The sequence below is a fragment of the Pongo abelii genome, chromosome 18 (assembly GCF_028885655.2).
Source record: "Pongo abelii isolate AG06213 chromosome 18, NHGRI_mPonAbe1-v2.0_pri, whole genome shotgun sequence".
Taxonomy (NCBI): Eukaryota; Metazoa; Chordata; class Mammalia; order Primates; family Hominidae; genus Pongo; species Pongo abelii.
This window is the reverse complement of record NC_072003.2, coordinates 50,028,760-50,172,938: the sequence shown is the minus strand read 5'-3', so window position 1 is coordinate 50,172,938 and position 144,179 is coordinate 50,028,760. Positions and strand designations below refer to the sequence as shown.

General features: G+C 45.1%; 1 long non-coding RNA gene across 2 annotated transcripts; it reads right to left on the bottom strand.

Moving 5' to 3' along the window:
- Nucleotides 1-42,931: 42,931 nt before the first annotated feature.
- LOC129050958 (uncharacterized) lies at nt 42,932-104,431 on the bottom strand. Of its 2 annotated transcripts, XR_008514896.1 has the most exons (5): nt 64,342-64,426; nt 60,328-60,393; nt 59,804-60,066; nt 50,612-50,813; nt 48,378-48,601 (listed from the first exon to the last, which is right to left on the bottom strand). It is a non-coding gene; the product is annotated as an uncharacterized LOC129050958 (long non-coding RNA). The 2 variants fall into 2 exon arrangements; XR_008514895.1 differs by lacking the exons at nt 48,378-48,601; nt 59,804-60,066; nt 60,328-60,393; nt 64,342-64,426 and adding exons at nt 42,932-43,530; nt 104,086-104,431.
- Between the last annotated feature and the right edge of the window lie 39,748 nt (nt 104,432-144,179).

The following is a 144,179-nucleotide window of genomic DNA, read 5'->3' as shown; positions in this document are numbered from 1 at the left end:
GCTTGTACTTATATATAAAGACTTCCAGTGATGTCAAGTGGCATTTCTCAATTAAGGAATCAGTAGGTGAGAGTCTTCCTAATTCCTGTCTTCAAAACCCCTCCAAAGTTTATTGTAACATCAGAGGGCTTCCCCCCAGAGTCCCGTGGTTAAAGGTGTTCACTATTATAAAGAACAGGTCGAGCGCACAGACCTCCCAGGTTTCCCCAGGGGTGGGTGAGTGTGGCAGCGGGAACCAGAACAAATTCCCAGGCCTAGAGGTCAAAGGGGGCTCAGCCACATTGCACATCAACACAGATAAACACATGGAAAAATTACGCTTCATCTGCCCTTGCTGGACAGCCTGATTTTCTTTTTTTAATAGGGCCCAGCCATCTCTAGACAGTCCAAAAAACCATAATATGATATTTCCAACTCTTCAGTCCCTGAGTTACAATTTACTCTTTCTGCCTCCTTATCGCTCCATGACTGGTGACTCACATGACAATTGCAGCACAATTTCATCCCACTTTGTCCTATTGTGAATTATGTACAGGCTTGGCTACCAACTAGATTTAAGTTCCTCAGAGGACTTGGACTTGGTCCCCTTTTCATTCTCCAGGATGTCCTGCATTTAAGGCACGGTTAGGTGTACAGCCCAAAGACCCAGCTTTCTCACTTACCTGGCCACACGATCTGGGGCCAGCTGCTGAATTCACCAGAGCCTCAGTTGCTCATCTATACTATGGAACTCACCCCCTCCCATGGTTATGCGTAAGTACTAAATGCTGTAACAGATCAAAATGCCCTGCACCGTGACTGTCCCATAGAAAATGCCCAGAAAACATTGGATGAAAATAAAAACAGATGTGCATGAGTGTCGAAGAGATGAATTAACACACGAGCACATGAATGTTTCTCTCTGGGATAGTGCAGTTAACAAGAAAAGGCTGGAGTTATGTTAATTCCCATTAATAGCCTCAGAGGGTGTGGGGGAACAAGATGGACTAGCGAGCCTTGAAATGCAATCAAATCTCATTTTTATCTCTCTTGCTACAGCTTTATTGTAGTGAAATATGTTCATTTTAACAGAGGGCAATCACCCTAAATAGACAACGCAAGAGGCATGAGACACCAGCAGAAATTTTCAGAGCATCTGCCCGGGACGCCCAGCTCCAGGCCGTTTTGGTTTGTGTATTAAAACCGCCTGCAGATGTGATTGTGCGTAGCTGGCTGATGGATATTTGCTGCAGTTAGGCTGCATTAGACTCAATTTATCCCCCAGCACTCATTGTTGCTATTGATTGATTTTTAAATTAGATGAAGGCAATCAGTAAATACCACCCAATCAAGTTCTAAAAACATACAGGAGATTAGACAATTTAGGGTAATCAATGGAAATATTCTTTGATTTGCTACCACTCAATTTTGACCATAAATTACAACTATAACTTGCAAATTAGTAAGCTATAAAGCAAGTGGATGTGACAAGAAAAACTAGAAGAAATGAATTAAGAGGCTAAGGAAGCACCACTGATGTTGTCCTATAATGAGGTGAATGACTCTTCCATCATATTTTGCATTTCTTCTTGGGCCTCAGCACCAATGATAGGTCAAGACAAGGAGGGGAGCTCAAAATTGACCTGTCCTTCATAAAAAAATAAATTTGGGGTGGGTGGGTGGAAAATTTGTATTCAAAGTCTAACCAATGACTTTGAATAATAACTGATCAACCTAATTTTTTGATTGTAAGTAAATGTCATACAATTTTAGGCTCAAAACCCCATGGTTTTTGGCATGCAGTTCAAGGCTTAGGAAAAATAAAAAAAGTTTGTGAAAACCCTCACCTACCTCACAGACACTTTCAAAGGCTAATTTGAAAGCCACACTTCTGTACTGTTATTTCCTACAAAGTCTAAAAGGTAACCACGATTAATTGTAATTTTAGGCCAGAACTTTATACTCTTAAAAGCTGTATCTGTCTGTCTGTACAATCTGCACATCTTCCATATTTCAAAAGAAGTACATTCAGACTGTGGATTTATTTTTCTTTCCCCACCCAACAGCTATGTGATTTAGAGGAAATGAATTCGCTTTCAGGAGCTCATGGTTTCACAGCAAAGGCAAAGATTCCACAGCAGCCTGCATCACTCATTCATCCGTTCATTCATTCATTAGTGCGCATGAACGTAGAAAGAGAGACAGCTTGCTCCTGGTTTTCTCCTTTCCTTTTTTTTTGGCACTCCTAGGAGCTTTGTAAAAAGTAGGAAATAAATAATAAAACTGTATAGTACTCAGTCCATGCCAGCAAATAATCTAAGGACTTTCTGAGACATTAATGTTAACAGGCCAATTCTGGTGCCTCTGCCCTGGGCAGTGGGAAGGATGAATCTTCAATGGGCTCCTCTGTCTTCTGGCTTGTGGAGGGTGGGGCAGGATGACTTCTTCTGACAGACCCCTACCCTGGTGGGACCTACTGGCAAGCAAGGGTGATTGGGTTTGGGACTGGATTGTGTACGTTCTGGTTTGGGAACTGGGTCAGAAAGTCATGGGACCCGTCTCCTCAGGGATCACAGAGAGAATGCTGCCCAGGAACCTACCCTTCAGATGGCCTTGGGAATCTAAGACAGAGTGGGACTTCTGACAGTAGGGGGTTCTCTGGAAAGCAGTTGGCCAGGTAGGGAGGGAAAGGTTAAAGCTGAATTTTTTTGTTTTCCGGAAGAATGGGAACCTAATTTTAAAAAATAAATTATCCTGCACTGATTTTAAATCAACACATGCTGACTATAGAAAACTTAGAAAGTTATAAGGTAGAAAATTAAAATCACCCAGAATCCTAGTACCTCAAATTACTCCTGTTTTTATGCATCTCTCTTTCTGCTTCTTTCCAGCATTTGGCCTATGAATACAAAAATAAAGTTAGCCTATCTGGTGCCTGCTTTTTAAAAATTTAACATTGCATAATAGGCATTGGCTCATATCATTAAAATTTCCAATTAACACCATTTCCAAAAATGTAAAATCCACCACGAGAATGGCAATACTCACTGAGTGCTGAGAGTGAAGGAAGCACTTAAGTGCATCGTTGTGGTGTATCCTCGTAACAGCCCTATGACGTAGGTCCTGTTGCTATTATCATTGCCACTTTGCATGCTCATGACAGAACACTAGAGCCAAGAGTGAACCCAGGGAGTCAAGCTTTGGGCCTCTCAATCTCAGTGGCAGCTACAGGATTTATGTTTGGGTCTTGCAGAGATAAGAGAGAAACCCTTTTCAATACCGGAAAGAATTCCCTGCTGGTCACAGCATATTTGAGTTGCTCAACTCCTCTGATGTGCCATTTGCCAAATACACCCTTGCCTAGTAGAATGACTGGTGCATGGCTGGTCTCAGATCACGTTCATTGAGGGGACACCTGGTGACACTGTTCCTCCCCAGGCTGTTACAAGCACAAAATGAGGTCTTCTCTGGGAAAGTGTTGTACACACTGTAGAGTGCTGTACACAAGCAAAGGGTCCAGTCAGTCAACAGTGGTGCACAACGATGCTCTGAACCAGATGTTACTGACTGCCAGGCTGTGGTCCAGATCTGGTGAGCAGGTGGGTTTCACTTAACTCGATGTTAAAACATTTTTGAATTAATTGCTAATATTTAAAAATCAGAAAATTTCCAGAAACATATCAGGATTTCCAAATTCTCTAGATAAGACCACTGGGCCTACATTCCCATGTGGCAGCCATTGGCTGGAGTTAAGCAATAGCCACCTCCTGTAGTCAGAAATGTGGTCTCAGAGCACTGCAGTCCTCACCACTCCCTTTTGCATCCCATCTGACCTGCTGCATCCACTGATGCTCCTTGCCCAGCCGTGGGAAGTATAGGAGTTTACCATGCTTGCCCTAGATATTCTCTGGAGATAGAATTCTGTTCCTATCTTCTTTCAGTAAGCCCTGAAATGGGTGGCCAGTCTCTGCCTACTGCCACTTGAATATAAGCTCCACAAGGGCCAGGAACTGTTCTGTTGTATTCTTGATGCACCCCAGCTGGCCCAAGCAGGAGTGGACACCCAGTCTTTGTTAAAGGGATGAATGATTAAGAAGGAGGCTAATAAGGTCTATAAGATGCAGGAAGTTTCCAGGGTGACACAGGGGACCTGTCTGATGAGCCATCAGGTATTGGCATCTCAGAAGGTGAAGCAATCTGCATGAAGACTACTGTGGATGCCAGCCAGGTAGACTGGGAGCCTGGGAAGGCCCAGATGGAAGGTAGACTTGGCTGGAAGCCAGCTGCTTGTCATGGCCGCCACTGCTCAGGAAAGAACTTTCCTTAGTGCTCCTGCAGCAGAGGGCGTGCAGCAAGACTGCGGGGAAGTCTCCTCATTGGCCTGTCAGCAGGGATCGTTAATCCCACCTCACTTCTGTTCTTTACTGTGAAGGCTGCAAAGCCTCCTCTTGCCTTGTCTTTTTAATGTCTCACCGTGACACTGGGGGGTGAGGAGACTAAGGCAGGCGGCTCACCCGGAGTATCCCAGTGAGTAAGTGGTGGTGCTGAGCCTTTACTCTGGGTCTCTGGCAGCTGTCTCCAATATGGGGATCCTCAATGGTGTGGATCTGGCTTCCAGGAGGCTCTTCCAAGAACAAAAGCAGCATCCAGATGGGAAGTGCCTCAATGCAAGCTTAGAGGCTCTTCCTGACTCAGATTCTAGAGTTGCCACCTCTGAGAAGAACCAAAGCAGACATTTCCTCCCAAGGAGAGGGAGCTGGGGACAAGGGTGTTCAGGAAGCACACTGATGAAAGACTCATAGGTCAGCCTGTCTGGATCTAATTCTGACCTTGCCCTTTAATAGGAGCTTCAGCAACCCATGAACTCTGTGCCTCAGCTTTTCCTACCTGTGAAATGGGGATATCAATGGTTTCTGCCTCTCTGGGCAGCTGAGTGGTATTGATAGAGCCAGCACATCAGTAGCTAACATTGACTGGGCACTTCCTATGTGGCAGGGCTGATGAAAGCCCTGGGCATGCATTTGCAGTGCCTGCTATGCAGTAAATACCATATGAACTCATGTTAAATAAATCACCTCCTTGTATCTCCATAGCCACATGGGGTAGTTTTCATATTATCCCCATTTTGTAGAGAAAACTGAGGCATAAAGAGGTTCTAAACCTTGCCCAAGATTGCGCAGCTGGCAGGTAGAGGAGCTGAGGTCCACACTAGACAGCATGACAGCAGAGTCCACATTTCTCAGCTCTGTCTGCCTCTCCTTTGCAAAGAGCTTCACCCACAGTATAAACTGAACTATGTGATTAGGTTGAACTGCGATCTCTGTGGAATCTCAAATCAATCTCAAATAACACCGGCAGTTTCAGGTGGATCAACACACTAAGAGCTTGGTAACTTCTCGTAATGGGGATGATGAAGATGATGATGATGATGACTTGCATCCAAGGCAGAGGATGTGAGGCTGTGTCCCAGGCTGCAGGTCTGAGCTCTCACCCCAGGCTGTCCTCCTCGGGGGTGTGGGAGGGCCAGGGAGCTTTAGAGGAATTGCCTTGGAGGTGACCAGGAGAAGTGAGCTTTACTTTATCATGGTACACAACTAAAAGGGCAGACTAATTAATCATGGAAGTTTCTAAAAGTGCTTTTATTTTGCCATTTAGTATGCCAGTGAGATCATTTCCCTTAATGTATACTCCTGGTATTAACACGCCTTAATCCATCACAGGCTGTATTATGAAATTACTGTGTTTTACTCCCTGGTCCCGCGGAAGATCATTAACCCAACTCTTCTCCGGGCCATACATCATCGGCAGGATTACCTCATGGGTCCAGAGACCCCTCTCCCTGGGCTACGCGGTGGGGCTGCCCCAGTTGTTTTTCCTTGCCTCACCTGACAAACAGGGCTGTTTGCATTAGTGAGCAGATGGCTCATGGGTGACAAGCAGACGTTCCTTCCCGCCCACCACCTCTCCTTCCAGTGACCCAGGTTTCCAAGGGACACAGCCGACAGGGAGGCAGTGTCCACTCAAAGCCGTCCTCCCCCCCTCTGCTGATGCCGTCAGGCTAGCCAGGGGCTGTGTTCTTATGTCCTAAAGGCCATCAAGGACTTCTGTTGTCAGATCCCACCATCTTGGGGCTCATCTCCTGGGGACTCTGCTCTGAGGTCAGGGGGAGGCAGAGGGTGGCCAGAAGCACCCCTGCATTAGCCAGTTCGAGGGACTACCTACCTTAACCACCTAAGCTATTGCATCTGACCCCAACACATTCCTTCCTCTATCTGCCTCATGGCCCCACAATTCACCTTGTTCTTTTATTTTATTATTATTTTTTTCTGTTTTGTTTTGTTTTGTTTTGTTTGAGACAGAGTCTCTCTCTGTCATTTAGGCTGGAGTACAGTGATATGATCACGACTCACTGCAGCCCCAACCTCCTGGGTTCAAGTGATCCTCCCACCTAAGCCAAGTTGCTGGGACTACAGGTATGTGCTGCTATGCCCTAATTTTTAAATATTTTGTAGAGACAGGGTCTCACTATGTAGCCCAGGATGGTCTTGAACTCCTGGGTTCAAGCGATCCTCCTGCCTCGGCCTTCAAAAGTGCTTAGATGACAAGTGTGAGTCACCATGCCTGGTCCATTCCTTTCTTTTTTAAGTCTTTTGAGGAACTGCCAAACTGTTTTCCATAGTTTGCTGTACCATTTTTAATTACAATTATTTTTAATAGACAAGTAAAATTATACACATTTATGGTATACAACATGATGTTTTGATATAGGCATACATGATAGAACAACTAAATCAAGTTATTTAACATACTCATTACCTCACATCTTTTGTTTTTGTGGTGACAACACTTAAAATCTACTCTCTTAGCAATTTTCAAGTATACAATATATTGTTATTAACTGCAGTCACCACTATCCATCATGTTATATACAATGGATCTCTTGAACTTATTCCTCCTGTCTTACTGAAACTCTGTATCCTTTGCCCAACATCTTCCCAATCTTCTCACATTCCAGCCTCTGGAAACCACCAATCTACTCTGTTTCTATGAGTTCAACTGTTTCAGATGCCATATGTAACTGAGATCATGCAGTATTTGTCTTTCTGGGCCTGGCTTATTTTATTTGACATGTGCTCTAATTTCATCCATATTATTGCAAATGACAGAGATTCCTTCTTTTTTAAGGCTGAATAGTATTTCACTGCAAATATGCCACATTTTCTCTATGCATTCATTTATTGATGAAGACTTAGGTTGCTTCCATATCTTGGCTACTGTGGATAGAGCTGCAGTGACCACGGCAGTGCAGATATCCCTTCAACATATTGATTTCCCGTCCTTTGGACATATACTTATGTATTAGTCGGTTTTCCTGCTGCTGATGAAGACATACCTGAGACTGGGTCATTTATAAAGAAAAAGAGGTTTCATGAACTCACAGTTCCACGTGTCTGGGGAGGCCTCACAATCATGGCAGAAGGTGATAGGCACATCTTACATGGTGACAGACAAGAGAGAATGAGAGTCAAGTGAAAGAGAAACCCCTTATCAAACCATCAGATCTCGTGATACTTATTCACTACCACCAGAACAGTATGGGGGAAACAGCCCCCGTGATGCAGTCATCTCCCACTGGGGCCCTTCCACAACAGGTGGGAATTAGAGGAGCAACAATTCAAGATGAGATTGGGTGGGTACACAGCCGAACTGTATCAACTCAGAAGTGCAATTGCTGGATCAGTTCTACTTTTAGTTTTCTAAGGAGGCTCCCTCCTGTTTTCTCTAATGCCTGTACTAATTTACATTCCTAACAACAGTGCATGAGCCCACCTCATTCTTGAAGCCAAAAGAATCTGAGTGTCTCCTCTAATCCTCTTGCTCTTAGTCATCTTTGTCTACCCATCAGCAACTCTTCTTGGCTTTATCAGCAAAAAAGTCTTGAACGTCCCTTGTATCCCTGCATCTGCCCTAATTTAAGCCTAAATGACCAAACCTTGCCTCTAACTGGTGTCCCTGTTTCAACTCTCGGCCCCCTGCAATGCTTTCTCCATGGAGCAGCCAGAGGGATCTTTTAGAAACACTAATCTCTGGGGTGCTAGAAATATCCTGGATTTTGACCCTAAGGCAACACAGGTGCACATATGATGGAAATTTATTGAATGCTCACTAAGATGTGTGCACTTACACACTTCCTGAGTGTATTTTATACCTCAACTCTTAATCATGAAGAAGGTAAATAACACAAATCCAGTCATATAATTCCACTGCCACAAATTCCCCAGTGACTTCTCCATGTCCTTCGATGGAATTATGCAGCTCATCCTCATGGCCCCTGGTCACCTGGCCTGCTGTTCTTCCTGATCTCATTTCTTGCTATGACCTTCACCCCTTGTCTCCATTGTCCTACTCTCTAGCTCTGGAACATCCCAAGCCTCCAGCCTCAAGGCCTCCGCCTTTGCTATGCCTCTCGCCTGGAACACCATTCAAGATCTTTACCTGGCTGACTCCACCAGGTCACACTGGCCACAGCCCAAAGTCACCCCCTCGGATTGATCTCTCTTGGCCTGCTTACTTAAAGTACTCTTTCCCTCACTCATCACTTTCTCTCACACTCCTCTGGTTTATTTTCTTCATGGGACCCAACCCGACCTGAAATGATCTTGCTTGTGTGTTCGTTTTTATCTACTCTCATTAGTCTGCAAGCTGCCCCAGAGCAGGAAACATGTCTGTCTTGTTCATCCCTGTCTCCCCAGAGCCCTGTCCACCTCTTCCTGGCCTTGCCCTCCCATTCATTGTCCGAGGAGACCCTAAAGTGATAATGGGACCCAGAGGGGAAAAGGGGGAATCAATGGGCTGTTTGATCATGAGAGTGGACTTGGAGACAGGCAGCCAGAGCCACAGGTGTTGTCTGTCTCTGAGAAGCCCCTCCAATGTGACGCCTTCTTAGCTCCACATGTCCCAATTTCACTCGACCACCCCCCTCTGAGTAACATGACACCTGAACACTGCTAGATGGAGGCATAAGAAAGAGGCTGTCGGGCTGAGAGCAGCTCTGCCTACTTCAAAATGCTTCATGTAGGCCATGCTTCACGTAGTCCTTTAAAAACCCAGGAATTCAGGTTTCTGAAGACACCCGTCTATCCACGAGTCTGTACACAGAAAGGCATCTCCGGCCTTTGCCCTTTTTCCTCTGGTGAGAGGAGCAGAAGTAACATCTTCCCACCAGGTGTCTGCTGACCTGTGTGCCAACCCTGAGGGTTCAGCCAGGTCACAGAGTGGCCTTACTGCGCATGGGTAGGGGACAGTTTTGGAGCAAGAGGCCCAATCATGGTACACAGTGTGGAGGGATGAGGTGTTGAGTGCCCGTCAGAAGGAGGCTGACATAATATCTGTCCTCTGACACAGCCAGCCCAAAGAAGGGCCAGGGTGAAGCCCTTAGGTGAGGCTCCAGGGGACACCTGGTCCCAGAAACTTGGGGCAGGCCTTTCAGGGCTGTCTTAACTTAAGTTCCTCTAAGAAGAGACCCTAGTTGGATGCTGATGGTTTATTTGGGAGGTGATCCCAGGAAGCACAAGCAAGGCAGGGAGAAACTGAGACAATGAAGCGAGGAAAGCCATATTAGGTTTGTCCATGATCTGGTACTGCTGTGAGCAACTGGGGCTTGATCCCACTGGGACCCTCAGAGGAACTGTGTGAAAGACACTTCAGAATCATGTCCTGGAGGATGGAGAGGCTGGGCCATTTAGCCACTGACTCTGATCCCCATTGGCTGAAGCATATGCATGCATGCATGTGTATGCATGTGTGCATGCATGCACACACACACACACATACACACACACACATACACACACTGCCGGGGTGCATGCTGGCATTTAACCCAAGCAAGCTCCCTTGGTGCCCAAGAAAAGAAGAAAGACAAAGAGGAAGACAGGGTTGGGTGGATGCTCTCTGCCTACCAGGAGCTATCTGCAACTTCAAGTCAGCTCAGATAGGCCAAGGGTGATGGAGGATGAGGCATCCACAGAATCTGCTAGAGAGTTGCTGTGATCATGGACTTGGGGCAGTTATATGGCATCTTGAACTGAGTCAATAGCCACTGCTGTGGGTTCAGCTCCTGTGTGTCCTCTGGGTGGCTCCATGTCCCCAGGGCCATGAGCTGCTGGACAGCAGCAAGGCCAAGCCAACTCTCCCTCATTCATCACTCCTTTCAAAGCCAGTGGCCAGGAGCCGGGGGCTGGGAAAATCGACCCTTAAATAAGACTTTTTTTTTTTTTTTTTTGAGATGGAGTCTCACTCTGTCGCCCAGGCTGGAGTGCAGTGGCGCAATCTCGGCTCACTGCAAGCTCCACCTCCTGGGTTCATGCCATTCTCCTGCCTCAGCCTCCCGAGTAGCTGGGACTACAGGTGCCCACCACCACGCCTGGCTAATTTTTTTGTATTTTTAGTAGAGACGAGGTTTCACCTTGTTAGCCAGGATGGTCTTGATCTCCTGACCTCATGATCCACCCATCTCGGCCTCCCAAAGTGCTGGGATTACAGGCGTGAGCCACTGTGCCCGGCCTAAATAAGACTCTTCACTGGTATTTGCTTACAACTTACTATACCAGCTAATGGATATGTTATTTCATTTCATCCTTACAGAAGCCTTGAGCAATGAGTGCCACAAGTTTCCCACTTTGCAGATGAGGAAACTGAGACACCAGAAGGAGGGGTAACTCACTCACCATCACGTGGTAGAGAAAGCACCCTAGGTTTATCTGAGTCTGAAGCTCAACTCCGAACAGCTCTGAAGAATGATCCCTGCAGGGCAGCCTCTGAAACCCCTGTGAGCAGGCGAGGCTGGGAGCCCAAAGTTTCATCCCAGGAGTACTTCATTCACCCACAGCCACAATCACCATTGATCTGGGTACAGATCCAATCAGAGTTGATGTCAGAGTTACACACTCCCCTGCTCTGTGGTCAGAAAGGAGGCCGGGGATCTGGGGTCTGCAGTGATGGGCCCAGGGCAACCGCTTTGACAGAGGTGCAATGGCCTGACCAAGGCATGCCAAGCCTGTGGACGTGCCACTGGGCCACAAGTCAGGACGTCATTGCTCTTTTGCCTTGGAACACAGCCGGGCATGTCAGGGACACACAAAACTTGGCATTCGTCTGCTGCAAGAGCTAAGTTAGACTAAGACAGATGGGGGTCATTACCACTGTTCCTTTCCTACATCTTTGTCCCTGAAGGCTCCCTTCTTGGAAAGAAGCAGGGTCCCTGGAAACACTAGGAAAGGCTCCTGTGAGCAGCTGACATCCGCATGTTGGCCAAGTAAGTGATGTACTGATGTGTTGCTTTACTGTTAGCCCTTTGCACAGACAGTAGGTTTCATTGCTTTCTTCAAATCAGCAGGGAAATACTTGGTTACAGATTAATGGCCAAAGCACAAATCGTTCTGGACAACTTTGGTGAAAAGTCAGAAACCACAGGATGACTAGCATCAGCAAAGATCAACAGACAGCCTGGCTTATCAATAATCCTGGTTGCATCGTTCTTGGAAGAAAGGACACAAATGCGGGCCGTTGTACTTTGTCATACTAACACCTAAGTCACCTGGTTTGGTCTGGGTTGGAAAACCAACAAAGGAACATGTGATAAAAGCCACACTGGTTGGAGATAGGAGGCAACTGGGGCTGGCCTTCTGGGATTCCCATGAAGGGGTCAGGTAAGCTGTCACTTGATCAGTGGAGGAGGCAATCCTAGAAAAACAGCCGGAAGCCAGGGTTGGACCCCATCTGAAACCCTCCACGTGATGGGGCCAAGTTTCTTTGTCTCTCTTGGCCTCAGTTTCTCCCGCATGCGCAAGGGGATAATTGTAAAGCAATACATCACATACCAGGGAGAGATCAGGAGGGGGCATTTATACCCTTCAGGTAATACACCAGACAACGATATCTTTTATCCCCAACAGATGCCCCAATTCATCTTTTTCTAGCCAAACGATGGAAATCTCTTATAGTATTATAGAAGGCATCTTGGTGCCTTCAGAGGCCACTCCTGATCTCCTGCAGTGGCCTGTCTAGGGAGCAATAGCCAGGGCTCAAGTACTGAGTGGTCTATTTCCTGGCCCATGACCTTGAGCTCACATGTAACTTCTTGGGTTCCTCAGATACAAAAGAAAAGAAAAGCCTCACAGACTAGCTATGCCTTAGTGATTCTAAGTAGCTGGGTGATGAATGAATACAATAATCCAAGCTTCTCCACTGGAGGGCCTTTAGATATGTTTCCTTTACCTAAAATGTCCTTTTCTTGATTTTGGCTTAAATATGATCCTCTTGGCCAGGCCATCTGTGCCTACTTTCTCTCACTAGGGCTTCCCCATTCATTATCTCTTTCCCTCTCTCAGCATTCTGTTTAGTTCTGTTACAAAAGTTGCACCTTATATATAACTATTAAATTGATTCCTCACCTGTCTGTGGTCTGTCTCTCCTACCAGTTGCTAAGTTCTCAAGGGTGGGGGTTGCCTGTGTGTTTTGTTCACAACTGCATTACTAGACAGTGCCAATCACAGGATAGATAAAAGAATGAACAGATGGATGGATGGATGGATGGATGGATGGATGGATGGATGGATGAACAGATGGACTGATGGACGGACGGACAGACAGATGGATGGGTGGATGGATGGATACAAGATTATTGTGAGGATCAAATGAAAGAGCATGTGTGGAAATGCTTTGGAAATTGTTAAATATTATATTAATGCAATACGTCTTTGTAAAATGCTAGTGCCAGGTACTGTGATAGATGCTTTGCAAACGTCATTACCTCCAATCATCTAACTCTGCCTCATGTGTACTATTCTCCCATTGTACAGATGGAGAAACAAAGGCTCTGGTGAAGTTGATTAACTTGTCTAAGATCACAGGGCTGGTACTGAAGACACTGAAGGGGTGGGGTTCAATCCCAGGTAAGCCTAACTGAAGGCGTATGCTCTTCCCAAAATTACACCATTTCCAAAGTTCTCATCTTCCAAAAAGTGACTGTGCAGTGAGGTCCTCATGGTCATTCACAAGCCTGAAACTCCATACCCTTAAACAAAAAAAGCCCCATAGTCATTCTTCAGTCACTTTGTCTTATTTTTGAAGCATGATCTGCGTCTCCCCTGCTTCCACGTTCAGTTGTCCTTCCCTGCTGCTGTCATCGAGGAACCTTCACCTAACACCAGTTCATCTCTAAGGAACCACTTCTAATTACTTTTAACATGAAACAGTTCTTGTTAAAATTGGGTGTAAAGTGACAGTCAAGAGTTTCTAAGCAAGAAGGGGCATTTGTGAATTAGTTGCAATCTCCTTTGATTCCTCCAGAGGTCTTTCTTTTTTACAAATTCTTTTGGTTTCAGGAAATGAATCCAGAAAGTTAAAATATGGGGAGGAGGTGGTATTCAGATAAGAAAGTGCAAAGTTGCCTGTTTCATAGGGTTCCCAAGAGAACCAAATGAGAAAATAAACATGAAAGTACATTGGGAAAAAAATAGAGCAATGTGAAGACACAGATATTTAAGAATATGGTACTGCTGCCAGTGCTTAACCTTTATCCCAAGCTCATGATGCTGCCAAGGAGATTTTATGGCATTTTCTAATTTAATCCTCACAAAACCCTCTGTGGCAGCTAGTATCAATATGTTCATATTACAGAAATAAACGACAGTTCAGCAAGAGCTAGGGGCTTGCTCAGTTGAGACTAGTACACCGGATCTATGTCACAGAGCTGGAGCACTTGCTGCTGCGTTTCTCATGGTAGGCACCCAAGATTCCCCTGGAGGAATTCAGCACAGGCTACATTTCCTATAGAGCCTCCCCTGGCAAAAATGAGGCCATCAACTGTCCAGAGATAGCAGGACTGGCTTGGGAAGCTTGAGATTCTCAAGCTCATAATTTTGTGTCCATTTATGACTGAAGTGGGGTCCAAAGCGCTGTTAGAATCTCCTCCTCATCTTAAACTCAGTGGGTGAGGCTGAGCTCCAAGAGTCCCCGGGAGACAGGGTTGTTCCTGTGTCCTTCTCTTGCAGGAATTGGAAACAGAAAGAGACACTGAAGTCCAGAGAGGAGTAAGTGACACCTAGGGGTCCCCAGGCTTGAGTAGCAGTCATCACACTGACCAGGGGTTTGTGAAAATGTAGATTTCAATTGCATTTTCCGAACCGATTGAATTATAATCTTGGGTGTGAGCCCTAAAACTCTGCATTCTTAACAAGGTCCCAGGGAGACTTGGATGATTGGCCAGTTCGGAAAATTACTGGTGTAAGGGAGACAGAGCCTAAAATTGGAGTCTAGACTGGGTTGAATAATGTCCCCCCAAAATTCATGACCATCTGGAACCTCAGAATGGGAACTTATCCTATTTCAGGGCCTTTGGAAATGTGATTTTAGTCTGTTTTTGTTATTATAGTAGTTATGATCTATGAAGTCACCGCAAACACTGAGTTAGACAATTCTAAACCACTTCTCCTAGGTGAAACAGAGTTAACTTCCTGCAAGCCTCTGGTCACAGTGTTTTCTCTAACCAACCACGTGTATTTTTTTTTTTTTTTTTTTGAGATGGAATCTAACTCTGTTGCCCAGGCTGGAGCGCAGTGGCACCATCTTGACTCACCTCTGCCTCCCAGGTTCAAGCAATTCTCCTGCCTCAGCCTCCGGAGTAGCTGGGATTACAGGCCACCTGCCACCACACCTGGCTAATTTCTGTATTTTTAGTAGAGTCAGGGTTTTACCATGTTGGCCAGGCTGGCCTCGAACTCCTGACCTCAGGAGATCTGCCCTCCTCAGCCTCCCAAAGTGCTGGGATTACAGGTGTGAGCCACCATGCCTGGCCCCATGTGTATTTTTTTGCATGCTTCTACTTGAGGACATCTTATTTAATACATATTATTGATTCATTCATTGAACTCAAAGCCAACTGCACTATAACTCATACCTGGGCAAAGCTTCTCTAACACATATATTCTCCATAAGGCACATCGCACCCTTCTCGCACTACACTAGACAGCACTTTAGCACTATACTTCGGGGTCATTTCAAACAGCAAAGTCACCAACAGAAAGTACAAACATGCAAAAAACACAGCACTAAATAAAGTGCAAGAAAGGCACTTGTTTTTGAGAGAGCTGAATCAAGAAAGCAGAGCACCACCTTACTGGACCTCAGCTGGGAACGTGCACAGTGGGCAACCCACATTTTCCACTGCGCTGTGTATATCTGCAGATGACCACATGTATTGATTTCGAGCTTAACAAATAAATTTTAGTGAGGAGGTAAATAGCAAATATGGAATTCATGAAGAATGAGGATCCACTGTAGTTAAGATGAAGTCATTCTGGTTGAGGGTGAGTCCTAAATCCAATATGAGGTGTCCTTAAAAGAAGAGAAGAGGACATACAGAGACAGCCACAGAGGAGGAAAAAAAATTCATGTGATGACCGAGGCAGAGATTGTAGCAATGCAGCTGCAAGCCAAGAAATGCATAGATTTCCAGCATCCAACGGAAGTGGGAGGAGGCAGGGAAGGATTGTTCCTTAGAGTCTTCAGACGGAGCATGGCCCTGCTCTCACCTCAGTTTCAGACATCAGAAGTGTGCCATCCCATGGCCGGGTGCAGCGGCTCATGCCTGTAATCCCAGCACTTTGGGAGGCCGAGGCAGGTGGATTACTTGAGGTCAGGAGATCGAGACCAGCCTTTCAATATGGTGAAACCCCGTCTCTACTAAAAATACAAAAATTAGCTGGGTGTGGTGGTGCACGCCTGTAGTCCCAGCTACTTGGGAGGCTGAGGCAGGAGAATCACTTGAACCCAAGAGGAAGAGGTTGCAGTGAGCCAAGATCGCGCCATTGCACTCCAGCCTGGGCAACAAGAGCAAGACTCTGTCTCAACAACAACAACAACAACAAAAAAAGGAAGTGTGCCATCCCTTGTTATGGCAGCCCCTAGGCTCCAGGAACCATCAGTCCTGAACTTGCAGGAGCCAGCCTAGCTCCAGGAACCATCAGTCTTGTGGTTCTAGGGAATCCTTTCCACTGGAGAGCCAGCCCAGCCCCAAATCCCACAGTCTTGCCTCAGAAATCAAATAAGAGAATGTCTGTGAAGAACTTAGGAAACTGGAGTGTGTTCTATTCATTCAGCAGATTATTATGCAAGTCCTTGGGTCCCTAAATCACCTTTCAGCTGCCTCGCAGCACCCATTCCAAACATCCTGGGCTCCAGCCACACTGAACCCTTCACCCTTCCAGGCAAACACTGGGCATAGGGCTGCCTCCACACGTTTGCTCAGGTCATTCCCTACCTACACCAGAAAACCCATCCCTCAAATGCCACAGCCTTGATCTGCCAAGAAGATGGAGCTCTTCTCTTCTCCAAAACTTCAGTCCTATACAGAATGCCTCTCCCTGACATCACATAGATTTTTGCCTTTGGTAATCATTTGTTATTTAAATCCTAAAAGGCAGAAACTTCTTAGTCCAAGTGTCTTGCACCTGCCTGGTACATGGTAAGCACTTAATAAACAAGCTGGAGTTGTGTGGGCACTCAGCGGGGTGTGTTAGGTCCTCCAGAATAAGAGTGTTTTTAGCCAAAGGACCTTCAAGGCCCATCCTACCTTGACACTCAGACTCCAGGATTGTTAGAGGAATGAATGAGTGGGTCAATTTTAAGCCCCTCCTATAGCAGATAGGAAGACAGAAGCCCTGAGGCATATATAAGATCAAGGGAGCCCTGGAGCAGGGATGGGAGAGCAATGCTCCAACGCTGCTTCTGGAGACTGGCTCCAGCCTCACTGCACACCTGCATCAGGCCTCAGGGATCCCTGTGCCCAGCCTCTGCCCTAATGAAGCCAGTTTGAAGGTCCATTGGAAAAGCAGGGATGACTGCACACCATTCATTCTGAACTCAGGTTTTTTCCATGTCCCCGGGCTGTGCAGTCCTCCAGAGCAGGCAGGTAGGAGATGAGCAAGGTGGCTAGGAGCTGCTGAGTACCCCTGAGCTTTGGTGAGTGGAGACCGCAGACAGGAGGACCTGACAGGTGGAGAGTTGCCCAGCACGTGCTCCACTAGGAATCCAGACCTTCATTCTGGCAGGGAGGGCACTGCCAGATCTGACACCTCTCTCTACCCTTTCTTAGAACCACAAAATGATAGAGAAGTGGGGACTCAAAGAGATGGCTAATCCAGGATCACACACTCAGGACCAGACAGGTAAGCAGTATGGATAACTGGACAAAGTAGTGTTTGGCCTCCGGTGAGTGGTTGGCCTATGGACCCACTTGGAGACTGGATGCATTCAGTCATCATTACCTTTAATGCTGAACAAAATACAAAGCACCTGGTGGGCCAGATTCAGTCTCATGCCCATCTAATCCAATTCCCTGACTGTCCTAATGGAAATTCATGGGGTCCCCTCAGGGCCTAGTGGTAAGGGATCAGCAGCAGCAGGAGAGCCAGCCCAACTCTGCCCACACCTAGACCATCTTCTGTTTATTCTTTCAGCTCAGGAAATCTGGGCATAGAAGAGCTACAAGAACCTTCGAGAAAGCCCCTTTATACAGGCAGAAAAACTGAGGCCACAGAAGGGAAGAAACTTGCCAAGCTCACTCAGAAAGTAGAGTTTCAGGCAGAACAAGGGCTCAAGCTAAAATGTGACTTGTTTGTGTGTGCGTGTTGGTAGTGACTGCATTTATTTATTTCAAGCCTTCTGTGGGGACAGAACAGTACCTGGCATATGATACACATCCAATAAGTTCATGGCTTTGGGATAATTGCAAACTTAGAGATCATAGTTTGGGAACTTGCAGGCTGGGAAGGTGCTCTCCCAACATCCTTTTACCCCTGGAAGGCTTCTGAGCTATCAACATTTTTTCCCTAAATTCCTGAGCATTTCTTTTGGGTGCCAAGTTTGACATGACTGCTTCAAATTCATAATGAGTATGGAATACGCAGAAAGCAGCTCAAGGTGAGTCATTCATTAATCATAAGAAAAACAGGCCCTGATCAAGGACACATCAGCACAAACCATGAAAAAGAAACGGGGGGACAGTGTTACCCAATCTCCTTATTTAATATTAACTACATTATGTTTTTTTCACTTGAGTTCTGAGAAACATTGCTCCCCACTCCCTGGTTTTGTGTGAACTCAATCCAAAGTCAATTTTCCTTGAATACAGGGTGTCTGCTTCATGGGTGCTGAGAGTGAGATGCGGGACTTTGGAACCATAGTCAGTCACCCTGGAAGAAAGTCAGCCAGCAGGACCACTGACTTTCAGCCTTGTCCTCAGTCACTTTTTCCTCACTGCCTGATGTATTCAGGGAGAACATAGATGAACAACGTGAGGAGCGCCTGTCCTTGGGAAGTGCACTTCACTGGGATAGAAATAACAAGTGCCCAAGTAACTGTGCAAATAGCCATCTGTTTGCACTACTGGGCTGTGGTCAGTGGGGGTACAACCTGATTGGGGAGGTGAGATAAGTTAGCATTAGCACCATGTTGATGGTTTGATCACATTTACATCTTTTTCTCTTTTGCTTTCACATGTGTCCATGATGTGGGCACTTCATGGGGTGTGATTGCAAACTGAGGCTCCGAGTACAGCCGATGCTCCCTGCAGGGTTCTTCCCACTCCCCACACCACCGTTGAAACAGTGTGGCAGAAGGTTCTGCACTCTGAAAGGATAGCTGTCGCTACATGATTGAGCTATGATCCCTCCCAGGGCTGCTTGTCTATCCAAAGGGGAAGACTCTGGGCTTGGCAAATACTGCCGTTTGTGCTTGTTGTGGTGCCCGAGTGCCTTCTCCTTTTCCTAGCATTTGCAGCCCACCAGTCGCTGGACCCATTGTCTCTCTCCAGCTACGGAAATGGCTGAGCTCTACCTTGCACCTTGATTAAAGTGTGCAGCTCCTTGAGAAGGTGGTGGGCCCCAACTGGTGTGAGCAAGTCCCCATGTAATTTGCACAGCATGGGACTACTGTGATCTAAAGGTGAGATTCAGAAGTTTGCCCCCCAAAAAACCCAGAGATGGAAGGGAAAGATAAAGAGATGAGAATAAAATCTGACACAAATTACCTGATGCTTTCTGGAGGGGGATGAGGTAGTGGGAGCTGCCAGGGCAAGTCTAGCTGGTACCATCTCAGTAGAACAGAAAGGCCAGCCTGGCAGGTGGGGAATGGGGAGGGGGAGGAGCTCATGTGGACTTGGTGTGGGCATCACTTGGAAATCCCAGGATGTCAGAACTGGACAGGTTTTGAGAGGCTTTCTTGCCTACTAGTTACAAATGTCTGGGGACTAGCAAGCTGTAACTGGAAAAGCTTTGTTGCATGATGTACACAGCAAATCAATATACTGAAACACCGGGTTGCAGCAGAGAAAGAGGTTTAATCATAGGGTCACCGAAAATGAGATGAAAGGAAACCTCAGATCCATCTCTGGAGGAGTTTGGAGTTGGGGTTTTAAAGATTTTGTAGTGGGCCAGTTGGTTGAACAGTGCAGGTGAAGTCATGGGACTGGGAGAGGATGAGGCCATGTTCTCATGCTGATCCTGTTCCTCTGGAAGGGTCTCCAAACTGGTTGCTGGAATTCGGGGTCCAAAAACATCTTAAGCAATCTTTAAGCAAAAGTCTTATGATTCTGATGTCAGAGATCTTGCCTGTAGGAACAATGAGGATGCAAATCAATTCTCAAACAGTCTTAGGATCCCAGTGTCACAAACCCTATCTATAGGAACAATGGGGTTGCAATGGTCAGGATCTAGTGCTACATGACTTTTAGCAACAAGGAAGTGGGCCAAAGTACAGCCTGATAAATGCTTAGTTCTAACTCTATTTCTGTCTAGAAGCCAGCATGCAATTCTTGTCAACTCTGTGGAGATGGTTTCAGAATCATCTGGGAGCTTGCTAAAAATGCAGACAACTGGATCCCACCCTTCGTGTTTCTGAATTAGGAAATCTGGGGTGCAGCCAGGGCAACCGTATTGCCATTCAGTGTCAGGCACAACCCTGATGTAAAGCCTGCTGGGAAATCACTATTCATTTGACAGAGAAGGAAATTGAGTCACAGAGGAAAAGGGTTTGGCCAAGATCCCACAGAGAGTTACAAGCAATCTTTTAATAGTTTCTTGATTTCTTCCTCTCTCCTTTCCTTCCATCCTCCCTTTTTCTCCTTCCCTTCTTCTTCTTATCTTCCTTCTTTCATTCGTCTCTTCTTCTTTCTTTTCCTCCCTCCCTCCCTTTCTTCCCTTCTTTCCTTCTTTCCTTCCTCCCTCCCTCCATCCCTCCTTCCTTCTCTCTTTCATTCATGCATTTATTCAACAAACATTTGTTGAGTATCTGCGATGTGCCAGGCACTGTGTTAGGTGCAGAAACAGCCTAGATCCCTCCCCTTCTAGAGCAAACGCCTTCGTGGGAAAGACCAGCAGTAATCAAATTATCACATGCATAAATGTAAAATTACAGCTATGCCCAGGAGAGGCAGACAAAAGTTGTACCAGCTGGATTTAACATTGCACATGGCCTCAGCATCTTTATCTGTAGAATGGAGTCTCCTCACTTGCCCTGGCTCTTTCCCACCTGCACAGCTCACACTGGAAATTAACAGAGAACAGCTTTTTTTAAACATAAAAATAATTATCCAAATGCTGGGCTTATCTTGACTCTGATAATCAATAACTATTTGTAGAATTGAATTGCTAAATTGAATTATTCTACAAAAATAAAGCAAAGATTAGCAAGAATCCCCACCACCAACCCAGTGTTCATTTAATTTTCCTGTTTGTGCAGATAAGACACAGGCTGGGTTTGCTGGATTTAAACAAAAACCAGCAGAAAGACTGCTTTCCATAGATCCCTGGAATGTCAGAGTTGGAGGGAGCTCAGATGTTATCACATCATATCTTCCCCAACTTCACTGAATGGGAAAAAGTTATACAAGGTCACATGTGGGAAAAGTGATAGAGCCAAAGCCAGGACACAGATGATAAATTAACAAAAAAAAAAAAAAAAAAAGGACATGTTTTGTTTGGGTGCCTAGACATGCCTAGGCTGTTATTCTCTATGTTAAAAATCCCAACGTCGGAAACATCCTCCATGTATTAATTAAGGCTCTACTCCAGGATGAGCCCCCCAATTCCCAGGAATATTCCTCCAAGAGCCACAGCCAAGAGCAAATGTCTATGTACGTTTGGTAGACAATGATTGCTTTCCCCATTTTCTGTTCTGGTAAAAGCATCCACATTTCTCTTTGGGGAGCCACCCTCTTCCTTCCCACTCTGAGTACATGAGATTTAGGTACCAGTTGAGTCTATTTGCTTCCAAGCCAGGTAAGCACATGCCTGCCTATCTGCTTGTTCCATCTCCCTGGTCATAGTAATTGGTTCAGGGAAGGACATGTGACTCAAGATGATCCAATGAGAGTCAGCCCTGGGACTTTGGCTGAAACTATTGGGAAAGAGACACTGTATTTCCATTGGTTTCGTTATGCTGGTAAGATGTTATTCTGGAGCTGCTGGCAGGCATCTTGCTACTGAGCTAGACAGCCTTTCTCTTAATGAGTCCACATAACGATGGCGAGGGAAATAAGAGCTGAGGAGCCACTGAGTCTTGATGGAATATGTTTTTTGGACTCGTAGATGCAGCCGTTCCTGAAACTAAATCCTCTGCACTTTTCAGTCATAGGGAGCAATAAATTCCCTGTAACTGATTTACCCAATGGCAGAGACAGCCAGCAGAGATTTGTGGAGTTTTCACTGGGAAGCAATTTCCCAGTTAAGGACAATATTTTTCAGCATCCTTACAACTAGGTGATACCAGGTGACTGAGTTCTGGCCAGTGCAATTGGAGGCAGAAGTGAAGTATAGTGCTTCCACCAAAACCTTCCATGCAATCTTTCACACTCTTTTCTTCCATCCACTGATTAAATGTCAAAACATCTAGGATGATCTTGGGAGCCACATACTGAAAATGACATTGGAAGATTGTGTCCACTGCCATTGAGACTGAGGTAAATGAAAAGTAAACTTCCTATGTGTTAAGCCACCAAAATTCCGAAGCCTCTTTATAATAACAGCTACCATTATCTTCCTTAATTCAGCTAGTGTTTCAATCAGGGCTTTTAGTCATGAACAATAGAAATCTCCTCTGGCTAACTTAAAACTGAGAAGGAATGCATTAAAAGGGTAGTAATTGCTCACAGATACTCCACGAGGGCAGGAGAGCCAGAACTGGGACTACACCGCTCAGAACAATGCCAGATTTACACCACTGAACTGGAACTGGGGGGACGCCATTGAAGGTAACACTGAGCACTTGTATCTCACCTTGCTCATTGGCACCCCTGATGCTGCTGCTGGGGTTGAATATAGCTACTACCATGGTCACTGTCTTTTGTGGAATGGATTCCACAAAGTGCCTGCTTCTCCATGTCTTCCGGAAAGTCTAGGGCAGGTATATCTTTACCGATGGAGGCTTAGGTCATGCAACCATACTCTAGCTGCAATGGAGGCTGGGAAAGTGAACAGAGGGCATTTTCCCATTACCACAGTGGAAGTCAGGCTTTGCTTCAAAAAGTGGGGAATTCCCCAAACATGAGAAGGGGGTTCAAACATAAGACAGCCTAAAGGATTGATAAATGTATGCTACAGTTACCATGAGATGGGTTTCTATCCCTGAAAGAAACTGACTGATAATGTGTACTGTTAATATGCTTCAAATTTTATGCAAAATAGAAAATAGACACATTCTAGAGATTGTGCTAAGCACTTGACATTTATTATCTTATGTAATCCTCACAATGACCCCAAGAGGGTAGAAACTATTATCCCCACTTAGCAAATGAAGAAACTGAGTCCTGAAGAAAAAATTTTTTGTGTGAATTCATGTAGCAGGGATATGATGAAATCTTGTAATGCAAAACACAAGGGAACATGTGATAGTTTCTTACATAGTGAGCTTCCTTGTTTGAAACCACACCAGGATTCAGATGAATTTGAAGACTGGGTGGTGGGTCTAAGAGTTCCATGGCTTCCTGAGACAGCCTATCCTGATAAAGAGATTCAAGTAGGACCAGCTCGATCAAGGAAGAAAACCTTGGTTATAGGGTATTAAGGAAGGAATTAAGATTCTGAATATGATGAGGGGAGCAGTTTGTCCCTGATATGTCTTCTGGGGAAGCTTTGTGCACTAGCATCAGAATCCTGACAGCAAGAGAGCTGAAGGTAAAAACTGCAAAGGATATTTCACTCCAGACTGTAGTCAAGATGTGGGAGAACTTGTCATTGCTTTGGGACTCCTCTGGCAGGTGTAGCTCAGGGTGGGAGAGGCCTTCTCCCTCACTTCTTTGCAGACCACCATGAAGCTTTGCCCAGCAAGGCTTCAATGCATTGTCAGTGGTGCCCAGAGCAGCGGTCATACCCAACTAGAAAAGACTTCTTTGTGAGCACACGTAAGACTTCCCCTGAGAACTCTCTGAAATACTTGGAGAGGGAGAGATTTACAGGAATGGGGAGGCCATGTGGCAGCAGGTGAGGTCAAGAGCCAGGGGAGCTCAACACCTCAATGTCAATGTGAATGTTAGTGGTACCTCCAAACTGAGTCAAAGGCAAATATGCTGGGCATTTTCATTGGCTGCTGAAATCTTCTCTCCACGCTTTCCCTCTCGGCTCTGGGCCCCTTCAGATAAATGAACCGGAGAACTGGGATCCCATGCCTTTTGGCTTCTAGTTGGACTCAACCGATGGGCAGCAATAGCAGACCTGTCCCCCAGAGTTGTCATGGACATGACCACATCCCTGCTCCCACCAGGATTACCAAGGTTCCTGCCAGCTGCCCTCTTCACACAGCCCTCTGCCTCCAGCATCTAGCAATTGTCCTCTTCCCCTACTGTGTTAGGTCTAGGGGAAGTCATCGTTCAATGCTGTTCCAAGCCCTGTGTGCTGCTCCATCCCAGGTGGGCCCATTCCTCTGTAAAGAGCCCCCGTATTAAACTATCTTAGTTGCCCAGTCTGAGTGTGCCATTGGTTTCAGCCAAGACTCTGACTGATAGAAGGAAATGTGGATCCCACTAAGAGATCATCTGCTTCATGATTTTGAGCAATATCATTTTCTGTCATGTTTTCTGTTTATTTTTTTCAGGCAGTCAAACATACCTGTGCCAGAAATTTCATGGGTTTTTTGTAGACCCCCGGCACCTGGTAATTTTGTTGCAGTACTCTGGCTACTTTTGGGCCCTGTCCAGTTGGCCTTAGATCTGTCATTGTTGGGGAAAATGCCATAAACCAAATGACTGAAGGAAAACGTCATGGAAACATCCACTCCAGGGGCTAAAAAATAGCCTGAGATGCCAAACCCTTAAAGGCACCAAGATGATGAGAGGGCCGGAGCTGAGCCATGATTGGATTCAGGTTTGGAAGGGCTTCTTGACATACCTGGTGCTGTAGATGCCTGAACACCCACATGGAAGAGGGTCACTCACTCTTTCTCCCATTGGCCATTCTTCATTCAACCCAATGGCAAATGGCCCAGGCTCAGACAGTGAGAGGCAGTGTCTCATCCTACCCTGGTCCCATCCTGCAGTTCTGTGGCCTGGGGCCCTCTCTGGTGAGTCCAGGTGATCCAGGGACCTCAGGCCAGTGGTAAAGGAGTCAGCTGAGACTGTTCACCATGCCCCCCGTCCCATTCAGAGAGAAGGGGCTGCAAGTGTGCTTCCCAATCAAGGGACTTACATTCACCAGGACTATTTCTAGGATAGCAAGTATACCTGCTCTGGGCTCACAGAGGAGTGGCTCACTAGAGACCAGCATCCACTCCCCTAGCAAAGGCAGGAGCCCAGGCCAGCTGTCCCTCCCCATCTCATCTCCAACCGTGGCCAAATTTCTCCCCTAGGAATATCCTGATCCTCCGTGTTGTTGTCTGGGGTGCCCAATTTGGGGACTATTAACTTCCAGAGAAAGCATCCAAGACAGGAGTCACTACAACCAGGCCCTGCCTACAAGTGGGTGCTCCCGTAAAACTCAAAGATCTTTATGATTTGAGTCATGCCTTTAAAGTAGAGGTCAGTTCCTCCAGGATAAATCCTAAACTTCTGCCCACTCAAAGATATTTACCCACCAGTTGTGTCAATGAAGCAAGGATGGGGGTTAGAGCAAGACAGATATCATCTGAAAGGCAGAGAGAGCTTAATTTGGACTAATGGCCATCCCCAAGGGCCACCTTGTACAGCTCTGCAAGTTGCATTGCACAATTGCAGGGGGCACCACTTACTGCATGGTTAGCCTAGATTGGTACAGTTTTTATGTCTGCTTTCTGGCAGATGGCTGTAAGTGAACTGAGGGAGGGGCATCTGTCTCTAATTCACCCATTTCAGTGGGACCCAGACCAACTCCTGAGACACCAGATCAGAGACTTAGAAATACAGTGATGGAAATTGTTCCCTTCTCCATTCTTTGAAAGGATGTGACACATTCCCTGGGGCACCTATGCCACCCCGGCTCCTCTGATGTGGCCTTCTCCTTCTCCATCTATCCCCACAGAGCAGCAGCATAGGCACCAGCAAGGCCTCGGGATATCACTCCATAAATTCTCTTTTCATTGGAGGCCTAGCAGATAATAATTTAAAGAACTAGTCACTGCTTGCAATTAAGCCCAGAGAAAATAGATCAGGCCCATAATTTATGTCTGTGCAAGGTTGGGCTGGATTCGTAATTAATGTTTGCTCCCTTTAATGAAATACTCCAAAGGTCTGCACTTCTGTCATTCATGAAGGTAATTTTTCAATTGATTAGTAAAATAATACTTGAAAAGTAAATGCACCTGCTTCTTCCCCGAAATGTCTCAGTCAACCGGACACACTGGTTGGGACGCTAAAAAAATACCACTCCAATCCAGTGGAGACCCGGCCCTGCACCATCAGCATGCAGACGGCCCGAGCAGGAGGCAAGAGGAAAAAGTAATTAGAGCAGCTGCGGTGACCAGAATTCCTGGGTGGCCCGGGGCTGCTGAGCAGCTGCGGCCGCCCTGCCTAGTTCCTGCTCAAGATGGAGGGGTCAGGCGGTAATATGAAGGGCCGGGGGCAAACTCAGCCAGAGAGCCAAGCGTTTTAGTCTTTACAGCCCAGGTCTGCGTGGGACACCAGCCGGGCTGGGAAGGGCCTCATTAGGGGGACGACGTACCAGAAGACAAGTAGGTCACAGTTTGGAGGGCGTTGTGGTCAGCTGGGATGTGGGCTGGCTAGGGCTAGGCACAGAGAGGCTGTTCCCAAATATCTTTGTTGTCCAAGGGCAACAGGTTCCTGTTAAAAGCTATTTAACATGGAAGCCAGCATTTCTTAGTCATCAGTAGATAAATAATTGGGGTCTTATCTTGAAAACTGAAACTAAAACTTAGAAAAATTTCATTTTATGTTCTATGAAATAAAATATAGGCAATAAATGTAATATAGTAGTGTTAATTCTTAGAATAAGGAAAACTATCAATTTGGGGTTTATTTTTTAAGTCAAAACTATTTCACCACAATATATATCATCCTTCCCCTCGTGATAGATTTTCACAGTTATATAGAGGGCGATTTGGGCAAAACTATTCAAAGGCTGCATCAGTTTTCCAAAATCCAATCTTCACCTATGACATTTAAATGACTTGGCAATCAATTATTGAACATGGGATATTGAATCCCTTTGCCTATTGCTGTTCCCAACAATGGTTTTCTTCCTCTAGCAGGCCATCATTGGCCAGTGGCTTGGTGTGGGAGCCCAGGATTCTTTAACACAACAAATGGGTATCAAGATGAGAGGAGAGGGCTGTTTGTTCGAGGAGGACTCGTTTTACAAGGGGTTGGTTCGCTAATGAACGTCTCCGTGTCTTCTAGCAATGCCCACTTACCTATGCAACCTCATGACAGAGGGGCCAGGGTGGCAAACAGTCAAATGCCCTTGAACTCGTTTCCTGCACTTGATGGACAAGGTTGCTCAGATTAAACCTTAAAGGAAAGTGTATCACTTAGAACCCCAGTTGCAATCAACAGAAATGGACTGGCTGATTTAAGCAGAAAGAATTTTTAAGAATATGTTGAAAGCATCCCAGACTTCTTGAGAGGGCTAGGGAAGGAAGTGTGTGCAAGGAGCCAGAGTGAAGGTCTCCCCAGTCCAGTAGGGTAATCCCTGCTGCCACCACAAAATACCAGCTGCCACAGCTGGAGCCAGACTCTGGCCACCCAGGACTGCGGGCGCTGCTGAAGCAGTCCATTCCTGCTTCTTCTTGGCATGCGTCCTGGTAAATTTGTGGCAGATGCAGGTCATTGGTCAGGACCAGGTTATATGCCTCTGCCTCCTGCAAGGGGGGCAGGAAAGTGTCAGCCACTCTGGTGGGTGACGGACTCTGTCCCCCAAGGGTCACATGGAGTGGAATCTCCTAGCATATGAAGAGGGCTATGGCTGGGGATCCCCCAGAAAGAGAGAAATATTAATAGGGATGATGATTGTTTGTTCACTATTAATATTTTACTTTGGCCTCTACTGATGGGATACATATAAATCATGTCCTAACTTCCCTTTCCTCTAACATTTATAGAGCACCTGCTATGCTATATGCTCTCACATATGTTTTGCCATTCGATCTTCCCTCATGAAATAGGACTATGATCCCGATTTCCAGACGAGGAGACTGAGGCTCAGAGAGATAAAAGGAGTTGCCCAAAATCACACAGGTTAAAAGCACCTGGGTCAGGGTTTGCTTTTCTTTTACTTTTCTTCATTATACTGCTATGACTCCGAAAGACACACTTGAAGAAGGGTCCTTGGAAGGGTAGGTGAGTTCCCTTCTCATACCTGATCTTGTTTTTGCTGGAGGAGGATCCAGGATGCTGAATGCCTGTCAAGCTTCTCATGCTTCTAATTCATGGTTGATTTCCTGGCACCTAGCACAAGGTCAGGCAGGTAGTATGAGCGCAGTAAACAATCTTCCCATTTTTGAGACCACAATGGAAAACAATAGCTCTAGTGCTATGATGATGATTGTTCACTATTAATATTTTACCCTGGCTGAGAATGAAAAAATCTGAACTTTAGTCCTAGGTGGGTCTACCACCAACTTTGTCCAAGTCTCTGACTCACTTTGACCCTCCTCTTCCTCCTCTCTAAGATGGAAAGAGGTGTTACAGCAGAGGTTGCAACTGGTAGCCTTTTGCTCTAGATTTCACCACAGAGAAGTTCTGTTAGTCCTCGTGATGTGAGCCTCTACTTCTCCCTGATTTCTGTAGCCCTGAGGCCACTTTTTGATAGAGAACCAGGCCTATTGCTTATCTAATGTCTCTCAAACATGGGAAAACCAAAGATGGGCCAAAAGGGTGGCATGTTACAAGAGAAATGAGATTTTTGTTTATTTACCTAATAACCTCACTCATCTTGACATCACCTGTCAAGACCCTGTAGACACTTGAGGCCCTCGGCCCTGCAGGTACTGATCTTAGGAGATGACCAACCAGAGCCTACCACCTGCAACTCCCTCTGCCTCTTCACTGTCCAGTATGGGAGCCACTAGTTTACTTCACTAAATGAATTAATTTAAATACAATTAAAATTTTGTCTCCTTAGTCACACTAGCCAAATTTCAAGTGCTCAACAACCTCTGGTGGGTAGCGGGCCCCCTGTCCACAGCACAGTATGAGAGACCATGTACAGCATCCCAGAAAATTCTCTCAGACAGCACTGCTCTAAATTCCCCCCATGGACCCTGCTGGCCCCACCACAGTGCCCAACCATCCCTTTCAAGCAAACGCCTGGCCTGTTGCAGGCTCTGTGGCTGCCAGGGCACAGTGACCCAGCCCTCCCTCCTCCTCTGCTCCATTGACTTCCGCCTCCTTTCACCGAGAGACCAATCTATATTTGCAGCTCCTTTTCTTCATGTGAACAATGAGGAGCAGCCCTGGGAAATGGCTGGATCACTTTCTCCAGCACCTCCTTTAGGTTCCCTTAATAGGTGGAAATGCTTGATTATTTCAAATGAATATAATTACAAAATCCTCTACTTAGAGTAATGCTCCTCCTTTGTGGGTGCAGACATCTCCTTTCTCTCATTATCTCCTCTTTGAGAGGCACTTTGCGGCTTTGAAAAGTGCAATTCTGTGGCCCCCGCAGGACGAGCTCTCCTCACTCTGCTGCCAGGCAGAGCGACTTTGGAACAATGCATGGGACCCAGCTCTGCAGTGCCAAGTCTCTTTCTCTGGGTGGGTGTGATGCTGCAGAAAGTCTCTCATCTGGAGGGCTAGCACTGGCCCCCATAGCACCCAGGGGCATTCTCACCCGTGTTCTGACCCACCCTAAGGTTGCAACCTGCCCCTCCCCATCTGGACAAAGACATGCCTGGCCACTGCCCCTGCTACCTCACTTAGCACTCTCCTGTCTCTCCTCCACACCTCCACCATGGCCCTGCACCTCCTACTGGAGGAGCCAACCCTCTTGTCCAAGTCTGCAGACTTGTAGCATCCAATCTCCTTGATTATATTGTTATAGAGACAGCATAGGGTATGGGGTCAGATTGACTGGAGTTTGAATCCTGACGCTAACACTGTGTCATCTTTGGCAAACTAATCACATTTTGGAGACTTGATTTCTCCAACCCTAAAACGGGGTTCTATCCATGGTACCTAATGAAACCTCCATGTTCATACAGTGAGACTTCAGCCCTGGTCCTAAGGGATTGGTCTCACAATGGGCACTGCTTCCTTTTTTCTCCCGGATGTTTGGACCTGGAATGAGATAGAATAGCATCGTGCAGTTGTGAGTTGTCCCCATTGTCTGCAGCCATGTTTTCACTGGGTGCAGAAGGCTGGCCAGGAAGGAATGAGCATGAAAGATGTCGATGCACACAGAGAAGCTGGTTGTCAGCCCATGAGGGCGAGGGCCACATTGATTTTTTTCACTTCTGTCTACTCAGATCCTGGTAGGTGCCCAGCACATAGAAGGCACCCAGCAGGTGCTGGTTGCATTGCTGAATTAATGGGGGACAGAGTTTGAGCCCCTGGTCTCATTGTCCTGAGGCCCAGATGTATCTCCCTCATTTTATGCACTTGACTGTCCAGCCCTTCTCGGATTCAGCCTCTCTAGGCTTCTGCTAGTTTGACTTTGGTTTCTGCCAATTGCAATCTATAGAGCTCTGATATTGTAGCTACATGAATACCCACCCTCTTCCACCTCATGCCAGCAAATGTGCACCAGGCGAGGCAGGGCTTATGAGCACCAGGTTCACCCTCCACCTTCTCATTTTAAAGAAAACAAAAATGATGCAAGGACTTGCCAGCTGTTGTAGACTGATAGAACACCAAGAGAAAGTAAGGCTCACACTGCACCAGCCTCCTGAGGAAAGCCCCTGTTCACATTTGACATTGTTCCCTTTTCTCTGCTCACACCAAAGGCAATTTCTTTCTGAACAGTGGCATTCTCTCCCCCAAGCCAGAGAAAACTTCTTCTGGAGAAGATGTGAGCTCCGGGCAGACACAGGCTCTGCATCCCATGTTCAAGTACACAACTGAGCAAAGAGAGCTCACCTTTACCCTTCCCCCTCACCTCCTTCCAGCAGCAATAGAGCCTCCTCCTTCCACAGTCTACATGCTAAGAGGGACACCTTCAAATCTAAGGACATAGACCAGCATGTTTGCAGAGGTGTAAACAGAAAGGCTCAGCTGTCAGAGGCCAGGTACCAAACACGTAGACGAACATTCCCTAACTTCATGCCTCTTTTCCAGACAACTTCCAGATTGACTCTCCCTAGCTAGCCATTCCCACCTCCCTTCCATGCAGAACCTTGTATAGATATCACACCTGACTGCAGGCCTGAAGAACATTTACTGACACCACGACATAGATCATGGCTTGAGCTCCAAGACCAATTTCGCTGTATGAATCCTTGGTGGTGTGATTTAGAGACAGATCCGAGTGCAGGTCTTAACTCTGGAGTTTGGTGCCATCACCCATTGGCTGTCGAGCTGCTAGTCCTGCCCCTGACCCAACCCCTGCATGCAAGGCTCTGTAAGGGAGAGGAATGGAGGGGACCCTGCCCCCAAGTGAGCCCAGCCACATGATAGGCTGTGTGTGAGGCAGAGACACATGAGGAGCCCCAAGCAGGCCAGCATTATCGTGACTGGAAGATCAAGGGGGGCTTCCTGGAGGAATGGTCATTTACCCAGGTAAGGAATGAGGAGGATTTGGATATGCATGGATGAGCTGGGGTTGGAGGGAAGAGAGGAAAATTGGACCCCAGGCAAAAGGAACACCATGTACAAAATGCAAGAAATTATCTTTCTTAGAGAGACATGCATCTAGGAATGAGAGAAAGTCTCTTGACTATGGTCTTTCTTGTCAGCAAACTGGGACCAGCTACCCAAGAGGGATAATAAATTGTCATTCATTCATTCACTTATTCAGCATATAGTTATTGAGCCTGGTGACTCTGAACTTGAAACAGTTGAAATAGACATTGGAAACCATACTCAGAACCATTATGTGCTTGGTCCAGAGGATACAGAGGTGAACAAATCAGATGTGGTGGCTGCTCTTGAAGGAGGGAGGTGATAGATAAGAAACAACTGAACAAATAAATAAAATCTGAGTGGGAATGCACGCTGGAGTGCATTGGAGGGCAGAACCAGGTGGCCTAGGAAGACCTCTCAAGTAAGGGTCATTTGAACAAAGATCTGAAGCTCCGGAAGGAACCAGCCACCCCAGAAGGTGTTGGGGAGAGAATATGCCAGGCAGAAGGAAGAAAAAATGCAAGTCTTGGGAAGAGAAACCAAGCAGCAGAGCAAAGGCCCAGGGGCTGGAGCACAGTGCTGAGGGGCGCGGGGGTGGAGGGGAAGGTGTCCGGCAGGGCAGGTAACAGGTCACAGGGTCTTACAGGCCAGGTTAAGTGGCTGTAGATTTATTTTATCCTATGCCTCTGCCCTGACAATGACACAAACTATTATGAAAGTTATGTAAGCACACGTTTCTGCCTCGCAAAGGGATCCTCAAACAAACAGGGGTCGCCCTCTATCTTGATACAGCCCACGAGCAAAGACTGGCTTCTCCATTTTTTAATGGTTCTCATGTAAGTGCCTCCGTAGTATCCTTGATTTTGCCTCTTGAACTACAAAGATGAAAATATTTACTATCTGGCTCTTTACAGAAAAAGTTTCCAGATCCCTGGCGTGGAAAGACACCAGAGAAGAGATTCCTCTCTAGAAAGGGGCAGATAGGTTTATGATCACTAGAAGGGATGAAATGTTCCTCTGTTTTAAGAGGAAATCAACAAAATAACCAAACAATATTTGGTTTAAAAAAAAGATATCCTCATCAATTTTCTGGTAAGTGTTATGGGTGCAGAGAAGAACTGAGGGTCCTTCCCATTACCTCCCATGTCTCTGCAACTTTCCCCCCTCCTGTCTCCCAGCTCCTGAAAATCCAATTTCCTAGTTATGGCTGTGCTTATTAAAAGCATGACTGTGGAGGCTGTTTACCTCGGGATCTATTTTTGTCATAACTGTTTGTAATGGTTAAACCTCAACAACTTAAACACCCCATACAAAATAATGTATCTTCAATAAACTGAAATATTAACCAATCATATGTAATGGCTCGTTTCTAACAAATGCAGAGATCAGGGTCCTCAGGGCATCATAGAAATTGAAAACCATATTGATGTACTGGCCAGCCTTCAAATTACACTGCGTGGAGATGAAAAAGCATAGGAAAAGTTCTCATTATGGCTCCCTGACATTAATTTGAGCATTTTTATATGTGTGTCCTATTAAGCACTTTAAGTGCTTTTTGATAATTATGCTTCGTAGTTTTTACAGCACTTCAGCCTATTCCCAGTTCAATTTCCTCTTTTATCCGATGTTTGAAATATTGATTTCTGACAGATAAAAGCAAACCTTATAATCTCAGCAGCGTGCAATAAGTGAGTGGGACGAGGCTTCAGAATACATCAGGGAATGGTCATATTTGAAACAGTCTTTGTTTTATTACATTTCGTCAACAGAATTTACTTACTGCTTGCTGATATTTATGTAAAAAGCCCAGCCGCTGAGAGGGCCACGATATTGCCAATTTCAGCTCTACTTTTTGCATTTAGTAAGATAAAAGAAGCTTCTCCCTCGGAGCCCGATGATTGCAGCGGCTTAAACTGCTGTCAGCCAGCCGCAAGTAACTGTGATTTATCTTCTTCAGATTGTGCCCTGTCGTGGCTGCAAACTTTTCTTTCAGTTTTGCATTAAAAACTGACAGCCCATCAGGATGCTTAGAGCCAAGCCTCTCAGGCTTGCCCCGGCCTCCATGGAGACCTTCGGTCTGGGAGAATCTCAGAGTTGTTCTTTAAGCTGGACGTGACCTTAGAGGTGACACTGTCTGCATTTCCCCTAACGTGACTTGCAGACCCTTGAAGCCATCGACATTACTTCAGGGGCTACTCAAGTTATTTCCCTCTATTTTAATGATTCTTTCACCAATTTATTCAGTTCCACTATTACTTACTATGCAGTGTCCTGGGCATGGGGGGGTGCAGAGCTGAACGAGGGAGATCATTGTCTTGGTGACACTCACATTCTACAGCAGTGATTCTTGACACCCAGGCATGATTTTGCCCACACCCCTGCAGGAGACATTTTTGATTGTCACAACCATGGAGGGGGTGCTGCTGGCTTCTGGAGGTAGAGAATGTGTTGGAGGAAACTGCCAAACTTCTACAATGCACAGGACAATCCCCCATAACAAAGAATGATCTGGCTCCAAATGTCAATAGAGCTGAGGTTGAGAAATCCTGTTCTAGTGGAAAGAGACAATTAACCTATAAATGGGCAAGAAAATAGCTGGCAGTGATAAAGGCAATGAACAAATAAAATAAGGAGGTGAGACAGAGATTCTAAAGCTACTTTAGACGGCAAGATCAGGGAAGACCTCTCTGAGGAGGTGGCACTTAAACTGAAACCTAAATAATGCCAAGGATCCAGCCAGGAGAAGACTTGGGGAAAAGGCATTACTGGCAGAGAAAAGAGCTGTGCAAAGATGGCACAGCAGGAAGGAGCTTGGCAAGTTTCAGGGGCATAGGGCAGGCCAGTGTGGCTGGAGTTAAGGACCTTAAGTGTGCCCAGCAACAGGGCGGAGAATGACAGCAGCCAGAGAGCAGGGACATGTTTTTGAGGCTGTGTTGACAGAACATTGGAATCTAATGTGGTATAAGAGGCAGAAAAATGGGCCAAGCACGTTGGCTCACGCCTGTAATCCCAACATGAGGCAGGAGGACCCCTTGAGCTCAGTAGTTCAAGATCAGCCTGAGCAACATAGAAAGCCCCTGTCTCTACAAAAAATTTAAAAACGAGCTGGGCATGGTGGTGCATGCCTGTAATCCCAGCTGCTCAGGAGGCTGAGGTGGAAGGATTGCTTGGGCCTAGGAGTTCAAGGCTGCAGTGAGCAGTGATCAAACCACTACACTCCAGCCTGGGCAACAGAGCAAGACTCTGTTCCTTAAAAAAAAAAAAAAAAAAAAAAAAAAAAAAATGAAAAGGAGACAAATGATTCAAGAATGATGCTAAAGTTTTGCCCAGCTATAGATTTATTTTAATACATATTAAAATGTTGCTTAGGATGTAAATATAGCATGCAAGGAAAGAAAGAAAAAGCATTAAGTCAATTCTCATTAAGATGACATGCAACTGTGATAGTAGTTGTGAAGGCAGCACTCAAATGAGTGGTGGTTGGGATGAGGAAGCAGAGAAGGAAAAAGGGATTTGCCCTGGGCCTCATGGCATGCAAAGAACAGAGCTTGCCCTAGAATCACATGCAGGGACCTTTCCAGTCTGCCCATAGCCTAGGGTTTGGGAGCATGAACCCTGAAGGCAGGGCCTGACTTCCCCTAGAACTTTGGGAGATATTTAAAACCAAGAAAAGACTGTCAGAGACCCAGCCAAACTCCACCCATATACAACAGTTGATTGCAGCCTCCCTTGGCCTTCATGGCCACCCAACCAGATGGCTGAAACCCTCCTACGTGCCAATACATTCATTCATTTAACAAGTGTTTATTGAGCACCTGCTATGTGCCAAGCCCTGGGCCACACACTGGAGACACAGCATAGAAAAAAACAAATCAAATCGAGGGCTGTCATTGCCATCTGCTGCTGCTGTCCAGCTGTCTCTCTGGCCTCTGGAAGACCAGCCATGAACCCAACAGCTATGGGTAAGAGGAAAATGGTAACAGTCAGGATAGGATCAGTTACGCTGCAATAACGAACATACACGTACTCTCATTCACTCTATGTATCCCTTGCAGGGCAAAACAGGCTCTGCTTTGCATTGTTGTCCTCCGGGAGCCCAGTAGGTGGGTTGCCAGTACCTGGAACAATCCTAGGCCCTGTGGCAGAGGGAAATAGAGCATGAGGTCCCTTCTGCTAGCTCTCCATGCTTCTGTTTCTATGTGGCACATGTTATATCTGTTCCTGTTAATGGTCAAAGTAAGTCACATGACTACACCTGAATTCAAGAGTATGCGAAAGTAGAAACCAAATATCTAAGACCAGCCAGGCGCAGTGGCTCACACCTGTAATCCCAGCACCTTGAGAGGCTGAGGCAAGACAGGCAGATCCCTTGAGCTACGGAGTTCGAGACCAGCCTGGGCAACATGGCGAAACCTGTCTACATGAAAAATACACACACACACACACAAAAAAAAAATTAGCCGGGTGTGGTGGCATGTGCCTATAGTCCCAGCTACTCGAGAGGCTGAGTGGGGAGAATTGCTTGAGCCCGGGAGGTGGAGGTTGCAGTGAGTGGAGAGATTGTGCCACTGCACTCCAGCCTGGGCAACAGAGCCAGACCCTGTCTCAAAAAAACCACCAACAAATCTCACAACTAGTACAGTGCTCCAAGCAGGAGGAATAGAGCTGGGGGTACCTGGGGTTGTGAGGGCAGAGTGAGGGCCTCAGCCCTAAAAATAAATCCGAAGACCTTTGACGGGCAGGGCTGCAGGGCCAGAGTCTCAAAATGGAGATCTACAGACAGTAATCAGCGCACACCCAGGTTTTGCTTGACCTATGTAGTATTTAAATGCTTAAAAATTAGTTGCCAGTATTTTTCAATGAGGAGAGATTTTGCATAAAAATTACAATTTCTCTTTTAAAAAATCAGAACTGATGATGTTGGGTCGGCATTTTCACGTGGTAGCCATCAGCTCTCACTGAGTGGCAGCTGGCCCACAGCCTGCTCTCATCAATCTGCATTACCTGCCCAGCTCTGAGGCTTATAAGTTTGCAACGCTTGGTCTGATTTCTTGTACAGATGAGGAAACTGAAGCTCCAGAGAGAGAAAATGACCTGCCTAAGTTCACAGGCCAATTAATGGCAAACTCAAGACCAAAGTCAGCCGTATCTCTGGCTTCACAGGTTGATGGGAAAGAAAGGGATGACAACAAAATGGGGGGTGTCATAGCTGGAAAAGAGTGGGGGCCTACCTATCTTTAAAGAGTCAAAAAACAACAGATGCTGGTGAAGCTGCAGCAAAAAGCGAACTCTTATACCCTGTTGATGGGAATGTAAATTAGTTCAGCTATTGTGGAAAGCAGTTTGGAGATTTCTCAAAGAACTTAAAACAGAACTACCATTCAACCCAGCAATCCCATTACTGGGTATATACACAAAGGAAAATAAATCATCCTGTCAAAAAGACACATGCACTCATATGTTCATCGCAGTGCTGTTCACAACAGCAAAGATGTGGAACCAAGGTATCCATCAACGGTAAACCAGATAAAGAAAATGTGGTACATATACACCATGGAATACTATGCAGCCATAATAAAGAACAATATCATATCCTTTGCAGCAACATGGATGCAGCTGGAGGCCACTAACCTAAGTGAATTAATGAGGGAACAGAAAACCAAATATTGCATGTTCTCACTCATAAGTGAAAGCTAAACATTGGGTACTCATGGGCATAAAGATGGCAAGAGTAGACACTGGGGACTAGTAGATGGGGGAGAGAATGAGAGGGGCAAAGTCTGCAAAACTAACTGATAGGGACTATACTCACTTCCTGGGTGACAGATTCAATTATACCCCAAACCATAGCATCACGTAATATATTCATATAACAAGCCTGCACATGTACCCCTTAAATCTAAAATAAAAGCTAAAATTATTTTTAAAACAGTAGGGGATTAGGGGGAAAGTCAGGGTGGGCTGGCCATGCAGATGATCCCAGCGTCTTTGCCCTACAGCCATGGACACGCACCCCTGCAGGGCACTGAGTGGAGCTCTTAAAAGCCCCGGCCTTGTCTGGCATTGCTGGGCCCCACTGGGTCATGCCGGCTAGAGCTCCACACACCCCTCCTAAGACAGTGACAGCATCAACGCCAAGCCTCTTCAGAGGATTGCCTGTAAACTGGAACCAGACATGCTTAGAATTTCAAAGGGGATCGTTAGCATTTCCATACTGGCCTGGTTATTTACAATTCATTAAGAGAATTAACTTTGAGACTGGGTTCCTCTGATAATCCCCCCAAACGGAAACCGCAGGCAAGGGCGGCAGAAAGTGGGGAGGGGGGCGAGGGCCAGGAGGGCCTGGCTCTTGGTAAATCCAGGTCTTCCCGCATCCTCACACTTACCTTATGAGGGAGACCTCCCCAGCCTCCCTGTGACAGAGAGGGAAACTGAGGCTGGGAGAGGTTCTGTATATCTCGAAGCTGATGTGAGTGGGCCCACGCAGAAGGCTGGGCAGCCGGTTAGTCCAGCTAGGCTAGCCTGGTGGACCGCTGCATGTACAAGGTTGACATTGTGCTTCTCTTAAAGTTCTTTAGTTCTCATAAGCAGAAGCTGCTGGAACTGTCAAGGCTCTAACCCACTCTATACCAAAGACAGTGTAAGCTCTACTGCCAAATGGGGGACAACTGGATGAAATAGGATGAAGAAATCAGGCCCTCCACCCTATGGCAGCCCCACCTGTCACTCCTCAGAGAAAGGAAGTTCCAGTCTAACCGAAGCAGGGACCCTCCTGTGCTTCTGGGGCTCTCAAATATCTGCCATCATCACGCTTTCAAAATAGGTTTTTGGTAAGTTCACTAAACTATCACTCCTGGTTGCTGAGTTTCTGGAGACCTCATCTCCATTGCCTGAGGGCCGAGTTCTCCTCCTCCCTGCTGGCTTCCTGGGTGTGAGGTATATATATATGAGATAAGGTCTTGCTCTGTCACCCAGGCTGGAGTGCATGTGTGATCATGGCTCACTGCAGCCTTGACCTCCTGGGCTCAAGCAATCTTGCTGCCTCAACCTCCTGAGTAGCTTGGACCACAGCCATGCCCCACCATACCTGGCTAATTGTTTTATTTTTTGTAGAGATAATACATCACTATCTTGCCCAGGCTGGTCTTGAACTCCTGGGCTGAAGCGATCCTCCCACCTTAGCCTCCCAAAGTGTTGGATTTACAGGAATGAACCACCTTGTCCAGCCCAGGGAGTGAAGCTTTAATGTGCAGATTCTCAAAAGCCTTAATGGGACCCTTGAGCTGTTTGAGAACTGGTATGTGTTTTATTCCTTACTATGTCCTGGCACTTAGTGCATAAAGGTACACAAAACTGCAGCATTAAAAGGATGGGTGGATGGAGAATCTAGAAATAATAGAGCAGAGAAAGGAGCAGTGACTCTGGGCAAGGAACACAGTTTAAACTATACCAAGAATACCAAGTTCTTGAATGCGCACCATCACTTTAGCATCCAAAGACCATGGCCGACATTACCAGTCAATCTAATTTCCCCTGAACCAGAATGCAGCCTCGGAATCTCTCTTAACACCGTGCACCTAATCAGAATTAACACATGAGATGACTTATCATTCCTGGATTGGTTGACCTTTTGAGGTTCATTGCAGCCATCTGCCTCTCCTAAAAAAATTGCAAGGTATTGTGAGACGCTTGATCCACAAAGCTTGTAACATTATTCCTCAAATCACCAAGCTGTCAAAATAACTACCTCTGAGTTTAGGCTAAGTCTCCAAAGTTCCTGATGGTGGCTCCTCATTGAGCTGGGTGTTCAGTTTTCCCAAAGAGCAAGCTCTTTCCACAGGCCTTGGAGTTTCCTGTTTCATGAAGTAGTGGAGCACGAGATCTGGGAGGCCTCTCAACTGAGATGCTGTCAGCAGGTAGCAATTCCTCAAAGTGCTGCCCGGCCACTGAGCCCTGCAAACACCTGGCCCCCTCCAGGCCTTGGAGTCAAACTCCAGGAGAGGGTGAGGACTGGAGCAGCATCTGCCCCGTTTGGCCAAAGCCATTCTCCCAAGCCCTCCCTCTATGGTGACCAGAGAAAGGAGGTCACAGACTTGGGGTCACATCACCAAATCCTCAGAAGGCCTGGGTTCCAGCCTCCCACCCATGACGGGATTTCTCCCTCCATGGCCTCCCTGACAAGAGGCTGTGCAGACCCAGGAGTACCCCTCCAGTGCCTGGGAGGTTGCCACCTTCATTCATTAAGAATGATGGTTATTTCATTGATTCTCCCCTAAAAAGGAGGAATATTTATTTCTCCCTAGTGATCATAAACACATTGCCCATTTCATGAGAGGAATCTCTTATCTGGTTTTTTCCAAGCCAGGGATCTGCAAACTTTTTCTGTAAAGATCCAGATAATAAATATTTTCCAGCTTTTCAAGTCAAGAGGCAAAATCAAGGACACTATGTAGGCATTTATATGAGAACCATTCAAAAATAGAAAAGCCAGCTGGGTGTGGTGGCTCATGCCTATTATCCCAGCCCTTTAGGAGGCCAAGGTGGGAGGATCACTTGATGCTAGGAGTTTGAGACCAGCCTGGGTCACATAACTAGACCCCACCTATACAAAAAAATAGAAAAATTAACTGGGCGTGGTGGCACACGCCCGTAGTCCCAGGTATTTGGGAGACTGAGGCAGGAGGGTCACCTGGAATTTGAGGCTGCAGTAAGCTGTGATTGTGCCACTGCACATTAGCCTAGGTGACAGAGTAAGACCTTACATCTAAATAAATAAAGAATGATGTCAATGAGGAATCTTTAGCAACCCAGGAAAAAAAGACTCGGGTTGGAAAACAAGCAAGATAGCAAATGTGTGTTACTATGTTTACACATAAATTTGAAATACATTAAAAGTGTAAAGGTGTTGGGGGGCAAAATTCAATTTAAAATATTACCTATAGTTGAGTTCCAGTGATAAGGTTAGAGATGAATATTTTTGTCTCTCCTCTTTCAGGGTTTCTGTAATGTCACTTGATTTTTCATGATGGATCTAGTAGATTTTGGTGGTTTCTGCCATACTATTGCCCAGGCCTTCTTTTTCTTCCTCTGGCAAAGGCATTCTGGTTTTCCTTTCCAAACCATCCCTCCCTATTCTCAATTCATGTAGTTCGGTGGAGCTAAGCCAGCCTCCACTAGCTCCATGGATGGGTGCATGCTCTAAGCCCACCTGATTGGCACATTCCTTTCCCCCTAGCTCTAGGATTGACTTATGGATAGATTCACTTCTGAGACTTCTTGAGCCATTAGGGAAGCAATGAAAGTTGTAATGATATGTATCCAGAGCTACTTGCAGCTGTCTTATCACCAAAAGGGGAGAACCTGCCTGAAAATGGAGCTGGTCCAGAGGAAAATAGAGCAGAGAGATGAAGGGACTGAGGGAGAGAGAGAGAAAATGCTAATACAATTGAGCACCTGTATCCAGCAATCCCTGAAGTCCATCTTCCCCTGTAGTAACATAAACCAGTAATCTCCCTTTACTGCTTAGGTCAGCCTGAGTTGCAAATCTGTCACTCTCAACTAAGCTTTTACTAGTGCAATGGGAAAAAAAGAAAAAAAAACCCAGCAAGCTTGACCTTCTCTCTTCTACTTTTAATCTTAGTTTTGAGTTGTAGGAAGAAAGGTGCCTTCTTCTCCTTTTAGACACGTGAAGGTAACTCTCAGCTATCTGCCTGCTTTCCTCTGCCACTCTTCCGCCTCCACCACCATATACACAGGCACACACACACATGCATATACACACCTGCACACACATAATGCACACACACAATGCACACACACACACACACAGAGTCCTCTCCAAGCTAAACTCCATAGCTCCGTTAACCATGAATCCAGACCCATCTTCAGCCCCTCCTCCCTCAGCAGCATCATTTTCAGGAAGTCTCCACTCAGGCCTCCTGGACATAACTCTTCCCATGTGCAGAGAGGTCCTGCAGTATATCTGGTTAGGAACAGATAACCAAGGAAGGCAGGTCCCAGCCGGGCTTCAGCCCTTTGCATTCGGTGTCTCCACATACAAAAGTGCAAGGAATCAGATGCAAGCAACTTAAGAGGAAGCTCGGTGTGAGAGGAGGGTACAGACAGAGGCAAGATCAGCAACACCACCCAGTGGGGGATGCCAGTTAATGGGAGGCAATTTTGAATTCAAATCCACTCTTAAAGACAGAGGTCACCAACTGGCAGCCTGCTCATTGGACCAGGACACACTTATGTTTCATTTGGCTCACATAGTGGTTTTAAATTATTTGAAACTGAAGAATGTCATATATGAATCCAAACTTTCTTTTTTTTAATTAATTAATTATTTTGAGAGGAAGTCTCGCTCTGTGGCCCAGGCTGGAGTGCAGTGGTGTGATCTCGGCTCACTGCAACCTCCGCCTCCTGGGTTCAAGTGATTCTCCTGCCTCAGTCTCCCAAGTAGCTGGAACTACAGGCGCCTGCTACCACGCCCGGCTAATTTTTTGTATTTTTAGTAGTGATGGGGTTTCATCATGTTAGCCAGGATGGTCTCGATCTCCTGACCTCGTGATCCGCCTGCCTCAGCTTCCCAAAGTGCTGGGATTACAGGCATGAGCCACTATGCCTGGCCAAGAATCTAAAATTTCTAAGTCTCTTAGAAAGCTGGCACCACCAGGCCCATATCCCACAAGGTAACAACTGATTGGAGTGAGACATGGTCGCCCCTTTAAGAAAGGCGAGGACACTCCTGTCTCCACCCTGTTGTCTCCCAACACCCTGCCATCGCTGACATTTGTCGGCTGCGAGCTTGTGCTGGCTGCTGTGTTTCTCTATCCCTGCCAGTCAAATGGAAAAATAAATATCCGTGTGTCCATGTGGGTGCATGATTTCCTTCTTTCTTTCTTTCTTTCTCTCTTTCTCTTCCTTCCTTCCTGCCTGCCTGCCTTCCCTCCCTCCCTCCCTCCTTTCTTTCTTTTTTCTTTCTTTCTTTCTTTCTTTTTTGACAGAGTCTTGCTTTGTCACCCAGGCTGGAGTGCAGTGGAACGATCTTGGTTCACTGCTGGGATTATAGGCGCCCAAGACCATGCCCAGATAATTTTTGTATTTTTAGTAGAGAAGGGGTTTTGCCATGTTGGCCAGGCTGGTCTCGAACTCCTGACCTCAAGTGTTCCACCTGCCTAGGCCTCCCAAAGTGCTGGGATTACAGGCGTAAGTCACCACACTGGGTGAGCTGCTTGATTTTTCTTACACTTAGCCTGCTTCATTCACTTCTATTACTTCCCTGACCCCAGAAGTGAGTGAAATAATTTTTATAAATTTCAAATATATTCAGAACTGATAAACAGTAATCATTGGCATAGCTCCATCAGACAAATTATTGAAATAATTCTGTGCTTATTGGTTCATTACCACTGCCCTGAGACCCTGAGGGCCTCCCCTGGTGCCTAACCACAGTCTCTGGCACTTCCAGCCCTCTGCAGTGATGCAAGTCAGGAGATAACTTCCACACGCATCCTCACCCTCCCATGGCGACGTGGCAGGTCAGGAGGTAAGGCCTGGCACTGCAGTTGGCAGCCCTTTCTGACTGGCCAGTAGCCCAGCTGAACCACTTGTCCATGGTTTGCATCTCACCCTTGAAAACACTCGACAGTTATCTTACTTTGAGTTCCCCCAGAGGCAGACTCTGAGACACATATCTGGGTGCAGGTCATTTATTTTGGATGCGATCTCAGGAGGCAACAGTAAGAGAGAGAGAAAGTGAGGCCAGGAAGGGAAGGCAAGACACGGGTGTCGATGAGCAGGTTACCAGGGTTGGACAATGGGAACTTGAGTCTGCTGGGGACTTGTGGGAGACTGCAGAGAGCACATCTCAGGGCTGTTCCACCTGAGAGGGGAGGAAGCTGAGAATTTATCCACCAGCTCCATTTGTCGTTGGTAGAGAGCTGCTTCCAAGGGTATTAAATCCCTGGCACTTCTGGCCTGGCCTGTGTTCAGCTGAGAAACGCTGCCAGGCAGAAAGAAGAGTGCAAATGCTTACAGCAGGTAGCTGGTGGTGTGCACTGAACAATTCGCTAAAGAAGCAGGCGGGTCTGACGGAGTCTGCTGCAGCAGTAAAAATCAGTGATGACAAGCATGGCAGGCAAAACTGCTTTCTGGGTGGCAGGGGATCCCCAGTCATGGAGGTTTACCAAAAGGAGACTCTGGTTGTGTTTTTCCTGGATGATTTGTTTATATGAGATCCCATGATTCTCTGGCTCCTGGATTGCTTATTTACAGAGATTTCAGGATTCTCCTGGCTGCAAAAAAAGAAGAACGTGGAGAAACTTCAACATTCAACATTCTAGGAAAATTTGGCTCTACAAAGATACCATCGACTCATTGCCTGCTTCCTGCTAATCTAACCATTTTCAAATTCCCCTTCGCAATTACTGCAATCAAGTTATTATCAATCATACTATCAATTGCTTGCCCCACTCTAGGATGTAGGTTAAATATTCTTGTGTCAGTGGGATGCTGCATCCTAGATTTTCATTGAAATCTAATGACTTTCATCTTCAAAGAAACTGTTTGGAGCTAGTGCTCCATCCCCACCCCTGCTGGTTTAATTACAGCACTTCATACATTTCGCATTCTGAAGATAAACACCCTGTTCAGCATTTATCCCAGGGAGATGCTTTTCAAGGGGTAATGTTCCTAAAGTACCCACTCCAGCAAGAGGATGGTTCATCACCTCAACCTTGTGAATGTGTATCTGGCCTCTGGTGTAATGCAGCCAGGAGGCTTCAGCATCCTCCCAGCTGGTGCCTCCCCATGCTGGGGCCTGGGCCCATGCTCCAAACAGCCACAGGGAAAGTCTTGGTGATTGAGGCTGGAAATACTACCAGATCATTGAGTGGGCACTTCTGGAAAGTAGAGCATTTGGGTTTTTTCAAAGCATTGTTATATGTTTAATGTGTGCTTCCTCAATTTTCCCACCATTTATTGAACATTCATTTAACAGGTATCACACCACCAACAAGTCATCAAGACTTGGATAAGGTGGGAGGAATTTAGGAAAGATAGTGGAAGAGGGAGAAGATGGGTACCATTTGTGGTCCTGAGATCAATGGAGCAATGGGTGTTGTAGCTCATCCTGCCACCTCCCTTCTTCTAAGTGTCCCCTCAGAAAGAGAGGCCCAAGGGAACTATGAATGCCTGTCATGTGCCAGGTACCATGGGCACAGCAGTAAACAATGCAGGTATCCTTCAAAGCATCCTGTCCACACAAACTTCACATTTCAAAGGAGCAGGACCACACACACACACACACACACAGAAATATAAAACAATCACTAATTAGGATCAGATCCATGAAAGGGAAAATAGAAATATAGAAGGGAAGGTGTTTAGGAGAGTTGGGCAGAGAAGGTGCCAATTTAGGTCTTCTGAGAAGCACATGTCAAGACAGGAGTGGATGTGCAAGAGATTTATTAGGCAGAATGCTGATGAAGGATAAAGGGTGAAGGAACAAGATGAGACGGGGAGAGCCTTCAGGCTGCAATGCATATCTGACACCTGGGAAAGGAGAGAGAGAAGGAGGGATTGAGTAGTGAGAGTCTCAGATACAGTGGAGCTCTGAGAAAGACTCAGTCAGGTTCATGAGGAGTTCCGGGAAAGATTTGGTCAGATTCATGGGCAGTACCTGAACAAAGCAGATGCATATCAGGCAGGAATGGTCCAACCCTAGAACCCAAATGTTCTCAGTCACTAACAGAAACCTGTGGGAAATGTGGGCTTAACATGAATGTCATGGTGGATCCTAAGGTGTGGCTGCTAGGGGCTGCCATTCAACTATGCTCCCCACACCAGGTCCTCTTGAAGGGAAAGCTGAACAGGGCATCTGTACGGCCTCCACAGCCCACCCCTTGCTTTTACAGTTTCATTTCTCCATGCATGTTTGGGGAGCAATTCCTCACTAGTTCCCATGGGCCTCTCTTTCTGAGGGGACACTTAGAAGAGAGAAGGTGGCAGGATGAGCTACAACCCCCAACACCCCATTGATCTCAGGACCACAAATGGCACTCACCTTCTCCTTCTTCCACTATCCTTCCTAAATTCCTCCCACCTTCTCCAGGTCTTGATGACTCATTGGTGGTGTGTTGCAACCCTTCGTTGCTGAGGAGTCTGAGTCCTTGGTAATCATGCATTTCTTTTTTGTTTTGTTGTTTTTTGTTTGTTTGCTGTTTGTTTGAGACAGAGTCTCGCTCTCTCGCCCAGCCTGGAGTGCAATGGCATGATCTCAGCTCACTGCAACCTCTGCCTCCCAGGCTCAAGCCATCCTCCCACCTCAGCCTCCCAAGTAACTGGGATTACAGATGCATCCAAGTAACAAATCCCAAGTAACTGGGATTACAGGTGAACCATGCCTGGCTAATTTTTGTATTTTTTGTAGAAACAGGGTTTTGCCATATTGCCCAGGCTGGTCTTGAATTCCTGGGCTCAAGCGATCTGCCCACCTTGGCCTCTCAAAGTGCTGGGATTACAGGTGTGAGCCGCCATAACTGGTCTTATCATGCATTTCTTACATTGTGTTTTCTGCATGTGTTCCTTCACAATTACAATGGGGAAAGGGAATACCAAGTTCCACACATATTCCTCTTCATCCCCATTGTGTACTAGCAGCCCTGTCCCTTCCTGATGATAGGATCAATTATCCCTGCCATGACGATGACTCCCCTTACCTGCTGGCCCCTGGATATAAAGTATTTAAAGCACCCTCGTAGCAGTGGTAGTTTTGTAATTCAATGGTACTTTTGTGTGTACCTGGCCAGAGTATATCCTCTTTGGGAACCAAAATCTTTAATCCCAGCAGAGTCCACAGTTGGGAGGATGGAAAGCATAAAGTTCCCTGCAGGGTCAGTGGGAATAATGTTAAGGGATGTTTCCATTCCTTGGTTCCTGAGTCCATGTACTTTTCCTATCCAGGACCCAGGGATCTCTGATAGAATGCATATATTGCCTCCAAGCTGGCACTTACTTGTGCATTTGGAAGGCCATTCTAACATTATATGAGGCCAGCTCTTTCTGGATGATATGGTATGTGATACAACCAGTAGACTCTATGGTCACTGACTGAATTTTACACCTTCTTCACAATAAAATGGGTTCCCTAGACAGATGCTACATTGTGTGGGATTCCATGTCTGTGAATCAGGAATTCTACAAATCCCTGAATAGTTGTGTCAGCTGAGACTCTGCAGGCAGAAAGGCAGAACTATACCTGTAATAGGTATCTATCCTATAAGGTTGAACCACTGGTCCTTCTAGAATAGAAGGGGCCCAATGTAGTCAACTTGCTACCAAGTGGCTCAGTGGTCTCCTTGAGGAATAGTGGCAGATCTAGAGGCTCAGTATTGGTCCATGGTGCTGGCAAGTTAGGTATTCAGTGGCAGCAGTAGCTAAATTGTCTTTCCTTAGTGGAAATTCATAATGAGACCCATGCTAACCTTTGCCTCTACAATCATGACCATTCTATTCATTTGTCCATTCTTCCAGTTCTGGGGTGGCCAATGATGAAGGGTGATTAAAGTCAACTGGCTGAGTCATTTTGTCTTCATATTCAGTGCCTCTTCTGTGGTGGATAGATTCTTGTTAGAGTTAATATGTGATAAAAAAAAATCTGTTCACACCAATGTCCATATGTCCATCCATATGTCTCAACCTCAGACCTCCTTGTCTCCAATCCTTTTGTCCTTTTCCTTCCAGGACTCTGACCAGTCAGCCAGGCTATTGGCCTCTGACTGGGAATCTCTACATATTCTCAACTCAGGCCACTTCTCCTTCCTTTGAAAGATATTTCTTCTGGGTATAGAATTCTAAGTTGATATGTTTTTTCTTTTGCTTTTAAAAAAATATTGCTCCACTGTCTTCCCATTTGCATTGTTTCCAACAAGAATCTTCTGTCACCATTATCTTTATCTGTGTATACCAAGACTCTTTTTTTCTCCCCTCTGGCTGCTTTTAAGACTTTCTTTTTACAACCAGTTTTGAGTAGTTTGATTACAATCTGCCTTGTTATGGATTTCTTCATGTTTCCTGTGCTTCGATTTTGTGGAATTTCTTGAATCCATGGGTTTATAGTTTTTATCAAATTTGGGAAATATTTTAGCCATTACTTTTTAAAATTTTTATCCATACTTCTCTCTTCTCTCCTTTGAGTACTCTACATATAAGAGGTCACATAAAGTTGTCCCACAGTTCACTGATGCTCTGTTTGTTTTTGTTCTTGTTGCCTTTTTTCTGTGTATTTCAGCTCAGATAGATTCTATTGCTATGTCTTCAAGTCACTAATCTTTTCTTCTACAGTATCTAATATACCATTGATCTCATGCAATGTATTTTTATCTCACATATTGTACTATGAGACTTAGAAGTTCAATTTGGATCATTTTTTCTATTACATATCACCACTTAACTTTTAAAATATATACAATACTAATGATTAAATATTAACTAATGTCCACTAATTCCAACTTCTGTGTCAGTTTTGGTCAATTTTATTTGCCTGATTTTTCTCCTTATTATGGGAGATATTTTAATGCTTTTTTTTCATGCCCAGTAATTTTTTATTGAATGCCAAGCATTGTGGATTTCACTTTGCTGTATGCTGGATTTTTTAATTCCTAAAAATATTCTTGAGTTTTGTTTTGGATACAGTTCAGTTATGCAGAAACAGTTTGATCCTTCAGGGTCTTGCTTTTAAGATTCATTAGGCAGAACCAGAACAATGTCCAATCTACAGCAAATTATTCCACACAACCGAGTCAAGATCCTTCTGTGTATTCTACCCAATGCCTCATGAATCTTTAGGTTTTCCCTTATGGCTAATGGAAACAAGCACTATTTCCAGCCCTGTGTGAGTATGGAGTGCTATTCCTTACAATCCTTTCGGATGGTTCTATCCCTAGCCCTGGTCAGTTTCCTGACACATAGGTATTTATCAGTTCTTTTCTGAATACTTGAGGGAATCCTTCTGTAGACCTCTAGAGTTACCCCCCTTTGCAGCATTCTCTTCTCCAGTGTACCAAGAGTAAATCTGAAACTTGCTACTCCATCTTGGCTGAAAGCAGAAGTTCTCCACCTCTGTTCCTCCATATTTGCCTTCTGTTTGTAAATGTTAGGCAGCAGCCTTATTGGCTGCCTGAATATTTTGCCTCTAAGGACAGCAGGCTCTGTTATCCATGCTCTCAATTCAAGCCACCATCGCAGCCCTTCTGACCTTGCCAGTCTTTATGATAATTGTAGCCCTCTGGCTTCTGATATATTAGGAAGTCATCATATTCCTAATGGTCCAGTTCTGCATCTGCCTCTCCTATCGGCAGCCTTAATCTGCAGAGGAGAACCAACAGTGAGTTACTTGGGAGACTGGTGTGCTTCTCACCAGTGCACTCCTGATGTTATTGGTGAATGGTGTGTCCTCGGGGTCCTCCAATGGAACATATCCTCTATGGGCCTTCTGGCCTCATATACTGCATGTCCCTTTCCCTCAGGTTTTTTCCTCCTGCTGGGGAAACTCAGCTATTTCTACTTCATCTCAGTATGAGCCATTGCCTTCTGTAGGCTTCTAGAAGCTTCTTTAGCAGTGAGTTTGTCCCATCTCCTCAGGCCTTTGCAAGGGTATTAAATCTTATGTTCCAAGAAAGTGATGTCAATTCAATGAATTCTTATTTGTTCAGTTGTATGTTCTGGACCTTTTGATCAAACACTGCAGAAATCCTATCCCAGAGGTACTCTCTTGCCTCCTGACAGTACTTACTTGCTCATTCGTGCAATTCCCTCAGAATGAGACATCTTTCTCCTCTTATCAGGCTTAGCATGCTCCCAGCAGGTTTATACTGGCCTGGTATTCATATGTTAATATAGAAATTGAAGCATGCCATACCTAATAAAGGTGCTGAGTGTATTGATGGATTAATTTGCATGAAGTAAACACACCCAGACATCCATCACCCAGGTCAAGAAATGAAACACGGTCAGCTCTCCAGAAGCTCACCTTGTGGTACCTCCCAGTCAATGCCTCCGTTCTAAAGATAAGCATGAGCCTAACTTCTACATCACAGGTAAATTTTGTTTGACTTTGAACTCTTTATAAGTGGAATCACGCAGTATATATGCCTTTGTGTCTGGCTTCTTTGCCTCAACCATGTTTATGAGTTTCCTCCATGTTTTTACATGAGGTTGTAGTTCATGAATTCTCATTGCTGAGTAGTAACCCATCTTATGATTATATCACAATATAATAATCTCTTTTGCAGTTTATGTGCATTGGTTTTTTTTTCCAGTTTTGTGATATCACCAATAGCACTGCCATAAGCCTTCTTTTATGTGTCTGTTGGTGAACATATGAGCACATTTCTGTCGGGTGCATATGAATGAGTAGAATTGCAGGATTTCAGGGTAGGTGTATGTGCATCAACTGTATTTTGACACAAGCTGGTGAGTGGGACTTTTCTCTCTGACTAAGTCCCTGAGCTAAATTTGTCATAAGATAAGTGATAAGTGCCCCATATTCTATAGAGGAGCTGCAGGACACACTCCCTCAGACTTCTTAAGAGGTGGCCTAACAGGTCACCCACTAAGACCTAAGAGTATCCCAATCACCCACTCCATTCTACATAAGAAGAAGAGTAAATGTTTGAGAGAAATATGGGGAAGTAAACAGATAGTCAGCTTTGAGAGTTGTCACCCTGGGCAGAGAACACTGTGACTCAGGAAGAGGTACAGAAAGGGACAAGGCATGGAAGGCACAGCAGCCACCAAGCATGGGAGGTTGCTCAAGAGATTGGCTTCAGGGACCAGCCTGATACCCATGGCTGGTGGCTTGCTGAGCTGTGGAGTCTAGGAGCCCCATTCCACCCTCAACTAGGATAGGATGAGATGAGATAAGAACCATCCTGGGAGTGTGTACTTGGGAGCTTAAGGACACATGTCTTAGGCTGGGTTCCCCCTGGAATCACACCCTGCGCTAAAGACTCAAGTACAGCAGTTTGAGAAATATTCCAGGAAGTACTGAGAGGGAAGTAGGAAAATGAGAGAGGGATGGAAAGGAAGCCAATACAGCATGCATTAATGAGCAGGGACCGTTGTGGGCAACTGGAGCTCAAACCCATTGATGACTATCATGCACACACCGTGTCCCAAATAAAGGCAAGGAAGCTGGGGTATTTATCCACTGACTCCTATTCCCAGGCATGTCAGCTCCCCTGGTACATTGAGTAGAGCTCACAGGAAGAAAGTCACAGGTGCTAACTGTGACTTTCACCCCATGGAATATGACAGCAAGGAGAGGTGCATGCCCGCCACAGCGTATATGTACAGAGATTCACACCCGTTTCTTACCTGGAGAAATTCTGGAAGTGGGGGTCAGGCTGGGGCAGCCCTCTGTGGAAAGGTGAGGAGAGAGACAGCAGCAGGCACCCCATACCACCTCAATTTGCTGTAGTAAGACTGCGCGAGTTTCCTGTGGACAAAATACAGGCCACGAGAGGTAGCCAAGCTCAAGATGTCTTGATGGCATCATGTCTGTTAGTTGTAGGGTATTCTGCAAGAAAAGGGAGCAAGAGAAAGGTCCCATGAGGTCAGCCAGAGAACAGGCAACCCATACCCAGAAATAGTGTCACACAGAGATCCTTCCTGAGAAAACCATGATGCCCCATGAAAGCCAACAAAAGATGCCACTCCCTGATAGAATTGATGTCTTGTAACAGCCCATCCAGGACGACATCTGTCCTTTCACCTCAGGGCTCACACACAGGGGACAGAACACCCACAGCAGCAGATAAGAGGGCAAGGAGGGAGGAAGATGCCAGACAGTCCCAGTTCCTCAACCTCCCCTTCTCCAGGATTCCAGCTCAAGTCAAGCTGAGACAAGAGGAAGGAAGAAGACTGGAATCGGCTGCAAGACTGGATTTGATAGAAACTAGGCTGGACATTTTAATACCTGAAAATGAGTCAATTACAGAAGTTAACAGGAAAGCTAACCCATCCATCTGAGACATTGACAAGGGAAGGAGCAGGCAAGATAGTTTGAAGACAGTAACGTATGAAGACTGTTTTATAAATGGCTAACATCTCTGTCCTGCTTCTCCCTCCTACGTCTGAAATGCCCCTGCCCTCAGCCGACCACAGCAGAATACTTTCTCTCCCCTAGACACAGGGTTTTCAGCCAAGCATCATCATCATCCCTCCAACCATTGCAGTAACATGTTCCTGTGTTCCCAACGAGGTGGGCCTGGCCTTCTCGGAGTAGGTGCGTCTCTCAGGCCTGACCAATCACAGGACTCCATCCCATCAAAGCTAGGAAGAAAAAGATGCTCTCAGGATGTCCTGTGTTTTCTTAGAGTCTGTATTCATCTATTGGGCATCCACTCATTGGGCCAATTGTATTAACAATATTTGCTTATTTTCTGTAATATTGATGCTCTGGCATTTGTGGCCTCTCTAACTGGAGAGAAACTGCCTCTCCCAGGACTAGCTGATTCTTAGAGATAATAAACAACTCCATCTGACTACACGCCTTTCATATGCAAACCAATCAACCCTGAGTCCCTACCCCTAAACATCCCCTTTATTCAACTCTCACGTCCCAAGGCAATATTTCCCCTGCCCCAAATCAACCCAAGCTCAAGTACCAGACCACTAGACACAAGTCCCTATGCCCCAAAGACTGCCAGAATTATTCAGAATAGCCAATTCTAAACTAACTACCCCCCACACCCATACCCAATGCCTTGCCTTGCCTGAGGAAACCCTAACAGAGGCTCTGGCAGAGGCCTTCCCCTCTCTCCCTCTGCCTCCTGACCAAAGCTGATGCTTCTCTCTGAGGTCTCGTGTTGTGTGGTATGCCCCTCCTCTCATGAGCTGTTCAGTAATAAAGGTCTCATTTCAATGCTGTTGACCCCTTTGTGTCATCCCATGGCCACCTCCATATATTAAAATCCTGCAGGTACACTTTGAGACACAGGATACAAGGACCTTGAAAACTGGAGTTGCCAGGGGCATCTTTACAGCCCCATGTAGCGAGCTGCTAAATAACCACCCCAACCCAGGGGAGGCAAAGCTAAGAAATGAACACACGGCCACGGCATGGACCAGTTTTGTAGCACCTGGGTTCATAGGCTTCACCCTGAGCATTCTGTTTATGTGAGCCACAAACAAAACAAACATAAGGGTTTTTTTTTCTTTTTTTTTCGTTTTTTTTCTTTTTTTAACTTTGCTTTAACCAGGTCAAGATGCACTTTCTGATCTTTGTAGCTAAACGTTCTGGCTAATGTACTCTCCTCCCAAATCCCTGATAAAGTCTTACCTCCTCCAGGCAGCCATCCCAGGTTACCCCAACATCCCAGTCTCTCCCTCCTCCAAATGCCAACTGCTCCTAGGATCTTGTAACATCTTCTTTTACTCTCTCACATGCCATCTCATACTATTCTCCAACCATCCCACGATTTCCCTCTGTTCCCAGTTTCTAGAGAGCAGGGGTGCTCTTTAGGTCTCTTCCTGGGAATGCTCTTATGTCTCCAGTTATTTTGGGAGCCTCCCAGAGGTACCTATCTGTGATCAAATCATCAGTGGGCTAATGGCAGGTGATCTTCCTGCCCCCACTTATCCCTAGATGCCCACATATGGCCCCACTGGAGAGCCTACATATAAATCCAGCTGCAATTTCCCCCCATCTTGTCCTCAAATTCAAAGACATCACAGTTTCCCTCTTGACTTCCCCTGAAACATCAAGAACCACATCACTTCTCAGGGATCACCTGGACTAGCTCACCAGCACACAAAAACTCTGTGTGATATGAGTGGAAAACTCTGAATGGGCTAAGGCTAATGTAAACCCTTGTGGATACCTAGTTCAGCTTTGGTTTATCTCACCTTCCCCAACTGGTTAATTATGGGGAGAGGAAGAGAGTAATGACACCACTTCCCAGCCTCTGTGGTCTGGTCCATTCATGGAGAGGACACAGCACTTCAGAGGTCACAGGATTCTGAGTTCAAGTCCTGGCTCTACCGCTGCCTGACTGTATGTCTTCAGGCAAGTCTTGTCCCTTTCTCCAATCCTCGGGAACTTTTGATCTGAAATAGGGTCATTAATAATCCAGACTGTGAACTGGGCGCGATGGCTCACACCTGTAATCTCAGCACTTTGAGAGGCCAAGGCGAGCCGATCACCAGAGGTCAGGAGTTCGAGACCAGACTGGCCAACATGGTGAAACCTCATCTCTACTAAAAATACAAAAAATTAGCCAGGCGTGGTGGTGGATGCCCATAATCCCAGCTACTTGGGAGGCTGAGGCAGGAGAATCCCTTGAACCTGGGAGGCAGAGGTTGCGGTGAGCCAAGACCACACCATTGCACTCCAGCCTGAGCAACAGAGAGAGATTCTGTCTCAGAAAAAAAAAAAAGAAAGATAGAAAGAAAAAGGAAGGAAGGAAGGAAGGAAGAAAGAAAGAAAGAGAGAAAGAAAGAAAGAAAGAAAGAAAGAAAGAAAGAAAGAAAGAAAGAAAGAAAGAAAGAAAAGAAACCAGTATGTTCATGTATATTTTGGCTTAACATAAAGCTAGAAGGGGTATTTAAGTGAAAATTGCAAAAGTAAGACAATCTTAAAAAAAAGTGTCAACAAAATAATTATAGAGTGGACGCATGGGCAGATATAGCAACAACGATAATAATAATAAAGGTAATTGGTGATAAGGCAAGAGGCCAAATCTATTTGCTAAAAATGAAAAGCAATGTTCATAATAAAAGCGTGGAAAGAATAATATCAAGCAAAACCATGTTTCATTTTCATGTGTAAAGAACTTTCTCATCTATAATCAACTGGGCTAATCTCATGTGGTGAATGTTTCTGTTCTCCATTTTAACAAAATAATTAAGACTGAGGTTCAGAAAGACTAAGAGGCTTGTCCTTGGTCATGTCAAGGCAAACCCAGGGTTATACGTCAGACTGGTCTGGACACTACTTAGAAAAAAGAGAAATCTCCGCACCTGATTCTGGGAGAATCATTCTAGGAAGAGAGCAGTTCAGGCCAGATTCATGTCTCAGCACCTTCTATCCTGAAGACACACCCCAAAGGTAGTCAGGATCATCCCCTTGGGCAGCACGGGGCACGTTCACCCAGATCCCCAACTAAAACATCCCTGCCTCATGAGTTCAAATGATTAGCTGCTTCCAACCTAGGCCCCTCTTCTCCATCCATCCCTTCCTCCCCGACTCTGGGGCCCTGACACTCCACTGGAGTGGCAACTCTTTCAAGGACGCTAAAAATTGCTTTATTTTTCACCACTAATTTGCCAACAAGCTCAGTCGTCCATCCAGTTGGCCCGAAATGAAATTCTATAATTATACAAAAGCCTGGGTCAGCGACCTTCTGATTGCAATATCTTGTCTCTTTTGTCCCTTCCTTCCACCACCTCACCCATGGGACAAAATTGCTTCGGCTCCTCCGGCAGCCTCCAGAATGAGGTGGTATTGGAAACTAGTGAGGCGTGGCCCTGCGGAGGTGTTCATAGCTTTGCAATAATTTACCCATTTTCATTTGTTTGATTTCATTAACGCCTGGGTCTCAGGGGAGAGCCCAGTTGGGAAGGGGGAAAAAAACAAGTGATTTCAGTTGAAATCGAGTGATTATCATTGCCTTGTCTTGCAATACCAAGGGAGTATGCAATGCCAAGGGTGGAGTGCAGTCTGAGCAGGGTAATGAAGGAGGCCTCTCCTTAGAGGCAGCTTCTGCTAAAAAGTCTTGCCTTTCACCCTCCTCAGTCCTCAAGGTTCCCGTCTCTCAAACTCACCCCACTGACACCAAGGGTATGCCCTATACCAGTGTCCCTTTCTCAACAAGCCAGCCTTACTGGCCCATTGGGCCAAGGTTGCTGGGGTGGCTACATTCAGACAGCATGGCTTAGTGGTTAAGGGCATGGATGCCCAGAACTAGGCTCTAATCTGGCTCCACCTCCTGCTTGCCTGGTAGCCTTAAACATGGAGCTTCAACTCCACCAGCCTCATTTTCTCTCTTAAAGTAGACATGACAGCACCTACCTCATAAAGGTTGCTGCAAGGATTAGCTGGGATAATGAATGGAGAAGCACCTTGAATTCTATGTCTGACACATTGTGAGTGCTCAGTGGAGTGAGAAAGAACAATAGTAATGGTTGCCATCTTTATGATTTTCTCTTCTTTTTCATCTTTACCATCACCATCATCATCATCATCATCACCATCATCAATCATCACTCCCCACCTGGCCATCTCAGCCTCCACAGGCTCTCAGCAGACAGAACCCAGTCTCAGAGGGAAGGCTGAAATGTTCTCTGGCAGTGAGCAAAGTCCCTGGGCCCAGCTTCCTCCAGAGAGAGACTTTGATCCAGTACAAGTCACACTACTGACCGGCATGGCACACCCTTTCTCAAAGGCGTAAGAATTCTGGTGACTTTGTGATGTCCAAGTGATGGGGAAGGACACTCCGTTGGCTAGTGGCATCTGATGGTAAGAGAGTCCCTTGTGGCCAGGCTGGATCTGTTTATTCTCCCAGTTCCCTAGAGCATCCCAGAGAGACCCCAGGGCGGGGAAGCAAAAGCCATTGCCATTTTAGCCCGTGGCAACAGCAGACAGTTGGAAACATCACTTTAGGGTGGAAGGGTCTTCCAGAGGCCCCTTGAATCAGCAACAAGGGGCATTAGAGTCTGCTTCCGTCCTCACAAGAGGTTGATCTCCCTGTAAAGGCAAGTCCTTCTACTGCCAGTAATAAAAATGTGCTGATGACTACAGCTGGCATTTATTGAGCACTTACTGTGTGCAGTGTTCTAGGCACTGTCCATGTGTTAACTCATTTCACTCTTATGAGTGGCTGCTGTGTTTGTCCCCATTCTATTGCTGAGAAAGCTCAGGCAACAGGAAGTTAAGTCCCTTGGTCTGACAACCAAGAGTGGTCGAGCAAAGACTCAATCTGGTCTGCCTGACCCTAGAGTCAACGTCTTCCAGCTTTTGGACAGCTCCGGCCTTTACAAAATCCTTGAGTAACTTGAATCAAAATTTCTTCCTAGAACTTGTGCCCCTCGGTCCTGGTTCTGCATTTAGGGTTCTCTCTGCAGAATTCATCCCCCTCCAGTGAGACAGCCGTGTCCAGGGATGCGTTCAGCTCCCAATGCCCCCACCCAGCTCCTCGGCTCCAGACTGCAAATGCCATTAACATTTAGCATTAGAAGGATCTGGTGAAGCCCATAAATCTGCATATGTTTAAAAAAAAAAAAAAAACACCACAGGGAATTCCTAAGTGGAGAGGGTGGGAGTGGGAGATGGGGGAGGTGGCCCTTAATTCTGCCTTGAGAAACCCCGTCTAAGGCCTCAGCATCTCCTTGTCCAGCCACCCACAAGTGAGGGTCAACTCAAGTGCCTGAGTGTCCTCTCTGCACCCTGAGAGACCGCTATTCCCAGCCATGCCCTGACCCTGGCCTCCAGCTTAGCAGCCAAGGCCCCCTACCCAGGACCATCACAAGCCCGTTAGAAAGCCCCAGGCTCTGAGTGCAGTCAGATTTTTACAGCAAAACCACATTCCCTCGGCCCCCAGCTTCTTTCTTTCTGTTTCTCTAAAGTAATAACTGGTCGCAGCCAGCACCAGAGAAAGGCAGTCTCCCAATAGCTGAAAACACCTGAAACTGGTGATCAGCAGCTTCCTGATAAGATCCCAGGAGTTGGGCAAGTGGACTCAAGCATGCGCGCTAAGAGGCAAAATGGCAGCGTTTACTTGGTATATGACCTTTCAGGGACATTTGACTGGTAAGGGAAGAACGCCTCAAGTAAGCACACGTACAACTTCAGTAAGCATACCGTGCATGCTCCCCTCCCACGCGCTGGCAGGCTGCTGTGCATACAGAGAGCCCACCCCAGTGGAAGAATCAGGGGAGAAGCAACGCCTGACCCCAGAAGTATGCCCATATATAAGACCCCAATTCAAAGGTCAAACAGGGCACTTGTCTTTCAAGTTGCCCACTTGGCCCTCTTCCAAGTATGCTTGACTTCATTCTGTTCTCACTCTAAAGCTTTCTAATAAACGCTCATTCCTGCTCTAAAGACTTGCCTCGGTCTCTCCTTCTGTCTTATGCCTACTCGGTGGGATTGTTTCTTCTGAGGAGGCAAGAATTGAGGTTCTGCAGACCCATAGGGATTCGCCGCGGGTAGCACTAACATCTCTCCATAGTTGGCTCCTTCTCCCCACCACCTCCCCCAGGGAGGCCTTCCCTGACCACCCTATCTGCAGGTAGCCCCTTCCAGGCCCTCTCTGTCATACAATTCTGCTGGATTTTTCTCCATTGCATGGAAATTTCTTATGCACACATGAAGCCTGTGTCTCTTGTTCCTGTCTCTCTCTGCCTCAGTTTTCACATCTGTAAAATGGGGAAAATGCTACCTGCTGGGTTGTTTGGATAATGAAATGAGTTATATAGGTACAGCACTCAGAACAGTGCCTGGCACACAGTAAGCATGATGAAAGTGGTGGCTTTATTCTTTATATTAATATCGTTGTTCTCAGTATCTGGAGCAGCACCTCATACACAGTAGGCGCCCAATACGCATGTTTGAATAAATATACGAATGGATGGCTGAGCCACCATGCAGAGAGCCTGAAAAGTCCCACCCCGCCTGCTGCTGAAGACCCAGGCCACCCCCTCCTCATGGGCTATAATTACCCAATAACAAGAAACCCAGCCCCCAGGGCTTCATGCACAGCACATTTTCCAAAGATGAAAAGCTCATTCGTTAATAACTACATAGCAATATCTAAAATTTTGGTTGCATTGTGAGGCCGGGTGGCTTCCCCATTCACCAATAATGACAGACCACTTAAAAAATAAATAACACATATAATTTAAGCAACTAAAACAAACGGCAGTGTTGGCTTTCCCTGGGAAAATATTTTCACTATTTCCTCGAGGAGTCCCCATGGGTGCCCTTGCCTCGGCCTCCCCTGCTGAGATGCTTTCTCAGCAGGTGGCCTGGGAGTGGAGCATGCAGAGCAGTGTCAGAGAGGAGACCTCACCCACAGCCTCCCAGAGTCCCTTCCCAGAGAAGCCTGGGCTTGTGCTCCCCAGAGGAGGGAAGGGGGAAAACTGCCTTCTCCCTCCACACCCATATTCACTATCTTTCTCTGCACCCTTTCCCCTGTGGGGAGAGTTTGTAACCTCAAATCCCTATGGGGCAGACAGGCAATGTACATGAGCAAAGCAGGTGGATGTATGAGGCAATAGGGATGGGTGGGGCTTGTGGCAAACTGAAGAGGAGACACCCCTGCCACAGGGAACAAGCCTCACCAATGGTTGCTATGCAGAAACGCAGGCTCAGTTTTGCAAAATCTCCTGACATTTCAAAATAAGCCATCAATTTGAATTTAAAATGTCAGTCCCTTTAACGACCTCACAGGTCCCTCATTCTGGGCCCTGCTGCCTCTAATTTCATCTCTGACTTCTCTACCCTTCACTCACCCTGCTAAGGCCACACTGGCTTCTTTACTGTTCTTGGACCAAGACAGGCACATTTCCACCCCAGGACATTTGCACTGAATATTCCCTCTGCCTAGAACATTCTTCTCCCAGATAAACTCATAGGTCAGGAGGCCAGTAGCGCTGGAATGCAGTAGGCGAGGAGGAATATAGCAGGAAAGAAATTGGGGTGGAATCCAGAACAGCCAGATTGTAGGTGAGTGGTGGGAAGGTTATAATTTGTAGGTCTGTTTTTGGTCATCACAAAGATTGGGGGTGTTAATGGCATTTAGTGGGTAGAGGCCCACATGCTAGACCCTTTGTGATGTGTAGACAGCTCCTCACACAAAGAATTATCCACCATATATCAAGGCAGGTAAAAAACCTAGATAGAATTTGGAGCCTGGAACCTAACTTGATTTCACATTTAACCCAAAGGAATGTGGGGTTATTTTGGGTTTAGTGTTCATGTTTTGCTCAATTTCATTAAACACTGAGATTTCTGGGTCTGCTGCTTGTGTGTGGATCAACAGAAGGTTATGCTCTGTTCTTCTGGGGGCTTTATCAGGAGCTGATCACCTTCATGGGGACGCCATCAGTGAAAGCCATGCCCTTCATGGAGTTTGAATCACTGAGTGGGCGCCAAACTATATTTGTCGTGTCCCATTCTAAGAAAGTCTACCTGCAGAGGGGGCTTTCACACCTTCATTGTGTTTTTCACAAGAGTTGGGCTGGAATATTTACGTGCTGAGATAACTATTATTTTATTATAAATTAGTTTCCTTTTAATTCTCCTCGAATACAATTAGGGCATTATGTGGCTTACATGGATTTATTTAAATTGTGTCTATAGATAGGTGATATTGCCTACGAATTTCATTTCAGCATAGTGTAATAAGGGGCATGTCAATGTATTTGTTATTTTAAAAGGAAGAAGAAAAGGAGACCAGGCCTGACATGCCTGAGTTCCCAGATGTGGAATTTTGCAAGATACGGTCAGGGACTTGCGCTTTTCCTTGGCTAAGCCGGGAGCCCTGGCAGAAGAAGGGTTCATCTGACCTGCACCTTTTAGATGCCACTCCAGGGGGCAAGCGTGAAGCAGCAGGCACCCCTTAGGAAACATTCGGCCATCCAAGAGAAACAGGAACAGAGCAGAGGAGGTGGTGAGAGTGCCTCTGAGACCTGCTGAGGGGTTGGATGTGGAACTTCCGAGAAAGAGGACACAGGGATAACTCCACAGTGTAGTTCCGAGCTACCGTGGAGGTCGGAGAAGCGGACAACTTCTGAGATGAGGAAATCTGAGACTTGATTTGGGTGCCTACCTGTGCCCAGCAAACAGAAAGACCCCAGGGGTAATGCCAGAAGCAAACCCCCATCCCGCCTCCCCCAGCCCATCCCGCCTCCCCCAGCCCATCCCGCCTCCCCCAGCCCATCCCGCCTCCCCCAGCCCATCCCGCCTCCCCCAGCCCATCCCGCCTCCCCCAGCCCATCCCGCCTCCCCCAGCCCATCCCGCCTCCCCCAGCCCATCCCGCCACACCGATTGCCGTCACCAGCAGGTGGCGCTATGGAGCAAGCCTGAGACCTGGAGTCAGAAAACCTGGATCCGGGTCCTGGCTCCCCCAGTGAGCAGAGGTGAACAAAGTGGGCACTGCAGAGAAACGATCACCTTGTCACCAAAAGCACCGCTGTCCATCTTCCATGCCTCCTCGTGTCCCCACAGGCTAGCCTCAAGAATGGCAGGACTCTCAGACCAACTCTCAGTTCGATTTTCAATTTATTATCTATATCCAGCTCCTTTCCAAAGATACTTGAGGTGTCTTTCCAAAAACACACACAAAGGAGTGGAAAAGGAAGGAAGACAATTAAGAAGAGGAAACAGATCAATAATTCCAGCACAAATGGAGCTGCCATGACTGGGCACCATTTCAACAAACAAGACAAAATGGGAAGGCCAGCTGTTGCTGCATAACAAATCTCCCCAACGTCTAGAAGCTGAAAACACCATTTGTTGCTCCTCACAAATCTCAGGCTGGGCTGCACGGTTCTGCTGGTCTGAGACAGGATTGGCTGATCTTGGTTGGGCTCATGCGTGCATCTGGAGACCTATGGCAGGCTGCTGGGTGCTGAGTGCTGGCTGCTCTGAGATGGCCTTAACTGGGACACCTTGGCTGGGTTCTACATGGCCTCTCATCCAGCAGCAGGCCAGCCAGGCTTGTTCACATGGTGATAGCAGGGGCCCAAGAAAGCAGAAGCTGTCAGGCCCCTTGGAAAGCCTCTTCCTCTAGGCTTAGAACTGGTATACCAGCACTCCTGCTATGTTCCATTGGCTGCAGCAAGTCACAAGGCCAGACCAGATTTTAGGGGCAGGAAATTGACTTCACTTATTGGGAAGAGTGACAGTTGTTGCCATTTTTGCAACTTACCACCATGATAAATTGTGGAGCTCTAATTATTAGAGAAGAATAAATATGGCAGTTTCTTGGAGCAAAATTGTTCCCCTTGACCAACTCAGAGAAATATTTCCAAGGGCAGACACCACGTTGGCCTCATTTTCTTCACAGCAGTGATCATTCATTGAGTACTTACTATGTGCCAGACCCTAGGCACCCTTTATATTCATGTGCTTCCAAAAGCACAGGAGGCACAGCATGGCTCTTCATCATGAGTTTAGTTGGTACACAGATAAACAGTTATGACGTCGTCTTCTTTGTTTTTTCTTATTGCTTTGCATTTGTGACAAGTGATATCAATTTTCCTTTAATGCTAATAATATAAAAATTTCCTTTTGAAATAGATCAGCTCAAGTCTTTCAACATGGATTCATTTAAGGAAATATTAATTAAATAAATAATGAAGGTGAGTGTGGTGACTTATGTCTGTAATCCCAACAGTTAGGGAGGCGAAGATGGGAGGATGGCTTGAGGCCAGGAGTTCCAGAGCTGCCTAGGCAACATAGCGAGACCTCATCTCTATATAAATAAAGAAGTCAGCCAAGTTTGGTAGTGTGTACCCGTAGTACTAGAGGCTAAGGTGAGAGGATCCCTTGAGCCCAGGAGTTTGAGGATGCAGTGAACTACGGATAGCACCACTGCACTACAGCCTGGGCAACAGAATGAGACCTTCCATCTCTAAAAAATAAAATAAACATAATGGTACAGGTGGCACGTGGTCATAGCAAAACTCATGAGGGTGCAGAAAAACACACAGAATTATCTCTATTCATCCCTGAGACCTAAATATTATGTTTTTCATTTTGCAGATAGGGAAACTGAGGACAGAAGGGGTCCCCAGAGGCACAGACTCAAGATAGTGCCAGATGTGCAGCTCTGTCTGAAAAAGCCCTGAGTGAATGTTCCCAGGTGGCTTGTAATAGGAAGGTTGGCAAATGGCAGAGGCCTGTGGTGGCATCTGTCACCTAATGAGACCCCTGGGGCTTCCAGGGTGCCCCTGCCACTGCTACTTCTGGGCTTCTGAGTATAATGAGGACGGCAGGCCAAGGCCCTCACAAGGCACACTTTGAGAATCTGCGTCAAATGGAATTTGAATCAGAAATTTCCCCGGAGACCCAAGGGAGGCATCAGGCTGAAATCTCCAGTACGGGTAGGTGGCAGGCATGGTGCATGTTAGCTGAAATCACTCTGCACCTGAGAGGCCACACATGCACAGCGGCACTGAATAAATTAGAGAAAATAGATGTGATTCCCGGAAAGGGTAGTGGGAAGCCTCTGTGCTCCCAGCGCTGTTATAAGTGCATTCTTTCCTCAGGTTCCATGAAAGCATGTCCCGTGGGGCCCCATCCTGAAGCCAATGGGCTGGGTCCAGTGAGGGCCAGAGGAGGTCAGGAGGGAGGTAGGAAAGCTAGCAGAGCCCTTCCTGGCTGCACACCCCAAGATCTGGGCCTCACAAGCATCTGGGCACTCGTTCAGGGCCCCTGTGAAATAAACCAACATTATGAACCGAATTGTACCCTCATACTTCATATGTTGAAGTCCTAACCCCCAGGACCTCAGAAGGTGGCTGTATTTGGAGATAAGGCCTTTAAAGAAGCAGTTCAGGTTAAATGAGGTCATTGAGGTGGGCCCTAATCCAATCTGACAAGCGTCCTTAAAAGAAAAGGAGATTAGGACACAGACACTCAGACAGAGGGATGACCATGTGAGGTCACAGTCAGAAGAGAGTCATCTGCAAGCCTAGGAAAGAAGCCTCAGAGGAAACCGCCCCTGTTGATTCCTCTACCTCAGACTTCCAGCCTCCAGGACTCTGAGAACATGCATTTCTGTCTTAAGCCACCCAGGCTGTGGCGTTTTGTTGTGGCAACCCTAGCAGACCGACACAAGCAGTGAGCGCTCTCGGCGGCTGCTCTGGTGTTTACATCACTTAGAAGTTCCTCTTGGTGTCTAGATCTTTCTCTCTTTCTCTTCTTTCCGCATGACCCAGCTAGGGGATCAAAGAAAACCCGCATTTTGTGGGGCACTCATGCCAGAGCACGCTCCAAGCCCTGTGAATGTTTCCAAAGTGAAAGAGTACCCAGGGAGAGAGCTGGGGGTGCTGGGTGGGGCCAGGAGTAGGGTGGGAAGGTGATTCCTGCCTGAGGAGCAGGACACACAGCAGACCAGAGTCTTCCTCTATTCGTGCATTCACTTATTCATGTGTTCATTCATTCACTTGATGGATTAGCCCTGATCCCACCTTCAGGGAATTAGGAGAAGGCTTCTGTGTTCACCCTCCCAAGCCCACCCAGCGGGGTGTGGCTCTGAGGGCAAGGAGTGAAGCCAGAGGGTCAATAGCCTGGCTTTGAAGTGCAAACCTGCCTTTATAGGCTGTGTGCACTGGTGAACCCCGAAACATCTGGAGCCGTGGTTTCCTCACTTGCAAGCTGAGAATAATAATCAAATCTACCTTGTAGAGATGTTTGAGGACTAAATGAAATGACACAAGTAATCTGCTCAGAACAGAATGTGGCACATGGCCAGTGCTCAAAAATCAAGGTCACAGTTTATTGCTATTAATATTATTTCCATTCCCTGCCCTAAGAGATCCCAGCCTGTGTCTGATCTTCATACGGTCTCATGCTCACTTCATCCCCCAGGGCCCTTGCTCAGGCTGTTTCCAACACCTGGAGTATCCCCCCCACTGTACCCCCAGACCCCCTTGTCTGAGGCCAGCCTACTTCTCACCTCCTCCAGGAGCACCACCTCCCATGCAGCCATGCTCCAACCCTCTGCATCTGCAGTGCTGCCGCTTGGCACTACTTGGGGTCCTCATCTCTACCCAGCACTGGGATGCTTTCTGGTCAGGGCCTAAGCTGTCCCCTTTTTCATACCCTCCTCCAGCCTTATCCAGGTGCACTTCCTGGCTGTCCCATGGGATTTGTCCCAGAAATCAGCTCCAAGCTTCATTCTCTAAAGCAGCGGCTACCAACTGGGGCTGCTTTTGCCCTCTCGTCCCCGACCCTGGGGGCATTTGGCAATGTCTGGAGACATTTTTGGTTGTTACACAGTGAGGGTGGCAGGGATGCTACTGTCATCTAGTGGGTAGGCCAGGGAGATTGCTAAACCTCCTACCATGAATAGGGCCTCCCACAGTAAACACTTACCCCACTCAGAATGTTCACAGTGCCCCAAGGTAGAGAAGCCCTGCTCTCGGGAGGCACCTGCTCTCCTTCAGAGAGGGTGAGCTCTGGGGTTCTGGGTAATTAGATTCTCAGGACAACGCACATCCTGGCTGGGCGGGCCTTTCCGCGCGGCAGCCTCCAGCACCTGGAGCTGTCTGCCCCTGACGCGGAGCCCTCCCTCGCCCGCCCCTTGTCACAGCATCCGCGGATCCCTGCGGATTTGTATGAAGCAATTGACCTGTGACTAAGGCCAGCTGAGCTCGCCTTGTTCCCGCAGGGCGGGGACAATACCCCCATTAACTGGGAGGCAAGGTCCCGGCACAGCAGCGCAGAGCATGGATTGGGGAGGGGCGTGGATAGGGGCGGGGAGAAAAAGAGCAGCTCCAGAGCCGTCGTAGGTGCGGGGGCGGTAGTCCCTAGTACTAATGGTTATAATTAGCCCAACATGAATATCAGCATCTCCTCCTAGATGCCTAGTACATGAGAGCTCATGCTTATTCACATCCCTGATGAGATGCCTCCAGCTGCCAACCTCAGGGGTGTAGTCCTTATTCCCACTTAATATAAGAGGAAACTGACAGAGATCCCAGGCGATTTGCCCAAGATCACCCAGCTGGTAGATGGAGAAGTAGAGGCAGGAACTCGGATTATCTGAATTATGGTTTGTATTCAGCACTCATTCTGTGCCAGGTGCAGTGAAAGTACCAGATGGGGCGTTTGTAAACTGGGCAAATGGGGGTCCCGTAACCCCAGAACCTGACGAAACCCCGGCCCCGCCTCCTCTGAGTGTCGGCACCAACCACAGCGCCTTTGATTGGACTGTGCACCACCAGGCTCCACCCCCAATGCCATTGATTGGACTGTGCAGAAGGGGTGGGGCCGTCCAAGCCGAGATGAGCCAATCAGAACCTCTCTTCAAGGAACTGGAAATTAGAACAGTGTTTGGGCCAAATAGTTGGGGGTGGGCAGGGGAGGAAAGGTCTTGAGGGAGCAGCACCCTTGCCTGATGGGTGCCCAAAGCCAGGGGCAGGTGGAGGTGAGAGAAGGACAAGCTCTGCAAACGTTGCAGAAGCGCTCTGTCCATGGAGAAGGCACAGGACTTCCACGTGGGGAGCAGCTTACTCCCGCTGAGAACTTTGGGGAGACAGAGTGGAGCAGCCATCTCAGACCTGAGCGGCTAAGGAGCTGGGTCCCCCTCTGTCGCACTGTGCAGAGCTGCTGGACTTTGCAGTAAGCAGCCTTCAGGTCTAAAGTTGAGTGCCCAGGGGATATGGGCGGGGCACTGATGGGGTGAGCTACACCAGATTTTTAGCCAGATCATTGGGAATATGCTCATGCCATCTTCTGAGACACAACGTCCTGCTCAATAGGCTCCTAGGGCTTCCCAACACATTTAGAATAAAATACCAAGAGATTATCCTGGTCTAGAAGGCCTTAGAGGATCAGGCTCCAACTTTTGCACCAACCTAATACGCAGCTGTTCCTCTCACTACATTCAAGCCTCTGCTCAAATGCCGAGTGATTATTGAGTTCTTCACTGTATATCCTCCTTACAATAGACCCCTCCTCTCATCTCTCTTCCTGTCCACCTCCTCATCCTGCTATCCTGCTATATATCCTGCTATAATTGATAATATATATTTATTTGCTTATCTGATTTGGTTTGGTGTCCCTAAACTAGAATGTAATCTGCTTTGGCCTGTGCCTGGCATATGCTAGTTAATAAATACAGTGTTGGTTAGGGAGAGAAGGAAGGTTCAGCTGCTTGGATTTAAATCTTGGCTCTGCCACGTATCAGCTGAATGACCTTGGAAGGCTTCACTCTCTGTGTCTCAGCTTCCTCGTCTGTAGGACAGGAATAAATAAGAAAGCAATGATAATAATTTCTATCTCATGGCATTGTTGTGGGAATCAGGTGAAATCATGCATGTGCAGCGCCTGGCAGATATTCAAGTGCTTAATAAATGCTAGCTGTGTTTATTCTTGGACCCCAATTACCCCTTTTGTGAAATGGGGTTGTTGTAAGAATTAAATGAGATAACGAATGTAAAGTGCTTTGCACATAGTGCACCCTCTATAAAGATTTGTGGTTATTTTTCATTGATACACACACACATACACACACACAAACACACACACTCCATCCATGAAGGCTATCCATTTGTGCCTTCCCCAAGCAGAGTTCCCGTAAGGCCTGGAATTAGCATGGATCTAAGTAAAACCTTGAAGTCAATGGTTGAAGGAGGACAGCTCCAGCTTAGCAACTTCCACATTCATTGCCTCTGAGCTGATGCCAGCACAGCTTTCCCTTCCTGTGCACTCTGGGAGCTTTCCCTTCCTGTGCACTCTGCAGCCCCTAGTCTCCAACAGGCAGCCTGGTGTCCCTACAAAACAGTCCCACACAAGCTTCGGAACCCCAGCTGCTCCCCCTCCAGAGCCCAGACCACCAGGCTGAGCAGCAACCGCGCCTCTGTGCAATGTTGCTCCTTATTAGGCATCATTAGGTACACAGTAATTATAATAATTATGTGCACTGCTTAAGCGACCATCCTCAGTAACAACCACTGCTATTCAGAAGTCATAATTGCTGCATCGAGACTTAAAATGAAGGCTAATTAGATGTCAGTTGCTACCCCCCCCCAACTCACAGCCTCCTACATAATCTCTATATCCAAAATGCCCCATGACCACCAGCTATCCTTGATTAATCTGCAGAACCCAAAACAAACAATTTGGTCCACAGGAGAGCATGGATATGCCAGCAGAATTAAGAGGGAACATGTGGATGCTTTGGGGGGACTTGCAGGACTTGCATCATTTCAAAAGAAAAGAATTTGGGATCAGAGGGTGGCTGAAGAACTCGGGCTGAGAGTCAAGAGATGGGGTCTAAGTCCTGGTTCTCTCAGGATCATGATGTGGTGTTGAACAGGTCACTTCTTCCTCCATCTGCAATGTTGGAGGAATGGACCTAGGGATGCATTGCAGGGGCCACTTTGTAAAGTATCAAGTGATACTTTATAAGGGAGCAATAAACAAAACAGATGCAAACAGAGCCTTTGATTAAGGCAAAACAAGAAGGTCTGGAGACTCCCTGTCCTTATCCTATCTGCCAGCACCCTCTGAAATAACCCTGCAAACCCTTGGGTTTCCTGGGAGACAGATTGGAAACTGCTGGTGCCTGTGCTCTCTAAAGCACTGGTTCTCAAAGTTGGCCCCACATTGGAATCACCTGGGCAGATTTTAAAACTGCTGATGACCAGGTTTCACTCCAGAAGTTGTTTTCTTTGGTCTGCGCTGTGACCTGGATATCAGGGTTTTTTAAATTCTCCCAGATGATCCTAAAATGCAGCCAAGCGTGAGAAGCCCTGATCTATATGCCCTGACATCTGAGCATTGAAAGCATTTATGATTCTGCTTGACCTAGTACAAGGCTTCCCCTCTCTGGGCCTCAGTTTCCCCATTTTCTAAAATGAAAGCATTATACACAGTGGCCTCCAAGGACCTCTGGTCCTAAGTTTCCTTCAGACTAGGATTAATCTGGAGCTTGGCACACTGCGAATGCTGAAGTGTGAGGGAAACCAAGGCTGTTTGGGTCCACTTTTCTCTTCCAAACAATATTTGTGTCTACTCCTATATGTGCAGGCCTGTCCCCAGTGCTGCAGAATAAAAATCAGAAGAAGTCAGCTAAATGCTCTTTGCCCAAAGGAATTAACAAGGAATTGTATGCTGGAAATGAAAGGATTAAATAGCAACACACACATGCACGCACGAACGCGCACATACACACACACACCCCCACACAGGCTCATCAAAGTCACCTGCAGAAATGCTTTAAGGACTGGAAGTAATGCACAGAAGTTGTTAGCAAGGTTCCTGGCCCACGTTAAACTCCCAGTAAATGGCAATTTTTGTTACAGTTGTGCACAAATCCAGCATTCTCTTTGGTATGCTGGGCAAAACACTGTCTTATGTATTCTGTAATAGCAGCACAAATGAACTAAGACACTTCCTAGTCTATAAATGCCCCAGAAAGCTTCTAATGCTGCTCAGCACAAGGGTACAGAATGAGCTTCTCTTACCATGAAGCTTCATCTTTCAAATGCTGCCACTACTTGCATGAGCTACAGACAAGCTCTGCAGGGCCAGGAAGAAAAATAGCAGATAATTCCTAGACAGCACCTACTATGTGCTAGACCCTGTTCTAAGCATCACATATGTATTATCTCATTTAGCTTTCAATATGACCCTATCAGTTGGGTACTACTATTATCCTCATTTTGCAAGTGATTAAACTGAGTCATGGGGAATTTAGGCAAGTTGTCCTGTTCACATAGCTGGAAAGTGGTAGGAAGCACTCTGTAGAAGACTTTTCCCTTTCCCAAGTTCTTCCCTTGGGCATTTCACCAGCCTGAATGACTCCGGGTTTTCAAGCCAGGACATTAGAGTATGGGGGCATGTGTTAACAATAGGACCCTGAAGTTTCTTTTGGGACACACTCCCTGAAGATCCTTGACCAATAGATGTGCTATGGATATACACAGTGAGCCTCTGCAAGCCTAGTTGAGAGCTGCTGCTGAAGGCTGAGCGCTAAATGGTGATACCAGAGGCTACAAAGTGTAGGGGGTTCTGACCCAGCCAGAATGAAGAAACCCTCACTGAGCACCTCAGCCATTCAGCTGAGAAATCAGAAAGTCTATGCATAAAAGGTAAGGACCACATCCTAGAGAAAGAACCATGTCCTAACACTAAGGACAAAACCTAAATAGATGTACTCTAACAAAAAATAAAATTCAGTCCAACAGAATCAAAAGACTCCACCAGTAATTCAACTGCCTTCCATAACAAAATCAACATCATTTAAAGGATGACAACAAAATTCAGAATATTCAGAACACAATAAAAATTACTACACATGCAAAAATGTAGGCAAAAGTGACCCAAAATCAACAAAAAAACAGACAGCCTTGAGAGGTTCAGAAGTTGGAATTAACATCCAAGGACTTGAAAACAGCTATTATAAATATGTTTAACAATTTAAACAAAAACATGGACATGATGAATGAAAAATAAGGATTCAAATACAAACTACAAAAGAACCAAATGAAATTCTAGAACTAAGAAACATAATATAATGAAATGAAATATTCACTAAAATTAGTGAATATTTAGAATCATATTAGATATTGTAGAAAAAGCCAATGAACTTGAGGCTAGATCAGTGAAAATATCCAATTTGAAGAACAGAAAGAAAACACTTAAAAAATTAACAGAGCCCCATCAACTGTGGGATAATATTAAGTAGTTTACTGAATAGTTAGACACATGCTATTGGGGTCCCAGAGTGATGAGAGAGAATAGGACAGGAAAAATGTTTAAAGGATTATTTCCCAAATTTCATGAAAAGCATCAGCTGAAAGATCCAAGATCTCAGCAGACCCCAAGAGTAAATACAATAAATGTTTTTAAAGGACATATTTTAAGATGGTGAAAGAAATATATATATATGTGTGTATATATATATATATACACACACACACATATATATACATATATATATTCAGAATTGTATATCTAGCAAAAATATTGCTCAAAATAAGGGTGAAATAGACATTTTCAGATAAACAAAAGCTGAGAGAATTCATTGTCAACAGACTTTCAACACACACACACACACAAACACAAACACAAATGCTTTCAAAAGTAATTTAGGCTTGGGGGTAATTAAATCCGATGGAAATTCAGTTATTGAGGAAAAAATAAAGAGCACTGGAAATAATAAATAAGTGGCTAAGCATAAATGATTATCTTTTCCTCTCTTTAGTTTTGTAACAGACAACTGACTATTTAAAACAAAAATAATAGCATTGTTTTGTGGAATTACAACGTATGTAGAAATAGTATATGTGAAAACAGAAAGAACACGAAAGACAAATGGAATTGTAGTGTTACAGGGTTTCACTTAAATTTAAAGTGAAGTTGTAGTTAAAGTTAAAATTTCACTTAAATTTTAAGTGAATTTATAGAGTATTAATTCTAAGTAGGCTATGATGAGTAGGATAGCTAAAAATAGAAAGAGAGCTAAAAAGAGAATAAATAAAATAAAATAAAATATAAAAGTATGCTGTATGCCCAAAATGAAGCAGAAAGGGAAGACAGAAGTAAAAAGTCAGTGAAATAGAAAACAAATATAAGATCATAGGCTTAAATCCAGTCATAGCAATAATTACATTAAGTGTAAATGCTTTAAACACTCCAGTTAAAGGGCAGCTGTTGTCATTCTGAATCACACAAACAAGACCAACTCTATTCCTACAAAAGAAACATTTTAAATATTAAGACAATTAAAAGGAAAGGGAAAAAAGATATACTATGTGAACAATAAACATAAGAAAGCTGCTGTAGCTATATTGTCAGAAAAATAGACTTTAAGACAAGAGTGTTTCTAGAAATAAGTGAGCACATTTCATAATTACAAAAGGGGACTTCATTAGAAAGATATGACAATTATAAATGCCTATAAGCCTAAAAATAAATTTTAAAATAAGTGAAACAAAAGCTGACATAACTAGGAAAAAGTAGACAAATCCACAATCACAGTAACTTATTATAAAATGCTTCTCGTACTAGTTAGACAAAATATAAGAGTATGTGAAAAATAATATCAACCAATTTGATTTACTAGAAACTCTTGAAAACATTACACCCAACAACTGCATAATAAACATCTTTTGTAAGTGCACATGACACAGTTACCAAAATAGACTATATGTTTGGCCAGAAAATAAATCCAACCAATTTCAAATGACTGAAATTTTACAGAGTATAATCTCTGACAACAATGAAATTGATTTAGCAATCAATAACAATAAGATAATTGTACAACACACTTCTGAATAACCCATGAATCAAAGAAGAAATCACAGGAATGAAAATAAAGGAATTGTTACTGACCTTACTGGGAAATAAAGGAATTAAAAAGAGAGTAAGTAAACAATTACATGCCAAACATGTAACCCAGATTAAATGGACAAATTCCTAGAAGGATACAAATTACCTAAACTGACTCAAGAAGAAATAGAAATCTCAACAGACCTAAAACAAGTAAAGAGATGAAATCAGTTAATCAAAATCTCCCAAAAAAGAAAAGCCTAGAACCAGACATACCCACTGGTAAATTCTAGCAAACATTAAAGAAAGAATCAATACCCGTCCTTCTCAAATTCTTCCAGAAATTTGAAAAGGAGGAAGCATTTCTTACTTATTCTATGGGGTCAGCATTTCCCTGACACCAAATCTATATAAAAATATCACAAGAAAAGAAAGCTCCAGGTAATATACCTTACAAATGTATATGTAAATCCAACAGCATATTTGGATTTGGACCAAGTGATATTTATTCCTGGAATGAAAGAGTGGCTCAATATATGAAAATCAATGTAATATACCACATTAACAGAATGAAGGGGCAAAAAAACCCCACACAATCATCTCAACTTATACAGAAAAAGTATTTGACATAATCCAACATCTTTTCATAACACAACTAGGAAAAGAAGGGAAGCTTTTCAACCAGTTAAGGGGCATCTATGAAAAACCCACAGCTTATATCATAGTCAAAGGTGAAAAATTAATAGCTGTCTCCCTAAGATCAAGAACAAGACAAAGATTCTTGCTTTCCTCACTTATATTCAAAATTGAAATAGTTCTAGCCAGAGTAATTAGGCAAAAAAAAGAAATGAAGTCACCAAAACTGGAAAGGAGTAAAACTAACTCTGTTCACAAATGACATGTTCTTATGTTTAGAGAACTCGAAAGAATCTACAAAAATAATCAAGTGAAGCTAATAAATTCAGCAAAGTTGTAGTATACAAGATCAGCACACAAAAATAAGTGGTATTTCTATACACTAGCAATGAATAATATGTAAAGTTAAGAAACAATTCCAGCGGGCGGCGGTGGCTCACGCCTGTAATCCCAGCACTTTGAGAGGCCAAGGTGGATGGATGACGAGGTAAGGAGATGGAGACCATCCTGGCTAATACGGTGAAACCTGTCTCTACTAAATACACAAAAAATTAGCCAGGAGTGGTGGCACACACCTGTGGTCCCAGCTACTAGGGAGACAGAGGCAGAAGAATTGCATGAACCTGGGAGGTGGAGGTTGCAGTGAGCCGAGATTTTGCCACTGCACCCCAGCCTGAGCAACAGAGTGAGACTCCGTCTCAAAAAAAAAAAGAAAAGAAAAAAGAAACAATTCCATTTTTAATAGTATGAAAAAGAATAACTAGTAATAAATTTAACCAAGGAGATGCAAGACTGACACTAAAAACTATAAAACACTGCTGAAAAATAAAAGAAGCCCTAAATAAATGAAAAAACATCTTGTGTTTATAGATTTGAAGAGTTAAAATAGTTAAAATGTCAATACTACCCAAAGTAATCTACAGATTCAATGCAATCCCTATCAAAACCCCAATGGCCTTTTATACCAAAAAACGAAAAAGCTGACTTAAAATTCATGTGGAATTGCAAGAATAACCAGAAAATCCTGAAAAAGAATAATACATTTGGAATATTCATGTTTCCTGTTTTCAAAACTCACCACAAAGTCATAGATCAAAATAGAGTGGTACTGCCATAGGATATATGTATAGATCAATAGAACAGAATTGAGAATGTTCTATAATCAAAACATGAAAATAAAACCACTACATCTATGGTTAATTGTTTTGACAAGGGTGCCAACCAAGATCATTCAATGGGAAAAAGCATAGAGTTTTCAACAAGTATGCTGAATGACTGCATATCTGCCTGCAAAAGAATTCAGTTGGACCCTTGCTTCACACGTTATACAAAAACTACCTCAAAATAGATCAAAGACCTAAATGTAAAAGCTAAAACAATAATACTCTCAGAAGAAAATGTAAGGCTAAGTCTTCATGACTTTGAATTTGGCAGTGGCTTTTTAGGTATAATACCGAAAACACAAGCAACAAAAGAAAAAAATGGATAAATTGGAATTAATCAAAATTAGAAACTTTTCTGCATCAAAGAACACTATGAAGAGAGCGATAAAAAAATCTTAAAAATGAAAGAAAATATTTGCAAATAATATATCTGCTAAGTATGGTATCTAATGTGTATTATCTTATAACTCAACAAGCAAAAGACAATTCAATCAAAATGTGGGAAAAGGACTTGAATAGTCATTTTCTTAGGAAGATATAGAAAATCCCAAGAAGCACATGAAATAATGTTCAATGGCATTAATCATAAACAAAATGCAAATCAAAACCACAATGAGTTATCCCTAGGTTGCCTATAATAAAACAAATGGAAAATAACAAGTTTTGGTGAGAATGTGGAGAATGTGAAGCCCTCACGCACTGCTGGTGGAAATGTAAAATGGTGCAGCCACTTTGGAAAGCAGTTTGGCAGTTCTTCAATAAGTTAAGCATAGAATTACCATCTGACCCAGCCAGTCCACTCCTAGGTATATACCCAAGAGAACTGGAAATAGGTTTTCAAACAAAAGCTTGTACACAAATGTTCATAGTAGCAATATTCACAATAGACAAAAGGTAAAAATACCCAAATGTTCATCAATTGATGAATAAATAAACAAAATATGGGATATTCATATAATGGGATATTACTCAGCCATAAAAGGTAATATAGTCCTGATACAAGTTACAACATTGATACATGTCTTAAACATTATGATGCTAAGTGAGAGAACTAGGCACAAAAGCCATATACTGTATAATTCATTTGTATGAAATATCTGGGATATAAAGACAGATCCATAGGTTCAGAAAACATATTACTGGTTGCTACAGGACAAAATGCAGAAAAGGATTAGGAGTTGTTATATAGGATTTTCTTTGGGGTTGGTGAAAATGTTCTGGAACTAGATCATGGTGATGGTTGCAAAACATTATGCAAATTCTAAATGCCACTCAATTGTACACTTTAAGATAGTTAAATGGTGAATTTTATGTTATGTTTATTTTACCACAATAAAAAGATAAGATACCACAAAAAATCTAGATGCCAATATTATAATAAAAGAAAATTGCACAATATGTACAATCTCCCTCGTATCCGTAAGTTCAAATAATTAACAAAATATTAACAAATAGAATACAGCAATATATAAAAAGGATAATACATTATGTCAACAAAATGAAATGTATCTCTGCATGCAAGATTCATTTTATATTTGAAAGGCAAGCCATGTAATTTACCACATTAACAAAATAGAGGAAAAACTATATGATCATCTTAATAGATTCATAAAAATCATTTAACAAATTTAACACTCACTCAAAAGCTAGCAGGAAACTAGAAATAGAAGAAAACTTTCCTCTACATAATAAAAGGAAACTAAAAACAAACAAACCTACCATAAGGATCATACTTACGACAAAATGTTTAATACTTCCTTGCAGAGATCAAGAACAAGGCAAGTATGTCTCTTCTAAGTATTTCTATTCAATATGTATTGGGGATTTTTGTCAGTGCAATGGAGGTAAGAAAAAGAATTTATTTAGCAACATCTTTCGTCCTAAAAGATCGTGTGTGTGTGTGTGTGTGTGTGTCTATTAGCCATATCACCATGAATATGCCCTATCTCATCTGATCTTATGAACCTAAGCAGGGTCAGGCCTGGTTAGTGCTTGGATGGGAGACTTCAAGGGAATACCAGGTGCTGTAGGCTTAAAAAACATTTTTTTTTAAAGAAGAGGAAAACTAATTGAAAGGCATAAATATCAAGAAGAAATAGTTACATTTATTTCTAGATTACATTATTATCATTGACTAAATATTTATGTCTCCTCCTCAGGAAGAGGAGGCTATGTTGAAGCTTTAACCCCCAATGTGATAGTATTAGGAGGTGGGACTTTTGTGAGGTAATTAGATTTAGATGAGCTCAGGATGGTGAAGCCCTTATGATGGGATTAGTACCCTTATAAGTACTGCCACCACTTCTTAGAGGAAGAAACATCAGAGCGTCCTCTCTCTGCCATGTGAAGCTACAAAGAGAAGGTAGCCACTTGCAAGCCAGAAAGAGGGCCCTCACCAAGAACCAAATCTGGTGATACAGTTACCAGCCTCCAGAACTGAGAAATAAATGTCTAGGTTTTCTTGTTTTTGTTTTTGTTTTTGTTTGACGGAGTCTTGCTCTGTTGCCCAGGCTGGAGGGCAGTGGCACAATCTTGGCTCACTGCAACCTCTGCCTGCCAGGTTCAAGCAATTCTCCCACTCAGCTTCTTGAGTAGCTGGGATTACAGAGGTGCACCACCATGCCTGGCTAATTTTTGCATTTTTAGTAGAGACAGGGTTTCAACATGTTGACCAGGCTGGTCTTGAACTCCTGACCTCAGGTGATCCACCCACCTTGGCCTCCCAAAGTGCTGGCATTACAGGCCTGAGCCATGGCACCTAGCCAACGTCTGTTGTTTGAGCCACCCAGTTTATCGTATTTCGTTTTAACAGCCTGAGCTGCCTTAGACGATGATTGGCTACATAGAAAAATCCTAAGCAATCTACCAAAAATACTATTCAAACTAAGAGGTGAATTGAGTAAGGTTGTAGGAAACAAGGTTAATGTACAAAAAACCATTATATTTGTAAATAATAGTAAATAAAATACTACTATTGTAAATAAACTTAAAAATTATATCATTGCCATAATATATAAAACATAATAAGGAATAAAAGTAACAACATATGAACAAAACTCCACACCAAAAACTAAAAAACTTTGCTGTAGGGAATGAAATCAGGCCTCAATAAATAGATATACCATGTTCATAGATTGAAAGTTCAATGTTGTTAAGATGTCCATTGTCCCAGAATTAATATAAATATTCAAGACAGTCTCAATCAAAATCCCAGAAAGTTTATTTTTGTATAGATGTACAAGTTGATTCCTAAATTTACATCAAAATTCAAAGGAGCTTGAATAACCGAAACAATTTTGAGAGAGAAAAAGGACAAAATTGAAGCATTCGTGTGATTTGATTTCAAGATTTCCTATAAAGCCATAATAACCAAAATAGTATAGTAATGAAAAGTATAGAAAAATTGATCAATAGAATAGAATAGAGAGACCAGAAGAAGATTCACACATATACAATCATTTGATTCTCAAGAAAGTCATCCAGGCAACTTAAGGAAAGAAGTTTCTCAACAAATAGTGCTGAAACAACTGTATAAATAGAAGGTGGAAAAGGAACTTTAACCTACCTCACACCATACACAAATTGAGATAGATCATAGACTTAAATGTAAAAGCTAAAACTATAAAAATGTAGAAAAAAGCACAGAAGACTATCTTCACTACCTGGGGGGTAGGCAAAAATTCATTAGATAAGATATAAACAACAATAACAATAGAGAAAAAATAATAACTTAGAATCCATCAACTTTTTTAAATGGTCATCAAAAGGCCTTGTTAATAATATTAATAGGCAAGCCATGGTCTGGGAGAAAATATTTGCAAAACAAATCCTTGATGAAGGGCTAAAAATTGTGATATATAAGAAACTCCTACAACTCAATAATAACAGATATTAACAATTCAATAAGCAACAGGCACAAATTTGAATAGGCACTTAATGAAGGAACACATTTAAATGTCATAGCAATTACAAAAAATTGCTCAATGTTATTGGTCTTCAAGGAAATACAAATTATAACCACATGAGATACTTCTACACACCCTCGATAATAACTAAAATTAAAAACACTGACAACACTAAATATTGGCAGAAATCTGGAGCAGCCAGAAGTCCCACACATTGATAGTGGGTGTATAAATTAGTACAACCACCCTAGGTAGGTATCTGAAGTAAATCTTACCAATGACCAAGCAATTCTACTCGTAGGTAGTATTTACCCAAAGGAGATGAAAATATATGTGTCCCCCAAATACATGTGCAAGAATGCTCATAGAAGTTTTAGTTATAATAGCCCCAAACTGGAAACCACCCCAATGTCCATTAACAAGTGAATTACAAGTGGGATACTCAGTAAGCAAAACTAAAGAACTACTGATACATGCTAAATATGGATGGATTCAATAACATAATGTTGGGCAAACTAAGCCAGACATAAAAGATTACACATGTATGATTGCATTTACAGTCATGCACTGTATAATGATGTCTCAGTCAATGATGATGGTTTCATAAGATTATTTCATATTTTCACTGTACGTTTCCTATATTTAGCTATGTTTGGATGCACGAATACCACTGTGTTACAATTGCCTGTGGCATTCAGTACAGTAACGTGCACTACATGTTTGTAGCCTAGAAGCAATAGGCTATACCAGATAGCCTAGGTGTGTATATAGTAAGCTATACCATCCAGGTTTGTGTAAGTACACTCTGTGATGTTCACACAATAACAAAATCACCTACCGATGTATTGCTCAAAGCAATTCTCTGTTGTTAAATGATGGATGATTGTATATGAAGTTCAAAAACAGGCAAAAATGGATGTATGTTGACAAAAATAAGAACATTCATAGCCTATGGTGGGAGTGGAAGGACTGAACTGGAAAAGGGCATTAGGGAATCCCCTACAGTGATGAAAATGTTATCAGTCACACACTTGTCAAAGCTCAAATTGTAGACTTCAGATGTGTGCACTCCAGTGTTTGACATTTTCTCTCAATATCTTAAAAGTATTTGTACACACACATATCGCAGGTATAAGCTGCCTATACTTGCTGCCATCTCTGTGGCTCTACCTGGCCCTACCCGGTTTCCAGACACATAGTAGCATTCCCAAAGTGTTTCCATACGTTTCACTGAGACTTCTAGGAAATAGAGACAGGATTGTGAACTCCATTTCACAAATGAAGAAAATTAGTCACAAATTGTGACTAAATCAACATGTTACAGGGCAGATATCTCTTGGTGGGTAAGCAGTAGTGTTAAAATACTACTTATGTAGTATCACTATCACTACTACTACTACTAACAATAATAGCTGAATTATTTTGGGTAACTAAAATGTATTAGGTCTTGCATTATTTTATCCCATTCAGTGTCTATGCTGGAGGTCGTTCATACCAGCTTGCAAAGGTCAATAGTTCAATTTTCAAAAAAAAAAAAAAAAGTGTCAGTGGGTTGTTAAATACATCTACCATTACAAATTGAATCATATAAATTTACAATCAAATAAATTATATTAAAAACAAAAGTCAGTAATTCTTAAAAATCATCACTTTCTAATTATTCTCCTATGATCCGTGCTCTTGGGGTTATTTATATCTATTGTACCTTTATAGTGAAAATAGTATGTGCTTGTGTGCTCCTGTGCATCTCTTCCCCACTTCAGGGTTAGTGACATCATGTTGTTTTAAACTGGCCATAGTAGAAGTCTTTACAACGTGGAAATCAGCAAACACCACAAAGCAGGGCTTGGTTTATTGTTTTATTGATGATCTGGACTTCAAGAAACTGATGAGAGCTGGGAGCAGTGGTCCACACCTATAATCCCAGCATTTTGGGAGGCTGAAGCAGGAGAATCACTTGAGGCCAGGAGCTCAAGACCAGCCTGGGCAACATAACAAGACTCTGGCTCTTAAAAAAATTTTAAAAATTAGCCATATGGGGTGACACGTGTGTAGTTCTAGCTAGTTGGAAGCCGAGGCAGGAGGATCGCTTGATCTCAGGAGTTCAAGGTGGCAGTGAGCTATGATCACACCATTGCACCCCAGCTTGGGCAACAGAGCAAGGCTGTGTCTCTGGGAAAAAAAAAAAAAAAAAGAAAGAAAGAAAATGATGTTAATCATCAATTCAACAAGAAGTCTCTTATGCTGACGACAAAAAATTAAATTTTTGATAGATATTTTAGTTGTTTCACTTATATCTTCCTCATTTAAAAAACAAAAATATCAACAAATATTCATGTCAGAACTATACTCATTTGTCAATTGCAACTGTAGGTTGTCTATGAGTAGCAGAGTTTGACAAAAATCAACAAAAGCATTCTTGGAGAATCAATTGGCCATATGGAATTTATCATAAAAAGAACTGTATACTTTATTATTTGTAAATTCTGTATTACATTCCTTTATATCAGTAAGTTTTATAATTAACTTACATATATATGTGCAACTTTTTTATCAAGCTGGTTGTTATACATTTACCAGCACATTATTGATTTAGCCACAACACAAACATATAATAACATATATTATTATAAATGTTTTGTGGAAAGGAAATGGAGAATCAGAAAAATTAATTAACTTGCTCAAGCTCAGAGCTTACTGTCTCCAAAGTCCAGACTTTTATTCACCACACAGTAAAAGCAGCTCCCCCAGTACAACTCTCAGAGCCATGGCATTCCATTGCTAGAAGGGATCTTAGAATTCATCTTAGCCAATGTGTCTCCCACTCCCATTTTATAGCCAGGAAAACTGAGTCTCTGAGAAGGGAGAGAGTCTCACCCAAAGTCAATACCCGGTTGCTGGCAGAGCCAGGACACGTTCTTATTAGGAGCTTCGCCTCTGCCCTAATAGACACCCAGAGAGGATTTCAGAGGCCTCTTTCCCTCCCAGTCCATTAGCCCCAAGCACCCAGCAGGCCTGGCACAGAGGGGCACCCAAGAAGTGTTTACCCAACAAAGCCAGAATGAATCTTACTGCACATACTCAGGTTAGAAAGGAATATCAAAATATTTTCTCTGAATCAAATAAAATTTCTCCTCCAAGCCTCCATCCAGCAGGCTTGGCCAGAAAATCAGTCTGAACTATCCTTGGTTCACCTGAGAGACCAGGAGGATTCCTTGGGGCTCAGCGAATGGGAAGGAGAGCACTGCAGTTGCCCCCTTGTCATGGTGGCCCTGTCCCTTCACCAAGAGCCATTATGGGTGTAGCCATTTCAGTGAGCCACCATTCCCAGGCCATTGGGTTTTCCCGACACCATTCCGAGGCCTGGTAAGTGGATGTTCCCAAACACAAGGCCAGATGCTCACACACATGTTCACACACATCTAAACACTGACATAGGCACATAGAGACACACACTGAGGACCTACTCACACCAACACAGACACCACACCACTCATCCCAAACACACACCTTATAACACACACTGATGTGCCAGGCCCCATGCACAAATGTACTAACGTCTATACCGCACACTCACACACAATGACACAAGCACAGATATTTGCTGAGATTCCCACTGAAACAGATATGCACACTGGCAAAAACACACACATACACGCACTCAGGCCCTCATCAGAGACACACACTGTGACCCCCAGCCAGGACAGTGACACACACACCGCATTCACAAGGACACACACACACTCCCACACAAGCAGACAGACCTGCCCAGACAGAAGCATGCCTGCATCGCGACAGCACAAATACACACCCAAGGTTAGGTTCACACTCTGACATACCCAGCCTCACGAACAAATGCAATTGGTTTGCACACCCAGACACCAGCACACGCTGCACACGGGCTGAGAAACAGTCAGCATGGGTTCTCGCACACACGTGCACACATGCCCCACGCCTGCACCCACGAAGCCCGCAGGCGGTCCTGGGCCTGTGCTGTTCCCTGGTCCATGCTGCCACACAGTGGAGAGGCGACATCCTCCCTGGCACCCTCTCCCACCCTCTCCCACCCCTGCCCCGGCAGTCATGTGAATGAAAAGACAAAAATATAGACGGGGTGGGGGAGGCGGGTAGTGAGGAAGGGAAGGGGCAGAAGATGAAATAATAATACTGCTGGGTTTGTTCATTTCGGTGATAATTAGCGGCACATTCACGCCGCCTCACCGGCCGCTCCCGGCTGGTCCCGCGTGATGGATGCCTGGTGGTGCTGAATGCAAATTAGCATAATTTCATTACCAAGGGACCCGTGAAAAGGTTCAATTATAGAGCAATCTCATTAATACCAGGGCTTGTTAAACTAATAGAAAGAGACAGGCCCCGCGGCTCTGAGAGGTAGACATGTGCTCAGAATGCAATTAATGCTGAAACCCCAATACCTGGGCCACACCTCACTCCCTAGGACCTGCCTCGGTGCCCTGCACACTTGGGCTCCCGGAGGAACAAGGGTTCTAGTCTCAGCAGCCTAGATCATGTCAGAAAAGCAGAGCATCCAGCTGGGTCAGCCTTGTCAATCATCTAGTTCACTGTTACAGATGGGGAAACCGATGCCCACAGTGGGGAAGTGGCTCGTCCAAGGTGTATGGTATAATAGAGGGAACAGAGCAGTAAGGGGGACATTCTGGTGGGGGAAAAGTGATATTCATCCCTGCTTTAGTGCCTGGTTCCATGACACATCACCTGTCAGGAGCTGCTCAACTGTGACTCAGTTTCTCCATTATGGCAGAATCCCCTTGGGGACACTCAGCATTCCTTCATCTCCCCCTAAAGTTTCTCAAGGCAAATGCACCCGCCTCAGCCCTTTCACCAGCCTGACTCAGCCACTGTCACCCCCAGCTTCTTGAGATGGGGGCTCTGTCAGAGCCGGGTGAGCTGAAGCCATGGCCCATTTGGGGAAACAGCTTCAGCACCATCCTCTCCATCCCTGCTTCCATCCGACCCCCTTCCCACAGCCAACACCCCAGTCTAGAAACTAGAAAATCTGGAATAAACAGCTCTCATTGAGGGAGGAACTTCCTCTCCTCTCTGGACTCTTGCGAATGGGATGAAGACTGGCACCTTCAACCTTTGGCCTAAGAAGATTTCTTAGGGATGTTAAAATCACCCCCTTATTTGACTTCAGCAAAAAAATGGGTTGTACCTTAACCACACTCCCCAAAGAACCCTTGGCAATGACCTCATGCCGTGGCTTTCTTTCCTGTCCTGGAATTGTATGCACACTGAGCTAGGTCATATAAATTTGCTGTATTTTTTATCACCTCTGTAATATTTGATTTTTCTCTGCAATTGTAAGTAAAACACCACAAGTCCCAAAATACCCCCAAGCTGGAGAATGACTCACACTGTATATTACTGAATGCATAAAAATATGCAGTGACTCAGAAGGGCCCAGCAGAAGCAACAAACCCCACAAAAGACCCCATTGTTCATATTTTAAAGGTAAAGGGGAGGGAGCTAAGTGATTGCAAACTCAGAGGACGGATTCAGACTTTGACTGCTGACACTTGTCAAACTGCCTGTCAGTCTGTGGGGTGTTTTGGTTCTCTCTTTTTCTAATGACATAATGAAGCCAGATAATTTCATAAGAAGAGCAAGCCCACTGGAGACCTTCATTTCTATTTCAAAGTGATGATGCGGAAGGAGTGGGGAGGCAACATTAGAAATCCTTGGGCCATAAGACCCCAAGAAGCAGAATGTCCCCAGGAAAGCCACAGGATTTCTGACCAGGCTGATACTCCCTCTCCTTGCAGGGGGCTGTGGCAGACCCCGGGATGGGAGACAGAATACGAGAGGAAAGACTGAGTGGAGTGATGGAACATGAGCTCAGAGACCCAAGGCCCAGGGTCCTATGACACTCGTGACTGTCTGGTCCCTGAAGGATGTGATTGGCCACCAGGAGAGGGGGCTTGTAGAGCTGCAGGGAGGGCAAGGGCCTGGAGAGCCTCATCTTACCAAGAAGAGCTTTGAAAGCTTCAGGAGATGCTTCTAGCATTGCATGACCCAGAAACAAAGGGGCAGGTCTAGTCCTCCAAGTTAGTCCTCCACTAGAAAGGTCTAGTGCCTCCAACTAGAAGCACCGAAAATTAATAATGGGAGAATGTGGCAGAGTGGAGGGGGTATGAGTGGGAGCAAAATTCTCATCCATCATCTTGGAAAGTCAATAGATAATGTCCAAAACTGATGAATCAGGAAATAGTGGCAGACAAGCATTATTTAGAGATATGGGGCACTGGTGTGGAGACAAGACTGGAAGTTAATGTAGAGGCCTCTGGGGAGCAGGCATGGGTGGGGATGGGTGGAGAAGGGGTCTGGCCTTTGTTTAATATTTTATTAAAGAGCTTTTGTTTATGCTCCTGACTGTGCCTCCAATTCACCCATTCCCATCACCCTGAATGGTTTTACTGACTCCCTGAGAACTCGGATAGGAGGGCTTGCCTGTGTGTGTGCCTATGTGTGTGTGTGTGTACACATTTGCACCTCTGCCATGCATCCCATAAATCACCAATGGGGGGACAGTGACCCAGCCTCTATTCCATCTGGGCCTCAGATTTTCTAATCTGACTAATGAGAAGCTTGAGTGAGGACCCTTTCCCTCTGACAGCCTGAGGCTTTGTGTTAACAGAGTTTAAAGTCAAAAGACCCAGATTCTAATCCCGCTTCTGCCACTTCCTAGCTGTGTGTCGTTTAACAAGTCACTCAACCTCTCTGTGTCTATTTTCTTCCCTCTAAAATGAGCAGGCTGATGAGAGCTGTGCACATATGTGGGGTTGCTGCAGCCACATCCTTGGTTTTCAGCCTCCCTGGACTCTCATGACACACCTCTGCCTCCCCATTCCATCACCTCCGTCCTTCCACTCTGTCTTCCTTTCCCTCATCTCCTCTCCTACCCACTGGCAAGAAGTAGCCTAAAAGTTCAAACCACAGTGAAGGATCAGGAGATGAAAAAGAAAAAGATTAGGAAGGGACATGGGCAGATGGATGGTTGAAGAAGGGGCACCAAATGTGGCTCTGGGTTAGCCAGAACTCTTTGGGCTGAGAGTAACAAAACCCAATTCAAACTGGCTCCAGAAAAAAAAAAAAAGAGAGAGACAGAGAGAGAGAGAGCGAGAGAGAATTAATTGATTGGCTTATATAACTGGGAGCCAAACACCACCTTCAGGCATGGCTGGATTCAGGGGTTCAAGCAGTGTCCTCAAGAACCTGCCTCTCGTTCCACGTCTCAGCTCTCCTCTGCATCAGCTCTGACACCAGGCAGGCTGGTTCCCAATAACAGGAACGATGGTCCTTCAGCTGCTGATTTCGAAGACCCTCTCTCTCCCCACATCCCTAGCAATCTCCCCAGATGAAACTCCAATTGGCCATCCTCGAATCACATGTTCAGTTCTGGACCAATCCCTGTTTCCAGGCAGGAGAGGTCTCCTGATTGGCCCACAAAAGTCACATGATCTGCCCTGGGGAAGGGAGGCAGGACCTTTGGTTGGCATCCCCCATGGAGGTGGGAAGGAGATTCCCCAAAAGAGGCGAAGGGAATCAGGGACAAATACCTGAAGGCCACGTCCAATGCCAAGATTTTCCATTTGGAATTGAGGTCTGGGGAAGGAGGGCAAAGCCTGTATAGGCTGGACCGACAGTGGGACAAGCAGCAGAGACCTTTGGCAGCTGCTGGGGTTGTGGGTTGGAGTTTGAGGGTGAGGCAGAGCCAGTCTGGAGGCCATGCAGGAAGAAAACATAGTGCAAAAGGAGCAGAGGCCCCAAGTGCACCTCACAGTTCAGAGGTAGGAGCCATGCCCCAGCCAGCTCCCGGGTTCCGGCTCCTGGCTCAGATGTCTTAGAGGAAGGCCAGTGGAGCTCTCTTGGCCAGGTCAGCATGGAAGGCCCCGGGTCTCAGGTCCTCAGCACCTGTCACCCATCTTGATGAGGCAGATGAGGAAGGCTCAGGGTTAGGCTCCAACCAGGCCTGCCCCTGATGCTCCAATGAGATACCACCCACCTCTACCCATCCTCCACTGGCCAAAGCGGCAGCTCTTCCTGCCCTTGGCCTGGTGTGGGAGAGGGATCTGATGAACCTGTTCACTGAGCGCTCACTGTCTGCTAGGCACTTTAGTTGCACGATCTCATTCGATCCTTATTCCAACTCTGTCTAATTTCCATTTTGCAGATAAGGAAATTGAGGCTCAGAGATGTTAAGCGAGACGAAATAACCTGCCTGTGATCTCACAGGAAGTGCTGAATGCATCAAACTGAAGAGCCTATGCTCTAAACCACTAGGCTTTATTGTATATTTTAAAAAATATGTTTATATTTATCTGCCTAGAAATATTTTTGTAGTTCTTACCAGGGGCCAGGAACTCTCCAAAGCACTTTACATGCATCAAGCCTTTTCATCCTCACATAATTCCATGAGGTCCATACTTTTGTTACCCCCATTTTACAGATAAGGAAACTCAGGCAGAGAAATCAAGTGACTTGCCCAAGGTCATACAGCTAGTGAGTGGCAGAGCTCTGGCACCTAGGCATGTGGATGCAGAGCCTGAACCTTTGCCAGTGCCCGACCATGCTCTTGGTAGGGGGGGTGCCTCTGATGCCCCTCTGAGTTCAGAGCTAGCCTGGCAAGTGCTATCAGCTTTGCTGAATGGCTTTCGGTCTAGCACAGAAGGTTCTACAGGGAATTCAGCACACTGACTGCCCCAAAGCCCTGAAGTCAGCTTTCCTGAAGAGGCCTGGGACCAAGATTCTCTGGGCCTCCATCTCTTCACCTTTAAAAGGGGCTCAGACTTGGGTCAGAGATGCATTGCTGCACATGGGAGGAGGGGATGAGAACTGCAGAGGAAAACAGAGACATAGAGGCAAAGAGAGGCATGCAAAGAGGAGAGACAGCCCTGCAGAACCTGGGGGACGCAGGCAGCCCTGCCACCACCGCCAAAACACGATGAGGCGAGTCTCCCAGCTGGGCAGGAGAGGGAGGCAGCCTGAGGCTTTGGCAGCCCAGCTCACTGTGCATTCCCACTGACCCCCTGCCCAGCTGGCCTTCAGCACATTGTGTGGAGACCTTAGGGGGCCCACAGAGCTTTCTTCCCTCCAGGACTGAAGAGAATGGGGAGTAGAGTGGGCATTGCTTGGAGATAAAGATATGGCCTCATACCAAACACGATTCCAAATTCAGTCGCTGTCCCTGACCCCAAGACTGCCCTTCCAGAACAGAAAAGCCCTTCTTGCCGTCAGCCCTACTCTTACACCTGCTCTATCTCCCAGGTCCCCCAGCAGAAGATCTGCACATCCCAGCTGACATTCCCGGCCTCCGCTGCTTCTCCTTAATACCCCACCACTGCTTCTCCTTAATACCCCACCACTTCTCTACACTCAGCCAACCACCGTGATGCATACTTTGATTCAGTCCATGCCCTACACACAGAACACCCTTCCCACCACCACTGACCCAAGTTTGATCTGTCCTTCAAAGCCTGCCTCCAGTGTGGGGCTGCCCAGCCTTGCCCACCACTCTTACCCCAGACTCCTCCCTGCATGCTTCCTCTCCCTCACATTCCCCAGCCTCGTTTCCCCCAGCTCTACTTCTTCAGCAATCTGTTCCCCTACACCCAGCCATCCACCAAGCCTGCTAGGGCTCCCCTTTTGTGCTTCAGTTCCCACATCTGCATATGTGAACAAGGCAAGTATTTACATCGCAAGGTGGCAGTGAGGGTTACAATTAGAGAACGCAGGTAAAGTGTTTAGAACAGAGCCTGGGACTTTGTAAGAACTCAGTGAATGTTGTGTTGTTGTCATTGGTGCTATCTAGGAGGATATGGCAAGCTGTATTTTCCAAAATATTTTCAGTCCCATGTGGTCTTGAAGAGAACATCATCACATCCCATCAAGGATTGGAAAGGCCCTGTGTGTGGCTTATGCCTGTAATCCCAGCACTTTCAGAGGCCGAGGCCAGAGGATTGCTTGAGCCCAGGAGTTCAAGACCTGCCTGAGCAACATGGAGAGATCCCATCTTACAAAAATATAAAAAAGGAAAAAGAATTGGAGGAGTTACAGTCTATTTCTATTTCCTTAAAACTCCCTAAGAAAGAAGTCATGCTATGTGACTTCTAAGGCCAGGACATAGATACAACTTCTCCTTTCTCTCTCTCTCTCTGTCTCTCTCTCTCTCTCCCCCCCCCCTTTCTCTTTCCCTCATTTTTTCTCCCCTTCTTCTTACCCTTGGAACCCAGGCTCCACATTGTAAGGAAGCCCAGTCACATGGACAGACCATATGGGTCTAGTTGGCTGCCCCAGCCAAGGTTTCGGCCAACAGCCAAGATTACCCACAGCCACGTGTATGAATGAGCCTTCAAATGAGTCCAGCACCCAGCAGAATAATGTCCCCTCCCATCTCACAAAGATCTCCATGCCCTAATTCCTGGAACCTGTGAATATGCTACATCACATGGCAAGCAGAGCTGGCAGATGGAATTTAGGGTGTGGAGCTTGAGGTGGGGAGGGCAGCCTGGATTACACAGGTGGGCCCCATCTAAGCACATGAGCCCTTATACAAACAAAGAACATTTCCTCAGCTGCCAGACAGATAGCAAACAGAATTGGAGGGACAGAGAGATGTAATCAGAAAGGGCAGAAGAGACTTAAAAGGAAGAGAGGCTCGACCTGCTGTGGCTACCTTTGAAAATGAAGGAATGGGGCTCCAAGCCAAGGGATGCAGGCTGCCTCTTCATTGGAGTACTGTCAGCAAGAAAACAGCCCAGCAATTGCAAGGAAATTAATTTTCCCAACAGTCTGAATGAGCAAGAAAATGGACTGTCCCCTGCCATGCTCTGAGTTCAGCCTTGTGAGACTCTAAGCAGATACCCACTCAAGCCCCCAGGACTTCCAACCCGTAACAATTGTAAGATAATAAACTGGGACAGTTTTAAGTCTCCATGTTTGTGGTAATTTGTCACAGCAGCAGTTGAAAATAGAGCAGCCATCAAGGTTTCCTTCTGAGGCCCTCGACATCAGGGAACAGAGACAAGCTCTCTTCCCACTCCTGACCTGCAGAGGGGGTGAACAAATGGCTGTTTTCTGCCGCCAATTTAGGTATTACGCAGCTCTAGTAGCTGAATTGGGGGCTTCCAACCCCTTTCCCAGAAGCAACTGCTGTGTCCTCTGAAATCACCAAGCCACAGTTTCTTCACCTGTAAAATAAGAATATGGACCATAAAAGAGGCAACTTGTATGTGCTGCTATAAAAAGGCAGCAGGCTGGACTTTTTAAGTGAAGGGTTGATGACCAACGTACATTGTACGATTCCATTTTGTGAATTGAAAACCCTTTGTTGCCACAATGAGATACCACTTCATACTCATTAGGATGGCTGTTATCAAAAAAGTAGAAAATAACAAGCATTGGAGAAATTAGAACATTTGCACCTTGCTAGTGACAATGAGAAATGGTTTGGCTACTGTAGAATATGGTACATAGGTTCTAAAGATATAAAACATAGAATCGTGTGGATTTATTCATTCCACTTCTGGACATATACCCAAAAGAATTGAAAGCAGGAATTCAAACAGATATCTAATACCCCTATGTTCACAGCAGCATGGCAAGCAGAACTGGCAGATGGAATTTAGGGTGTGGACCTTGAGGTGAGGAGGGCAGCCTGGATTACACAGGTGGGCCCTATCTAAGCACATGAGCCCTTATAAAAGCTCATGTAGCTTTTTATTACAGTAGCCAAAAGGTGGAAACAACTCAAATGTCCATTGATGAATGAATGGGTTTTTTAAAGTGTGGTATATCCAGACAATCGAATATTATTCAGCCCTATAAAGGAATAAAATTCTGATATACGCAATAACATGGATGAATCTCAAAAACATTATGCCAAGTTAATAAGCCAGACACAAAAGGACAAATATTATATGATTCCACTTACAGGAGGTACTGAGAGTAATCAGATTCGTAGATATAGAAAGTAATGGTTGTTGCCAGGGGCTGGGAGAGAGGGGAATGGGGAGTTATTATTTAATGGAAATAGAGTTTCAGTTGGGGAAGATGAAAAAGTTCTGGAGAAGGATGGCAGTAATGGTAAAAATAGTAAATTGTATGTTATGTCTATTCTCCCACACTATTTTTTAAAACCCTTATGTGCACATATTGTTTGTACTTGTATTGTAGAAAGTTTAAAAGGATGCCTTCAACATTACTCAAGATAGTCACTATAAGGGGTAGGGGCATGGAACAGGAGGCAGGAATTCCACTTTTTACTTTATATACCTACGTGCTGTCTAACCATCTTACGAGGAACAAGCATTAAATTTGCAATAATCATGTAAACCAGTGTGTATTTTTCAATGGTGAGAGCAACACCCACCTCAAAGAGATAATATGAGGATTAACATTCTCACTGTAGGCTGGGCGCGGTGACTTACGCCTGTAATCCCAGCACTTTGGAAGGCCAAGGCAGGTGGATCACAAGGTCAGGAGTTTGTGACAAGCCTGGCCAACATAGCGAAATCACATCTCTACTAAAAATACAAAAATTAGCCGGGTGTGGTGGCACGCACCTGTAGTCCCAGCTACTCGGGAGGCTGACTCAGGAGAATCGCTTGAACCCGGGAGGCGGAGGTTGCAGTGAGCTGAGACCGCACCATTGCACTCCAGCCTGGCAAAAGGGTGAGACTCCATCTCAAAAATAAATAAATAAATACAATAAAAATTAAGAAAAATTCTCACTGTAAGAAAAGCACATACCCAGGCCTGGAGTGGAGTTCTCACATGAAAAATATAAAAATCCCTTCCCTTCCTTTTTTCTGTCCTGAGAATGTGCACGCTGTACAGAACAGCCCACCAGAGGGTTGAGGTTGGAACTGTCCATCTCACTGTCTGCATCCCAGGAGGCCTAGCCCAAGCCTGGTAATCCCATCTGATCATGACCCTGGGAACCCCTCAGCATCTCTGCAATTTAGCAGGAGTGTTCATTCTTGAGTATGGGGAATGAAAACATGACCCTTTCTAGGTGGTCACATTATTAGGGGCAACAGTTGCTGCCTCCTGGATCATTCCCCAAAACCAGAAAAGCTCTAAAAAGACCATTTCAGTCATCCCTCTGTCCTCTTGACGTCATGCTCTCAACCACAAACAAACAGAATTCCTTTTACTCTTCCCTTTGAATGTGCCATAGTACTTTCCACCTCCTGGAAGTTCTTTGCAATGTCTAATCCAAATCTGTCATGCTGCTGCCCAAAGAAAGTCTTTGCCTTTACAAACTAGTAGCCCCTACCTAGCAGAAAAGAAACTTTACAGATGGTCTTCCCATTAGAACTAGAGCCTGTTCCATGCACACCACCTAAGGAGCATAGCAAATATCTTCAGTTCAGCAGTGTATTAGTCAGGGCTCTCCAGAGAAAGAAGCAATAGTGTGTGTGTGTGTGAGTGTGTAGATAGATAAAGGAATTTATTATAAGGAATTGTCTCATACAATTATGGAGATGGGCAAGTCCAAATCTGCAGTGTGGGCCAGCAGGTGCAGCCAGTGGTGCTGATGAAGTCGTTAGGCAGTCTGGGGGACAATTCTTCCTTACTTGGCAGAGGATCAGCCTTTATTTCCATTCTGTTCTTCAACCGATTGGAGGAGGCCCATCTACATTTATAGAGGCCAGATGGCTGTACTCAGTCTACCAATTTAAATGTTAATCTCATCAAGAAACACCCTCACAGAAGTATCCAGAATAATGTTTGACCGAATATCTAGGTACCCCGTAGCCCAGTCAAGTTGACACATAAAGTTAACCATCACAAGTAGGTAGAGTATGGGTTACCAGCCATCCAAGACAGTGATATTGATCAAACTGACAACATGGCACATAGAGTGCCCCTAATCACCAGCCCTGCCTCTGGGCCCATAAAACCAGGAGCTGTACATAACATGGGGTAGATGTCAATCTGGGGTTAGCAAGATCCCCATCCTAGGTAGAGCTTTCATCCCCTGTAAGTGCAGCCCTTTCTGATGAGCCCATACCAACCACCCTTTTGGTTTCTGTTTCCATCAACAGCCTGTTTTTCTTTTGTCAGAGCCTGTTTCTGAGGCTGTGCAGACCCCCACCTTCGTCTTTAACTAAACACCCAGTGGTTATGAGTTTGGGTTGTAGAGAGACGGAGTGAGGATTCAAAAGGCAGCTCTGCCACTTACGGCTTTGCAATATTAAGAAAGTTCCTTAACCTCTCTGTGCTTCAGTTTTCCTATTTATAAATTGGAAATAAGTAATAATGGCATCCACCTCACAGAGTGTTATGAGAAATCAATGAAATAATACATATATTGTGCTTATACAAGGAACCTCATTAATAGTAAAGCATGAATAAATATTTACTGAGTGAATCATCATCATCATCCTCATTGAATTGGCCCTTACACACCAAAACGAATCACTACAGTTTTACATAACAAAGCCAGCAGTATACTACTCCATTGGTCTTTTCAACAATTCCAAGAATAAATATAGGTGATTTTCTTAGAAAAACCCCAAAGCTCAGAAGAAAAATAATTTTTCTATGATCAAAAAAATTTATAATATAAAAATTAAAATTTTATACAGCATCAGATCACACGGTCAATTTAGACCATAAAAGAGTCAAGAAAATATGTGCAATACAAAGAAAAAAGATTAATATTTATAATATGTTAATGAACTTACCAATAGAAGAATTATTTTTTAATTTTAAATTGAGATAAGGACATGAATTAGCAAATCACAGAAAACCAAAATCAGAAGGTCAAAAAGCACATGAAAAGATGTTCAAATTCAGGGCTATACAAATTGAAATAACAGTGAGATATCACTTTTCATCTGCCAGACTGGCAAAAATATTAAGTAACATCTACTACCAAGGAGATGTGGGAAAATGAGTACCCTTGTTCAAAACCAGGGTAAGTGGGAAGTATTTTAGGCTTTTTGGAATGCATTCCAGCAACAGCCATTAGAATGTAAAAATACATATATACTTTGACTTGAAACTCTCTCTCTTGGAAATGTATCTTATAAAAATTAAAACCCTGGTACCTGGGAATAGATATGTGCTTGTCATACAGTTGTTCACCAGATTAGGAGATGCCTATCAAAAGGCAAATGGATGGATAATATTAATGTTGTACAAACACTAAAAAGAACGTATTAGAGCTATGCCAAACAGAAGGGAATTTCCTCAAGATACTGTTGAGTAAGAAAAGCAAAAAGCAGAAAAGTATGTACAAAATGATCCATTTTTGTAAAAGAAACAACAACCTAAAAACTCCAAATTCATAAAGATATGTAAATATATGTGTGCATGAAATAAAAATTATGAACAACATAAATGCAAAAAAATAGTGTCTGCTATTTTAAATACATATTTACATATATAAAAGTAAAAAAAAGGTCTATCTAGAAGGATAACCACCAAAATGGAAGAATCATGGTCTCTAGAGAACTGAAGCAGGAGAGTAGTTAAATGACCTTCAGCTTTACTCATAATACCTTATTTCGTTGAAGAAAAAAAATACTGAAAGCAAATATGAGAAATGTTAATGGCTGAATGGTGCGAGTAGGGATTTTTGTTACATTATTCTCTGAAATAACAATAAACTGAAATAAAACTGACTACAGATTTGTTATATAGTGAGATATTATCAAAAGCCTTCGTTCTCGGAGCAGTCCATGGATCTATCACGTACAGCTTCCCCACCTGTACCATGGGCATACATGACTACATTCACAAGTTGCTGAGAGGGTCAAATGAGAGAATACATGTAAAAAGACCCAATAGTCAGACAATGCCAGTCAGTCCTGCCTCCCCAGACACTTGGGTAGATGTTTGCAAAGATGCTTTGGTGTTCTTCCCAGTGGGGGCAGCTGGTAATTTGGCCCAGGCTATTGTAGCACATGGGAGCCTAGATGGTTGATAGGAACTCTGGGGGGAATTCTAGGAAGATTATAGGCAGAGGGACCATCGCAAGAAAAAAACTACAGACCAATATCTCTTACAAGTATGCATGTAAAAATCTTCAACAAAAATATTAGCAAACCAAGTACACAACATATAAGAAAAATTATATACCATGATCAAGTGGGATTTATTCAGGAATGCTAAGTTGATAATACATCATATATAGAATAAAAAACAAAAATCACAAGATCCTCTCAAATAACACAGGAAATCCACTTAACAAAATCCAACACTCTTTCATGATAAAAAACACTCAAGAGACTAGGAATGGAAGGAAACTCCCTCAACCTGTTATAGGGCATCTACCCAAAAATCCACAGTTAATGTCATACTTAATGGTGAAAGACAGTATGCTTTCCCCTAAGATCAGGAACCAGACAAGGATTTCTGCTTTCAATACTTCTATTCAACATTGTACTGGAGTTTTTCACCAGGGCATTAGATGTAAAAGAAATAGAAAACATTCAGAATGGAAATGAAAAAGTAAAGCTATCTCTATGCACAGGTGACATGATCTTGTATACAGAAAATCCTAAGGAATTCACTAAAAAGCTATTAAAATGAATAAATGGATTCAGCAAGTTGCAGGAGATAAGATCAATACATAAAAATCAATTTGTGTTGCACTTGTAAAGAACAATTTAATAAATGACATTTTAAAAACAATTGTATTAACAATAGCACCAAAAAAGAATAAAATGCTTCGGAATGAATGTAACAAAAGAAGCACAAGATTTGTACCTGAAAACTACAAAACATTGTTGAAAGAAATTAAAGAAGATCTAAATAATTGGGAAAACATCCCATGTTCATGATCAGAAGACTTAACATTATTTAGATGATGATACTCCCCAAACTGAACTACAGATTCAACACAATCCCCTTCAGAATCCCGGATAACTTCTTTATGGAAATTGACAAGGGGATTCTAAACTTCGTATAGAATTTCAAAGGACCACAGACAGCTGAAACAATCTTGGAAAAGAAGAAAGAAGGTAGACTCACACTTCCTGACTTCAAAACTTATTACAAGCAACAGTAATCAAGGACAGTGTGGTCCTGGTATAAGAACAGACATATAGATCAATGGAAGAGAATTGAGAATCTGTAAGTAAACTTATACATCTATGGTCAACTGATTTTTAATAAGGATGCCAATACCATCCAATGGGGAAAGAACAGTCTTTTCAATAAATGGTACCGGGACAACTGGATATCCACACAAAAAACAGGGAAGTCGGACACTTACCTCACACTATATATAAAAATTTAGGCCTGGTGCAGTGGCTCACACCTGTAATCCCAGAACTTTGGGAGGCCGGGGCGGGCAGATCACCTGAGGTCAGGAGTTCGAGATCAGCCTGGCCGACATAGTTAAGCCCCGTCTCTACTAAAAATACAAAAAAATTATCCAGGCATGGTGGTGGGCACCTGTAATCCCAGCTACTCGGAAGGCTGAGGCAGGAGAATTGCTGGAACCCAGGAGGCAGAGGTTGCAGTGAGTCAAGATAGAGCCACTGCATTCCAGCCTGGGTGACAGAGCGAGACTCCGTCCACCCCCCTCAAAAAAAAAATTAACTGAAAATGGATCAAAGACCTCAATGTAAGAGCTAAAACTATAAAACTCTAAGAAGAAAACATAGGAATAAATATTCATGACCTTGGATTTGGCAATGCCTGACCCTTCTCACTGTCAGGGAAGGCCCTGTAATAACTGTGCCCTGGCACAGTACATGACACATGGTGAGAACTGAGAGGAGATAATGTTGGTTTTCCCAACATTTGTTGGGTTAAATACATTTGTTGAATGAATTAATGAATGATTTCTCTACCCAACCCCAAGTGGAACTGCAGCCAAGGCATGCACATGCATGCTCATGCGTGCACACACACAATCTGTGCTATGAGCTGAACAAGGCCCTACTGAAATCCCTTTCTGTCTTCATCCTCCCTCCCCACTCCCTTCCATAGACTCCACCTGACAAGACCCAGTGCAGATGCCCGCTCTTTCTGGAAGTCTTCTCCTATCAGTCAGTGATTCACTCAACAATCAATCACTGGGCATCTGCTCTAGGCCAGGCCCTGAGCTGTGTCCTGGCAACACACAGCAGGACTGATGTGGGCCCTAAGCTTACAGCACTCACAGTTGCACAGGGGCCATGGACAGGAGCTTTGACCTTTCCTCCCAGATACATGCTCTGCTCTGAACTTTCAGGGAGGCACCACACACCACCTCATACTGGAGCAATCAATGAAGTGGCTGATTTGCCATTTGACTGAGGTACAAAGAGGCCTCCTGTGCCACCCAGTTAGGAGGGAGCAGAGTGGACCTCCCACCAACCCCAGGACTCCACCTGTCTTGGTTGTTCAATACTCATTTACCTATACAGGACCATTCTCGTGAAAAGTTGAAAGCTTGTTTCTCCATGACAAAAAGTCCCAAGAAAGAATGCCAACTGCTGATGCTGATGGTAGGAACAAAGAGAATACAAGAAGGAATACAAAGAGAAGTAGTTTAAGAAAGTAAACAATGGGATAAATTAAAAGCTACAACCTATGTTAACCTGGGCTTGAGCAATGTTATGTCCACATTGCTTGAAATGGAAACAGGGAAAAGCAAATCATGAGACTGTTTCAGAAAGGGCTCCAAATATGAGCAGATGACTCATCAAATAAAAAGGAAAACTTTAGGCAAAGTTTAAAAGTGACAGAGCTTATTTCAATAACATGATTAAATCTTTTAGTGATGGAAGCAGCACTTAGACGACCCCCTAATATTTTTCTCCTTAAGCATGGGAGATGGGGGAAGGAGACATGATACACTAGAATGTTGTATTCAAAGTTGGGGGTCTGAGAGTGTCTTGAGATCCATCCTTCCTGAAGAGGTATGGGGTCAGTGAAAACACCTGATGAACAGATATTCACAGCAGTGTTGGCTGAAGCAGCAAAGAATTGGAAAACATTCAAACGTCCAAAAAGTCAGAGCCCCTCTAAGCCATCAGGGGTGCATCTACCCCATGGAATATACACAGCCTCTAAAATAAAGGTCTTACGTATTTGATAGAAATGTATCCTCTTGAAAGTATTATTTTTAGAGATGGGGTCTCACTGTGTTGCCCAGACTGGTCTTAAACTCCTAGGCTCGAGTGATCCCGCCATCTCAGCCTCCCAAAGTGCTGGGATTATAGGCATGAGCCATCGTGCCTGGCCCTGGTAGTATTTGAAGTGGAGAAAAAAACAGGATACAAAATGCTGTCTGGCTGAAAACGCAACTGCAAAACCATGCATTCGGGAAGACAGACACAAAAGCATGGGACAAGGCCTTAATTTTAGGGGAATTGCAAATGACTTTTTTTTTGCCTTTTATATTTATGGCTGTTGCTGTGATATTGTTTGCACAATTAAAAATGCTGAAATCAAAGCCAAGCCATTTAAGAATAGCTATAACTCAGATTTCTCCAGTGACAGTTAATCACTTACTGCATGGACCATCAAGTCTGTGACTGGCCCTATGATGGGGTTTTAGGATTCCAGAGACAAAAAGAGGCTGAGCACAGTGGCTCATGCCTGTATCCCAACACTATGGAAGGCCAAGGCAAAAGGATTGCTTGAGTCCAGGAGTTCAAGACCAGCCTGGGAAGCATAGTGACATCCTGTCTCAAAAAACAACAACAACAAAACCAGCCAGGCGTGGTGGTGCACACCTACTATAGAACCAGCTACTCAGGAGGCTGAGGTGGAAGGATCACTTAAGCCCAGGAGTTCGAGGTTTCAATGAGCAATCACACCACTGCACTCCAGCCTGGGTGACAAAGAAAGAACCTGTCCCTAATTTAAAGGGAGGGAGAGAGAGAGAGAGAGAGACATGGATCCTGTGCATAAGGAACTCACAGTAAGGGATGGGAAGAGGAGGTAGAACCTGAACAGATCATCACAACATGGTAGAAAGGCTTTGAGCAAGATGGTCATAGAAAATAGGAAGGATAATGTTAAGAATGACAGTGATGGTAACAATGTCCAACATTCTTGTAGTGCTGTATGAGGCAGGATAAACCAGGTTATGCTGCAGTAACAAGCCCACAAGTTTTGTGGCTTGAAACAGCCAAGTTTTATTTCTTGCTCATGCTACTTGTTCATTGCAGGTTGGCACTGGAGGAAGGGTGGGAGGAAATGCTGCCTATTATAGTTACTCAAAGACCAGGGCAAGTGAAGCAGCCACCATCTCAAAAGCTGATGGTCACTGTGCCACAAAGAAAGAGAACTCAGGGGTATCTTATACCTGCAGTTACATAATCTGGTCTAGGAAATGACTTCCACAATTTCTGCAAATAATTCATTGGCCAGGGCTAGTACCATTCCCCTAGCTTCAAGGAGAGTAAAAAGTGCAGTTCTACCACATTTGTGCAAGTCAGGGAGCCAGAAACATTTAATAAACTGCATTAACAGCTATCATATATATTTGCTACTTCAGGTACCACCCAAATATGTTACATAAATTAGTTTATTTCATTCAGATAACAATCATAGGAGGCAGGGACTATTATCCCGATCATGCAGTTAAGCAAATGGAGGTCCAATGTATTCAACATTATGTAATGTACCCAAGGCCACAGAGTAAGTGTTACAGCTGGAATTTCAGCCCAGGACTCAAGCTCCGGACCCATGTCACTCTATCAGATGGACTCAGGAGAAGAAGACCTCTTGGCCTCAGGGCAGGAAGGTGATCTGGAGAGGTATATTGGAGCCGGAGATCACAAAGCCTCACCATGGCCAGGACACACACTCCGCCATCTTAAAGGATGTTCTCATGAAAGATGCGTCTAGCATTCTGCCAAAAGTGCATTCCCTGAATATAATCACAAGGAAACTATCAGACAGATCCAGGTGGAGGAACATCCAACAAAGCAACTTCCCTGAACCACTAGCAATTCCAAAGTTGTGAATGACAAAGGGGAGAGCAGGACATGGGGGCTCAGGCACTGTTCCAGGTGAAAGGGGTGTGAATGCCACTCTTGGCTCTCAGCTGCATGTTATATCTGGGCTGGGGGTGGATCCAGCCTGGGCAAGATAGCAAGACCCTGTCTCTACAAAAAACAACAACAACAACAACAAAAAAGGTAATTAGTGGGGTGTGGTGGCACCTGCCAGCTACTCAGTAAGCTAAGGCAGGAGGATCACTTGAGCCCAAAAGTTCAAGGCTGCAGTGAGCTATGATCACACCACTGCACTCCAGCCTGGGCAAGAGAGTGAGACCCTATCTCAAATATATGTCTATATTTGGGAGGAAAATGCCTTAGAGGTCTTTACTGAAATAATTGGCAAAATTTGAATATGAACCCTACATTAGATAACAATAAATTCAGTGTTAACTTTCCTAAGTTTGATCATTATACTGTGATACCTAAGAGAAAGTGCTGTTCTCAGATATTCTCTGAAGTGTGTAGGTGTGAAGGGTCATGACATTTGTCCTTTCTCTCAAAGGCATCAGCAATCATCATAACAATAATATACGCATGTAGAAGGAGACAGAAAGAAATGTGACAAAATGCTAACAATTGTTGAATCTAGGTAATTGTAGCTGGCCATTCATTGTACTATCCTTGCAACTTCAGATAGATTTTAAATTTTTCCCAAAAAAACAGGTATTTTTAAACTGAAAGTGCTATCTGCCTTCTGTCCTGCTTATGCTGTATGTGTGTATGTGTGTGTGTATGTGTGTGTGTTTGTGAGTGTGTGTGAGTGTTGTGCCCACCACCCAGTTGGTGACATGGGCTGGGCAGTCCTCATCTTCTGGCCTCCCCTTTGAAAACTGGCTCATCCTGTACAGGTTGGCCCTAGACGGTTCTCAGTGATGTGACCACCAGCTCAGACCTTGTCACTTGTCACAGACTCCTGCTCCCATGAAACTGCTTATGAAACTGCTCTGGGTACAGGGTCATGTCTTTTCCTCCCCACTTCCCACCAGTTTTTTCAAACCTGGAGCTATCTTTCCCCTCCTTGAATCTTCAAGGGAGAGATTGGAGCCCCTTCCTCAACAATGCGTAGCCCCCTGTGCCCAGTGACATCACACCCTCCTCAGGGTGAACTAATTCCCAGCCCCTCAGGCAAGAAGCAACCTCTCCTTCTCCCCACATCCAGAGGACCCCAAGGCAAGCAAGGCAGAAGCCAATAGCACACAGACCCACATGTACTCCATGTTTCTTCCCCTTAGACTTGATTTCTTCTACCACCAAGCATAAGGGTGAGACCCAGTCTCCCTCTGCTCCTCTGGCCCCCATCTCTACCCACAAAATCCACTGGGGGTCTGAGCTGGTTCAGTATAAATGTGCAAATATGTGGCCATGTGCTCATGTGCAAACAAGTGTCTAGCCAAGTAGGAGCCGCGCATCAATTATCTATTGCCACAATAATGATTTATAGCAAACTGGCCCCAATTCAGTGGCTTATCTAACAAGTATTTATTATTGTACAGGTCAAACAGGCAGTTCTTTAATCTAAGCCAGGCACAATAGGACTCCATGAGGCATCTGTGGTCAGCTGCAGTAGTGCTGATGGCTTTACTGATCTCACTCTGGCTAGGACGCCTTTGCTGACCCTTCTCTGCTCCACAGGGTCTCTCATCCTCTAGCAAGCTAGCCCAGGCTTGTTCTCAAGATGAAGACAAAGTTCACAAAGGAGAGAGCTGGGAACGGGTACATATCACTTCTAATGTATTCTGTTGGCCAAAACAACTCAGTTCAAGTGGTGGAAAAATAAACAGATTCCACTTCTTGATGGGAAAAGTTGCAAAGTCACACTGCCCTGGAGGGAGAGCAGGGTAGAAAACTGGAGCCAATTTTGCAATTAAATTTTGCAAAATATACAAAAAAATGTGTGTGTCCATGAGTCTGCCCACCTAGGCTTTTGGGAGGCGCATGCACGTGAGAAATAAAGCAACTTCACTTTTACCACATGGCAGGTAGCAGATGGCTCACATTCAGAGATCGTTGGCAATGGGCTCTTCTGTCCCCCCAAACACCTCTAAGAGGGAGACTACTATCATTAGTGGCAGCACTAGCTAGAAATTCCTTGCAAAGTTTCTTCCCAGATCCAATGCTTAGCAGTCATAGAATGAATTAACCTCTAGTAACCCTGCATGCCAGACTGGCTAATAATTTGTGAGGCCCAGTGCAAAATGAAAATGCAAAGTCCTTTATTCTAAAATTGTTAAAAATTTCAAGACAACTGTCAAGAGAATAAGAAGGCAAGCCACTGACTTGGAGAAAATGTTTGAAAAAGACACGTCTGATAAAAGACTAGTATCCAAAATATGCAAAGGACTCTTAAAACTCAAAAATAAGAAATGAACAATTCAATTAAAAAATTAGCCAAAGACTCTGACAGACACCTCGTCAAAGAAGATACACAGATGGCAACTAGCCTATGAAAAGATGCTCCGCATCATATGTCATCAGGGAAATGCAAATTAAAACTATGAGATACCACTACGTGCCTGTTAGAATAGCCCAAATCCAGAACAGTGATAGCGCCAAATACTGGTGAGGATGGAGTCAACAGGGACTCTCCTTCATTGCTGTTGGGAATGCGAAGTGTCCAGGCACTGTGGGAGACAGTCTGGCAGTTTCTTAGAAAACTAAGCATACCATTACCATACAACAATCAATTGTACTCCTTGGTATTTACCAAAAAAAGTTGAAAACTTATGTCTGTCCCAAAACCTGCACACGGATGTTTATACCAGCTTTATTCAAAATTGCCAAAACTTGGAAGCAATCCAGGTGTGTCAGTAGCGAATGGATAAATAAACCATGGTACATCCAGACAACAGAATATTACTCAGCACTAAAAAGAAATGACTTCCCAAGCCATAAAACAACATGGAGAAACCTTAAAGGCATGTAACTAACTGAAAGAAGCCAATCTGAACAGGCTCCATATGGTATGATTTCAACTCTATGACATACTGGAAAAGGCAAAGCTGTGGAGAGAGTAAAGAGGTCAGTGATTGTCAGGAGTTGAAGTAGGGAGGGATGAATACGCAGAGCACAGGATTTTTTGGGCAGTGAAACTCTTCTGTATGTTATAATGATGAATGCATGTCATTATATATTTGTCCAAACTCATAGAATGTATAACACCTAGAGTGAACCTCATGTAAACTACGGAGTCCGGTGATAATGATGAATCAATGTAGGTTCACTGACACAAATGGACCCCTCTGATGGGGATGCTAATAGGGGAGGCAGTGCATGTGTAGGGTGGGGTGTATACGGGAAACCTCTGTACCTTCTGCTCTGTTTTGTTGAAACCTAAAACTGCTCTAAAAATACAGTCTCTAAAAAATTTCAAGACAGTTACATTAAATTAAGGGCTTTAAACTAAGCACGGGGCCTGCGTGGGTCACACTCACATGAAGCCGGTCCTGTCTGCTGGGTCTCCTCAGCTGGCCTGACCCTGGCCATCACACCCAGGCAGTGGGAGCCGCCACACAGTCACTACTGGGCCCACCTTCATTCATTCATTTATTCATTCAACACAGATTTACTGCGTGTCTATGACACTTCAGGGACTGTGCTCAGTGCTGGGGACATAGCAGTGAAAATATAAGTCCCTGCCCTCACAGAGCTCAAATTCCAGAGGGAGAGACAAACAATAAACAAGATAAATCAATATATCATCTGTTGGACAATGAGCAGGGCAGAGGAGATGTATGCAGTGTGGGGTCCAGGGTAGGGAGTGAAATCATAACTGCAGAGGTTAGGGGAAGTATCACTGAGAAGATGACTGTTGAGTAGAAGTGGGGGACTGAGTCATGCCCAGTGACTGGGAGGCAGAGGCAGGTTGCGCAGAAAGAGGAGAGTGGAAGCAAAGGCTCGGAGGCAGCAGCATGGCTGGAGTGTTCAGGGAACTGCAAGGAGGCTGCTGTGGACTCAGGCAGGGAGAGAGAGGGATGGAGGGGGAGGCGAGGTCGGTGAGGAAGGCGGGGCCAGACCACATGGGGCCTCGCCGGCTATGGCAAGGAATTTGGTTTTTAAGCCAGGGAAGAGTTTTGAGCAGAAGAGTGACCTGGCCCGACTCCTGTTTCTAAAGGATCAGCCTGGCTATTGAGTAGAGGACAAGTGGGGATGGGGGACACGGAGAGGCCCGCTAGGAGATGCTGGCCTTCCCCACCACTGTCATCCCGCACAGGCCATCAGCCCGGTGGCAGCACCCGGGACTCTCCACCCCCGGGCTTTTGCAGCAGGTTCTCAGGCAGCAGGAGGTGCTGGGAATTAACAACCCCAGGGAACAGCCCTCAGCCAATGACAAATGGAGTTGAAGAGAAGACGGCAGCTTCCCCACCTCCAGGTGGGACAATCCCAAAGTGTGCCCCACAGTGCCGCCCCAGGATCCCTAGCAGGACTGCACCCCAGTTGCCCACAGCTGTCACCTGCTTGGTGACGTACCCTGTGTGCGTTCCTTCTCTCCTCTACCACTGCTTCCTGGGTCCACCTCCAGGAAAAAGCACTTGGGGGAAACTTTTGTCTGAAGATATACTTCTGGGAGAACTTTCGCTAAGAGGGAAGTATGGCCATAACTTAAGTGACTAGAAGGTGGCTCAGATGGTGGTTGGCATCACACATAGTAAGAAGGGATTCTGGCTACATTAGGAAGGGATTTACAGACGAGCAGGAGGTGGGGTCAGCAGGCTGGGGGCACATGTCTTCACCTCCCAAGCCAGGTGCCCAGGCCTGAAGGCACTCAGCCTCCGGAAGCCCACGAGGCAGGACCGTGCCCTGACCACAAGCCCTGGGCGCCGGGCCGCCAGCCAGTGTCCTGCAGGGCTGAGGGGCTGAGGCCTCCTGAGTTAATGAGGTCCCCGGCAGAAGCACACCCTGCTGAAAATGACAAACGAACAGCGTTACAGGCCGTTCCCACAATTACTATCAGTTGGCTGTAATATAAATATGCAAATTCCCTGGGCTTGAACTTTAACACCCTCGGTAGAGACCATTCATCTCTTTAAAGTATTAATTTAAGTTGTAAAAGGGCCCATACATCACCGCGTGTCATTTTGAAAACAAATATTAATCAATTTTACCCTCGGAATTGCTACAGCGGAGGCGGCCCCCACGGCTGCGACTGCGGCACCGGAAGGCTGCAGCGGGAGATTTACATATTCATCCGAGCTTGAGGAAGCCGCGATAATGCAGGTACAGCCCGAAACCCGCGCCCCCAGACTTTATCTGCGCGCCCCGCCGGCCCGCGGCTGCTTCTGCATGCGCCGCGCAGCGCCTTGCAAATGAAGCCCGTGCACCGCTGTCTGGATAACCTTGAACGCCACCGAGACAGGAGGCGAGGCGGCCTTCCAACTTCTCCTTTCCCAGAAATCAAAAAGTATTGAGAAAGGCTAGGAGCTCCCTCTCCAAACGGGAGAAACAGCTCTGGCCTCCTTGGAGGTCCTGAGCAAGACAGGCTGGTCCCTGAACCCAGCTTACTTTTCCACCAGCCTTAAGAACCAGGACACCAGAGTGGCAGGTCCTGGAAGGACGCGGGGGACTGGACGTGGTGGTCTTCTGGGGACAGAAAAGGGCTGTGGAGTCATATAGCCCTGGCTTCCAAAACAGAGTCTGCACATACATGCCATGGACCTTCACATAGATTGATTTAACTTCTTGGTTACATTAATGGAGAAATTAACTTGGTTACATTAACTTCTTGGTTACATTAATGGAGAAATGTGCCCAGATATTAAAGATATCAACTCAAAGAGTCGTTGGCAGGCTTAGAAATTATCTATGAAAAGCACCTAGCACAGAAATGGGTATATAGTAAGGGCTGGGGTGACATTATCAACAATTATTATTATACTTAGTTATCTTCTGGGGTGGCAATTCCCCTCTCCTCAACTGCACCCCCTTTGATCTTTCTACCCTTGCATCTGTAGTAGGGACAGGGCCTCCTGCTCCCATCCTGCCTGCTGCCACAGTCTTAGTCTAACAGAATCTGCTGCCTAAGATCTGCCACTTCCTTTGCAACAGGACATCCTGGAAAGAAATGCAAGCCAGGTTGAAAGGTTAATAGCTCCCATTCCCCAAGGTGCTGACCACTCCCTGCTTCCCCTAGGGAGATACCTCCATCCTCAGCCGGAGAGAGCACACCTCCAGCCTCCTCCCGAATCAGGGCTTGCAGGAGCACAAGGCTGCTGCCATTCTCTGGTACTGGGGAGCATCCACGTCAAGCCAGCAGAGGACACGTTGCACCTGCACAAGTGCATGAGAGATGCTCCTTCCATCCCAGAGCCATCCTACAGTGGCCTGCACACCCTCGTCAGCATCCACTGCATTGTATGCATGTACACATGCTGTACACGTGGGACGCTGGCTCACTGTGTGGCTGACCTCCACATCGCAGCCCAGAAAACCTCGCAGCCCAGAAAACCCCGCCTCCCTTCATTGGCCCATCAGCAATGTTGGAACTGGACTTCCCTGACGAACTCTATGCATAGAACGGTGCACAGTCGAAGGGTTCTCCCCCAGAATGGTGATGCCAACCAGTGAACATCATCCACCACCTCCTGGTAATGCTGAGTATCGGCCAATGTCAAACATTCACTGGGACAGCCACAGATCCTGGCTCAAGTGAGGAAGAGAAATAGCTCCCTATCCTTCTCCCTGGTGCTAGGGTGAGAGAAACTCATTTCATCACTGCTAAGCCTGGGACAGGAATCACTCAGGGATACAATAAAATCCCCACCCTGCGGGTATATCTGAACCAAATGAAGTATATACACCCATACATATCAAATCACATGTAAGCATGTGCACATGTATAGGCTGGACTATGTGTAAATGTGCACATTGCCCATGTGTGTTAAGCCATATGCAAGGATTTACATGTGTGTGTGTTCTACCACATGTAAGTGTGCATGTGTGTGTTAAGTTGCATGTGTGTGCATGTGTGTTAAGTTGCATGTGTGTGCACATGTGTGTTGATCCACATGTGAGTGTATGCACACATGTATATTAAACCACATGTAGTTGTGTGCATTGCACATGCACATGTGTATTGAACTACATGTAAGTGTGTGCATACATGTATGTTGACTCACACAGAAGCACTGCAGTGCATATGTGTATATCAAACCACACGTAAATGTATGCACACATCATGTTGGTCTATGACAGTCTGTGCAAAAAATGACATCCAGAAATAATGGCAGGTAATAAACACAGTGACAGTTTAACAAAGAAAAAAAAGAAAGAAAGAAATCCTGTTAAAAACACCATATATTCAAATTTTTAATTAAAACATTCATCCCACAAATGTTTATGAAGGACCTGATTTTTTTTGCTTTTTAGAGACAGGGTCTCACTATGTTGCACAAACTGTTTTCAAACTCCTGGACTCAGGTGATCCTCTGGCCTTAGTAATCAACATGGTTATTCCCTGCTACTTAAGGAAAACCCATGGTTCTGAAGGACAGTGGTAGTATATGGGTAAAATCTTCCAGAAAACAAGTGTGTTGGTTTTTTTGTTTTTGTTTTTTGAGACAGGGTCTCGCTCTGTCACCCAGGCTGGAGTGCAATGGTGCAGTCATAGCTCACTGAAGCCTTGAACTCCTGGGCTCAAACTATCGTCCCACCTCAGCCTCCCAAGTAGCTAGAACTACAGGTGTGCACCACCAGGCATGGCTGGTTTTTTAAATATTTTTTGTACAGACAGTCTTGCTGTGTTACCCAGGCTGGTCTCAAACTCTTGGTCTAATGCAATCCTCCTGCCTCAGCCTCCCAAAGTGCTAGGATTATAGGCATGAGCCACTGTGCCTGGCTGTGGTTTTTTTTAAGTGCATAGATTTTTCTTCTAAGTGGAATGTTGTAATAAGTTGGCCTTTGCCAGGAAATCTATCTTGACATCATATTTTCCACGCAGGCCCAGGATACCTTGTCAGTAGATCTGTAATTTCCTGGAAGTCAATTGCCCAATCAACTGAGCAGTTGACCTTGGGCAAGACAGTGACCTTGGGCAAGACAGTAACCTTGGGCAAGTTACTCACTGTGCTTCCATTTGCTTACCTGTGAAACAGGGACAACACCAGGACATGTCTTTTAGCATTGTTGTAAGGATGAAACCAGTCCAAAACTGACCCTGATACATGATGAGCACTCACTAATGTTAGCTATCATTAATCACCGTTGTCATCACCATAACTCATCATTGCCAGCAGACATTTTATTTTATTAAGAATGCTTTTTTAAATTCAGTGCCAGTACTAAAACATTAAAACAGTAGACATATAAATATAGAATCCTAGTTTTTGTTTAAAAATTCAAACCTCAGCAGGGCACAGTGGCTCACGCCTGTAATCCCAGCACTTTGGGAGGCCAAGGAGAGAGGATCACTTGTGTCCAAGAGTTTAAGACCAGCCTGGGCAACATAGTGAGACTCCATCTCTACAAAAAAAAAAAAAAAAAAGAAAAGAAAAAAAGCTGGGTATGGTGGCATGCACCTGTAGTCCCAGCTACTCAGAGGCTAAGGTCATGGGATTGCTTGAGCCCAGGAGGACTACAATTGCTGCAGTAAGCTGTGATTGAACCACTGCACTACAGCCTGGGCAACAGAGTGAGATCGTGTCTCAAAACAAAAAACAAACAAACAAACAAACAAAATGAAAACAGGAAAAGAAAAATATAGTAAAATAAAATTAAAACTCAAGCCTCTGGCTCCACCGGGCCTGCACTGGCCCAAGGCAACCTGTAGTGGCTGCCCCTCCGGGCAGAGAGGCATGTGCCCTCCAGCTTGCCACCGTCCCCACCCAGCTCACTAGCCCATCTCTCTTGCCGCCTGGCCCCCATGTGATCCTGAGGGTGAGAACCTTGGCATCCTGCTGGTAAACAGATAGGAAGACTGAGGCCCAAAAAGGAAAAAGGTGCTGCCAGCCCTGGGCCTCAGGAGCCACATGCCCCTGAGCCCTGGCCCAGAGCCCTTTCCACGCTCCCATGCTAAATTCCTTTGGCCCACAAGACCAGACGGAGGCTGAAGTCTCAGCTCCAATTTTTCAAAGCTGAAAAAGACCAATCCCCTCCTACTAAATATAATGGGATTTCCAAAGATGGATGGAGACAGTAGTTTAGGGTGGGGCTGGGGTCTTTGCAGGAGTGTGTGGCATGTCTGGTGTTTAATGTTTCAGCCTCTCTTCTGCGTTCTTTTACATTTAGTGAATTACCAATATTAAGGCAAAATAGATCTATTAGACAATTACCTAAGGGGACTCAGCTGCTACCATAAAGCCAATGAAGTTATGACAGCAGGACCCGGGAGGAATCAGAGCTGAGTAAAACCTGTCGAGGCTGCTGACAAATGATGATAAAGTGATCGCTTTTGCCAGCGCTCAATGGAAATTGACAAGGTGAGCCTCCCCACCTAATGAACAGATCCAACCCCTGCTCCCGATGAAATGCACAGCAAGTTTAATCTCAATAAGCATCAAAATAAATTTGTTCCCACGTTTAGAGAGAGCACAGACACGTGCACAGGAGCCATGTCCTTCATGGACGGGACCCAGGGTGTGGTGTGGGGTGGCAGTGAAGATGCTGGGGGCTTCCCCATCAACAGTATCTCAGGTACATCTGCCTAAAAATACCTCCATTACCCATTCTGTCCACTCCCAGAACAGAAACTGAGGCTCAGATGGCACCTACGTCACAGAGACCCCAACCGCTCAGAGAGCAATTGTCTCCATAACTCCTATTAAATGTGCGCAGCTCTGATTCTTATAAAGTAATGTCAGTTACAGAACAATACCAGCCTGCCAGGCAAGACACATTAGAGGAACAAGGCGGGTGGCGTGGGGGTGGGGGGAGAGACACCCCCACCACCAACCCTCGGAATACAATGCACCAGCTGCACATTAATAAATATGTAATGTTTGATTAGAAATATGTATAGTATTTTTTCCCTCCCCAAATGCCGGCTCGCCCTCAGGCGGAAGACGGGATCTGGCCCACACTGACGGGTTTCTTTCTTGCTTGCTTTGAAAATACAAACTCAAATGTTTTCCTGTCCCAGCTGTTTCCCATTGTTGCTGTTTATCAGCTTGAAGGATGAACAGTGGAATAAAAAAACACGCTTGCATTTCAAATGTGCCAGTCAGTCACTCCATTGTTCAAAGAAGAAAGCTTAATTGTCTGTGCTGGCAAACTTCTTTTTGGTGAATGTCCAGGTTTTAAGAAAAGCTATTCAGCTGTGCAATTTGTTTAATACATGCAGAGAAAAGCATATAAAATCACACGTTTTTCTGAAAAAAAATTAAATAAGGGGAAAAGAGGAATTTTGGAAAAGAACGAGTCACACATTGAAGTTTCCCGATTGCCCCCACTGGGCACAGGTTTCTGTGTCCTCTACTGAAGTCTCAGTTTTCTCTTGGGATGCTCCAGAAAGTCCCACTCAGTGGTTGAGCTTGGTGCTGACAAACAGCACCGGCTCTGAGCTGACGGCCCAGGCAACAGAAACTTCAGATCGTGCCGGCCAAAGCTCGGCTTTCCCTGTGATTACACCAACTTGTATTGAGCAGCTCCTGCTTTCTAGGAGTGAGGTACAGATACAGCCAGCAATGCTTGAGAACTTCTATGGAAAAAGTTAGTTATGCCCAAAGCAGAGAGGCCCTGTCACAGCTCACCTGTCAAGGTGGGCACACAGGGATAAGCCTGGGCACCCCCAGCAACCCATCTAATTCAGGGGCAAGTGGAATCTGCGGTTGCCTGGTGAGCCTGCAGGGAGAAGGCGCCCAATCTCAAACACCAACCCTGAACAATCCCACAACCAAATGGCAGAAATGCAGTTTCAAAGGAGCGTGGTCTTCTGCTTGGGCTTGAGTGTTCTGGGCTTACCTTGCAGAACAACCTGGCCTCAAGAGGTTTCCATGTCAAAACTGGATGCTTGGAGTTGGGAGAGTGGTTTGCAATATCAGTAGTAGGAGCTTCTGTGTCCCCTCCAGACCCCCAAGTGTCTAAGAAACTGCCCCAAGATGTAGATGACTGATACCAGATCCGTATCTGTGAGCAGAGGATGGAAGAGAAATTGGACATGCTGGCATTGAGGGGACACCAAGGCACTGGGGGAAAGGGCCCCCAAAGTGTGGTGGAAAAAAGAGGCAGCTTCATAGCTTAGCCAGAGGGTGATGGTATTACCCATCTCAATCACTCTGTTTCCAGATTTTACCAGTAATGTTTTTCAATAAGTAAAAATAAATGATAAGGGCATAAGTATCCCCGCCCAGTTCATAACAATGCCCCCACCAAATTTTTCAACATTCTCCCCCTGCCATGTCCCAGTGTCATTCACAGTAAATTTTTCACAGCTGCTCCATGAGGTCAATGCCCCCACTGCCTCAGTAAAGGAGAGAACAAGAGGCTTAAAGAGGGCCATGGCTGCCCAGCATCCCAGAGCTGAGTTGAACCCAGCCCGCTGAGTTCTGGTCCACTTGGGCTTTGTGAAGAGAATCTCCAGTACAAAAGGTTAATCAGAACCTTGTCAAGCTTCTCCACATCCCAACCAGCACTCTCCTAAGAGTATTTCCGGACTGGCCAGGGCAGCCTCTCTGGGCTGGGCATCTGATCCTAGGGGTGGCCTCAGGGTGACCCAGAAAGCCTCTGTGTCCCTAAGTGGCTCTCTGTCACACTCTCCACAGGGGTGATCTCAAACATCCTCCCCTCTCTAGAGCTCCTTGACTCTACTCTTCAACTCTCTCCCTCTGCCTATGACAACCTCAAGTTCCATCTCACAGGGAACACAGAAGGAACAAATGGAAGCACAGTTCATTTCCTGCCACCAAACCTGGGAACACACCTACACCTATGCCTGCTCTTGACCTGTCCTGCCTGTCCTAAGCTAGCCCACCACCCGACCTTCAAGCACAGCTCCTCATGTTCTCTCAGGGACTTTGCTGCAGCCATTGCCACCTCTTCTCTGCATCTTCAATCTCCCTTTTCCCCTACTGGCCACCACATCACCATGGAAACATGGCTAAGACTCTCCTGACTTAAGAAAAATGAGTACAGAAGATGATAGACTCAGGAGGACAGCCCAGGCCTAGCCAGCTACCTGTCCTCCTGCCCCAATTCCTCAAAAGAAAAGCCATATTTAAAAGACAAAATGAATCTAAAACCACATGTGGAAAAGCAAGAACTTGTACGCAATTCCTGGAAGATGGAAAGCAGATGGGACTGGGTTGGCAGGATTGGAGGAAACCACAGCCAACCACCACAGCCAGAGCTACTGAGGAAGTAAGAGAAGATCCAGGGTACTTGGGTTCAGAGTAAACAAATACAAAGAGGAGGGGGTGGAGCAATCGGCAGAGAAATTAGCAAAATAACTGTGTTCAGAATTGGTTTTCATTGGAACCAATGGAGCCGACACCCACCCCCATATCCAAACAGGAGACTGCGGCAGCATTTAGCTCCAGGTCCAGGTCAAAACCAAAGGACTGCACAGTAAAAAAAGGGAACCCACCTCTGCAATCAGTTTTATCCACTGATTTGCCACAGTGACGTACAGGCACCTTCATTCAGGAGCAAGAAACATTTCTTTTTCTCCAAGCGTGAACAATCCTGTTATGATGTAAGTACAATCCCAGAAACCCTCTAGTCTCATTCACAATGAAAACAAAAAAAATATATAAAATACCTAGGAATAAACCTACCAAGAAACGTTCAGGACCTATGTGAAGAAAACTATAAAAATTTACTGTGGGACATAAAAGAAGACCTGAATAAATGGAAAGGCATAACCACAGACCTGGAGGGAAACACTCAATATTGTAAAAATGTCAAATCCCCTCAAATTAAACTATAAATTCAATACCATCCCAACCACTATCCCTACAGGATTTTTTGTGAAACTGGGCAAGTCGATGCTAAAATTCATTTGAAAAAGAAAATGCAAGAGAATAGACAAGAAAAATTTGAAAAAGAAAAACAAGTGTTTGCATATTCTACCAAATTTTAAAAGAGACATTAAGTGGATACAAGAACATGACACTGATAAGACCAAGCAAAGAAATCAAAGAAGCAGAATAGAAAGTCTAGAATGGGAGCCTATTTATAGGAAAAATCAAGAAAATTATGGTGTTTCCAATACATGAGATTGTGACATCTAGAGTTCCATTGGAAAACAGAAAGAAAACGTCAGATCCCTACCTCACATCATATATAAAAGTAAGTTCCTACTGGATTAAGAAGCTAAATATAAAAGACAAATCCAGAAAAGTCTTAGAACACAACACCACATGTGCATTTGAATGATGTGATTTTGAAACTATGTAATATAAAAATAATAATTTCCTCATGTTACATACAAAATGTGAAATCCTCCCAAACGGGGGGATTGACAACTCATCAAGAATTGCATAACTTGGCAACTCATCAAGAATTCCATAACTTTCAAACTGGTAGGCCAGTGAGTTGAAACTGTATTTCCAAGCGCAACATGGCAATGCCTCTAGCTGGTGAAAAGAAGGACATGCTGTCCTTTGTCATTATTGTGTGACCCATACTATTGTTCTCCTATCACAACTTCCAACAGTACCTTTGGTGACTAGTGCATATTATCTTTAACATTAACTGATCTTGTGATTCAAAATATTTTGTAATCTTGTAGGAACATTATCCAAGCATTGATTAAAGGGTCATGGTTGTGCTAGAGTTTGTGCTAAAAGAAAGGAATAAAATAGGCCAGGCGCAGTGGCTCATGACTGTAATCCCAGCACTTTGGGATGCTGAGGTGGATGGATCACAAGGTCAGGAGATGGAGACCATCCTGGCTAACACAGTGAAACCCTGTCTCTATTAAAAGTACAAAAAATTAGCCAGGTGTGGTGGCACACACCTGTAATCTCAGCTATTCAGGAGGCTGAGGTAGGAGAATCGCTTGAACCCAGGAGGCAGAGGTTGCAGTGAGCCGAGGTTGTGCCACTGCACTCCAGCCTGGGTGACAGAGAGAGACTCCGTCTAAAAAGAAAAAAAAAAAAAAAGAATAAAATAAAATAACCACCTAAAAATCAATAACTCTGGGCCAGAGAAGGGAAAGGATAAAGTTATTTTGAAGAAGGCCAAAGATCACCATGGTGTGTCACTAATTTAGATGTGCATGCTCTGTAAAAATGTCAGAAACATTGCTGAAAAAAATTACTATCATTATAGGTATGTGGCATTCCAAGAATATAAAATTGCCACTTACCACCTCATGGAGAAAGAACTTGTGAATTATGGAGGCTATGAATTACATGGGGTCTGTAGGAAGCTGTTTTTCCCCTCCGAGATCACCTTACTGGACTCCAGTGAGTTTGCACCAGCTGCACCCTTCCCTGGAGAATTGCCTTCAGCTCATAAGAGGGACCATGACCTGGAAGTTGGACCCCAGCACACAGGAAGGGCAGCCCACAGCTAATGACTGACTGATCAATGTGATTCAGAGTTTCAGGGCTTTTATCACCATGGCTCAGACCAAGATTGAGCTTTGCTTGAGGTTTGCTTCCTTGCTCTGCTCTCTCCCTTGTCTTATTGTGACTAATTCCCTCCCTTAGAAGATTTTCCTGAAAAACTCCCCTGATTAATCATGTGCTCCTTGAATTCCTTTCTCAAGCTCTGCTTCTAGGGAACCCAAGCTAATATATTTGGTACCAGGAGTGATCCTAGAAAATAGATGAGAAGGATAGGATTCTGAAGTCCCTAGCTGCCTAGAAATCATAGCCACATCACCAGTGCTTAGTGTACAGTGGTAAATGGTAGGCAGTGATTGTTGCTAAGATTCTACCTGTAATACACCCAGGGCATGGGATACAGGTGGAAAACGTGCACTTCCCTGTGCGAGAGCTTTAATGTTTGAGAGGTATGGGAAAAAGGGTTCTTATAAAGACTGTAGAATTGTGTGCCCACCAGTGAATGCCAATCATGCCTTAAGAAGAGGAAAAGACAGACTCAGGGCCATCAATCACAATGTGAAGCCAAACATGAGGGTCTGAGAGCCCCACTGGCAGCATTATAGAAACTCTCATCTCCCACAGCTGGGGAGGCAGACAGCTGGCTCCCAGGCCCTGGCCTTAAGGATATGAGGAAAGGATTTAAGGATAAGAGTTGCAACTTTAAGGAAATTTAAATTCTAATTCTCAGCCTAGGCAAGTTTTCTACACCAAAGTCAGGCCTCTGATGGAGAAGGTGCAGGAATCTGGAACTTGGGGTAAGTGCATTTGAGTACATGTACTTGAGAACTTTGGGTCCTCTGGGTCTGCAGAAGTGGCCCGTCCACCCTGTTAGGAGACTATCCAAGAAGCCTCAAATGAGGATTATTATAAAGCAGCACTGGCCTCCTCAGTATCTGCTGTCACCTCCTCTCCCGGCCACCAGTCTAATCTGTAGGGCCAAGTCTCAGCATGAGTCAACTGTGTGAGGCCTGCTTAGGAATGGGAAAGTTTCTAAGTAAAAGACTCTGCAGGTACTAGTGGACATGCCGTGGCAGGACTGGGAGGGCATGCCCAGGAGTGGATCCTGAGGATGCTTGGTCAAGGTGGACAGAATTTATCACTGAATAAGGGAACATTTGTTGACAAGGGAGCCCTCTCCTTTGCCATGGAATTTAACACCCTGGCGAGGCTTCCAGGGATGGGTCTAATACATAGCTGGGATGGCTCTTAGAAGCTTGGAAAAAGCTCACATTGGCCCTCATTAAATGAAGCTGAGATGCCAGAGCTCTCACTGCAGATGATGGACGAAAGGATCAACCAAGTGGTAGCTGAATTGCAGTTCCTATGCCAAAGGAGGTCTGTTTACTACAGCAGACTAACACAACCTCAGCTATGTGGTTTGCAATTCATTTCTGATCTGCCAAACGTGTTCTTTCCAATACTGTTGTTTGTTTCCTGGGACTGCCATAACAAATTACCACAAATTTAATGACTTAAAACAACAGAAATTTATTCTCTCACAGTTCTAGAGGCCAATGGTCTGAAGTCAAGGGGTCAGCAGGCTGCCTCTGGAGGCTCTAAGGAAGAGTCTTTCCTCTCCTGGTGGCTGCCAGCTGTCCTTGGCATTTCTTGGCTTGTAGACACATCACTCCAATCTCTGTCCTCTCCTGTATGTATTCCTCTCTCTTCTCTTATAAGGAAATTTATCACTGGATTTAGGGCCTACCCTAATCCAAGATGATCTTATCTTGAGATCCTTTATTTAATTATATCTGCCAAGACATTTATTCCAAATAAGTCCACAGTTCTAGGTTCCAGGTGGGCATATCTTTTCTTTGGTGGGGTGGGGGCAGGTGCATCATTTAACCCACTACACGTGCCCATCACAAATGAGGATCAGAAGCTGTTTGCATTTACATACAATGGATAATAGCATACATTGATAATCCTGCCCTGGAATATGGTAATTCTGATTTCTGCCATAATGTAGTCCATAATGTGACCTAGGCCATCTGGACACTTCACAAAGAAACTGAAATTACTTCCCTGTATCAATGATATGTTAATTGGATCAGATGAGCAAGAAGAGACAAGTCATTGGGATGCCTGGATAAGATACATGCTGTCCAAAGGATGGGAAGTAAGAAATCCCAGGTATGTATCAGCAAAATTTCTAGGGGCCAGTGGTCTGCAGCAGTGGAGCATCCCTGTATTAGGTGATTCTTGCATTGCTGTAAAGAAATAGCTGAACCTAGGTAATTTACAAAGAAAAGAGGTATGACTGGCTCATGGTTCTGCAGGCTTTACAGGAAGCATGGTGCTAACATCTGCTCAGCTTTTGGGGAGGCCTCAGGAAGCTTACAATCATGGCAGAAGGAGAAGGGGGAGCAGGCATGTCACATGGCCAGAGCAGGGAGGAAGAGAGAGAGAAAGAAGGTGCCACAGACTTTTAAACAATCATATCTCTAGAGAATTCACTCACTGTCATGAGGACAGCACCAAGGGGATGGTGCTAAACCACTCATGAGAAATATGCCCCCACAATCCAGTCACTTCCCACCAGGCCCCACCTCCAACATTAGAGATTACAATTTGACATGAGATTTGAGTGGGCACATGCATCCGAACAATATCAATCCCCTCCAAAATAAAGTAAAGTTATTGTACTGTGCAACTCCTACCACTAAGGAAAAAACCCCAGTGCTTAGTAGACCAGTCCAAATTGAAGGATGCATACTCCAACACTGGGGGATACTGCTTTTGCCCATTCAATGACTTGTGAGGAAAGAGGCTAGTCTTAAGTGAGGCTCAAAACAAGAGAGGGGTCTGCAGCAGGTCCAGGCTGTGCTACAAGTTCTGTAGCTTGGACCATGTGACTCCATAGACCCCATGGTATTGGCATTAGAAAAGAAGTAAGATCTCAAATTAATAACCTCAGCCTCTACCTTAGGAAACTAGAAAAATGTGGCTGATGCCTGTAGCCCCAACACTTTGAGAGGCTGAGGCAGGTGGATCACGAGATCAGGAGTTTGAGACCAGCCTGGCCAATGTGGTGAAACCCGTCTCTACTAAAAATACAAAAATTAGCCAGGTATGGTGACACGCATCTGTAATCCCAGCTACTCGGGAGGCTGGGGCAGGAAAATTGCTTGAACCCAGGAAGTGGAGGTTGCAGTGAGCTGATATCACACCACTGTGCTCCAGCCTGGGTGACAGAGCAAAACTCTGTCAAAAAAAAAAAAAAAAAGAAGAAGAAGAAAAGAAAGAGAAGAGAAGAAGGAAGGAAGGAAGGAAGGAAGGAAGAAAGGAAGGAGGGAGGGAGGGAGGGAAGCAAGGAAGGAAGGAAAAGAAAGAAAGAAAAAAAGGAGAGAAAATTAAACCAAAATGGAAGAAAGTAAATAAAAATTAGGACAGAAATCAATAAGATAAAACATAGGAAAATAGGAAAAATCAATAAAGCAAAAACCTGGTTCTTTGAAAAGATCAATAAAATCAACAAACCTTTAGACAGTGATCAAGAAAGAAGAGAGAAAACACAAATTGCCAATATTAGGAATGAAAGCAGGTACACAACGATAGACCCTATGGAAATGAGAATGTTAAACAAGTAATATTAAGGGTGACTTTGCCAACAAATTTGACAATTTAGATGAAATGGAAAAAAGCCTTAAAAGACATAAACTACCAGGGCTTATCCGACAAGAAACAGCTTTTCATATAACTTTTAAAGAAATTTGATTCATTGTTTAAAACTTTCTCACGAACAAGACTTCAGGCTCAGATGGTTTCACTGGCGAAATCTACCAAATATTCAATGAAGAAACACTACTTTTCTATAAAGTAGAAGAGAAGGTAATACTTTTCAACTCATTTTGAGGCCAACATTGCCCTGATATCAAAACCAGACAAAGATACAACAAGAAAACTACAGACAATGTCACCCATGAACATAGACTCAAAAATATTTATTAAAACATGAGCAAATAAAATTCAGCAAAATAAAATAAAATATATAGAAAGGATACTACATCATGACTAAGTGGGGTTTAACCCAGAAATACAGGATTGGATTAACATCCAAAAATGTGTAAATTCACCACATCAATAAGCTGGAAAGAAAATGAAATGATCATCTCAAAAGATCTAATAACAGAGATTCAAAACATTCTCATTATCTGTCTGGTGAGGACCTGGTTAATATTAAAAAAAAGACAAAAACTAAAGAAAAAAATTCGCATTTTTACCACTTCTGTTCAACATCATACTAAAGGTTCTAGCCAGTGCAATAAGGACAGCAAAAGAAATAAAAAACATACATATTCAAAAAGAAAAAATAAAACTGTCTTTATTTATAATCGATATGATCATATACATTTAAAGAAATCTGCGTGAGTTTAGTTAGCATGGTCACAGGTTGCAAGATCACTATACAAAAATCAATGACATTTCTGTATACTAGAAATGAACAATTGAATATTTAAATTTAAAAAAATTACAGTTGCTTCAAAAAGCGTGAAATAATTATGGACAAACCTAATGATATCTATGCAGGATTTCTATGCTGAAAACTGTAAAACATTGCTGAAAAAAAATTTTTATAAAAGACCAAAATGAATACAGATAAACCAGGTTCATGGATCAAAAAACTCAGTATTATTAAAATGTCAATCCTCCCTGCGATAGTTAATTCTAGGTGTCAACTTGGAGGATGTTTTTGGATGAGATTAGCATTTAAATGGGTGGACTTTGATAAGTGGATTGCATTTCTTCATGGGGGTGGATCTCATTCAATCAGTCCGAGCCCTAATAGAATGAAAAGTTCGACATACCCTAGCAAGAAGGAATTCTGCAGCAGACTGCCTCCAGACCTCATCTGCACCAACAGCTCTCCTGGGTCTCAGCCTGCCAGACCACACTGCAAATTTGGAATTTCCAGCCTCCATAATCATGTGAGCCAATTCCTTATAATAAATATAAATATATATGTTATACACACACACACACACACACACACACACACACACACATCCTGTTGGTTCTGTTTCTCTGGAAAACCTTGACTAATACACTTCCCAAATATTTCTGTACATCCAATGTAATCCCAGTCCAAATTCTAGCTAGCTTTTTGTGGACATTGTCAAGCTGATTCTAAATTTACACAAAACAATGAATGACCTAGAATAGCCAAAACAATTTCAAAAAAGAACAGCAAAGCTAGAGGATTAATGCTATCTAATTGCAGATGAGATGGCGAAGTGTTTGCATAATGAAAGTCATATAGATCAATGGAATGGAATGAAGAGTCCAGAAATAGACCCACACCTCCATGGTCAATTTATTTTTGACAAAGTACCAAGGTAACTGAATGAGGAAATATTGTATTTTCAATAATAGTGCTAGAAAAATGGGGCATTCATTTCAAAAAAAGTGGAACCTTAACCCTTATGTTGCACCATATACAAAAAGTAACTTGGAATGGTTCACCAACTTAAATGTAAGAGCCAAAGATTTAAAACTTCTAGGAGAAAATATACGTGACCTGGGTTTTGACCAATAATTCCTAGATAGAAGACAACAAGCTTAAGTCATAAAAAAATGATAAATTGGACTTCATAAAAATTTAAAACTCTGCTCTTCAAGAGATATTAAGAAAAATGAAAAAAACAAGTCACAAATTGAGAGCAAATGTTTGCAAAACACATATCTGATAATTGTATGCATTCTCAATGGAGGTGATACCATCGAGGGGGCAAAAATTTGTTCTTGGTGGCTAAAAATTTTAGATATTATAATGATATGTGTGCCTGCAAAGGATCATGGTATATAAATAGATATATGGTATGTCTATTATATTAAATTTCATAGTGGATGGGGGGAGACATTAGGAAAAAATGTCTAAAAAGGCTCTTGAGGGGCAATATTTTAAAACATATTGAGAAACACTGGATAAAGAGAGGGCTTGTATCTAGAATAATATATAGAACTCTTTACAACACAAGAAGACAAAGAATTCGATTTAAAAATTGGGCAAAAATATGAACAGATGCTACACCAAGAAAGATGTACGAATGGCAAATAACCCCATGAAAAGATGCTCAACACTGTTAGTCATTAAAGAAATGCAAATGAAAACTACAATGAGATGTTATGACACACATACTAAAATAGCTAAAATTAAAAAGACTGACAATATTAGCCGTGGTGAGAATGTGGAGCAACTGGAACTCTCTTGGAAACCATTTTGCCAGTCTTTGGTAAAGTGATGCAAACCCTGACCTCATGACCCAGTGATTCCACTTCCAGGCTTTTACCAGGAGAAATGAAAACCTACGTCCACACAAAGTTCTGTGGCCAAATGTTCATGACAGCGTTATTTACGTTAGCTTTCAGTAGAAACAACCCCCAAACCCATTAATAAATGGATATAATGAAATACTGCTTAGCAATAAAAAGAACGAACTACTGATCTATGTAACAGTATGAATAAATCTCAAAAACATTATGGTAACTAAAAGAAGCCAGACCCAATTTGTACGATTTCATGAATATGATGTTCAGGAAAAGGCAAAACGGTAAGAACAGAAATCAAATTAGTGGTTGCCAGGGACTGGGGGTGAAGAAAGGGGACTGGGGGTGAAGAAAGGAGACTGAACAAAAAAGGGACAAGAAGAACTTTTCTTGCTTGCAGGAAATGCTTTCTCTCTCAATTGTGGCTGTTACATGACTATATATATCGTCAAAACTCATTGAACTGTACACATTTTAAAAGTGATTTTTACTGTATGTAAATTACACCTTAACAAACCTGAAAAAAATAAAACTTTTAAGGCATTCTAGCTACCTGCAAGGCTCTAAGCTGACCCTGTTCTCATGAAGCTTATGTGATTTAGTGATTTATCCTGCATGGTTCCAAGACCAGAACTGAAAGCAATGAATGGGAAAAGGATGGGAAAGCACAAGCGGGCTCAGTGCAAGAGTCCTCCTAATGGCCACTATGAACTGACTCGTTCGTTCTCCCTCTCCACCCGGGGTATACTCACCACTAAGGCTGAGAAGTTGCTCTTCCCCCTCTTTCCTCAAAGTGTGGTCTCCAGACCAGCAGGACCAGCACAGCCTGGGGGGCTTCGTCAATGCAGCCCCTCACACCCCACCTCAGGCCAGGCGACTCTGAATCTGCATTTTCAATCAGAACCCCCAGTTGTTCCCATGATATTTTCCCCAGATGTGTTCCTATATATATAAAACCCCCTCCCCAACTCCCCAATTACACTCTCATCATTCAAATGTAAGATTGAGAAGCTCTGGTCTAGTCACAAACTCACTTCTGTCCCCACCTGCCATTTGAGTTGGAAGTTGACCAATATCAATTGTATGTGTTCCCAGACCCATGTAATGCCAGCGTTTCTTACTGAGTTTCTGTGGCTTTCGAAAAAATTTTATATTCAGGGGTACATGTGTAGGTTTGTTACAGGGTATATTGCATAATTCTGGGGTTCAAGCGTCTATTGAACCCATCACCCAAACAGTGCACATAGTACCCAATAGGCAGTTTTTCAATCCTTGCTCTCTTCCCTCTCTCCCCACACTTTTGGAGACCCCAGTATCTATTGTTCCCATCTTTATGTCCATGTGTACCCATTTTTGAGCTCCTACTTATAAGTGAGAATATGCAGTATTTGATTTTCTGTTTCTTCATTAATTCACATAGGACAATAACCTCCAACTGCATCCATGTTGCTGCAAAGGACATGAATTCATTTTTAATGGCTGTAAAGTATTCCAAGGTGTATATGTACTACATTTTTTTAATCCAGTCCACCGTGGATGGGTGCCTAGGTTGACTCCATAACTATGCTATTGTGAATAGTGCTACAATAAACATACAAGTGCAGATACCTTTTTGATAAAATGATTTCTTTTCCGTTCGGTAGATATCCAGTGGTGGTATTTGCTGGGTCAAATGCTAGTTCTATTTTTCATTCTTTGGAGTTTCTATAGCATTAATTAAATAATATTCAACCAATGAAATATGAGTGGAAAACATTTTTAAACTAATTTGAGTGTTTGTAAAAGATTCCATAACGATAATTTGCTTTTAAAATGTTGTGTTCCCTATGAAAGCAGTGGACAAAAAAATTGTCATGGAAATAAAGACGAACAAGACAGGCATAAATGTTAGGAGAAAATGTCATAGAAATCCAGGCTTATGTATTCAGATTGCTTCACACGTGTCTTTGTCATTCAGCCTTTAAAATGCCGGAATTGGATGTAGCCAACCTGCATTGCGGATGTGATTTATAAAGGAAGACAACACTGAGTTGTAATTGCTATAGAACTCACCTCCACCCCAGGTCTTCCAAGAGAATTTAATAGTGGAATTTCAGGGTCTGCAATGGGCACAAAGGAGCTATTTGGAATCAGGTAGGCAAGGGCTCAGACCCAACTGGTCTTGGGGCACCCTGCAGTACCCCTCACAACCACCAACCTGGACCTGAGCAACAGCCTCATTTTAGGGGGCCTCAGACTTCAGAGCTCCAGTCAACCTTTTCTTTTTTCTTTCTTTTTATTTTTAGAGACAGGATCTCACTCTGCTGCCCAGGCTGGAGTGCAGTGACACAGTCACAGCTCACTGCCTCCCTGGACTCAAGCGATCCTGCTGCCTCAGCCTCCTAAGTAGCTGGGACTACAGGTGTGCACCACCATGTGCAGCTAATTTTTTATTTTTTTATTTTATTTTATTTTATTTAGAGATGGAGGTCTTGCTATGTTGCCCAGGCTTCAGAACTCCTGGCCTCAGGTAATCCTCCTGCCTCGGCCTCCCAAAGTGCTGGTATTACAGGCATGAGCTTTGGCACCCAGCCCTCCTCCTCCCTTTTTCCCCATACCCCCATTCTTCTCCTTCCCGCCAGTGTCCACTCTGCCCTACTCCCTCTCCCTCCTCCGAAAGCTATCTTCCTTTGCGCTCTCTAAGGAAAGCCCTCGGTCTGAAGCCACTCCAGGATCCGACAGGGCAGACAGCAAACCTGGAGGATACCTGGAGAAGACAGCGCATGGGGCTTGAGAAGCTGTGAAGGGCACAAAAACACACCACCAGTTTTGAACCTCTGCTGTGGTCCTCACAGTTCTGTTTCACCCAGAGTCTTTTCATCAGTGTGTTAACTACTGTGAGGTCAATAAAAATGGTGACCCAGTGTATTAGTTTCCTTGGGCTGCTGTAACAAATGACCACAAACTTAGTGGCTTAAAACAACAGAAATGTGTTCTCTTACATTTCTGGAGGCAGGAAGCCTGAAATCAAGGTGTTGGCAAGACCACACTCCTTCTGAGGCTCGGTGGGAAAATCTATTCTGTCACAGTCGGTAGTTAGATATGAGCAGAGCAGGAGAGGGTCACCCCCACCAGGAGTGTCAGGCAACCATCAGGTGACGGTCAGATAGTTATTAAGCTGTCTCTCTAAAATAATAATTGGTCACAGCCGGCACCAGGGAAAGGCTGTCTCCCAATAGACAGAAACACCTGAAACTGGTGATCAGTAGCTTCCCAATAAGATCTCAGGAGTGGGCGAGTGGGCTCAAGCATGAGCACTCAGAGGCAAAATGGCGGAGTTTACCTGGTATATGACCTTCTAGGAACACGCCTCAACTGAGCATGCACACAACTTCAGTAAACACACACACATGTGGCCCCTCCTAAGTGCTGTCAGGCCACTGCACAGGCAGACAGCCCACCCCAGTGGAAGAATCAGGGGAGAAGGGACGCAAGACCCCGGAAGTATGAAACCCTAAGTCAAAGGTCAAATAACACACTTGACTCTCAACTCACCCGCTTGGCCCTCTTCCAAGTGTACTTTACTTCCTTTCATTCCTGCCCTAAAACTTTTTAATAAACTTTCACTCCTGCTCCAAAATTTGCCTTGGTCTCTCACTCTGCCTTATGCCCCTCAGTTGAACTCTTTCTTCTGAGGAGGCAAGAAATGAGGCTGCTACAGATCCACATGGATTTGCTGCCAGTAACATTTGATGCTACGTGACTCGGACAGGTTCCCTAAGTGCTAACAGTTCCTGTCTCTCTAGCTACTGACACTTGCTGGCAGCCCTGGGCACCCCTTGGCTGGTGGACCCAGTGCTCCCATTTTTGTCTCCATTTTCACCTCTGTTTCTCTCCTGTGTGTCTCCTTTTCTTTCCTTTTTTTTTTAATTTTTATTTATTTATTACTTTGAGATGGAGTTTCGTTCTTGTCGCCCAGGCTGGAGTGCAATGGCGCCATCTCAGCTCACTGCAACCTCCACCTCCTGGGTTCAAGCGATTCTCCTGCCTCAGCCTCCCAAGTAGCTAGGATTACAGGCACCCGCCACTATGCCCAGCTAATTTTTGTAATTTTAGTAGAGATAGGTTTCACCATGTTGGCCAGGTTGGTCTTGAACTCCTGACCTCAGGTGATCCACCCACCTCAGCCTCCCAAAATGCTGGAATTACAGGTGTGAGCCACCACACCTGCCCTGTGTGTCTTCTTTTCTGTCTCTTATCAGGATACTTGTCATCGGCTTTAGGGCCCTAATCCAGGTGTAAGATCACCTTGAGGCCCTAGTCTTAATCGCATCTGTAGAAATCCTTATTCCAGATAAGGCCACTTCTGAGGTTCGGAGTGGACATATCTTTGGGGAAGCTGCTATTGAACCTCACCCAGACTCTACTTTTGGAGAATGACTTGGAGGGATCAGCTCCTACCTCCTGGTTTACCTCCTCTCCCTCCCGTAAGTAGCCAATCAGAAAAAATCTCCATGGGATACTAGAACCCAGAGCTCAAGTTATTAGAAAGCCAAAAACTGAAGTTCCCATTTCTTAAGAGCAGGGAAGGCCTTGTCTTAGGAAAACACAACTGCTAAATCTCCACTCTCTGAAGGAGAGGGTAATTTATATATATCTGGGGAACATCCACCCTCCCCTCAAACCACTCCAGGAATAGGCCGAAGCCCTCCTTCAAAGGGAAAGCAGGCTGTCATTTTCAGGTTGACATAAATTCTCATTCTCTGCACAGATAATTTTCAGGATGCAATGAATGAGACAAGTAGGGTGAGTACTAAGTACTGAGCATAAGGGGCTGGGGCAGTTGGTCCTCCCCATTTCCATCAGCCCATCCCCCTTACTTTGATGTAAATAATTGGGCTTTTCTGACTCCCGGGCAAAGTTTATGCAAACCCATCCCCAAGTCTCTTTCTTCCAATGAGGGCCCTTCCTACAGGGACAATTTCAGCACCAGTGCGTTGGTGCACATGGAAGGAGAGATATTCTTTGCTTGGATAATCAGGGAAGGCTATACAGAGGGAGAAAGTAGACACCTGAATTGGGCTTTAAGAGCATTCCTAAGCAGAGGAAACAGAATTGAACCAAGCAAGACAGAAGCAACACATAACAGAGCAAGGCACAGATCAGACACGATAAACAGATTTGTAGTAGGTACCAGGAGAGCTGTGTTTAGAAGGATTCTGAGGTCACAGCCAGGCTCAATGCAAAAGTTCGATGATCAGTTAATGATGTCTGCTGTGAGAGCGGTGATATACAAATCATCCCTGACCTAGGGTGTCAGCAGAGTTCGATGTCATGGAGGAGAAAGCGAGATAACTATAATTCATTTGGACAAATGAAGTTGATTTCTAAAGCCACCTGTTATAAGTTAACTTGTTTCCCCTCCAAAAAAAGACATGTTAGAGTCCTATTCCCCAGTCCCCTAGATGTGACCTTATTCAGACATATGGTCTTTACAGAAGTACTCAAGTGAGAATGAGCATATTAGGATGGGCCCTAATCCAATATGACTGATGTCCTTATAAAAAGAGAACATTTGGACAGAGAGACAGAGGCATTGACAGAAAGCCTTGTAAAGAGATGCAGGGAGAAGACAGCCATCTGCAAGCCCAGGAGAGAGGCCTGGACCAGTTCCTTCCCTGATACCCCTCAGAAGGAACCAGCCTGGGAGGCAGGATACGTGGACGCCGATGGCCTTGCCTTTATGCTAAGGGTTGCAAACTTAATTATGTCTGGTGTCCAGGCCCTAGGAAGCAGCCAGGCGGGGACTGCAGAGAATGGCAGAGCTCAGGGCTGATCGTGGGGGTCCTCTGCTGCCCCTGGGTGCCCTTGTAGATAACAGCGCCTGATGTGCCAACTCCTCCAGTTTTTTCAATCCAGATTTTATGTGAAATCTTCCATTTTTTTAAACACTGATTTAATTAGAGTTCTCCAGAGAAACAGAACCAATAGAATATACATGTGTGTGTTTCCATATACAGAGAGAGAGTGGGAGAGACAGAGAGACAGACAGAGAGAGAGGGGTTTATCATGAGCAACTGGCTCCTTCTATTAGGGAGCCTGAGGAGCCCCTCAGTCTGCCATCTGCAAGCCCTTTGGGCTTGGACTTGAACTACACCAGTGGCTGTCCTGGGAGAGCAGGTGGAGTCAATCCCAGTCTGAGGGCAGGAGAAGATGAGAACGAGATGTCCCAGCTCAGGCCGTGAGGCCAGAAAAAAGTGGGGGTGGATTTCTTCTCTTTTTAAAATTATATTCAGGCCCTCAAAGGATCGGATGTCCCCCACCCACAACTGCTTAAGCGAGTTCACGGATTCAAATGCGAATCTCGCCCGGAACGCCCTCACAGACACACCCAGAAGCAGTGTTTAATCTGGGGACCCACTAACCCACTCAAGTTGATACATGAAATTAACCACCACGGCTGGCAACTTTTCACAAGTTTTTGCAAACGTCATGCAGGCAGGCCTTGAGTTTGCAACCTCCACTCTATGACCCACAAAGCAGGGAAAAGGCTAAGGTTCACAATCTCTATTGCTTCTCCTAGAAGGGGTAGAACTTCCTTGGAGACACAGACCACCCCATTCCAGCCCTTGAGGGAATGGTGTACCCTCAGGGGCAGGAATGGGGCCCCTGAGGGTACACCCTGAGCCACTGGTCTAGTTCCAGCCCAAGCCCAAAGGGCTTGCAGATGGCAGATTGTGGGACTTCTCAGGCAGCCTGAGCTTGCAGCCCACACCCACCAGAGTCTTCTCAACTCTCTGATGCACTCCCTGTTATATCCTCCCTGGCTCCTGTTCCCTCCCTCCCAGGTAACCACATGTCAGAACCTAGCCCTTGCTGTATCTGGAATAAGCTGATCAAAGTGCCCTGTATTGATCAGTACAGGGCAGTGAAGTGCCTGGCACTCAGGGGCCACTTATAACAGATAGGACTCCTCTCCCTGAGGCCCCTACTATCCCTCAGCTATTCACCTGCCCACCATGATCCCTCCCACCCACCGCAGCAACCTCCGCAAAGCGACATTGTGTTTCCTCCAATGGCAGGTGTGGGATGTAGAAGGATTCGGGTTTGATAAAGAAATGCTGGCCAGGCACTGGGGCTCACGCCTGTAATCCCAGAAATTTGGGAGGCCAAGGCGGGCAGATCGTTCGAGGTCCCGAGTTCAAGACCAGCCTGGCCATCATGACGAAACCCCGTCTCTACCAAAAATACAAAAATTAGCCGGGCATGGTGGCGAGCACTTGTAATCCCAGCTACTGGGAGGCTGAGGCAGGACAATTGCTTGAACCTGGGAGGTGGAGGTTGCAGTGAGCTGAGATCATGCCCCTGCACTCCAGCCCGGGCAATAAAGTGAGACTCTGCCTAAAAAGAAATGCTCTTTCCCTCAATGACCACTTGGCATGTGGGCAGATTTTCAGGACAGCCCAGAGTGAGTTTACTACAAAAAGCACCTGGAAAAGCCGTTTCAGAGGAGGAGGAGGAGGACAAAGAGGAAGCAGCAGCTACAGCCTGGAAACAATCTAAATGGCTAAATAAATAAATGACAGTACAACCAAGCAATAAAACACCAAGCAACTGCTTACAAAAATGAAGACACCCTTATTATATGCTAGTATTGATCGGCAGTCTCCGAATTGTATGATTCAATTCATAAAGTGAAGCACAGAACCAACTGTAGAGACTGCACATGCAAGGCCAGGCGCACTGGCTCACGCCTATAATCCCAACACTTTGGGAGGCCGAGGCAGGTGGATCACCTGAGGTCAGGAGTTTCAGATCAGCCTGGCCAACATGGGGAAACCTTGTCTCTACTAAAAATACAAAAATTAGCTGGGTGTGGTGGCACATGCCTGTGAGTCTCTGAATCTTTTCTGAATCTTTATTCCCTGTGCGGAGAGTCTGAGTGCCTTTCCTATCCTAGGCACCTTGGTCCATTTAAGGGCCCCCCTTTCAGGCTTCAGCAGGCTTGAAAGATCCCAGCCTGCGGGCCACCTCCATTCCAAGGTGCCAAGCAGAAGCTAGGTAAAGGCAGAGATCCCCACCTCCTGCCGCTAATCCAGGGTGACAGAAGTAAGGGGGACAGAGGAAAGGAGGGGCTTCCCCAGTGCACATCATGAGCCTGCTCCTGCCATGCCTTTACTCTGAGCAGTGCTGTGGCTGGGAATTCATTTCACAGCCCCTGAAACGGAGGCGACAGTGATGCTCCCAAGGTAACACGGTGAATACATTTCCCATCGAGGACTTACCGCAGGTCCGGATGTCTGGCAGGAATTCTACCCTATGCACCACCCCATCCAGGGACCACCCCTCTGGGCTGGGGAAGAAGCAGGGGCCACTGGAATGAACCAGTTCTTTCCTCTCCCCGACATCTGCTTCTCCTGCCCAGATTTGGTTCTCTCGGGAGTTAGCCGAGAGGATCCATTCAGCCTCCCTCTGGAAATCCAAACCTTTCCTCGAGGTCCCCATGCTGTTTCCTGCAGGAATCCCGGCTGACCAGGCAAAGGCTTCAGAAAGGGCTTTGGATTCTCTTGGACCTGAGTTTTTTGTTTGTTTATTGATCGACTGATTTTTAGAGACAGGGTCTTGCTCTGTCATCCAGGCTGGGGTACAGTGGCACAATCACAGCTCACTGCAGCCTCCAACTCCCAGGCTCAAGCGATCCTCCTGCCTCAGCCTCCCCAGTAGCTGAGGCCACAGGTACATGCCACCACATGCCCAACTAATTTGTTGTTTTTGTTTTTTGTCTTTTGTTTTGTAAAGACAAGGTCTCACTCAGTATGGTACCCAGGCTGGTCTCAAACTCCTGGACTTAAGCAACACTCCCACCTCCGCCTCTTGAAATGCTGGGATTGCAGGCATGAGCCATTGCACCCAGCTTGGACCTGAGTTTGAATCCTATCTTCTTCATGCTTAGCCAAGACATCTTGGATGAGTTATTTCTTTTATAAAATGGAGGTACCAGGCCCCACCTCTCAGGAATGTCTCAAAAACTAGCTGAATATATGTAAAATACTTGGCATTTTGTAAATGTTCCGTAAGCAGTAGATGACATTCTCCGAGTAGCCCAATATCAGTCCTGCATCCTTCACTCCTTCATTCATTCAGCAGGTCCTCATGGCATTCCATCAGGGCTCAGAATCCGAGACCCAGGGCTAAGGAAGTGACACACGGCTGCTCTCATGGGGCTTAAAGCCTGGTGTTAGAATCACACGGATGGAAAACGACAGCTGAGAAGGGTACCTATGGTGCCCTGACAGCTCATCCTTGGGAGGTTGATGGAGAATGGGAGTCAGGGAAGGCTTCCTCGAGGCAGTGATACCTGAGCAAAACCCAGGGGATAGCGAGGGACTGTCAGAGGTGTGTGAACCAGAGCAACTCCATCTTGAATAGGGGCTAGGTAAAATAAGGCTGAGACCTACTGGGCTGCATTCCCAGATGGTAAGGCATTCTAAGCCATAGGATGAGGTAGGAGGTCGGCACAAGATACAGGTCATAAAGACCTTGCTGATAAAACAGTTTGCAGTAAAGAAGTCAGCCAAAACCCACCAAAACCAAGATGGCACTGAGAGTAACCTCTGATCGTCCTCACTGCTCCACTCCCACCAGGGCCATGACAGTTTACAAATGCCATGGCAACCTCAGGAAGTTCCCCTATATGGTCTAGAAAGAGGAGGCATGAATAATCCACCCCTTGTTTAGCATATCATCAAGAAATAACCATAAATATGGACAACCAGCAGCCCTCGGGGCTACTCTGTCTATGGAGTAGCCATTATTTTATTCCTTTACTTTCTTAATAAACTCGCTTTCACTTTACTCTATGGACTTGCCCCAAATTCTTTCTTGTGTGATATCCAAGAACGCTCCCTTGGGTCTGGATCGGGACCCCTTTCCTGTAACAGGATGAGTAGGTGTGGACGGGGCAGACAGGTGGCTTCCCAGCTCCGGGTGGAAGGCCAGAGCACTAGAGCCTGAGAGACTGGGGACAGGGCAAGGAGGGAATGTGGACCAAGTGAGCATCCAGGGAGGTGAATGAGGAAGCTGAGAAGCATTGGGTTTAGGTTGGGGAAACAAAGACCATCCAGAGGGGAGCAGCCAGGGGCTCAGGTCTGGAACATTCTACCCCATCCACACCAGCTGCCAGAGGGGAGTCCCCGTGCTCCCTATTCATTACCTGACATAACTAATTGCCTGGTGACATTTCCCATATTATAGACAAATGTGACTTATGGGCCCAGCTGTTCCCCTTCTCGTCACCAGGAATCGGTTGATAAATATGTTTATTCGAGGTCAGCCTGGACTCATCCATTAGAAATATTGTTTTTCTAAACATTACATTGATTTAATTTAACTCTAATCAATTTAAAATGGTTCTGACAATTAACAAAAGCTTCAAATATGACCTTAAAGTAATAGGATTCATTAGCTATGTTTAGGATTAAACTTACCCTAATAGGGCAATTTTTCTTCTGAGGGTATTTGGTAAGCGACTGGTGGTCAGTCAAAATGAAATCAATTATTATAAATTATACAGTTAAAGTTGATTATGTATCCCCTGCTAATTTGTATAAATAAGGGTCTCTGACAATAGGAGTAATTTATTAATAACTATCTCTACCCCAGCCCGGTATCACACTTCATGTTACAGCTGCCAGGGCATCTATAACCCATGAAGTATTATTTTCCAGGGCTGCTCACGATGTATGCTAATTACACCCATAATTAATTAGAACAGTTATAGTTAAAGACACAATGCTGGCGCCCTTTGCCCTAGTATTCATGATAGTCAACTCATTCAAAAAGCAAGCTGATCAAAAATTCATATGCTAGCTCGGGCGCCCCGAAAGGAAGGCGATCACACTGCAAAGGGTGCCTGCCACATGACAGCTGGCTTGTGGGGAGGGGCGGGTGTAGTCAGAATTCAGGCCCTGCACCTTTCTGGGGTTCCCGCCCTGCCACCACCCACCAATCCCCCAGGCAGAAGGTATATAGAGCAGGATGACTAGGCCAGAGCTCAAATAGCTGGTCCATATGTTACAGGACAGGGGTCCCAATCCAGACCCCAAGAAAGGGTTCTTGAATCTAGCACAAGAAAGAATTTGAGGTGAATCCATACAGTAAAGTGAAAGCAAGTTTATTAGGAAAGTAAAGGCATAAAAGAATGGCTACTTCAAAGGCAGAGCAGTATCATGGGCTGCTTGACTGAGTATACTTATAGTTATTTCTTGGTCATATGCTAAACAAGGGGTAGATTATTCATGAGTTATCCAGGAAAGAGGCAGAGATTTCCCTGAACTGAGGGTTCCTCCCCTTTTTAGGCCATATGGGTAGCTTCCAGATGTTGCCATGGCATTTGTAAACTGTCATGGCACTGGTGGGAGTGTCTTTAACATGCTAATATGTTATAATTAGTTCATAATGAGCAATGGGGACAACCAGAGGTCACTTTTGTCGCCATCTTGGTTTAGGTGGGTTTTGGCCGGCTCCTTTACCACAACCTGTTTTATCTGCAAGGTCTTGGTGACCTGTATTTTGTGCCGACCTCTTATCTCATCTTGTGTCTTAGAATGCCTTAACCTCCTGGAAATGCAGCCCAGTAGGTCTCAGCCTCATTTTACCCAGCCCTTATTCAAGATGGAGCTGCTCTGGCTTAACCACATCTGGCACATGCAGAGTTTAAAAAAAAAAAATTTGCCAGATTTTGACAGATCAGGAAATTTTGCTTCTCTTAGAAATTTCTGACTTCGTCTGAAAAATCAGAATATAGGCCGGGTGCGGTGGCTCACGCCTGTAATCCCAGCACTTTGGGAGGCCGAGACGGGTGGATCACGAGGTCAGGAATTCAAGACCAGCCTGGCTAAGATGGTGAAACCCTGTCTCTACTAAAAATACAAAAAAATTAGCTAGGCGTGGTGGCACACACATGTAATCCCTGCTACTCAGGAGGCTGAGGCAGAGAATTGCTTGACCCTGGGAGGCGGAGGTTGCAGTGAGCTGAGATCACACCACTGCACTCCAGCCTTGGCAACAGAGCAAGACTCCGTCTCAAAAAAAAAAATAAATCAGAATATACTGGCCTGCTTCTTCTTTTCCTTTACTATTTCAGCTCTCCACCAACACTCCAACCCTCTCCCTTCCCTAAGGTACTTGCCTGGCCCCTGTAGACAAGTGTGCTTAAGAGTCCCAGTCTAGGATCCCTCATTTTACGGATAGAGGGACTGAGGTTCATAGACAGACAGTCTTGCCAAGGAGCACGGAGTGACCAGTAGCTGGGGTGTGGCTGGTTTCATAGAGCACCCAGCTCGAACTGGTGGCCCCCGGGGAGGTGGATCAGCCCCTGAGTGGGCACTGCCCCTGCCTGGCTCTAGCCAAGGCCTGGAGGGAAGAGACTGCCCATAGTGAACCAAAGCTCAAGGCTCAAGGGCTCCCAGACAGTGGGGATGAAAATGAGCCAACACCATGCATTGGACGTTTGCCATTGAAAGCAACAGGCTGACCTGGGTAATTCTAGATGCTCCAGATGTGGGTGAAGGAAATTCTTCTGTGGCATGCCAAGGAAAAAGGGACTGGAAAAGTCTTCCTGCCCAAAATAGCATGGTGCAAAAAGCACCCAGCTTGGAAATGCCCATGTAAAATGACCGGTGGCCACGCAGCCTCCTGAGAATCATTCAGTCTCCCGACAAACATTGGGGGGGCCACAGTTGGTGACCCCTGTGCTGGTTGCTGATGAGACAGGGACAATGTGGCTTTCACCCTCTGGGGGCCCCACTGCCGAGTCGACAGATGAGTCTAAAGCATTGCGCAAATGCAAGGACTCCTGGAGGGGATGTGGGGACCGTGGGCACCTTGGGTTCGCCTAGAAGTGAGCTGGGACTTCATCTCTACTGAAGCAAGTGCCTGGGAATATGGCGTTTGTATAGGGACAGGCTTGAATTCTTCCTGAGTGTGTCAACTTCAGGCAGGAGGCGGCTGGTTGGTGAGGAGGGAGAGGTGGGGATGGTGCAGGCCTAAGGCCTTGAAGAGCACTGGGGAGCCGCTGAGGGACAGGGTGGAATCAGGAGCTAGAGCCCTCTTGGCTGCAGAGTGTGCGGCTGAGGCCACCAGCCCTGCCAGACTGTGGAATCCTCACAGTTCAAGAAGCCCAAGGAAGGTTGGTGTTTGAGTCACTTAGGGAAGGCCTGGTGTACATGGCAGGAAGAGGCTCCTCTCCACCCAGGAAAGCCTGCAGAGCTCGGACCAAGAGCCAGCCCCAGGCGCTGGGCCTCCCTAGTCAGAGCCTCGGGCTGCTCTTCAATGTCCCAGGGTGAAATGGCCCCCCCGTGAACATGGACTTCCCATGCTGGGGTTCTGTTCCAGCTCTGCCTCTAACTCTGCCCGTGGGTGCAGCCCTGCCTCCCTAGGCAGCAGCCTTTAAAGTTGGAGAACTTTAGAAAATTCTCCAACTTTAAAAAGAAAGATTGAGCTGGGCCTGGGAGGCTGAGATGGGAGGGTTGCTTGAGCCCAGGTGTTCCGGCCTGGGCAACATAGTGAGACAGACCCTGTTGCTAATGAATTAAAGAAAAAGAGAAAGAGAGAGAGAAGGGGTGGACCCATCTCAATGGCTCCAGTGACTGAGGTCCTTGATGCTGATGGTAGTCCAGACTGGCTTTCTAGTTTCTACACTGCTTTCTGGGCCGACTTTCAGTCTTTTTCTAGACCCTGTGCTGAGCCTGGGTTTTATCAAAAAAAGGAGAGAACACACAGGCACATGCACCTTGAGCTGGAGGTGACTACTCCAAGTCACTGAACTTCAACACTAAAGAAAGTTTGTCAGATCCCAGAGTGGTGGCTCATGCCTGTAATAGAGCTTCGGGATGCCCAGGCAGGAGGATCACTTGAGGTCAGGAATTCAAGACCAGCCGGGGCAACATAACAAGATCCCCATCTCTACAAAAAATTTTAAAATTGGCTGGGCATGGTGGTGCATGCCTGTAGTGCCAGATACTTGGGAGGCTGAGGCAGGAGGATCGCTTGAGCCCAGGAGTTCGAGACTAGCCTAGGCAATATAGTGAGATCCTGGTCTCATAAAAAATGAATTCATGAGTGTGTCAAAACTCATCTAACTGTTTCCTTAAAATATGTGTATGTTACTGTATGTAAATTATACCTCAGTGGAGTTGGTTAAAAAATAATAATAAAAGAAGGAAGGAGTGTAAACTTTGGAAAAGGCTGTAGCTGTCTCTCCTATAGCTAAAATCCACCAATTCAAGAAGGATCACAGTGGGGTCATGTGTAGTAGCCCCAAACTGTCAGCAATGCCCCTTTCCATCAGTATGAGAACCATAAATAAACGATTGTATATTTACGTAAGAGAGCATCACATAGCTATGAAGTAGAATCACTGACATACACAACAGACACAGCCTGAAGGATGCACACAGCATGACGTCAGACACTACCTGAAGTGTGCACGATCTATGACTCCCTTTACATAAGTTCAAAACCTGGCAACAGGGATCTACAGTGACGGAAGTCAAAATAGTGGTGATCACTGGTGCAGGGAGGTAACTTGACTTGGGGGAGCAGAAGGAGCCTTGGAGGTGCTGGGAAAGGTCCCCAGGTTGACCTAATGTGTGGCTGCAAGGGTGTGTGGAAATGTAAATTTCCTTGAGCCCTATACAGGGGCCCAGTGCCCTTTAGGATAACAAGGTGCATCTCAGTAACAAAGAAAGAAAGGAAAAGGGAGCAGCCCATGCTTCCCCAGTGCCATCCAGGGTCTAGATTCTGGGCCACCCCTGGCAGCGCCCCTCCCCACCGGCACTGCGGTTCTGTGCATAGCCCTGTACACGGACAGAATGTGACAGAACTGGAGCCCACGCCCACAGCAGATAGGCTGGCAGGGGTGAAGGGGCTACCAGGGTCTAGAGGAAATAAAATTCAAGCTGAGCACAAGGCCGGCCTCCCAGGCAGGGTAGATGGCATGCTCTCTTGGCACTCTGGGCTAGAAGATGGGCACCAAACACAGGCCACACTGAAGAGCAGCAGGCCCTTACCTGACTGAACAGTGGGAACCCTGCCAACTGCTCCCTAGCTGAGGGGACAGTGCTGGGGCCCAGCAGAGCCTTGCAGGCATCTCCAGAGAGACCGCAGAAGCAGGCAGCCGCTGAGGGAATCATCTTGGACCAAGCTGCCCTCCTCCCACTAGTCATTTTTAGAGTCAATGCCAGGCTACTAGAGGCGGGTGGCCCTGACTTCAAGTCCCACTGGCTCTGCCTGACCCTCAGCTTTCTCATCAGATAATTAGGGATGAAGTTCTCACAAGAATAAGAGAGCATATATAGGAAGCACCTAACCCAGGGCCCAATGTTCACCAAATGGGGAAACTGAGGCCCAGAGAGCAGATACACCACAATCCAGGTAGGCCAGGCACAGTGGCTCATGCCTGTAATCCTAGGACTTTGGGAGGTCGAGCTGGGAGGATTGCTTGATCAATTTCTTCCTCATCCCCTGCTCTGGGGTTTCCAGAATGCAGTCTCTCCCACAGTTGCTCTTCTACTTAGCCCAAACCACCTCATCTCTCCCACCTCCTCTGTCCACACAGCATGTTCCAGGCACGTGCCACTCCCCACAGCACTCTATGTTCAGGGTCTCTCTGTCCCGGAACCCCTATCATCTGAGGCTGGGAAAGGGTGACGGCATTTACCTATGGGGCAAGGGGGCTCCCCATGGTCACTCCTAGCTGCTGCTCTCGTCCTGCGGGACAGTCCCACAGCACAGGTCTGGTTAGCAAGTAACCCCAGTGAGATCACTGAGCTCCTTTAGCCCTAGTTTCTCCAGCTGTGAAATAAAACTCTCCATTCTGTCTACTCAGAGGGTGGGGACAATGGGTGTGAAAAGGTTTTCTAGGCGGCTACCTGGAGGGTTGAACATAGAGCAGAGGGTGATGCTGGCTGAGTCTGATTTTTATACCAACTGGACAGAATACAGTCTTCCTCTTTCTTCCTTGCCTCCTGGCTCAGCTGCCTCAGTCTCCCCAGTGTGATCCTGACATTTATGTCGTATGCTATCCTCTATAGGACCCCCACCACACAGAACGCTCCTCCTGGTCTGGGGATGGCTTCTGTTTTGATCGAAACCATTGGTGCACCCCAGAGCCCCCCACTGCTACGCCCACCCTTTTGATGTGGTGAGCTCTTGGCAGCCTCACCCTCCATGCCAGCTGCAATGCAGTCCCTCCAGGGAGTCATAAAAGCCTCTGATCTCCAGGGGCCCAGCCACTGCCCTTCCAGACAGTCTTTTTCTCCCCAGGACGGCCAGGTCTCTTTTCAAACCTGGTGGAAGTCCACGTGGGTCTTTATCATGCAAATGACCTCGGAGGTGACCACTCCACACTCCCAAACACCTCAAGGGTATTTGATTGACAGCCCACACCCTTTCTGGTGTCTGTTCTCTCCTTCTGATAAATGGCCCCTTCCTGACAACCCTCCTTGCACATCCTGCCATTCAGCCAACCATGGATTTTAATTTAGATAATACTGACAAGAGAAAAACACAAACATGAAGTCATCTGCAGTCACTGTCATCTCAGGAATCAATGTATTCCCTGCAAACAAATTTTTCAGTACATGCACAATTTTTTTTTTTTTTTTTTTTTTTTTTGAGACAGGGTCTCCCTCTGTCACCACCCAGGCTGCAGTCCAGTGGCGCGATCTCGGCTCACTGCAACATCTGCCTTCTGGGTTCAAGCAAGTCTCCTGCCTCAGCCTCCTGAGTAGCTGGGATTGCAGGCATGCCACCACAGCCCGGCTAATTTTTTTATTTTTAGTAGAGATGAGGTTTTACCATATTGGTCAGGCTGGTCTCAAACTCCTGACCCCAGGTGATCCGCCCACCTCAGCCTCCCAAAGTGCTGGGATTACAGGCATGAACCATCATGCCCAGCCACAAATTTTTGTATACACAAAATTAGATCTATTACGATACATGTTTTTAATAATCCACTTTTTTCACCTAATATATTGTGAATTTTTGCTCACGTCCTTAAAAAAAATACATTCCAGAAGAATCATTAATGACTGCACATAGTTAATGGTTATGGTATAGTCTAGCTGTACCATAATTTATTACAGTCCTGCACATTTAACTTTTTCAAGTTTGGCCAGCATTATAAACAGTGCTGCTTGGAGTTTGATGGCTAATCTTGGGCACATCTGTGATCATGATTGCCTTAGAAAAATTTCCTAGCAACAGAATTGCTGGGGATGAGGTATGCACAACATGAAGGCTTTTGAAAAACAAGCACTCATGTATGGGGCACCTACATGACTCACAATTTGTGCAAAATTGGTTAGGGGTAGCAGGCAGAGAAAGAACCAAAGCAAGAGAAATCGGCGTTCTGAGGCGGGGGGGGGGGGGGTCTCTGCACACACCAGACCCAGTCACCATGGAAGTGCCACATGGGGAAGGGGCTTCCAAGGCACTGAGCCACCCTGAACGTCAGAGCTGGAAGGGACAGCACAGACTCTAATACAATTCTCTGTATTAGGAATGGGGAAACTGAGGCTCAGAGAGGTGCCACCCAGGAAGGGGGTGACCTCAGTACTGGAATCTTTCCAACATGGCTGTGTGCTTTGTTTGAAGTGAGCCCTGCTCTGGGAGAAGGGCCCGAGGTGGCAGGCCGAGTCTTGGTATGAAAGTATAAACCATTTTCCCCCACCTCCCAAGCAGAGATGGATGGGAGGGGGTGAGGGATGCTGAGGAGGCCTCCAGCCGGCCTCACACAGGTAACAGCAGCAGTAGTGACCCATTTGAGCCCCCATGGTGTGCCAGGTGCTGGGTCCCAGGACTTTGGGTCTGTTATCACTGAATCCACACACAAAATGAGCGACAGGGGCACTGTGGTTTTTTTAAAGATGCTTGCTCTCATTTGCACAGAAAGGAATACATGCAAGTCTTTTTATTATTATTACATGTCACCGCAACAGGGTATTGCAGTGGCGGAAAGAGACTGGACTCAACTCCCCACTTATGCAAGTCTTAATCCAAGTGGAATCTCTTCTCTGGATTTCTAGAGTGGCAGGTGAGGGGGCGGGAAGCCACTTCTCCATAATGGCAGTGGTTCTCACACTTCAGCGGGTGCCCGATTCTCTTGGTGGGAAAAGGGGGAAGTGTTCAAAATGCACATTCCAGGGCCCTACCCTAAGAGCTTGATGATGTAGGTTTTGCACAGGGCCTCCAAGACCGCATTCTCTTTTTTACAGACAGAGTCTTGCTCTGTCGCCCAGGCTGAAGTGCAGTGGTGTGATCATAGCTCACTACAGCCTCCAACTCCTGGGCTCAAGTGATCCTCAAGCCTCAGCCTCCCAAGTAGCTAGGACTACAGGAGTGCATCATTACAACTGTCTAATTTTTATTGTTATTATTGTTTTTTTGTAGAGACAAGGTCTTGCTGTGTTGCCCAGGCTGGTCTTAAACTCCTGGCCTCAAGCCCTGCCCGCCTCAGCCTCTCAAAGCGCTGGAATTACAGGTGAGAGCCACCACGCCCAGCCAGAGCCTGCATTCTTAAAGGTCCCTGGATGACTACGACGCAGGCTGGTCCAAAGACCCCTCTCTGGGAAGCGCTGAAGACAGTGTGGTTGATTTTCATATTGGGATCCTGACAAAGTAACCTGTACTAAAGTTAGCACAGTAGATATGAGGCTTACACCGAGAAAGGGTCGCAAATAAAGGGAGGTGACATCAGAATCCTATTACGTACCGACATTCCCCCCATAAAGCCACAGATTTGTAATTCATTCATTCCTTGCAGATTCCGGGACCTCATAACCGACCTTACGGCATTCGCCCAGTAGATGGCGCTAGCTCATTTTAAACCCCGTTTGTAGATGGTGCGTAAAAGCTCAAGACAGAGGGAGCAGCAGATGCAGAGAAAAGGCAAGACAGAGCCCATTATGAGAGAGGACAGCCACAAACAGAAATGGCCAACACTAAGCAGCTGTCCCGAAATGACGCAGAGGAAACTTAAACCCTCTTGGGTGTAGTGTGTAATCTGGTGTGTTGCCCCGACTGCCACATTGGCTTTCAAAAATCCCTGCTGCCTCTCAAGCCTGGGTTCTGGTTGCCGCTCGGAGTTTGGGAGCTTAGATCTAGGACAGCGCCATAACCAGTAATGACCACAAGATGGCGCTGCTGCACTCAGGGACAAGATGCCTGAGAAAAATCTCAATCTCATAAAACCATCTAAAGACTCAAGAGTGTGGCTAAAATAGGATCGTGGAGGGAGATGAGAGGCAGAAAGAGAACTGCTGATTAGACTTGCACCCTGTCTCTCAAGTTCATGTCTACGATATTAGTACTAATGCTGCTGCTGCTGCTGCTGCCACTGGTGGCTGCTGTTTACTCAGGGGCTACGGAGTGCCAGGCACTGTGATAAGCACTTTCCGTGCATGGTGTCATTCAAAGTTCATCAAAGCCCTAGGAGGGGAGTTCTACGACGTCTCCACTTCTGAGAGGAAGCATTATGTGGGGAACTAGAGACTGAGACGTCTTGTGCTTTCTCAAAAGAAATGGGGACAGTAATCTAATTCTGAGCACACTGACAATAGACAGTGGGGCTTCCACGAATAAAAGGCTGAAACAGCCTGGACAACATAGTGAGAGCCCCCTCTCTACAAAAATGTAAAAACCCAGCTGGGCGTGGTGGTGTGCACCTGCAGTCCCAACTACTCAGGAGGCTGAGGCGGGAGGTTTGTGCCAGGGACTGATCAAGATGGTAAGGAAAGACAATTAAAGGGACTTAGGGGAGGTCTTGAGGAGCCCACGATAAGCCATGCGGCCAGGGGATCAGTGCTGTGGAGAAAATGAAGCGCACAGGAGTCTATAAGTGCCTGTAGGTGTGTTTGAGATGATGGCAGAAGTAAACTGGAGCTGGCATCCATGGCTCACAAGAGCCCATTATTAAATTTTCAGGAATTTTGCGAGTCAGTTCTTGGATGGATCTATTATTGAATTATTAAGCTAACAAATTATATAAACTTAAAATGAAATTATACTTAAAATAAAGGTAACAAATACTTGCAACTCATTACTTCCTAATTATTTTATATTTTACCATTTTCTGTGCCAAAGGTAAGCAAACTGTTTCTGGAAAGGGCCATTTAATGACTGTGTGAGCCATAAGGGTTCAGTCAAAACTATTTGAATCAGCCATTGTAGCACAAAAACATTGATAATATAGACTGAGCATCTCTAATCCGAAAATCTTAAATGCTCCCTAATCCAAATATCTGAAATGCTCCAAAATCCAAAACTTCTTGAGCACCAACATGACACTCAAAGGAAATGCTCATTGGGGCATTTTGGATTTTGGATTTCTGGGTTAGGGCTGCTCATCTGGTACTGCAAATATTCCCAAATCCAAAAACATCTGAAACCTGAAACACTTCTGGTCTCAAACATTTCAGATAAGGGACAGTCAACCTGTACTTAGATAAATGGTCACGACTGTGTTCCAATCAAATGTGATTCACAAAATCAGGTGCTGAGCTGGTTTGGTTCACGGGCTGCTGTTTGCCACCGAGGTTTTATGTCTATCATATCTGTATGGCAGAAATGCTATGTACTTGTGTTAATTCTACTATATGTCTTCCCTAGTTCCTTGAAAGGTGTCATTTTGGTAGCTTGCAATTGGCTGTGGTGGGGGTATTTATACCACCAAATCAGCAGAGGCTACAAACAGGGTTACCCCTCAGCCCCCAAGAGCTGGTTGTTAAACATTTGCCAGCACACCCCTGGCTAATGTGGTCTGTGAAGGCCTCTTCAGGGAGGTGACCTCTGAACAGAAACCTGAAGCTGCACTTAGTCCTTCCAACCTGCAGAGGCCCATCCCACCCCCAATGGGCGAACTACAGGGCACAGTTCAGAAATACATAGGAACAAAACAGTCTGAAGTTTACAGAGATGGCCAGACCCAACAAAATGCACATTTGTTTAAAACACAATATATTCCGGTGTCATCGCCCCACCACACACTAACCCACGAGCAGCCTCGCCTCCCTGGAGCCAATAAGAAGGCACAGCTAAGAAGCCACTCATCATGGCCTGAGGCCTGACTGCATTTACTACAGGCTGCTGAGTCTTGCCTGTCACCAAATAGAACCTGCAAGGCAAGGCCTGAGGGGTCGCTTCCAAAGTCTGCTGAAGTTGGGGAGGACTGGAGGAGAGGGACTCAGGAAGGCATCCGTGGTACAGTCAACTTCCTCGCCAAATCTTCAAATCCCAGTGTAACTTCAAACTACTTAGTTTGGAAAAGGCCATATTAGGTGTTAAAACAGATTTGTGTGTTATTTGTAAGGTGATTTCATACACGGAATTTAAAGGTTTTCATTAACTCCTATTAAAGTGGTACAGTCAAAAGAGTGGACGCAACTTGCAAATTTCAGTCGCGCTTTTGTAATAAGGGTCAGCCTGCTGGGTGAATTACACTATTCTTATAATATCCATTTCAGTCTTCACTCACCTAATTACTCTAATTAGACCTCAGAATCTACCTCCTCTCCAATAAAATCCACACTCCAAGCAGTCTACTGAAGCTGGCAGCCCACAGAGACCTGACTGCCCACAGTTCAGTGCAAAGACAGGCTTGAAAACTTGCCCCAAAACAGTCCCTCCCCAAGAATTCTCCTGCCTTCTTTCTTCCCTAATCAACTTGGTGAGCTCTCTCCTTTCTTTTCATACATTTGAGGCTTATCTCTGAAATATTTCCTAAAGAAAGAGACTAGCGTCATCATCATGCCCATTTAAGGATATCTTAAGTCCTCTTCACAAATAGTGAAATTTTCATCCTACTTCTAAATTCTCTCTCCTGCCTCTGGAACACATTCCCCGTATATTCCCTGGGTTCTTCCTCAAGGGACTGGGCTGGTAGCTTTACAATAAATTTTCTGCTTTCCCCAAGGAGCTTGTTCATATCCACATTCTCTTTCTGCAGGGCAGAATGTTCCACCAGGGAATGCCAAGTTGATTCTGTCTCCCTCAGAAAACTCCATTCCTCCTGACAACTGGTTCCCAATCCTGGTTGCACAGTCACAAGGAGTGGGGACTATGAAAAAGTGTGCCAACCCTTGAATCTGACAAGGAAGATCAGTGATGTCATAACAGCATTGTTTGGATATCAGCACGCATATCCACCCATGGGGTTCTGAAACAGAAATGCATAAGGAGCTTTGACAAGGACCCACACTGCCTGGCCCCATCTTCAGAGATTCCAATAGGTCCGGGGTGTGCACAGGCACTGGCGTCTTTAAAATCTCCCTATGTGAATTCAACATGCAACCAGGATTGACTGGAGAACTGCTGCTTGAAGGCAGTGCACACACTTTCTTCAGGTGATAATGAGGAAGAACGTGCCTCAGCAAGTCAGGAAAAGGGGCTTAGGGGAGGGCCAGTGGCTCCTCCTTTGGCCAGGCCAGTTTTCTTCTGACAAGGACTTGTTTTCACTTAACCGTCCAGATCCGCAGATGGGCACAAGGTATATGCTGTCACCGTCACAGTAACAGACCCAAACAGAGTCACAAGGAATGCAGACTATGAAAAAGTGTGCCAGCCCTTGAATCTGACAAGGAAGATCAGTGATGTCAGAACAGCATTGTTTGGATATCAGCATGTATATCCACCCACGGGGTTCTGAAACAGAAGTGTTCTTCAATGTATTGTCAATACCAATATTACCAACTCAGACCACTCTAGCTTTCCCATCATGGCACATTGACTTAAACTCCAAATAATTTCCAAGGAAGGTTGATCTGTTACCTAAAAGAAGACTAAAGTAGGAATTTCAATACACAGTACATCATGCGACCATTCCTCTGGTTATCACAAAAAAGTAAAACATTTAACTGCCTCTGTGGCAGCTGTGGTAGAATGGGACACACTACTGGGCCGGGCGTGGTGGCTCACGCCTGTAATCCCAACACTTTGGGAGACCCAGGCAGGCAGATCACTTGAGGTCAGGAGTTTGAGACCAGCCTGGTCAACATGGTGAAACCCTGTCTCTACTAAAAACACAAAAAAATTAACCAGGCATGGTGGTGCATGCCTGTAATTCCAGCTACTTGGGAGGCTGAGGCAGGAGAATCGCTGGAACCTGAAAGACAGAGATTGCAGTGAGCCGACATCGCACCACTGCACTCCAACTGGGGCGACAGAGCGAGACTCCATCTCAAAAAGAAAAAAAAGAAAAAAAGAATGGGACACACTACTCGTTAGTCAACAGTGTTGGGTTCATGTTTAGAGATGACAGAATGAAGCAGCGGGGGACAACTTCTGATTGGAGTGGCTTGGAGGCTGGAGCAGCTGAGCTTTAACAAGCATCAGAGGTTGGAAATACTTGGCTAGATCAAGAAGCCACACAGCATCATAATGCCACTGGCACATCTCCCAGAACAGGGTAAGTGTGTGAGGTTTTCTAAAGCAATTGTAATGGTGGTAGAGGCTTGATCAAGACACAGAGATGTGCCCAGGTGTAGCATTTCCTCAAAGAAATCTTACCACAGCAAAAACTTAGTGTTATAGAGACCCAATTCCAGCCTTCTCATAACCCAAAACCCTTCCCTCAAAGAAATCCAGGAAAAGGAACCATAAAAATGTAATTTTAATGATACAGAAATAGTATATGTACATTTCTTTCCACAGCAGCACTTCATTCATCTCTAAAAAATTTAACAAAATTAAGGCTAAATCAGAGCAAGCTGATAGGAAGGGGTATTCTATGTGATGGTCTTCTTAAAGAATGTTCTCATAAATATAGGATGTTCTGCAGACAAGAAATAAAAATAAAACATGCTGAACAAGATACCAGAAATGGGAAATGCAGTAGAAAATGAGCCCCTTTCTACCAATCTACTAAGAATCCCAACTCTCCTGGGAAGTTTCAGATGGGATGTGAGTTCTTTTAATGAATGTTTATGATCTGATGCTAAGACTTTCTAAAATTAAAATTCCACAGTACTAGGCCATTGTATAAACTAAAACCAAGGGCAGTTGAGTCTCCAATATAATCCCTCTAGAATTTTTTAAGTTAAAGTGGACAGTATTTAAAAGTACTAATTTTATCTGAAGCTGTGGTGCTTGAAAGGACAATCCCTCCACTCGTGGCCCTTCTCCCTAACCCATGTTATAAAAATAAATGAAGACTTTAAAACACAGTGAAATAAAAATGTCACTGCCAAGGCAAAGGGCCAGGAAATCAAATGCGGTTCTTGAGTAACCTGGCTACAGAGACTGCTGGATGCTACGATCAGGGAGGAGGAAGACCTTCCTTTCCCACTTTTTCATTATCCTTGGCCACACTTGCTGGTTAATGTGTTACCACTGCATCCTGACTCAAGAGAAAACCTTCAGCTGCTCCAGGATTTAGAATAAGATGAACAGCCTTTCTCCCCTCCTCCCATCTCTTCTCCCCAGAAAGGTCTGAAGGGGAACGGAGAAGGGCAATGCGAACTCCCTGCAGGAAGCCTCAGTCTAAAACCCTAGTCTCTGTCAAGAGGGGCAATCCCCTGACACCCGCAGAATCCTGGCCTTCATAAGGCCCCACACAGATCTGCTTTAAGGGGTTTACATTCCTTCTTCCTCTGCCTCCTCTTCTGCAGTGAGTTTTCATTTTAACATCCCTTTCTCCTCCCCGACTCCTCACCTGCTTTGGGGAATTCAAATGTTATCTTCATTAATGGAGAATTGCACCAACCCCTAGAGAAAGGAGTATTATTTTAAATTACAGGCCTTACAGCCTACCTACTTTAAAAAGACCTCTTACTTTATGACAAGGATTTGTGATCCCAGAGAAAAATCTTCCCATGTAATTTTTAAATTTTCATTATAAAGTAGCAAATGGTAAGAAATAATGTAATTTTTTTCTTTAACTTTGCCTAAGAATTTTGTTTTCATTTTTTTGGTTCCTAGAGTCTCAATTTCCTCTAAATAAATAAAAGGGAAAGAAAATATCCAGGTAAATAACATCAAATATCCTCTTAAGTCTTACTTGTATTTAAAGACTACTAACACCTCTAGGAAACAGCAGGTTGAGGTACATAGACTAAAATGCATTTCTTACACAAATTAGTATGTAAACACAGAGAAACAGTATGATAAACATCCAAGTACCCACATTTATGTAGAATAATACAGTAGCGTTACATGACCACAAAATCACAAAAAGTGAAGGAAGCTCTGAGATCTTGCAGTTAGCAGATTTCACACCTGGCTGGTCGTGAGATTCCCCTGGGGATTCCCTCACAGATTTCCTAGTCCTCTTCCTGAACAGTCAGATTCAGCAGGCATGGCCTAAGACCCAGGAATTTGTACTTTTTTCCCATAAAATTCAGTAGTCTAACCCTCTCATTAGGCAGAGGAGGAAACTAAAGCTCAAGAGGTCAAGCTGTTGTCTAAGTGTACAGAGCAAGTGACAGAAACAGGGCTAGAATGCAGGTC